The sequence below is a fragment of the Telmatherina bonti genome (assembly GCF_933228915.1).
Source record: "Telmatherina bonti genome assembly, chromosome: 11".
Taxonomy (NCBI): Eukaryota; Metazoa; Chordata; class Actinopteri; order Atheriniformes; family Telmatherinidae; genus Telmatherina; species Telmatherina bonti.
The window spans coordinates 24,764,607-24,904,272 of record NC_136629.1 but is presented as its reverse complement, the minus strand read 5'-3'; the positions used below and the strand labels follow the sequence as shown (position 1 = coordinate 24,904,272).

Below are 139,666 nucleotides of genomic sequence, written 5' to 3'. Positions count from 1 at the left end.
TGCAGATAAAAACTACTGATATAAGAGGATGAAACTTTGTGGCTGTGCCAGGGTAAAAAAAATTATCTAGCATATTCTAATCTGGAACAGAAAGTACTTTTACAGTATGTGGCTCATAGATATATCACCCGTGTGTGAGCTTATAAGGACTAAGTGTACAAGGCCAGAAAAGAATTTCTACACTCACTGAGTCTAATCTTTCAGATTAATTCTTTTTTATTCAGAATGGAATTATTATTCAGCACTATCCTTCAAAAGAAATAAGTGAATATAACATTTCTTATACTGAAGAGCACAATTCTTGCCTTAAACTTTATAGCTGTTTTTTTAAGACTTACCCATTAGCAACCATTCATTTTTTTAAAGAAAACTTTAAGAAATGTTTTTAAGAGATGTATTTCCCTTTTAAGCTGTCTACTGATGGTGTGAAGACATTAACCAATTGATGAGTTTAAATGGTCTATTTTAGGACAAAATTTCTCCTCCTTTAATGTTTTTTTTTCTTTTTTGCTTTTTGTTTCCCTCCCTAAATTTTCTGTTCCTATATCAGAGGTAAAGGTGACAGTCCAGAAGCTCGTGCACTGGCAAAGCAGATTGGGGCTGCACTGCTGACATTGCAGTCCAAAACCAACCGAGCTGTGGCTAACATGAGACCAGCCAAACCTGCTGTCACCTTGGAGGGAAAGATGGAGCAGGCCCTCCGCTGGGTGAACAACCCTGGAGTGGATGACAGAGGAGTAGGTAGGCAGAAAACAATGGCAACTCTAATAATCCATATTAGTATTCTCAGCTTTCTTCCCATTTGCAAACTTGTGTGGAAGACAGCTATTGTATACAAGGTGGTATTTTGTGGGGGGTTTTTTTCTTTTAATGTACTCAGCAGTTACTGGGTTGTGAAAGATGTGAAGTGTTTGTGGACCATTAGAGAAACTGGAAACTATCTCACTCAGGACGTTACTGTTTATATGTTGTACAGTAATATGTTATTTCCTCAAATGCTCACTGTGATGAATTTTCTACAGTTTACACATAAACCACTAATTGATTTACTTGACTACCTTTGAGTATTGCTTTCATGCTTGGTGTTGTTGTCTTCCTTTTCTGTCATTTGATTGTTTCTTCCCTTCTCTCACGCTTCTCTATGGGAGTAGAGTGTGAGAGGATACAGTGGAACACAGGTACATGCCTGTTACAAGCTGTGTTGTAAGATGATGCCAAACACTTATAGATGATAACAAAAATTACTTCCTGTAAACTTCAAGGTCAGCATATACCACAAAGACAGCATTTACTTTTAATTTAAAAGAAAAGTTTTCAACATTAAAACAATCCAATAATTAGCTGTAATTATTGTATCTGGATCATTTTTGAAAACCAAAATGACATTCAGTCTGTACATCTTGAATTAGACTTCTTTGTGTTGCACTACAGGTCAGGCAGCAATTAGAGGGATGGTTGGTGAAGGGAAGAGACTGGCAGGAGGCCTGTTGGGCCCGTATCGACAGGACATGATTGGGCGCTGTGACCGAACAGAAGCACTCATGACATCTTTGGTGGACATGGCTGGCAAGGGTGAGGCTGAGGCTCCTCATGCACGGGCCACAGCTGCACAACTACAGGACACCCTCAAGGTATCTAAACATGTGACAAATGCACATGAAATAAATTTATTTTTGTGCTGAACTTTACCAAATAGTTATATCAGTTTAGATCACAGTTCCAAATATATGAAACATGTCTGGCTAAAAACTGTTAATATAATGTATGTGGCAATTGCCGAAGAAATTTCCTACCCCAAAATGTTAAAAGCTTGAATAAAGACAGTGAAACCTGGGAATTTAGAGCGTCTATGAACCACAGGGTTCAATTCAGGTGAGCAGAGTTAAAGCCACACTGAAAACTATTTTTATAAAGTCCTTAAAATGTATCTTAAAATGTCCTTGAATAAGTCTTTTGCTGGTGGTCGTTGGTGGGTTCTTTAACCGGCACACTTCTTCTCTCCAACAGCCTGCAGAGATAAGCTCATAGATGATAAGATCATACCCGTTTCTAGTTGAGCTGATTTACTGAAGATCTCTTTTGGCCTCCTTAGGGTGTCCATAACAGAACATGACAGTCACAAAAAAAGGTTTCACATACAAAATAAAATTAAATGCATGTAAAATCCAAATAAATCATGCAATAAATAAATAAAATACACACATACTTTGACCCTGTCATATTTCCATAAGCTAAAGAAGTGCAGCCATAAAATTAAAAAAGGAAAAAAGTGTACAGGGTATGTTACCATGGAAAGCATTAGTAAAGGACTCCATCTAGTGGACAGTTGCCTCTCTCTGCTCTGACCAGGACTTGAGGCACCATATGCAGGAGGTGATGACCCAGGAGGTATCAGATGTTTTCAGTGACACCACCACCCCAATCAAGCTGCTGGCTGTGGCTGCAACTGCTCCACCTGATGCACCCAACAGAGAAGAGGTCAGTAATAAATAAAAATAAGCCCTCAGTAACTCATTCCCAAAAGCTGTTTAGCATAATTTTAACCGATACTACACCATATGTTTGATTTTATTATGCTTACTGTGTGTCTGTGTCAATAATAATTGTCTCTAAAAGGTTTTTGAAGAGCGTGCAGGGAACTTTGAAACCCATGCAGGTCGGCTGGGAGCAACTGCAGAGAAGGCTGCTGCTGTGGGAACAGCCAATAAAAGTACAGTAGAGGGCATACATGCTGCTGTGAAACATGCCAGGGAGCTCACACCACAGGTGCGCCTGTTTGCTTTGGTCTGCTTGATTTGCATGATGACATAAACTGGTGAAACATGTGACTGTCAAACCTTATCTAAGTGCAACATGTTAACATTACATACTGTTAATGTCCAGGTGACTTCCGCTGCTCGGATCTTGCTGAAGAATCCAGGTAACAAAGCAGCATATGAGCACTTTGACACAATGAAGAACCAGTGGATTGACAATGTTGAGAGACTCACTGGTGAGGAATTTAGCAGCTCAGTTAGTTTTACATGTTAAATATTACAGTAACAAATAATTTTCTAAATCAGATGCGGTGTCATCAAGAGCGTTAATGTCTATTTGTGTGTGTGTGTGTGTGTGTGTCCCTCAGGTCTAGTGGATGAAGCCATTGACACCAAGTCTCTGTTAGATGCGTCTGAGGAGGCCATAAAGAAAGATATAGACAAGTGCCGAGTTGCCATGGCAAATGTTCAGCCCCAAATGCTTGTTGCCGGGGCAACAAGCATAGCAAGACGGGCTAACCGAGTCTTGTTGGTGGCAAAGAGAGAAGTTGAGAACTCTGAAGATCCACGTTTCAGAGACACTGTTAAACATGCGTCTGACATCCTCTCACACACCATCTCACCCATGGTGATGGATGCCAAGGCGGTGGCTGGCAACATACAAGATAAAGGTTCTGAGCAAACTTGTGTTCATGATAATTGTATGACCAAACTTGGCATTTTTTACTTCTTGCTTTATCTGTCTTTATGCTTCACATGCTTCTTCACAGCTCTACAAAAAGCATATTTGGACTCATGTCTGAGGATCCTGGCTGCAGTGGGAAAGGTTAGAGAAGCTTTCCAGCCTCAAGAGCCAGACTTCCCTCCTCCACCTCCTGACTTGGACCAGCTGCATGTAAGCACATTTCAACACTAACTTAGCTTTTAACTAACATTAAATGGCCCCTTATTTTGCCATGATGATCCTAAATTCAGTGCTGTAAACTATACACCATTTGAACCATTGTATATAGTGATCAAACCCCTTTAATAGCTCTGAAAAGCTCGATCTATCTATCTATCTATCTATCTATCTATCTATCTATCTATCTATCTATCTATCTATCTATCTATCTATCTATCTATCTATCTATCTATCTATCTATCTATCTATCTATCTATCTATCTATCTATCTATCTATCTATCAGGTTAGTGATGATCAGGCTCCACCAAAGCCCCCATTGCCAGAGGGTGAGGTCCCTCCGCCTCGGCCCCCTCCTCCAGAGGAAAAGGATGAGGAGTTCCCGGAGCAGAAAGCTGGCGAGGTGCTCAGTGAGCCCATGATGGTTGCTGCCAGGCAGCTGCACGATGAGGCTCGCAAGTGGTCAAGCAAGGTCAGCTCACACAAACACACAGAGCTCTATAGCAGACATATTCAGCCAAATATCCGTGAAGATATTTTATTGTTGTTTAGTTATAATCACAAGACATAGTAGTTTCTCTCTGCTGGCTATGAGACACTTGCCAAATGACAAAATGCTTTTATGTATTCTGAGAAAATGGTAATGTCCTGGAACTGTGTTGATCCTGGAATGTGGAAATCAGTGCATCGATTCCAATTTCAGAAGAAAACTGGAAACTGTCATCTGTTTAAGCTGAAGGCATGTAAGGTTGTTTATGACTTAAACAAACACACTTACATGCACATATAGAAGAAAAAGGGTCCCCTGGGGAAAAAAAACCAAACCTTCTATCCATAATAGAGGGATAGAAGAGAAAACACTATTAGTGCAGCGCTATCTTTGTCTGGACTGATTCAAGAACAGTTCTTCTGAATACATAACCAACTGCTGTCTTTTATGAATTGCATAACTGTTTTCCGTTTGGTAGTGCTCCTAACACTTTTTCCACAGCTGTTTTATGATCTGTAAATTAAAGGCCTCTTTGGAAATGGGCACAAAGATATCTCTCTAACAATGGTGCTGTGTCAGGTTCAGTTTCCCAGCACTTTCTTACTCATAACTACACTAGAGCGATGCCAGCCTCTGGTCTTCGTTACAATTGGGTATTATTTGGTTGTCCTTCACAAAGTGTCAACGCAATCACCATCTCAGGCACATCACATGTCTGCTGCCTTCCCATACACACTCCTCTTTCCCATTTTTTTTCACTTCATTGAAGCTATTTTGCGTGCAGTTTCACCTTCCTGTCCATGCTCTTTCACCATGCTCCTCTTCCCTCCTGTAAATCTCCTGTCCACTGTTCTTCCATCTAGTACCTCTCATGCTATACTAAATGCCTCCTTTCCCCATGCTTCCTTCCTTCCTGCCACCCCTGGCTTTTTCCTTCCCCCTTTTTTCCTTTTTCCTTTTCCCCCCCTCTTCCTTCTCTTCCTCCTAACCCCGTTGCCCTTTTCTTTCCCCTCTGTCCCAATCAATCCTCCTCTTCCAACCACCAACAATCCCCACACACCTCCCTGTCTTACCCCTGCCTGGCCCAGCCTGAGGATGAGGAGGCAGTAGAGGAGAGGGAGGTAGATGATGAAGATGAGTTTACTGATGGTGAGGATGACTATGAGCCAGAACTACTGATGATGCCATCCAACCAGCCTGTCAATCAACCCATTCTGGCAGCTGCCCAGTCTCTCCACCAGGAAGCGCGCAAGTGGTCCAGCAAGGTCTGCGCACATACATGCACATGAGTGAATGCACACACAACCACACGTGGGTCAGACAGTATTTATAAAAGATTTCCAGTGTTTTGAAAATTTGGGAGCTTGATAAGTATTGCTTGACCCTCCTCGCACACACACATGCACGTACACCAAACCTACGCATGCAAACAGATAAATGCACCACATTAAGAAAGTCCTGCAGGACAAAAACAACTGTCTGGAGTTCTAGCTGACAGTGACTGCGGCTGTGCGAACAAAAAGCTCTGCATCCGCCACTACCATGGAAACCACCACCCAGGTGCGGCTGCTGTTTTACTGTTCTTACATTTTACTTAGTTGTGGCATACACTCGGTTATGCTCATGCCATGCTAAAGTTGCACGACAGGTCAAGGTCTGTGGGAATGGCAAGTGTGTTTCTTGCACCACAAACTGGTACTGGCTTCACAAGTCCTTCCCTTATGTTCATAATTAGGTAAACTGGTTCAAAGGAGGAGCCAGGCACTCTGTCATGCTGTTTCCTTTATTGTCAATCATTGGTTGTGCGGCTAACCTGTGAAGCCAAGGATGACAGTTTCCCAAAGACTTCTGGGTGATGTAGCTCTTACTTTAGACTGCTTGCTTACCCAGTAGGATCACTTGCTTCAGCTTCTTAATGTCACAGTGTGCACTAATCACCTCAACACTAAGCATCACATTGTGGGTACTAACCTCAGGTAGACTATGATATAAGGACCATAGGTAAACTAAATCTCATAGCTTCATCTGTGACCTTTGGAGAATATCTCATAACTTGCATTGACACGTGCATGAAGCGTGCTGCTAAACACTTATACGTAATGCCTGTTATGCTATTCAAATTCATTATTTCAAAGTACTAATATTAAATAAGCATTTGATGACATAATGTTCATTGTCCAATCCTGGAAAAATCTGCAGAAACATGGCTCATGCAGAAAATTTCCATTCTGACCTTTTATCCAAAGCAGCAATCTTCTGATCACATCTCTTACTGTTTCCCGCTCTGCCTTTTGGATACAGGGTAATGACATCATAGCAGCAGCCAAGCGAATGGCCCTGCTGATGGCAGAGATGTCTCGGCTGGTGCGTGGAGGAAGTGGGAACAAACGAGCGCTGATTCAGTGTGCCAAGGACATTGCCAAGGCTTCTGATGAGGTGACAAGACTGGCAAAGGAAGTGGCCAAGCAGTGCACTGATAGACGCATCAGAACTAATCTGTTACAGGTGAAAAGACACTGCACGGACATAAAAGTTTTCTTTCTTTCCATCTGATTATTTTCTCTCTGTATGCAACTTTTTAAAATTTCAGAAAGCATTTTTATTTTTGTCTTTTTTATGTAAGCTATTGATGTGACTTCATTGATAGAACATAAATGACTAAATTCTTATTCACTTGGACATAATGAATATTTATGATTTTAAGTATTTAAAACAAAGTGTAACTCAGATAGACAAGGAACAACCAATCAGCTACTTACCTAAACAACATGCTATGCCGCCAGCATGTGGTGCTGCTGTGAAAGACAATTCTTTAACAGACATTGAGGTTAATCACAGTCACACTCTCTGCTTTCCAAAGGTCTGTGAACGAATTCCTACCATCAGCACTCAGCTGAAGATCCTTTCTACTGTCAAAGCCACCATGCTGGGACGAACAAACATTAGTGAAGAGGAGTCAGAGCAGGTAAACACACAACACAACACTGTACTGATGCAAAATCACCTCTCTTCTATGGTAACGGGGGTTTTATTTGTTCTGTCCAGAGTGCAAATTTAAGGCCAAAGCTTATTTTTTCTTAAACTCAAGGCTTTAGTCCCACTTATGTAATCTTATTTAAATGCTGAATAAACTGCCTGATGTTATGTAAAGGACACAACAAATTAAACAGAAAGCTGTTTTTTCAATGTTTGATGGCCAAACATTTGTATAGAGAAAAGTAATAAAGCTACTGTTTCACTGACAGATAATCATTCTTCTACCCTGAGCTGTCGCTTGCCCAAATATTGGAAATTCATAAAACAAGGCCACCTTATAAAAAAAAATTAAAAAAAAAAAAAAAAAAAAAAAAAAATAATATATATATATATATATATATATATATATATATATATAATACATATTATACATATAATACAACATGATTATTAATTTTTATTTGCAGTTAAATTAGTTATAACACAAGCAGATCAGACATTTTTTTCTGTGATTCTAAGCTTCACTAACTCATCAAACAGTATCAAAATGAGTTAAAACTCCATATCCACAAGAGTTTACATTGAACTGCTATTAACATGTGATGTATAAGTAAAATATCATTTTAAAAAAACAAAACCTTTTTTTAATCCAAGTACTGGAAAATATATTGTTTTAAAACTTATAGATCTGTTCCAGTACATCCACAAAATATGCACTCTGTCAACAGGGTTTTTACTTTAACAGGAAATACTTCACTTCAATCTGTTTCATTTACCAGGCCACTGAGATGTTGGTCCATAACGCCCAGAATTTGATGCAGTCTGTGAAGGAGACTGTCAGAGAAGCAGAAGCTGCCTCCATCAAGATCCGCACTGATGCAGGGTTCACCCTCCGCTGGGTGCGGAAGACCCCCTGGTACCAATAAACATGCCTGGACAGTGACTCCAGTAACACCCTTAGCCTGGCATCAGTAGCACAAACCTCTATTAAAAGTAGCAACACATGCTCTCAGGATGAGAGCCCTACAAGAGGAAACTGCAGGATTTTGAGCCATTTTCCACTGTAGTCTGGGTATGAACACCAAGAAGCACTAAACTTGATACAATGCAGGTTTTATTTATTGGAGTGAATTCAGCTTTGCTCTCCTTTCTCAGCAACTGTGGAATCACGCAGGGTTATCTGAGAAAGTTTCTTAATATATATTTTTGGTATGTTGTGTTACAAGACTTTATCTAAATCCCAGGTATATATTTTTTGCATGAATTTTTTTCTATTTTCTGAAGACAAATTCTGACATTAAGATACTTAATTGTTAGACGTTTACTTTGCATTGCTTTTTTCAGTGAGACTTTCTTATTGTCGACTGTATATACAATTTGATTTCTTGATAATACTCCGCTTTGTACACTAAAGTGTGGAGTTACGTCCGAGCTGATGAGATGTCCTCTCTTCATGTTTACTTATAGTAATATCTAACTGAAAGTCTATTAATTCAAAGGTGATACATCATCATAGAAGTCATTTATGATGTTTATATCTGAAGAGTTTGGTTTTCTGAAAACACAGTGGTGAAGGTGAGAAAAATGAATGGTTGTCATTTACAAAGAGAGTGTAGTTGGAGGAAGAGAGTGGTAAAAATGTTTATATGAGTAATATTAGAGATAAGCAAATATGTTTATTATGAGTATTTTCATTGTATTGAACTGTAACAGTGAACGATGCCAAAGGATTTTTTTTTTTGCGTTACCGTAAGCTTAGGAAGTAACACTGAAAATCCAGGTTATTACAAACAGTGCAGACCACTTTCTTTAGACTCTGAAATAGTTTCTGAGGTCTGTTATTTTCTAGAAAAAAGATTTCTTAACCTTTCCTTTGCTTAGCATTTTTTAATCTTCTTGTAGTGCTCTGTGTCTGCACTTTGTTAACAGTTGAACTGTTTGGGATTTGATTTTTCAGAGACTTTTGACTGCCTTTCAACACCGTGTTTCCCAGTTTTTAGAGGTTTTTCCTTAGCAGCATCACTCTGAGCATTCTGATGCAACCTTTTTTTGTAAAAAAGAAAAAAACAAAAGATGACCCCGGTGGTTTGAAATGAACATTTCTATACAATATCAGGCATTTATGCCAGCCCAGTGACCTTTTCATTTGGGGGGAGGGTGTAGATTTAAACCAAACATTGAGTGTTAGTCTGAGATTTAAGAGATAAAAAAAAGAAAGTTGATGTCACAGATGTAAAACCAGATCAGTGAATGCATATTTTCATTCCTATTACCGTAATTTTTTAAAGCAATGGTTGAGTAAATTTAACTGTTGAATTGAGGCTCTCTAGGTGTGTGTGTGTAGTGTCTTCACTTAAACAGCATTAGTGAGCTGTCCCTGTGATGTTAGGGATGGAGCTCTGAATGGAGCACAGAATGCACCTGCATTTTTCAATTTTATTTGGGCCTGCTGAGCATGTAGCAGTCACTGGCCCTTCACAGAGAGCAACAGGGTGTAGAGCTGCGTGTACTTGATGTGTTCATTCACACCCTGAATGTATTCTGATAGCCTCTAGCCCCATAAACACATCTGCTGTGCCTTGGAAGAATAAATGACTATAACGAGACTAGAGTCGGCCTCTTTATGTTCTCATGCAAAAAGCACAATATGCCTCAAAGAAAGTGATTCTTTCCGCAAATGACGTCGCATTCTGGCAATTCTTGACATGGAGCACGTTTAACATCTTGTTTCAGCATTGGCATGGAAGCGCAAAATTCAAACTAAAAAGACAAGTGTTTGGGAAACCAAGATAATGTGATGCTTCTGGTACTTCATAAAAAAAAAAAAAAAAAAATCAATTTTATTACAGCTCATACCAAGAATGAGCCAAATAAATACACCAAATTTAGTTGTTATCCATAGTAAAGTAAAGGCATTTCATACTAATCCAAGACCTTTAGGTGGTGCCACAGCAAATATGAGGACAGTAACTAGTTCATGGGAAAAACTTAAAACTGCAGCCTATTTAAATTGATCTCAACCAAAGTAACGAAAGATCTTCAAAGCTAGAGCATATTTGCCAAAATACAAGAAAACACACAAATAATTTTAAGGCTTTTATAAGATATCTCATAAACTGGCATACTGATTCAACTTCATACAAGAGCATTAATTAATATTTTGTGTGAACAATTGATTGTGCAAATGCTGTGCTGAGAAAAGAACTTGCATTCAGAACAATGTGAGAACCCTAAAGACATCAGCATGCTCCCAATGGACCACCTGAATAATTAATTTTTAACACCATTCTTATCCCAACCTACACTTTTTGTACCTTAAATATGAGAAATATCGAAAATAAACTTCCCTCACTTCTCCTATACATGCAGATTCTGATGTAGTGTGTGCTATGCAGAGCACCTTAACACTATTCTTACAAGGCCACATTGAACAGTGAATATGTGCAAAACATGTCCACTAAAACTCCTCAAAGTACATAAGATTTTTCAAAAATAAACATTTATATGTATAAAATTGGCTTCCTTGTGTGACAGGTTTTCCAAAGGCATATGTGCTTATTCTGAAGCAATGTGGAGGCAATGTTGTTCAGGTGCAGGAGTAGTGAACAGCAAGGGGGGGGGGGGGGGGGTATCTTTTTAAAGTAAAAAAAAAAAAAAAATCCCCTAAGGCAACACAAAAGGTGTTAAAAAAAAAAAAAAAAAAAAAAAAAAAAAAAAAAAAAGCAAACAGCAGGAAATGATCCATATAATGCAGCACATTTAAAAAGAATACATTAATAGCACTTCAACTGGGTCACATTGATTATTAAGGCTTCCCTTTACAGCCCTCAAAAACCATCCAGTCCTTCATATGCAATGCCAAACAAATTATAAATAGCTGTTAGAATGCAGAAATCTTGATTATAGCAATGACCCAACAAATAAGTAAAACTTATTGGAGTGCTGACTTGGCAGTGTGATAACTTTGCCCCATATTTGGCATGCTGGATTGTTGATCTTTGACAATAACTCAGGTCCGCACTTGGAATTTTCCAGCTTTAGTCACATATTTGACCCCTTTGAATGGTTTGTACTTCTCCCCGTACATGTCAAGACGACTCACTTTAAGACCTGCACAGAGGTGAGGGGGGGGGGGAATGAGCATAAATCAACACTGCAGTGTGAAACTTAACATTGACACTACCAACCTAAACTTTAAAATATTTTACATTAAAAGGTGCAGAGAAATAACATGGGCGACTTGATCAACAAGGGAAATTTTTTAAGCTTAAAACTTTGCTGAGTTATCATTTTACTCCTCATCAGTTTTGCTTCACCAAAGCCCTAATGTAACCTCTACTCAAAAACATGACATATTTCAACCTATGTCTACCGAAGTGTTTCTAAAATAATTATTCCATAAAGACCTAAAGTGGCTTGCTGTGTAGTAACAATTCCGACAACAAACCTTTCCATAATAGCACTACTAAAGCATGTTAACAAGCATAAAAAAGTTTTTTGGTGGGGGAAGTCTTCAAAAGATAATGAAGCTAGGATTACCAGATATGGCCAGTTGTTGTATCTTCAGATCAATGTTGAGTGAGGGGTTCTCTTCGGGTTTTGGGGCTCCAGCTTGCATGCTCAGAGAGCCTCGCAAGTTAGGGAGCTTCTGGGTGTTAAGTTTCCCGATGTCCCAAATCAGCACCTAGTGTAACAGATGTGCTCAGAGAGGTGTGACAACAACCACTTCTTGTCAAATCAGCCTCCATTTATGCACTGAAGAGCCACTGTGTTCTTAAATAATTGGATTTAATGCTACATTGGCTAGTACTTATTTTACCACATAAGTGAAGCATTGAGAAGAAAAAAAAAACACAGACAGGACATATAAGGTAAAATTCTGATTCAACACAATCTATTACTGTATTAATGGCTGCTTACCTTGGTGGTGAGATCATAAGTGTAATTTCCCTGTGTGGCAGTGAGATTTACACTAAGTACAGCTTTAGGCATGTGGATTGTGACCATTAAGCCCTCCACTGTCTTGCCCATGGTCTGCTTTGGTCCAATGGTGATGTCCAGTCGACCACAAGACCCTGTCTCTAAGAAGCTGATGTTCTGCTTCACATACACTGGAATGGCTACAAGACTGAGGAAAGAAACAGAAGAAGAGATGGCCTCAATGGAAGCCAATAACAAGCATGATGGTGATGATTTATTTCTGAAATATGTTTGCAAACCTAGTCATCTGTTAAAATCAAAGAAAATAAGATGTAGATTACACATTTTAACATAAAACATATGACGAACACCTGATAATTTTTATTAATTAACTGATTTCATGCCATTAGCTCTTATTTGTGGCCAAAACTGAAGCCAATTATTGGCTCCAATCTAAATATTAATCCTATTCAATATGCAGTAGTGTGACAGTTGTGATTACTTTTGAGAGCTGACATGATACGACATGAGCGTAAAGTTTCCATCCGGAGGGATGAAGGACAAGACGCGCTCCGACTCCCACCGCTTAAACCGCACACATGGGTGGAAACTCACGTCGTCGAGGAGACGAGGATTCTGTGATGAAAAACAAGAGCAATTGTGATTGAGTTTTAAACTCAAACAAAACTGTAGCGCATATGCAGAACGGCAAAGAATTATGAGTAAACCACCTACCATGAAGGACAGAGTGAGATCAGGCATCCCAGAAAGCCTCACACAGGCTTCAACAACACCCTGGATCTCTGCAAATACTGTTGTGCCTGAAGAGGACATCCATATTATATCACATTACTAAAAAATAAAACTTCTAATAGCCATGAGTACGCTCTTCATTTATGGTGATTAAAATATTTTCTCTGTACCTGATTTGTCCAGAATGGCATCAATTTCCTCTATCACATCAAAATATGCTTCATTATTTGTATATTTCACACCAGCCCGCCTCCATGGAATATTTGATAATTGTCCTGTTGGCAACTTATCTCCAACATTGCTACCCCCTGGAATAACACAAAAATTCCAATGTGCTCATTATCACTGAAGTTTGGTCTACAAGTATGTAGTGAACTGCTCAGGCTGACTTCCATTTACCTGTGAGCGTATTGACAACCGACCGCAGGATGGTGGGAGGCCTTATCATCTCTTTAAGGACATTGGACTCTGTTGCCAGTGGAAACCCGTTGTCAAGCATCTCCTCCAACAGCTCGTAAACAATCACCACATTGTCCTTGATCACACTTTCGGAGCATTCTCCAAAGTAATCCTATTGGGAAAAATGCCTGTTAAACTTAAAGGCATCAAAAGATGTGGGGAAAAAAAAAGTAGAAAAGCTGCTGATTTGAATTCTAAAAGAGAAGGTTAAAAAATTATATTAGTTTTGCAATTTTAATTATGAACACTGTGAGCGACATAATAGTGTTCAAGTATCTTGCTTCTGGACAGATTGCATTAAAAATGCTTTTCTGTCCTGGTTAGGAAATTTGGCAATGTGTGCACCATCATATCAGTAAATTGTATCAAACTATTACTCTTTATTGGAATTGAGTGAAAACACTGTGGTTGAGTAGCCCCTCCACTGCCTTTATACACTGCACAATGCTCAAAAACAAGCACTTTAAAAAGAAAAAAAAAAGTTTCTAATGATCTATTTTGTCATTTAACCTGCACCAATCCACCACTAACTTTGAAATGACACTAAAAACACTACAAATCTTAACTCTTGTATTGCTTTTCTTGATGGGAAATATTAATTATTCTTTCCCAACAGATCTATCATAATGACAGACTTTGTTGGGGACAGTAGGCCACATTGGAACCAAAACCCCGTCTATCAGTTAAGGAACTGAAACTATCTCACTTGCAAAACTGTCAAAACAAACAAACTGTTTCAGTTTAATAAGAACATACATACTGCACCTCCTAAAGCCAAAAAGCAGTTTATGCACACAATATTTTTTCACTTATCCTTCAGTGTAACTGTTTGGGGTCACGACAAACAAACACATATATACACAAGCAATAAAAATATTTGATCAAAATCGGCTAATGGTACCAATGCTTCATCCCGAGGAAACATAATTTATAGAATTTTAACTTTTTTTTTTTTTAAACTATCTATTGTAAAAAAAAATTTAAGTGCATAAACAATGTTGTACCAGATGCAACAGTAAATGGGAACTATCTGATAGCAAGACGCTGAGCAACATTTGGGCAGTCCTCCTTGTCAGTGAGAGGTAAAGTATGAGATTTTTTAAACACAGTTGGTTTCAGTTTTAGGCATCTTACACTGTCAACGCTGATCTTAATATCATTCAGGAAGTCCAACCAGAGACAGGGGTTGTAAATTAGCCTTAGCTAAAAAAAAACCTGTATGCATGGTATTTCCATTAGATTATTTCATGATGCAAAGAGGTAAGCATTCGGCCTTGTTTATATAAACATGTAAATATAGAAATCAACTTAGAATGAGAAGTTAGTGATCTGAGAATAAGTTAGGATTAGATATGAACTGATACTGCCAAGTGTTAATGTTTGAATCATCATAAATGAATACTAAATCCAAATAAGGATAAATAGGCAAGTTTGAGTGCGCATGTTAATGTGCATGTGTTAAGATTAATATTAAATATGAATGGCTCGTGCTACTGCAGGGATGTAACACAAGGAAGGGGACATTTGTGATAAATTGTCCCTAAGATGTCTACAACTTGGTTTATTCTCAACTAGGACGCATGTATTATGTTATCTCAGATAAGAAAGAGAAGGAAAAAAAATCTGTGCAATGTAAACACCACAGATTGTTTTCATGCTGCCTCAGGCTTACAGGAAACCTCACCCAGATATGAGTAAACCTTACACTACACATTTGATTTCATTATAATGTCATCTTTTGTTAGTTCAACTGAAAAGAGCATGCTGAGTTTTAAAGGTACAAAATAATCACCTCATCTCTTCTGGTACAAGTGTCTACTTTTTTTTTTTTTTCCAAAACTACAATGTTACATAAAATCCAAAACTGAAATCTGATCACAACCCAGTAAAACAACACTTGCATAATCAAATATGTCTCCACCACAAATTCTTGCATCTATGTGAAAAAATCAACACCAAGCTTACATCCCACCTGAAATGTATCTGCAACTCTGTGCAGAAACTCAATGACGAAGAGTGGAGGCACTTCAGTCTGGATAACAGCGAGGAAGAAGAGCTTGCCCCTGTAAATAGTGATGATATAGTGGTGTGGGGTCTGCAGGACAGGGGGCACATTCTCTGGGTCGATAGCTTTCTCCTTCGCCTCAAAAAAGTAATCACACACACTCCGGCTGATGACACTCTTCCAATGTTTCTCCAGGAAGATGTCTCCCGATTGATTAATCAGGAACAGGCTGTGGATCATCTCAGCTGTAACAATAAGGTGGTTGTTGTTAGTGCTCTGTTTATTGAGTGGCAGAAAGACATTATATCAGCAGTTTTACAAGCAAAAGTCCCTACCATGTATCTGTTTGTGCCTTGAACAGAGGAATTTAACAAGCTATGTTCACATGAAAAAGTACCAGCTGTTAGTAACCTCCTGCCAATCTGCCAAACTAACTTTGATCTTAATAACTTTACAGGCTGATTAGCAATCTAACAGGAAACGACTCGACTTTTACATTAACCAAATGATTAAAATGAACTTCATGGACCGAAGTGCCACTGTGGCCCAAAAGTAACAAAAGTTTAACACGAACAAACTTTTGACAGGTCGTTTTAAGTTTTACCTGCTATCTCCAGTTGACTGTGCCAAAATATATTACTTGGTGCGGTGCCAGTACGGCAGAGGTGGCTGACTTGCGGAGGAGGCGCCTGCAGATCTTTGCACACGTAAACACAACGGAATAGCGAGTAAAATCTGAAAAAGCCTGTAAGCAGAACCCACACAGTATAATTGAGATGTTTGATTGTATTCGAGGTACTTAAAATATTTAAAAACCCAAACGAAACGTTTAACGCAAATCTTCTGTTTGTTTTTGTTCAGGCATCCTTTGCAGGCAGCTACACTTTACGAAGTGTTACTCAGGATTTCGTACCCTAAGTAAAGTCTTGCAGGTATTCGTGAGCTTCTTACTGTCTAAATTTCTGACCGATATGATATAAATCAGTTGTGGAACGTAAGTTAATATTCTTAGTCCTCTACTTAAGTATAATTTATGGTAAACTGAAGTATTTTTGCCCCTTGAGCCTCTGAAAACTTTCAATAAGGACAGAAATGTCTCAGAGATGTTCCCAACACCTTGTTGAATATATGAAACAAAGGGAATAAATACAATAGGTTACAGGCAATATATACCTAATATTGTGACAGAGGAGTGTATGTGATTTAGTTTCCATTATGACAGATAGGCAAGTCAAGTGCATTAATTCATCCAAATGCCATTTGCTTTTGCAAAAATTTTATTATTTGAACCTTATGCAATTTTCGGTTGAATATACCATGTAAATACATTTAAAATATATATATTTTTTTGTTTTGCTTTATGGCTTTCATTGTAATCTTATGCAGTATTAAAATGCTAATCTGTGCCGAAATCTTAATATGCGCGTCAGGATAGTTTAGCAAGCTGTTGTAAGGCAGGGGGGAGGTTCATCTCAGGATAAGGATTTTTTTACAGGGATCATCGATCCTGGTTATTGAGGGGTGTTGTGCAGGTTTTGCATGTCTCCCTGCTTCAACACACCTGACTCTTTCCCAAAGGTAATTGGCACTCCTGACTCGAATTTGGCCAATGCCTTACATAAAGCTCATATACACACACACATATATATATATAATATTTCATTATTATTCAAAAAGAATAAAATAAGATATAACTAATAAAAGCGAATAACAAAAATGAAATAGGTAAATAATAGTAAATATATCCAAAGAAATCAACAGAATAAAAAAAAAAGAAATGAAACCAAATAAGCTCGGAAGCGGTTTGTTGCACATTTAAAAAACTTTTAAAGCTTTCCAAAGCCATGGGTAAAGTTGGAATAAGTTATTGCCTGCAAGTCTATGCTCAGGGACGACATAAAAAAGATATTATATGCCCGCATTTTCGTAAGGTGATTGCAACGTGCTCAGTCTATACAACCATGGCTTCAGAGGAACCCAAAGCAAAGAAACTTAAACTTTCAGAGGAGGAGGACAAGACAGAGTCTCCCACTAAAAAGACTCCTGCCAAATTAAGGTGACTGAAAGTTGTAGAAATATTCATAAATGTGCCTTTTTGTGCAGCGAGGAGACATGACCCTCAGATCAGATGAGCGCTAATGCTGGCGCAGGTCAGAACTTGCGTGAATATGTAAGCTGTCTTTTCATGTATGGGTTAGCGAGGTTATGTCGGGGTTGTTTCAGTATGTTATTGTAGTTTTCAATCCACTTGGTCAATACAAGGTTTTGCGGTTCGTCTCGACCGGTACAAAGTCTACCTGCCTTTAGTTATCTTTCAACATGCAGAAACGCCGATGAATCGTTAACCTGCCAAGGCGTTTAAACAACACTGATGGCAGACCTGGTCCTCTAACTGCTGCACCTTGGGTTATTGTAGGTGTGCCAATATCAAATCTAAATTCAGCTTGACCACCACTTGCCTTACACGTTTAATAGCTGCAGAAGAAATGCTTGGAGTGGTCTGGATACTGTGTCCATTCACTGCCAGGCTCTGCTGCACGGCGCGCACCGCGCACACCACCGTGCACCAGCCTCCAAAACAATGAACAGCCGAACAGTCACATGACTCCCAATTATATTTTCATAATGCATCTTTGCGTCCTCCTATGCAGCTTTGTGGGAGCCGAATGCTTCTTTTGAATCTATTTCAGGGGTCCTCAATCATCAGCACGCTTCTCGCGGTGTAATTTAGGTACAAACGGGGGAAGAGAAGTGAGTCTGGAGTAGGTAAAACAAGCCAATCACCAGACAGAGGCAGACTGTTGTGGCCCTTCCTCCTTCAGATGCCTCCAATCAACTAGTCTAGAGTAGGAGGAGCTGCGTTTGCAGGAGAAAATCGATCAGCCAGCCCGCAGAGCTGAAATTGTTAAAATTTTTGGGTGCTTAGCCTTTTTTAAAGCTGGTTTCAGGTTGCTCAACAGGTCTGTCTGTGTCTAGCTGGTGTACACAGAGAGGAACATCATGTCTGCTGTAAGGTAAGCGCAAGCTGACATACAGCATGGAGAGATCTGATGGAAAGGCAGACATGGGTTCTGGGTTACTGTAATTGGCTGCACAGTCCCATTAATCATCTGACCGCATATTGGCAGTTGTATGTGCAATGAGAGATAATAGTAGGGGTGCGGCATCTGCTGAATAAGATGGGTTTTATTTATTTATTTATTTTCTTATTTCTTGTAGCTTAAGTCACTGTTCTATTCAATTTAAAACATTTGTCTTCCATGTTAATTCCTTAAGACTTGCTAGCAAGGAAAGCCTAACTAGATGTATATCAGCATGTGTTCATGCTGAGGCGGCATCTGTCAGAGGTTGTGTTCAAAGACTGGCTCCGTCTGGCCTTTTCCCAGAAATTCTGTCAAAATGGTCTTGAGACCAAGGACGCTGCATGTAGGATTGACAGTTACACCAAGGCACACATTTGAGGTTTTTACTGTCAACATTAGTCTTGCGGCTTTATGTGCATATTTAAGTGTTTATAGCATTTTACCAACTCATGTCCTTAAAAGAGCTGAAGTTGCAATCTGTCTGTGGTTATTTGTTACTGATGTAATTGACAGATTCCAGTGGGAATGTTAATTAATGACACAAAGTGCAGGCGTGACCTTTTTTATTTATTTATTTATTTTTTTTTGTCGTCTCATTTTATTCTATGTCTGTTCACGTCATTAGACTGATTTTTCCTAATTGTAACCAAGCCCTGCATTTAGTTTTGTGTTTTAAAGAAATGTCAGCCTGCTGAAATTCACACACTCTGTTAAATGCTGTACTTATTTAGTTACATGCCTGACTACCCAGATCCTCGCCACAAACCGCATTTTGTGTTCTTTTGTAACTTTTGTTGAGTCATCTATGTTTCTTCTCTGTAATCTTGCCTGCCTAATGTGTACTGTTTCTGCTTCTCTTTTTTGAGAGTACTGAATGTTTTAAGTAGTGTTATTGAAGTCACGTGGAAACAAAGCTGTAGGCTATACAAATGAATTCTTAATGCTGGAGTGTAAACACAGCATTCTTAGTCATTTTTAGACCTGTTGTAATGTTCACTTCTTCCCACACTTCTAAAATGAAAGCTGGCTTGAAGGGGGAGGCTTATTGTTGTCAGGCCGGTTATGTTCCTGGTAATATGCAAGGATAGCTTTATATGCTGACATGAAGAATGTTTCTTTTTCTGCTTCTGCTTTTAACATGAAGTCTTTATGTTGTAGCGCTAATTCACTCTTTGGGATGGGAAACCCCTTATTGGATATCTCTGCAGTTGTGGATAAAGACTTCTTGGACAAGTAAGTTAAATGATCCACATTATGGAACAAAGTAGTTATAAATGGGTTTAGTCTTCATGCTATGTAGTGATAAAACAATGTATGCTTGTAAACACACACCACTGCCTCCCAATATGCTTTGTGTGCTCAAAACATTCATACATTAACTGGCTGGCACTATTTATAAAAAAAAAAGAGAGAGACAGAGGGAGAGAGGGAGCCGAAACAAATTGTAAGGAGACCACAACCAGTAAAACCAGATCAAGTGATATCCACAGTGCAAGGATCAGCAAGATCACTCCAGCCTTAGGCTTTCTAAAACAGGAAGCTATTCATTGATGCTCAAGTGATCAATAAAAGACCATTCTGATGATAAAGAAAGCAAGACAGCCCGATAATCAGTGTTGGTAGAGCTGTACTATATGTCCAGCTGATGCACAGTCTGCGTGTCTCCTAAGATTAGATCGCTGTAATGTATTGTACATGAAATAAGCTATAGAAATAAACTTCCCTTGCCTTTTGTCCTTTTTTATATTTATCCTTTTTTTTTTTTTCATCATTTGTCATGAAGTTCACATTATCTCCAAACAGTTAAGAGTCAGTTTTGTATTTACCCACTGTAAATATTTATTATTTATTTGCTTAGTTTGAGCTAAAACAGTGGAAGCTGTGATCGTGCACCAATCTGTCCATATGTTATTATTCTAGAGTGGACCAGATTGAACAGGTTAAAGAGCCTCTTTGAGTTCCAGCTTGGTGTCCACTCCAATACCCCTTGCATAAACTCCTGGATTAGAGCTGAACTAGCCAATCACAGCTTTAATTCAGCTTTACTAAAGTAGGACTAAAACTGCCCTGTAATCCCCAGCCCACCTTTGTCTTTCTTTCAAGGAAATTGCATTATAATTAGCATTACTGAACAGAGTACTCATTTTAAGTAATATCAAAGTTTTTCATTCTTTTAGATTTGTTTGTCTGAATTTTTCATAAACATAATAACCACTGTGTTTATTGTAATTATTAATGTCTTTACAATTTAGACCTCTATTGCTTGTTTTTGTCACTTTATGGTGTTAACAGTATCTTAAAAATCTAATCCTCACTTTTTTCTCTCTTATAATAATTTGCAGGTACACCCTGAAGCCCAATGATCAGATTCTGGCTGAGGACAAGCACAAAGCACTGTTTGTATCTGCTACATTGCAACATTTGCTGTAGAGTAGAAGTTGTGGTAGAACCTGTCATAAGCTTACCTGATCCACAGACTGTTTGTGTCCTGCACAAGGAGAAAGTATGTCTAAATTCAAACAAAGTTTGTCTCTCTCTCCTCTGGAAAGCACTGGCCAAAACAGGCATATACAAGAAATTTCTACCTTTGACCTCTGGCTATGATCAGACGGTCAATAGCAGAGCAGCAGAGTCAGTTCAGCGAGACAGTCTTATCCAATAGTAAAGAGGGAAATTTCTCCTCCCCAGTGAGGCAAGAGCCAGAAGACAAACACTGAACAGCGGGAGAGAAAGTCATATATAACAGTGTGTGTGTATATTCTGTTGCAGTGTGGTTCTTCAGGTACATATTCCTAAAAGTACAAATCGTCTTTTTTGTAATATTGGCTTTAAATTGGTTAATAATGCTTGTTGAGATTAAAAAAAAAACAAAACAAGTTAAAACAGCCACGAAAGGCAGTTGACTCTCCTTTTATGATATTCTGAGGTTTGTAATAGTGATTATACCTCCACCCCCTCTAATTTATGTGCTTTACTGTCTTGTTACATTTGGCTTTGTTACAGTGTGCAGGTATATATTTAAACACTTCCCCCACCGCAAAAATAAACCACATAAATGCATATTGCTCAGGAGGTTGATGTTACAGCTATATTTAGATGGCGTAACATGGCATAGCACAGATGCTTTAACCTGAAGAGAGACATAAAAGCACGGCTTGATCGTGTTATATAACATGCAAAAGTGACTCGTATTGTATAATCAGTGTTCAGTGATGCATGTGTTGTATATTTTACCTGAGGCTGCTATCTACACACAGTATAGTCTAATACCAGAGATGGTTACCAGCCTTCAACCCAAATCTATCACCAACTACATCACAGCTGAAGTCGTAGTTCTTCTTTGCTACACACACACTATATTTGTGGATAAATACTACCTCTACCAAATTTTCACGTTTAGGTTGCTTTTCTGCATTTATTGATTTATAAATTCGCTCAAAACATAAGCTAGAAACACTTAAAGAGCACAGACGTTGCTTAAAGATACCACGAAGAAGCAAATGGCTATAAAAGATGGCAATCTGGGTTATCTGTTAGTGTATTTAACATCTACCATGATGTAATCTTGCTATTTTTTTATTTTTATATATTTTTTGGTCGGCAATTCTGCGTATTATCAGTTGAGTTAGAAGCTGTAATGGCAAAATCATTCTGATCTTCCAATAGTCAAGAATCAATTACCAATACCTGGTTCACCCCCAAATTGTAATCACTTCCTCCTTATTGCATTTATGATAATTCCTAAAAATGTTATCAAAATCCATCCATAACTATTTGGGTTATGTTGCAAACAAAGAGACAAGCCAATGCCAAAAGTATTTGTTTCAAGTCCCTAAAGTATGTTAAATATGAAGGTAAATAATTTTTAATTTGACGCTATTTGTCTGAATCATAACTGTATTATTTGATCATTTTCCTTTACAAGGCTTCAGCCCTAATGAAGTTAAAAAAAAAAAGAATAAATGACAGATTTAAGACAAGAACGACTGGGTTGATTATGAAAAAGGCTGCTCTTTAGGATGCATTAATGATTACATAATTGTCTCTGTGTAGATTTGATGAACTTGTGAAGAAGTTTAAAGTTGAATACCACGCTGGAGGAGCCACCCAGAACTCTATTAAAATTGCTCAGGTAAGTCACACTCGCACAGATTCCATAATTTTCCACAAAGTGTTTTCCACTGAGAGTAATAAGCAGATGTTAATCTGAGCTGTTGTGGCGGTCTCTAGTGGATGATCCAGGAACCCCATAATGTGGGCACGTTCTTCGGCTGCATTGGTAAAGACAAGTTTGGGGAAATCCTGAAGCAGAAGGCTGAGGAAGCCCACATCGATGCCCACTACTATGAGCAGGATGAAGAGCCCACAGGTTCATGTGCCGCTTGTATCACCGGAGATAACAGGCAAGGGATCATTATAAGAAACATACAGCATGTTGAGTCATTCTAATCCTTTCTGTCTGACTGTCTTGTTGATGTTTCCTCCTTGCAGGTCTCTAGTTGCTAACCTTGCTGCTGCCAACTGCTATAAGAAAGATAAGCATCTAGACCTGGAGGAACACTGGAAACTGGTGGAAAAAGCAAAAGTGTACTATATTGCTGTGAGTATTTATACGTCTGGTATATTGTGCCATTTCATGACTGAGCATTTATCAACAATTTTTATAATAATGAATAGAGCTACACAATTGTTAAAAAATCGCGATCTCAATTCATACTCATTTACAATCTCATTTTCAAATGACGACTATTTAAAAAAAAAAAAAAAAACACAAATGTACCGCATTTCAAACTGGGACATCACCTGCATAAAAACAAGCGCTCCCTCTTTCTCCCTTAACAAATGACAACGGCGGATCCTTATACCACGTGATGCAGATGCCGACTGGTAGGAAAAAGTAGTAGTAGTAGAAGTCACTTCATAACGTCATCGCCTAATTTGCATAATTGGCCATATGCATGTAATGTAATGGACGTTGTAGGAGAGAGGAATAATATTGTGGGAGAAACAAAAGGTGAGTTAAAACCACCCTAAATATGTTTAGTACTATGAATAAACTCTTTTCTGTTTTTTGTTTTTTTTTTTTGTTTTTTTTTTTGCCATTGAAATATAAAATCACTTTTAAAAAGTAGATTTTGAATATCTTTAGACCCACATTGCATAAATCACTTTTGTCTTCCATTGTTAAATGTCAGAATATCAAATTTAACCAAGGACTGTTGTGTGGAATTTCTAGCTCCTGTTGTTTATATTTTAAGAAACATGCCTACCTCTCATCACCTTATGCACAGAAAGAAATTTATATTGGGAAAAACATAGTGAGAGAATTGTGATCTCAATTCTAAGCAAAAAATAAAAATTGTGATTGTCTTTTTATCCAAAATCATGCAGCCCTAATATTGGATTAGACTTATGGTGCACAATTCAAGACACCAAAAGTGATTTATAGTGAATCCACTATTAATTCACTAATCATTCATACTTGATGATTGTAAACTACATGGTAAGCTACATAGCTGATTTGTACACGGCAGCCAAACATTCATTTACATTCATGCCCATTCATACACCAGTAATACCAACACTGGACACAAGGAGGATGGCATGACAGATTTGACTGGTGGAGCAGGAAATAAACTTTTGACATTAAACAACCTGATCTACCTCTTGAGCCACCTCTGCGCCATTAGCTGGCTTGAAGCTTTGTCCTTTTTAGTCTTCATGGGATGTCCTATTTTAAAAAAAACAAACCAAAAAAAAAAATAACCACTATTTTAAATGTTTTGGGTTTTTTTTCTTTTCAAAAAATAACCACCACTCCCCCCTTCTGCTTCTTTTTATTCCAAATCTAACCTGTTTTACCCTTTCTTATGTTTTGGGTTTTTTTTGTTTTTTTTTTTATCTGTTACCGGTATCTGATATAATACTTTAAAGCAGGGGTGCCCAAATCTGGTTCTCACATTCTACTGTCCTGCAACTCCAACACACCTGAATTAAACAAATGACTTGTGTCCAGGCCTCTGCAGAACTGAATGACATGTAGATGAGGGAATTAAGCCATTTGATTCAGGTGTGTTGGGTATGGGTTGCATCTAAAAGCTATAGGATGGTAGATATCGAGGACTGGAGGTGGGCACCCCTGCATTAAAGGATTTGGGTTTATCAGATGTAATAAAAGTCTTTGGAACACAACTGTTCATCCTAGATTCAACAACAATTAAGGACTGGAGAAAGGCTGCCATTACATATATATTAACTACCAGCATATAAAGTACTTATAATGATCTCATTTTATGCACTACCTTGGAGATTAAATTTGACATAAGTGAGACAAAATCTGAAATAATTTCTTGGAATAATGAGTGCCCCATGAGAAATGTTCGTATCTGCAAGTTTCAACAAGAAAATGCAGCACAATAAAAATAAAAAAACAATGCTACTTGGAAACCAGGACCATTTCTATAAATGTTTGCATTAAATTCCTTTTCTTTTTTTTTTTTTAATCTTGGTCCTAAATGCTGTTAGGAGCATCCCTGCTTCCAGTATGACTTGGACTACATTCTTTTTTTTTTTTTTTTTGTTTATTTGTATTGAATGGTTCCATTAGAGCTGAATTGATCTTTTCTTGATAGATGGAAAATATGAAGTTTTATAAGTTTTAATTACTGGAGTATAGGTTGTGCTCTTAGGCTGGAGCTTTCATGTATTTTGCTCAAGTCTGGAACATTTGCGGTTCATTAGTTACATCAGATATAAAAAGCAGAGTGGTCTTGACCCAGTGTCATTCCTTCCTTCCAGGGTTTCTTCCTGACCGTCTCTTTGGAGTCTATCCTGAAAGTGGCAAAACATGCTTCTGAAAATAACAAGTTATTTTGCCTGAATCTCTCTGCACCCTTCATCTGCCAGTTCTTCAAGGACAACCTCATGCAGGTTATGCCCTACGTCGATGTGCTGTTTGGCAATGAGACGGTAAGCTGCATTTTCTCCATAGACTTTGATAGTTTTTGTTGCAACAAAAATTCTGATGATTTGAATCATCTGTTTGCTCAGGAGGCTTCTGCTTTTGCCAAAGAGAATGACTTTGAGGTTAGTGGACTTTACCCATCAGCAGAGCTGCTTTTTAAATGCATTCTGTGCATCAGTAAATGTTTGTTCTTATTTATGTTTTGTCTGTAGACCAAGGATATTAAGGAGATTGCCAAGAAAACCCAGGCTCTACCCAAAGTCAATAAAAAGAGACAGAGGATTGTAGTGTTGACCCAGGGGAAGGATGAAACTGTCATGGCTCTAAGTAATGCTTAATTATTATGTTTAAAATGGTTCTGTCTGTCTTTGTTACTGATTAATCCCAGTCTTCTTACTTACTGTTGAATTTTGAAGAGTGTAATTTATCCTGTTGTACATGTTCAGGTGACAAGATTGAGACGTTCCCTGTCCTGAAGATTGATCCCAAGGACATTGTGGACACAAATGGTGCAGGTGATGCCTTTGTGGGAGGTAAGATTTTCCTCTTTTCACGTCACACGTCTTGTTTTTTTCTGTGGGTGTCTTTTCAAAGTTTACTTTGTGATGCAGGTTTCCTCTCTGGGCTTGTCCAGGAGAATTCTCTTGATCAGTGCATAAGGGCGGGACACTACTCTGCCAACGTCATCATCAAAAGAGCAGGCTGCACCTTCCCAGAAAAACCAGACTTCAAGTGAGGGAGGGGAGCCCAAGAACTTCTCATTCAGCCTAAAATCTCATCCTCACACTGCCTCTACAACGCTCTTTTAAATTTGTTGGCCATACCACTTTTCATTTTTAAATGCATCTACATGATTTTCTTATTAGGTTTCCCTGTCTTCGTTTTCCACAAAAGAGGTCAGGATCATGCAGCCAAAAGCCAGAAGTTTTGTGTTTATTAATTAGCCTTTAAGTCATCATAACATCAGGGAAAAGTCACATTTTTGCTTTCCACAAGGGATCTAAATGTACAATTATGTTTGTTTTTGTTTCTAATTATGTCTAAATGTGTTTGACTGTGAGACCTCCAGCATTTGGCTGCGCTGCCGTACATCAGATTCATCTGCAAGCACTGGTGTTAAAGTCTCATGAGTGGTGGTTTTTCTCTGTCAGAATTTAATCTCGGGAAGACTAAAGAACAAGACACAATCGTTGACGGAAGTTTTAGGTCGTAGCGCTGAGAGTGCTGCAGTGATTTGCTTTTAAAGGAGTTTAGTATTTTGATTAAATAGGCAAGTTTTGAAACCAAATACTGTTGTTGCTATTGCACCTTTTAAAGGTGTCAGAAGCATCTGCCCACTTATGTCCTGTTTAAACAGTTAAACCTTCATTCTGTCAGTGATAGTCCAGAGACACCTTGTTGAGTCCAGGCTGTTTGTAGGGAACTGTATCAAGTGCAGAGTGCCTTTTTCTTTTGACCACTAAAGGGGAAGAGGCTCGCAGGTAGTGAGTGTGCATTTGTCTACAGAGAAACCTGCAAGCAGGATCAGTTGTGATAAGTAGTGATGGATGATAGGGTTGTAAATGGACATGTCATCAAAGAGTAGCAGGTATTTTTGAAAGATATTTACAAATTGAAGTACTTTGCTAGTGGGCATTAAAATGGACATTGTTTTTGTTCAGTTTTCCTTGGATTAGTGGTGCGTGTCAGAAAATGTGTTTTTGCTTAATCGGGTTCTGACATTTTTGTTGGGGAATGGCATCTGCTGAAATGAAAGATGAATAGAGAACTGGAGGGAGGAAAAAAAAAAAGACTAGCCAACTCTAAATATGGGGCCAAACATTTCAAAGTATTTGTATTTTAATGAGTTTGTCATGTCATGATCTATGAAACTAAATACTTGAATATGACAACCTTGATTATATACATACTCAAGATTTTCAGAGAGGAAGTATGTGCAGTGTCTGAACATTGTAAAGTTGTGTTTTGAAAGTTGCTTGCTCATGCTGAAGTAATGTAATGTGTCTCTCTACTCCATAGGCTTTTTCTTTATAAGTTAAGATACACCAAAAAGCCTTATGTGACCTCTATTCCTGGTCTTAATGAGACAAAAATTGTTTATCAATGTGAGAGACTGTTATGCTTAAAACTGACAAATAAAACAGATTTTGACTCTTGACTTTTTGAGTGTAATTTCAGCCCTTTAACCTTCTGTTGTATTGTCTTAAAAAATTTCAAATTGCAATTTGAAGTGCTGACACTACAAAAGTGGCTCATTAAACACTTAAGGGTTTGTTTGTGTTTAGTCATCTTGTTGGAAAACAACGTTCCATCAATATGTATACACTGAAAAGTTTTACATGTGCATTTAAAGGTTTATAGAAAGTGAGATCAAGTTAACCTTTAAGGGTTTTAGTGTATTTTAGGTACATTGTTTCATCACAAAAAGTTGAATATCCCAAACATCGCCCATTGGAACAGTACTGCTTATGACTGAAGGGCCCTGCAGAGGGTGCTATTGGTCCAACACTCGCCACCCTCCAGGACATCTTCATGAGGACAACAGACAGCGTGAACAGGATTATGAGATACTGATCATCCCAGTGGGTTTGAGAGGCTGCGCTCTGGCCAGCGCCTAAGGCGAGCACAAAGAGCTGCTTGTCTGAGGCTGTCAGAACTAAATTCTGCCCTGTAGCAGCACTGGCACAGTGTCCTTTCTGCTGCAAAATGTTGTCATTTAATCATGTAAGTTTAACTTGCTAGAAGGTTTATGTATTGCGCACTGTGATAAGATAGGTAGACAAAGAGGCTGAGATCAAGGCAATATGGAGAGAAGTTAGCAGCAAAAGGGTTCAATGAAGAAAGACCTTCGTGCAAAATACAAAATGCTGATTTCTATTTTAGTCATCTTATTGCAATTTTAATGGTACAATTAACTGGAATGTACAATATAAAAAAAATACACAACAAACATTTATTAATCTGCTTATTGGACAGGTTCCACCTCACCAAGTTTTAATGTGATAAATCAATAAATTCAGCCTTCTGAAATTTAAACTGATACATTAATCCTTAAGCTATGATAAGTTTGCAATCGATGTCACTAAAACGTCTTGGCTGTTTTCCACATGTCCTTAGTGGGAACTTCAATGATCAACATATTTAGTAAGATTCTGAACCTCTTGTCTGAGCTTTTGTCTTCCTATACCTTACTTGTACGTCTTGGCTCTAATGTGTGTTGTAGCTGAAGTAGACTGTGTCACAGCTGTCTGGCTTTTGTTTATTTATTTATTTTTTAAATTTCACTTTCCAAATTTTCTTTTATAAACTTGTATTGTACAAGTTGGAAAATAACATTCTGTCACATCAAGCTACCGTAAGCAATCTTTGCAGTTGTAACTTTTGGTGTAGACCTAAACTAAGTATCTTACTGAAATCATATCACTATTTATAAAAACTATTATCTCAATCTACTGTTCAATCTACTTAAATGATAAAACATCAAAAGATTAATCAGGATGCTACTGACAAAAAAAGAAAAAAAAGTTGGCTATGTTTCTCTCTGCAAACCACAAAAGCCAGATAAATTACAAATAAATCCCTATAAGTATGTGTACATTTATAAGCTGTCATCAATAAATGCCCAACACATTATAAGGGCACATTTAAACCTGAAATAAATACGTAAATAGAAAAAGAGAGAAGTTTTTACTACAGTGTTTTGAGAGCTTTTAAAAAGTTGTTAAAAGCGACTTTGGTTAGATGCAGAACTCGATGCTATTATTTCTACCCTCCTTAAAAATTAGCCTTTTATTTTAATGGAAAATGAGAGTAAAAGTAGCAAACACTGAAGCTGTGGCATCAAGGTAACAATGTTTGATTGTATTAAAGAAACAGATATTCCTAATTTCCTGATTGTGGAACAGTCAACAACAAAATAAGTGAAGCAATAAGGAAACAGGACCCAAAAAGTGCTTTACAAATAAATTCTGATTTGATTTGACCAGTATTCTGCTGTTGTTTGTAGTACATGACTACTTTATTTTCAACAAATAATAAAGAAAACTATCATGTCAAAGTAAAGAAATAAATTTGGATGATGTTCAGGTCATAGTTAAATTAAATCTACAAAAAGCTATCAGATCACAACTAATCTTTTACGATTTTTGTCTTTTCTTGCTTTTAGGCAAACACAACAAACTTAACTTTAAGTTTCATTTCATTTAAAATGATTCAGCATAAACACAAGAACACTGAAAAAATAATTTGGGGTTAATATTATTTATAGCTTTGATGTCTTAAAGGCACAGAGTGGCTTGTGTTGCTCTGCCTCACATGCAGAATGCCAGCGTGTTGTATAACAGTCTGAAGTCATCATAGAAATAGACAAGCGAATGTGAAAGTTCACAGAAAGCTGTGCAGTTGGTCAGACTGAATCCTGAGGTATGTAGTTTAAATAAAATTATTTTGTTTTAGTGGGATAAACATACTGCAGATGTAGTCATAATGAGACATGTCCCTTGTGTGGGCATCGATGTCGGCAGATAATATAGAAGAAGAATTAACTCTGCCCAGAAGTTTGGTAAGCCTTGTCTGAGTTGTGGTATTAAGATTCTTGCACCGTGATCTTTCTGATTTCTGTCATCTCTTGTTTTACAGGGATAAGCGAACTGATTTGTTTTGTTGTGGCAAAGATTACTTGTAGTGGAATAAATTTATATTCTTAGGAGAAGCAGCAGTGTCTATTATTTCTTTTAATATTGTACTTTTACAATTCATGTTTGATACATGTGGTCCTCATTTCTGTGTTTGTACCAGAACAGTATGTCTCTCAGAGACCCTCCATATGAACCTCCCTCTGTCTCAGAGCTGCAGGAGTTGCTGCTGGCAGATAGAAAACCGACTGGACATGTCAATCAAGTCTGGCCTAATCTTTACATAGGAAATGAGTAGGTTCACACACTCACGACAAGCATAAACACGCGTCTACACAAAATACACTTGCCTTCTTCATGCAGACAGAAATGTGTGATCATGTTTCAGAGTGGCCGCACGTGACAAGAGCATTCTCTACAGTCTGGGAATTACTCACATCGTGAACGCTGCTCATGGACCCCCTCACGCTGGTCCCGGACCCTGTTTCTATGTTAAAACTGGCCCTCATTACTACAGAGACATGAAAGTGGATTATTATGGTGTGGAGGCAGATGATGCAATAGAGTTTATTCTCAGCCCTTTCTTCTATCCAACAGCAAAATACATTAGAGCTGCACTGGCCATGGGAGGCAAGTAGAAACATATGAAGTCAACTTTTGGTATGTTACTAAACTTATGCAAAGTACTCATATTATGAGGTACATTTGTGATTGTGAAGCTTTTATCAATGAGATCAGAATTCATTCTATTCATCAAAATATGTTAATGCTGCTGCTTCTTTGATTCTGAAATGAACAACATATGTCTCTGTTATAGGACGGGTGTTTGTACACTGTCTGATGGGGGTCAGCCGCTCTGCTACCTTGGTGCTTGCTTTCCTGATGATTGCTGAGGGCCTGAGGCTGCAGGAGGCGGTGGCTGTCGTCAGACCACACCGAGACATCTGTCCCAACCCAGGCTTCTTGCAGCAGCTTCGCAGCCTTGACATGGGTCTGGAAAGGGAGAGAAGGAGAAAAAAACAGGCTCAAACACTGTAAAGACACTCTCAGACACATACCAGTCCATTAGCATAAACATAGACACACATATGCACACAGACACGCACATCTTTATTACTGCAGAGGCTGCTTAGCTGAGGAAGGAGAGACACCATCTCTGACAGAGCTGAGGAAAATTCTCTGGACCAATAGAAAGCCAGTGGCACCTGTCAACCAAGTCTGGCCAAACCTTTACATTGGAGATGAGTGAGTAAAATAATCCCATTTATTATAAAGAAAATGGTGGAAAATATTGTTGTATGTTGTATGTTGTTATATATTGTATGTAATGTGTGCCTGCAGGTCTGTGGCTCGAGATAAATCCACAATATTGTCTCTGGGTGTCACTCACATATTGAATGCTGCAGCAGGTCAACACCAGATCAACACCGGTCAACAGTTCTACAGTGACATTGATGTAGAGTACCATGGTGTTGAAGCTGCAGACCATCCAGAGTTTAACCTCGAACCTTTCTTCACCTCTGCTGCACAGTTCATCGACAGTGCTTTAAAGAAAAATGGTTAGTGACATAAGAGCTGGCACATACATGCTTTAGAAAGACAAAATCTACACAAACAAATCTAATATGTTAAAGTAGAACTCCGTTCACAATAGACATAATATAGATAGATATTATCTAGGCTTGTTCAGGGAATATGAAGAAACTTTTACATGTCATTACCGTTCATATTTATTAGCATTAAAAGTTGTCAAATATTCATATTAATGCTGACAAAGAATTATCAACTATTTTGCATGATATAATTTAGTTGAATATGATGCATACACACATGAGACACTTCCTTAAAGCAACCACAGGGGAAGCAAGCAACATAACTTATCTTGTTTTGCTGGAAAAATCCCAGCAGCTCCATGGTATCAGTACTCCCCTACACGAGTAGCTTCCCTCATCAGATGAGTGGTCTGAATTTTTCACCTGGTTTACCAACTACACAGATACCAAACTGAGGAGATCTGCCGGTATCTGTGGAAAACAAATCTAGTCCACCAAGACCCCATCCACAAAGAACTGTACAGGTCATTCTACAGCAGTAGCCCTAAGAAATTAGTAATATCAAGTACACTAGTAATATCTATTGTGTACTGCAACAAAATAACTTCCCTTTAGGCATTTTCACAATTTAATTTAGTTTAGTTAATGATAACTCATGCAACTGAGTCTTACCCTGACCACCACAAATATTTCTTGTTACATGATAACTAATTTCATTGTCTTACAGGGAAGGTGTTTGTTCATTGTGCCATGGGTGTCAGTCGTTCTGGAGCGCTGGTTTTGGCTTATCTGATGATCTGTCACGGTCTGTCTTTGGTAGAGGCCATCATTTCTGTGCGTCTAAATCGAGACATTGGACCCAACTCTGGATTTCTGGAGCAACTCAGACAGTTGGAATTGAGCCTCCATTCACAGAGCAGACAGATCCCAGAGGAGGACATCATCAGCACACTGGGATAATTAAAAATCAACATGCTGACACTTGCTAGTCACCACTGGACTGGAATTTGCTGTCAACTGTCTCACAATAATTAGAACAGAGAAAATAGAAATCTCATCTGTTTATCTTGTGGATTATCGCTGCCTTAGCAACACTTTGCAAGATAAAACAATTGAATGTTTTGAGTGTTTTGCCTCCAGAAATACCTAAACTGACAAAAACTAATGGATTATCAAACAATTTCACAAACCAGAGATATTTTGGGATAATAATGATGCAACATACAGCTCACACTATATTCTCCTCCTTGGCAAACATCAGAAGTAATCCATGAAACATAAGTTGGTGGAAAAGTGAACTGGTCTATGAGTGGGCTCAGTCAACTGTTGCCATTAATAAGTCACTCGACCAGGTTGGTGCCATTAAATTGGCGCCGATATGAAAATTAATCCATTTGCAGAAGGCTGATTGTAACAAGTGAAACTTCTGTTAAACTGTTTGATGATGCTGAAACACAATAAAATGTGAATATATGTTCTTTTTTCATTGTGTATGATCAAACTAAGTGTTATAACTACATTTGGATCATAAATGTTAAAAGAAGTATAACTTATTAAATGACAGAACTCAGTCCCAGGTTAGAACTATGACTGGAAATACAATCAACTATAAAAACTGAGTTAAGTCAATGTTAAATTCACATGCATTAACTCTTGTGTAAGCATGACTTACTTTTTCACTCCTCTGTTTGGAATTCCTCCTGAAGATTCAGAATCAATAAAAGGGCAGAGAAGCTCTCTAAATGTATTCACTGTTTTTCCATCAAAATGAGAATCAAACATTGTGGAGGAAAGTGATGTGTTATTCTTAAGAAATGAAACTTAGTTCTGCTGGAAGTGCTGTTCCACAGTAGGAAATCCGACAGCATGACAGACAACTTCATCCTTCACCTGGGTTAAGAAATGTGCAAAAAGAATGACATGCTGAAGAAGGTTGAAATACTTGCATACTTTCTTTCAACTGATTGTTCCATTGTATTCTTAGACCAAATTCAATTGTTTGTGACTATTTCGGGCTGTAGACTGCTTTAAAATAATCAGGATATCCAGGGGAATTTAGTCCTACCTAGACAAAGTTTTAGTCATTCCTTAAGTTCTTCTATTTTTATAAAAATGCCAAGTTCTTTTAAAAATATTATTGTCATTTTAGGAGGATCGGATCAGGAGGATCAGAAGAGAGGGCTTGTGTGCTTGAGTATGTGTCACGTTTCCGGATAAGGTGCTGAAGCCCAGCTGCCTAAATATATCATTTTAAACACAGAGCCTGGGAGAGCAGTTACCATTCCTGATCTGTATTTTAGTCTCTGATCTTCCTGCATGGGAAGGTCTGTTGTTACAGACACAGTTATTACATGTCCACTGAAGAAATTGAATGTCTCCTTCTTGTTCAGTGACTCATTTTAAAAAAAGAGGTGAGTACTGGCATTTCACTAAAGTAAATCTAGTATTTATCTTGTAACAATCACTTATCTCAGTAAGTTAGATAAATAAAATTCATAAAATTGATTTAATCTAAAACTGTCAGGCAGATGCTTAAAAGGTTTGTTTAAAAAAATGTAAGAATTTTAGTAATAATGACATAGTTACATCGACATAAAGTCAAGATTTACTAAAATGAACTTGAAGATGTTGCTGCCATGGTGTGTTAGAAAGGTTTCCTCACTGTACTGAAAGTACATTTTTAAACTTCTACCTAAAAATCAATACTTCCTTTTGGCCTTTGGCCCAGTGTGAGATTTTATTTTATTTTATTTTTTCTTTTTAGATATACCATCTTGTTTTTAATATTTTAGTTTTGGTCTTATTCAACATTCTTTTAATGTCTTTTAAATGGTATTTGTATCCTACCATTCAGCACTTTTCAAGTACTACACCTGTAGTGCTTTATAAATAAAATTGTCCTGTACATTGTGGTGCTTTACAGGTATTTTGCTTTTTCGCATTCCTGTTCATGCATGAGTTCAGTTTTTTTTTCTTTTTTTTTCTTTTTTATGTAGTGCTTTATTTAGGTCCCTTTTCTTAATTTCATTACAGAAATTCCGGTGTTTTTTTGAATGGTTGAAGTGAAAAATGTCGTTTCGTGAGCTGAAGTCTGGAAGTAAGAATCCATATGTAGCCGTGCAGGTGGACCCAGACAGTGACTACATCACACCTGGAACATTAGACCTGGAGCAGCTGTTCTGGGGCGGTACAATGGCTCAATATTCACATGTCAATCAAGTCTGGCCTTGCGTCTACATTGGTGATGAGTGAGTAAGTCTGCATAATGCAGACATATTTATTTATTTATGTTAGTAAACAGTCCAAATCAGTCAGATGTGTTTGTGCTCACAATATTGAGTGTGTACTGCATGAAAACAGGAAGACAGCTTTGGAGCGGCCTGGCCTGATGGATCTGGGTATTACACATGTTCTGAATGCAGCAGAGGGAAAGTGGAATAATGTGCTCACTGGTGCTGACTACTACAGAGACATGGGCATCCAGTATTATGGCGTAGAAGCTGACGATAAACCCACCTTCAACATCTCCCAGTACTTCTGTCCTGCAGCAGAATTCATCCATGAAGCCCTTAGCCACCAACAAAGTACGACTAAGTAAAGACTTTTATTCACACCTATTTTTATTTTATCTTTTAGTTAAAGATGTTTTCTTTCATCTTTTGGTCTAATTTATTCCATATGTTTCTGATTTTTCCAGATAAGGTGCTTGTGCACTGTGTGATGGGTCGCAGCAGGTCAGCGACTTTGGTCTTGGCATATCTGATGATGAAACACAGTTTAACTGTTGTGGATGCTATTGAGCATGTGCGACAGCATCGCTGTATCCTACCTAATCATGGCTTCCTGAAACAACTCAGAGCACTGGACATTGCATTGCAAGAAGAGAAGCTGAGATCAAAAAGAAAAACACAAGAACAATAAGACACAACTACAAGACGATATGCTTCTGTACTTTCAATTTTGATTTAATTGGGTGGCAGATGCCAGATTAACTACTTTTATCACCTCTAGATATTATCATGTAACACATTGGCATTATGCAGCAATTTCAGGAATTAACACAATTAAGATCCAGCATTTGAGAAAGGAAAAAGTATGAGCTTTTATTTACATGCAGAGACGTTAGGATGCAGCTAATTTAAATTTCAGATGCTATTGTCTTTGTTTTAATGGTGGTTTAAAGAAGTTTTTCAAACAATTCATATAAGTTTGTACAAGTAAAGATGACTAAATGTGGGAATTAGTCTTGTCAATCACAATTATTTCGTTGATGGACAAAAAAAAAAACTACTATGCATCTACTTCATAGATGCATGATGTCTCAATGCATCATAGAATTGAAGTATCATATGAGGCGCTGACATGAAAACACATAGTGCTATACAGTGACTTAGCATTGCAAGATGTTCTGCTATCAAAACACTTGTAAAATACAGTCTATCTATTTTGAGCATTGCAGTTGTTATGGAGATTTGTTGATCAGCCCCCCCAGGTTACTTTAAGTCCAACACAATCACTAACTTGTCATCTCTTCCTTCAGTTACATGTAATCTTGGAGGAAATCCTCCGGCTCCAGTACTGGAAATTGTCTTTAATCAGTTTAAGCTTTTTATTATTCCTTCTGGCTCTCAATATTATTCAGGTATTCATCATTACATAAACTGATATGAATACATGTGTCTTATTATCTTATTCTACTTTGTCTGTCATTTGTAACAAAGGTTGCCTACTTGCCGCAAAAATATTTGCATGCTGTTAAGCAAAACTGCAGGTATTAGTTTATTGTTTGTTTGTTTGTTTGCTTTTTTGCTTGTTTGTTTTTATCTACAGATTTGTAATTTCTGTTTTTGGTCAAATATTCCATTATTTTACAAGTGCTTGCATCACAGTCATTGAGAACACAGGCACATATTTGTCCCAGCACCCTTTAAAAAGACAAACGCCTAAAAAAGAAAGAAAAAAATACACAATTGTTTTGTTTAGGTTTTTTTTTTTTAGAAATAGTGTGTGTGCACGAGCAATAGACTTGAAGATTTTATATCATTTTATTGCAAAATCATCCAGCATAAAAGTTGACGTTGCACGCAGCAGCAGATTGATTTCTTTCCTTATGTATACATGGTGATTTATATTGGGCAAATACATGAGTGATTTACCCATAGAGAGCTTGTTAGAGTTTAATCCAAATGGCTTAATGATAGTTTTTCTATGTCTGAGTCAGACAACTTCTCCCCCCCGACACCTGTCACTCCTGTTTTGCTTTGTTGATAAATTCCTCACTGACAACAAGTGTGTTACTTGATAGCAATGGAGATGTGGATCCAAATGCAGGCAGGAGGAGACAGGACAAATGCAAGATGCAGGTAAAGATGGTTACTGTACACAAGGCCAACAGGAACAAAAAGGCCCATAGGAATGACTGACTATACAAAAGACAACAATGAAGTGGCAAGGAAGAGCTGAAACCATGTGGTATATGTACAGGAGCACAACACACAGGTGGGTTGAAAGAGCCAATAAGAATTTTCCTATTTGAAGCTATTCTTTATCAGATTTGATGATCATACAGTTAAAGTTTTGGTCCAAGATGCTGCTCTGCAGAGTTGATCTTTCAAGTCAGTTGGACTGACTGGCCTAAGCTACAACATCACTATGTCTCACTATGTTTTTTCTAGGGAAGAATTTATGTGTCATCATGTTAAATCTTTTGAGTCACTAAAGCTAACATTTAATGAAGTTGTCATTTTAAAATATATTTTAAAAAAAATATGTTGGTGACAACCCAGTCACCTTATCTAGACCGATCATTTTTTAACTATTTGGGATATTACTGTTAGGGTATTTAATATGTGAACTAAAAAACAAAGAAATAAACACAGATATCACAAGGTGAAGCAACATAACATGAGAGCTGCTTATGTATTCAGATGATAAAATTGAAATGACTTTAAAATATGGAATTTAAAAGTTAGTTTATAGACTCACAACTCTAACTATAGCCTATTTTACACACTATAATAACAAAACACCGTAACTGTTGGTAGTTATTAGACTAAAGTGTGACAAAATGTTGAGTTTATGAGGTAAATAATTTCAAATAAAACAGCACCTGAGAGAAATTTATGTCAGAGAAGAGGACAGAACCTCCTTTTTAGTGTCAGCTGTTCATCCAACGTTAGGAGGAGGGACAGGAAGTTCCGGTTGGGGTAAATGGCTCGTTTTTGGACAACGTGCCTCAGAGCATCTCTCAGAGACAGATGCTGCTTCAACATGAGGTAGGCGAGAACCAAACTGGCTGATCGACTCATGCCCATGATGCAGTGCACCAGCACTTTTCCTGTGGAGAAGTATGAAAAACATGGAGGAATGTTTGAGTTTGCTGGGGAGAATCAATAAGTTGGTCTTGCAAAGGATGTCATTTTTACATTCACTTTACCATCTTTACTCTTGAGGCCTTTATGTATGAAGTCAGCTGCAGATTTGAAGTACTGACTGAGGTTAAACTGGTCTGAATCTTCTGCTGGGATGCCAAAGTAAACACATGTGTTCCCATAAAAACTCTGGTCTCCGATGCTGCCCTGCTTGGAGTGTGCTGCATTCAGGACATGAGTGATGCTGAGCTTATGTAATATCTTTCTATTTTGTGCAACACCCCTGGAGATCACACATAAAATAAATTCAGAATTTTTTTTTTTTTAAAAGAGAATGAATTATTGTACACAATGTTCAAAAACTATTGTCTGATCATTGATAACATAGCTATTACATCAATTTTACAAACACTATGAGTGTGTAGGTGTTCACAAATACATGTAACTTAGAAGTTATGGCTCCTAGACAAACAGAAGACTGAAAGTCTAATATAACCCAAACATTAAAATATCACTTTTTAAAGTTTAAAAATAAAAAAGGACACATTACAATTACAATGCAAATTATTATTGCAGACCTCTATTATGTTATTTCTTCCCATAAACACAAGGCACTCACACATTTCCAATGTATAAGTTTGGCCAGACTTCATCCACTGGTGTGAGCTCCAGCGAGCAGGAATCCAAGATGAGCTCCAGTTCTTTAATGACCACAAGGTCCTGTCGCTGGTTGCTCCCTGACATTCCGCTGGTACACAAAGTGCAATCTTCTAAGAGAAGCCCACACTGCTGCTGCTGCCTAAGCCCGTCGTCCTTTCAGTACCAGAGTCTAGAGCTCAGTGAGAAGCATGAGCAGGTGGCTGTTTGAGCGCTGGCCAGCTCCAAAATTAGCTCCCTGTGTTCAGTGTGTTCTCACTGACTGAATGTTGGGTTATTTAATGCTACTGTTGGATTGATTGGTGTATTTACTGATGCCAGACATCATGGGGGTGGGGGAGTGGTGAAAGGGGACTCACACTCTGTTAACACTGAGGTCACATCAGCACAATGCAAAGGATGGGAGTGGACAAAGCTGAAAACTACAGTCAATATGTTCAATGAATGATGCAAATGGAAACAGGCGCAACTAACTAAACCCATACTGGGGAAAAAGTTATGTATATGTATACTTAAATATATACATCCAGGATTGTTTGTTTCTTTGGGTCATTTAGGCTCATTTAGCCTTTCTTCCTGGAGAATTTGGTCCAGGCCTATGAGCTGTCGTAGGAATCCTCTGTTTGGGAAAATCCAGCGCTTCTGTTGAACCGAATGCACAGAAGACAGCAAACTGAGGCGATGGTGAATCATTAGATAAGCTAGGACCAGTGCAGCTGAGCGACTCAAACCCATGGCACAGTGCACAAAAATCTTCCCTGTGGTCACAAAAGACACAAAGATACAGAAAATACACATCACCCCACCATTGCCATCACTGTGTCATTTTCAAACTTTAAACCTTGTGCTCAGTACCTCCTGATGTCAAAGCCTGGTGAATGAACTCCGAAGCTGGGTAGAAATAAGCTGAAAGGTCAAATGTTGGGAGATCGTTGGCGGGAACTCCATAATATTTCACTGTTGTTCCGTAGAAATCATCACTGCCTTTACAGCAGAGTTTACCATGCGAGGCGTTCAGCACATGAGTGATGCCCAGCTGCCAGAGGCCAAACTTGTCATGGGACATAAACCTGGAACAAATAAATAATGAACGTATAAGAATGTAAACTCTTATGTGGGAAATTTAAGGCAATACAGAAAACTCACATGTCTCCCAGAAACAAGTTTGGCCACACTTCATCACCATGGTGACATGACCGTGGAGCTGAATGTAGAACATCTTCCAGCTCTTGAAGAGATGGAATCACACATGTATGATCTTCATCTTCTTCCTCTTTTGAGTCCTTTGCCGGTACTGAGTCGTGTGTTACACATTTAACCCCTATCACATCACCGGGAAGTGGATTTCTGTCTGTCATTACTGCTCCGTTCTTTTTCTACAGCAGAATAAAGCTGCTCTGATTGCCTTTGCACTTCTACTTCACCCAGTCGGTGACTGTCACGAACAGGTGGTGCTCTCTGGCTCAGGCTCACAAACGTGCCATCATGGAAATGTGTCTACAATTATATCCGTGACTTGAAAACCACTGCATGTGACAGAAGGGTAAACGATCAACTCAAATCTTTAAAACTGGCCTTTTGCAAATCCTGTAACCAGATTCTGTTTTTGCCTAAAATGGTCAGCAGATGTCAGTGTGCTGTAAGCAGCAGCTTTTCATGAGGCCACTGGCTTTTCTTTACTGGTTTTGTTTATCAGTGCTTCTTCCTGTTTTGTGATGCCTGCCTGGTTGTCAGAAGCATGTTGACCATGAAATACTCTTGGGAGAGGAGAAATAAGCAGATAGCTCATCTACACCCTCTGACAACTCTGTGACAGTGGATTCTCTGGTAAGGGGGGCAACATTGCTTAAATTTTTTTTTAAAGTAAAACAAGAAAATGTTTCTTCTGTGACTTGTTTGCTTTCACTTGAACATGTGCACACACCTATTTCTGATTAGATGGTTTAAAAAAAGATTTGAAGAAATGATTTATTCACAGTTAAACTCTTTGTGGCTAGATGGTGAGCAGACTATAAGCCCTTTGTCAAACTGTCTTTGTCTTACACACACTGAAGGGCTTTCTCTCACACAGCTGTGAGTCACTGCTCCCTGTCAGTCACTATAAGCCAGCCAAACAAGCTGACATGGCACTTATTTATCCCAAGTAAAGCCTCCGGCAGAGACGTTGCAGGATGTTGCCAGTAAAATCTAGAGGCTAGTTAAAAATAACTTATTTCTCTTGTGGGGAATAGAGCAGCAGCTGTACTGGTGAGTTACTGTGGCTTTACATGTGAAAATGTAATACCAGCAGGCCTTTTTTTTTTTTTTTTTTAAATCAAGTTTTGATTTTAGTTCTGAATAGGTGACATGATGAAGCCACTATCTGATATGCATAAGAGGAAATAATTATGAATAATAGTCATAAATCAATGTGAACTGATTTGGTTCCTTATTGGTTGGAAACATTATGATCTCTTTAAATAGTGACGCTGTTTTAGGTGTGGCTGTTAGTCAAAGGATGACACTCAGTGTGAGGAACAAAACAAACTGTAGTAATATGAGGATGACAAGATGCTTTTACAACTTTTGGGGGAAAAAAAATTATATTCAAAGTATCTGAAGGTGAAGTAGTTCCTTGTTCACTATTTTAAAGTAAATCTATCATGCTACCAGTGTTAAAGCAAGTATCAGAGCTGCATCTAACTACACACATATATATTATTATTATTTCGAGAGTTTACTGACTTTCCCCAAACCCCCAGTTTGGTTAAACATTGTTGGGAAAATAATCTGAAAAGTTGAGCAGTTTTATGCCAAATTATGTTTTTCTATTGTTGTTTCCAAAGGGTCTCAATATTCATTTGTCCAAAGTTTAAAAAGACACATTCATGAGAAAAAAAAAATGTTTATCAGCTACTTGTTTAATTACCTAATTTAATCAGTCTCTCCTTAGGAAATATTAACAGTTTCCCTTTGGTATTATTGTAAACTTTTTTTTTTCACTGTTGGATTAAAAAAAAAAAAAAAAAAAAAGATCTAATTTTAAAAATATCCTATCAGTTAGCGGGTTTGTCTTTCATAAATATAAAATTTAGTTTGTACCTCAGTATATTATAATGCAAGTATTTAAAAGCTTTAGGTGTCATAAGTATGTAAATGCTAGTGGTATTTCTTGCAATACTGATACCAAAAAGCTGCTTACTATTGTGATCTTAACTCTGGATAAAGTGTCCAGTCAGCATGCTGGCTATCACTCACGCTCAGAGGTCAACAGTTATCAGCAATCATGGTGGAGTGTTGCAGACCTTTGGAGCAAAAGCAGTTTAGGGTGAATATCACTCTAATGAGATTATCTCAAGGTAAAAGGTCAACAACAAACAAAAAAAAAAGTTAAACCTGAAGAGATAATATATAGTTACTCATCAGCACCAGGTCTGTGTGAAGGAGAGGACTTTAGAGACTGCTTGTTTTTTAATTTTTTTGACATCTTGGTGGTCAGTGACTAATTATTTGAACTGTTCTCTTCTAAATTGTGAAACATTCGTAGAAAAGAGAATGCATTTGTTTGTTTGATCCTAACTACATCACACGAAACAGTGTGCTGGTGGATGCCCATACTGTGAGCTGTGGCTCCACTGTCCTGTCGGCTGGTCTGAACACAGACAATAAAAACACACAAAGAGGTTTACGATGTGTCATACTGGCGCACCATTTAAAATTAATGATCACTTTCATTCACATTTACTTGATAAATGACTACAAACTCTGAAGTCTGTGCACCATGCTATGACAATAGATTTTTTTTTTAAAGTATGTATGGTTTAGTTTTAAAAGAATAACTGACCAGCAAGTTAGCAATTGTTGAGCCTTCATTAGAACAAATGATACTTTAGATCTTTTTAGTGATAATTTAGCTTAATCAACAAACCATCTTGAATATTTGTTAGTAATTGTAATGTATTTAATAGTACTTGAAAGTAAATTGTTAAGCTTTTGATTTATTTATGTATTGTATTATCTTGTACTGTTTTTTGTAAACAGAAAAATTGATAGAAAAATAAGCTTTAGATTTATCAACTGCCTCACAAGATCCTTCATCCAGTGGAGCAAGTGCTTGATCACTACCGTGCAAATTGTGAAAAATATGAATGTGCAAGAACTCTAACAGAGAAACTAATGAAGAGTGACCCAGTTATCAATCATTATGGGTTACTGTGCATGCTATTATCTGCATGATAACATTTCTGTCAGAGATTTCATGTCAAACCTAGAATGTGCTTCACCATCCACTTTTATCTGCCAAAGCCTGCTTGAATTAATTTTTTTTTTTATTTGTGTCAACAGCATCATGGCACTGTCAGAGGACCGTGTCATTGCCTGGAGCTGTAGTCAGGTGGCTCAGTGGCTGCATGTTGAGGGTTTCGGGCAGTATGTCGAGTTATTATGCAAACAGCACCGCCTTGATGGCCTCAGCCTGCTGGCTCTGACTGAGGCTGACCTGCGTGGTCCTCCGCTCTGCCTAACTATCCTAGGAGACATCAAAAGGCTGGCCATAGCCCTCCACCGGCTCCAAAGACGTAACCAGACGCAACTGGAGGAACTTGGTTTTCGGCCTTCAGACAGTGTCCCTGCTGGCCTCTCAATGAGCACTGTGGGGGTCGAGTGGAGCCGTGATGAAGATGATAGGAGGGGGTCCAGCGGAGGTGATCGCTTGTGTAATGGAACAGAACTGCGATTGAGGAACAGTGAACGATCTAGATATGAGTCTGGAGCAGTGTTGTGTCATACACACTCCAATGGAAGGTGTCAGCAGAGGCTGGCTGGCAGATTAGACCCAGAGGTGTGGAAGACAGTCATCAGTTCCATATATGTGTTTTTTGTATTTGGATTCACCTCTTTTGTTATGGTCATTGTACATGAGCGCGTGCCGGACACAAGGACATACCCACCACTTCCTGACATATTTCTGGACAGGTATAAACCAGCAGGTGTATCCTGAACATTTTTCACTAATTATTACTTGTAAATATGTATGTTAAGATTCTGTTGTTCTACGGAAATCAACAGTTTCGACATCTTATTTTAACTTTACCTTCTCTTGTTGTTGGGTCTTTCCTACATGCTGATACAGGTGTTTTGTGCTCTTTTAGTGTACCCAGAATCCCCTGGGCTTTTGCAATGGCTGAGGCTTGTGGCCTCATTCTGTGTTACATGTTTTTGTTGATCCTGCTTCTTCATAAACACAGGTAATCTCACTTCCATGAGGCTCCTTCACATTGTACTATAATCATTATTGATAAAAGTGATCCATTATATATGCTATGTGTTCATGTTTTGTCTTTATTTCAGGTCGATTCTTCTCAGACGGCTGTGTTCTTTGATGGGCACAGTATTTTTGCTTCGTTGCTGCACCATGTTTGTCACTTCGCTCTCCGTGCCTGGGCAGCACCTAAAATGTGCCAGCAAGGTGCGTAAAACACAAAACATTCTGTGAAGACGACTCGAGTCATTGGTCATTCTCATTGTTATTGGTAGTGTTACATTTTAGATCTTGTCTCTGTATCCTTGCTATTATAAACAATAAATAAACTATACCAATGAGATTCATAGACTAAACATTTACTTGTTTTTTGTTGGTTGTTTTTTTCTTCCCTCACAGACATATAGTGATACCTGGGGAAAGATACAGAGAGCATTGACTATCTGGACTGGCTTTGGGATGACTCTCACAGGAGTCCAAACCTGTGGAGATTACATGTTCAGTGGACACACTGTTGTTATTACAATGCTCAACTTTTTTGTGACTGAATGTGAGTATTATTTCTGTTATTTGCCTTCAGTGACACAATGTTTGACTTTAGTGTAAATGACCTTTGCAGAAGGATTAGATTAAATGCGTTGCTCAATATTTTTCTTTCCATCTCCTGTTTGACCAGTTTGTAAATACTGACATGTAGAACTGTGTACGTATTCATCGCTATAACTCCAACAAACGGGCTATACAGTTAAAACTTTGGGACATTTCATAGTACCACCACAATTATGACACTAAACACTGAGCTAGTTGTAGAATTGGACAATTGATAAAACAAACAAAATACATATATATATTTATTGTGAACTTTTCAATTCTGTGAAAAAAAAAATTTTTTTTAAATAACGTTTTAATAAGTAGAGGTTTTGTGTAGGAGCGACTGAAATTAGGTTAAGAGGCTATAATAATGTAAGAGTGTGTTCCCCAGTGTACCAAAACCACCACCAGACAAATCATTTAATGATTTCTTTTATTTGTAGACACACCACGAAACTGGAATCTGATTCACACCATCTCCTGGGTGTTGAACCTGTTTGGGATTTTCTTCATCCTAGCGGCTCACGAACACTACTCCATCGACGTGTTCATCGCCTTCTACATCACCACTCGTCTCTTCCTCTACTATCACACCTTAGCTAACACTCGTGCTTACCAGCACAGCCGCAGGGCACGCATCTGGTTCCCCATGTTTTCCTTCTTTGAGTGCAATGTGAACGGGCCTGTCCCCAACCAGTATCACTGGCCCTTCAACAAACCTGCCTTTATGAAAACTCTGATTGGATAAAGAGCTTCCAAAGATGGACTGTATTATTAGTGCCTCAAAAACAAACTTTTAACTTATTTTTTTAATTGAATGATTTATACTTTTTTGTCCTCAGGCTTAAAAGGAATGGTTTTAAAGTTGGCAAAACATTCCTTATAAAGAGACTAAAATGAAAAGATTTATACCACTCGTGTTTGTATACTGCATATGATGCTGGAATCTGTTTAGCTTAGTTGAGCACTGAAAAAGGAGACTGGAAAAAGCCTAGCTTTGATTTATCTGAAAGTAAAATCCATCTTCACTACTCTAAACATATTATTGATAAGCTCAGAAACAGAACAAGCGCTGTAGCAAAACCTGTTTCTTTACAAATTGTTTCTTACTGCACCTAGCATGGTATCAAGGTAAAAGCAACTGGCTCAATCTATTTCCCAACATGTTTACATTTTAAACCGCTGCTTACACTACAAAAATATTAGAAAGAGGTTGGGAGTTTTGGTTGCCTTCAAATAAATCATCTTTATCATGCTTCCACTATGGGGAGGTTTACACTTCACTGTGTTGTGTTGGACTTTTGGTCTAACTTCATGTTTTATGTTCACTTTTTTTCCTTTTTCACTTGAACTAAATTACATTTAAAACGGCTTTATATTTGATTGTGTCACTTTTCAGTAAAGTTTTGCACACACACTTAAACTCAACCAAATACACAAGCATTTTTTTTTTCAAATTTGCAATCTAGCTAGTTATGTAGATTAATTACTTTATTCTAATTAGTTTTTATAGTTTTCTACTTTTTAAAAAATATTTATGTAATAAATGTAAAAATACAGGCAATTTATTTTTTGTTGTTGCTCGGTAAAGCAATTAATGTTTATCAGAAGTGTATTGTTTACTATGGCATGGCTAATCATACATTGTCACACACATATACATACATATATATGTATATGTATATATATATATATATATATATATATATATATATATATATATATATATGTATATGTATATATATATATGTATATGTATATATATATATGTATATGTATATGTATATATATATATGTATATGCATATGTATATATATATATATATATATATATATATATATATATATATATATATATATATATATATATATATATATATATATATATATATATATATATATATATATATATATATATATATATATATATAAAATATACACACACACACACACACACACACAGACATACATTCATTTTATTATTATTATACCTTATTTGATCTCATCTCTGTCTTTTGGCTCAACAATGAATTGTGTCAGGAAAATGTTCTTTTTTAGGTTTAATTATCAAATTGGTTTTCCCTCTGTGCATAAGAATTATCAAGGAAAGTATGCTGCATTTATCAAAAGTGATCTTTTTAATTCAGGGAGGTGTGCCTTTTAATATGTAATTTCAATAATGCTGCTGTTCTCCACCTTAAAACAAATAACTGGGATACGGCTCTTTAAATATTGCCACTAAACATTCGCAAGACTGCACACCTTAGGCCACTGCATAGTCTCCTGTTGACTGGGTCACGTCTTATCTGAAGATGGTATGTACTTGATGCTTAACTTTTAACAAAGCTGTATTGTTAACATATTTTTTGGAATAAAGAAATTCTTCTGTTTTGGTAGACTCATATTTGAACTTTTGTAAACAAAAATTCTACATAAATATAAATTATTTTAAGTAGATTTTTGTTATAAGAGCATCTATATTTAATATCTATTGAATGATCACAGATTCAGTCTTATGCCACTGCTCCTCTGATGTGTATATCATAATATTTTAAAGTGTTTATTGGGTTGTCTGTGAATGTGTGAAAACCTTTGTCCAGGTTGTGGTCTCCAACATAGGTTGTATCAAGTCAGCTGGACTGGGTTTGCACTCTACATTGGGCAAACAAAACTACCACTCAAAAAGTGTATGGCTCAACACAGGAAAGCTTCTTGATAATAAAAGATACATTTTTGAGGACCTCAATAGTAAAGTGTCAGACAGAGAAGACATGATTTGAACAGGGAGGAAAAAAATGGCCATCTATTTCAAATTGGAGAGCAAAACGGAGACATCAGTTTTCCTTCTACAAAAATATCCTTTTGGATATTTCAAGGAGACTTACTAAACCCATCTGCTCTCAGGCTTGAAAGTGAAACTATGAACAAGGGTCACTCTAATGAGATCTCAGGTGAAACTCTTAATAACTGATGGAATCTAAAACAGCACTGGTTTCACATGCTAATTATATTAACTTCCCCTATTTCCATCAGATTAAAAAAGTTCTTCTGGAGGAGAGAAAAGCTTCCTCAAGAAACTAAACCTTGTCCAGTTGGCTTTGTCTACGTTGGGTATTAGAGCCGTTGTTAATGTTGGTGAGAGCCATTCTGTAGCAAAACATGAAGCCCTATAAAATAATGTTAGACAAAAGCTTAAACATGAAGATCAATAACACTAATACTGAAACAACATTGATGCTGTTAACTGACTTGATGTCAATTGCTAAATTCAGTATGGGTCTCCTTACAAGTTACAACTTGATTTAAAAAAGTATTTGTATTGCAGGCTAAAAGTGTGGTTTATTAATTTATATATGATTAAACACTGCAATTTGTGCAAATTGATGTTGTTTGCAAAACTATAATGGCACAAAAATTCCTTTTTTTATTATTAACGTTTTTGAGGTTTTAAGAGGTTGATTTGGACTCAATTAATTCAGGAGACATCCATTCAATGACCCACAAAGAATGACATGCTAAAGTCACAGAGGCATAGTGTTTTTCTTTTCATATGACTTTTTTTTCAGACTTCTCTTCAAGTTCTTGTTTGTCTGCTGGGTCTATTTGTCCTGTGTCACTGTGACTGCTTCTTCCAGGAGTTAATGGCCAAAGATCTGAAAAACCCTCCAAAAGGTGAGTTATAGCAGCCTACTTCCACTTACAGAAACTACAGTGAGGTAGATTTTATTTTCTTTGTTCAGTAAATGTTAATCCCAGTTGTGTAAAGCTAAAAATAACATTGTTGGAGTTTTTTCCCTCTTGTCAATGACAAAAAACCCCAAAACATTCAGTTCCCTGAGAACACAGAGGGCTACCATAGCTTTTACATAGACATTTAATGGATGTTGAACAGATTGAAGTTATATCTTTTTCTCTAATCTTATAAACCACACCTCAATAATCACTCAACACAGAATTAGTCGTTGACATGAAGTCACATCTCAGCCTTTTTTCTGAACTGAGGTGTGGTTTCTTTACAAACAGGGTGTGTGGATGAAGATGGAAAGCTACATGTTTTTGACTCTGAATGGGTGAGAGACTGCATGGACTGTTCTTGCACAAATGAGGGGTTGAGCTGCTGCAGCAAGTAAGATTTCAATGTTTTATTGATTTATTTCTGATCAAGTTTCCATATTTCTCATCACATCTTTTAGCATTTGGACCAAGCAGTTAAGAGGATGGATGGATGGATGGATGAATGAATGAATGAATGAATGAATGAATGAATGAATGATGGGTAGGTTTCACAAAAGATGCCTTGAGGTCCATGTTGATTATTAAAATTCAATGACTATTAAAAATACAATTTCTCAGTTCAATATTAATTTGCATGCTCTTATGATATCTTATTCACTTATACACTATCTGTGTATGCTTTGCCTTGTAAAATGTACCCTAGCATTTAAATAGGCTCTCAGTGTTTTTAATACACCTTAAAAAAGAACTTTATAAAAACAAATCTGTGCTACTATAATGTGAAAATCCCTTCTGACGAATAGTCTTATGTAAAATATAGTCTCTGCTTAAACACAAAATTATCCTTTTTTAATTACAATGATGTGTCTTTTATTTAATCTCCATCAAAGCTTAACATATATTCAAGTTCTTATTTTCTCAAAATCATTTGAACAGTTGTGTTTGCTTTTTCTTGCCCATGTCTCTTCCAGGATCCCTGATCCAGACACTGTAAGCCTCCCTGAAGAGTGTGAGCTGGTTGTTGATAATGTGGCTTGTTCTGCAAAAATGGTGATGAAGTCAGACAAAACAAAAGAGTGTAACCCTCTCTGAACCCATAAAGTAAACTCAACACACAGAAGACATATAGAATTCTATCACGACATATGTCAATTTTATGTTTCACATTTTCTCAACTTGATTAAGATGTGCTCATGCATTACCTATTAACTAATGAAACACTTCATCTGTCATACTATCAGCTAAATGGCAATAAAGTTTAAAACTATTCTAGCTGCTCTCTGTCCGTGTCTCCTCAATACTTTTTCAACAGTACTTGCGGCAGGTGTCATTTCAGGCTGTAATAGAATAGTTCCACCACTATGTGACAGCAGAGCTCGGCTCTCGGAGGAACTCAGGCACCCAAAGGGCTCAAACAGCCCAATTATAGCTGCGCTCCCCTCATTGCTGTGTCTGACAGAATCACGCTGGTTATTACGATATTCAGCTCCTTTTCCAGCTCTCATCTATGTGGATTCATGCCTATTCAAAGAACTGGCTCCTATCATCTTGGTATCAAAGAAACTCATTCACCCAGCCTCCCACGTGAGTATTTATTTTATTTTTTATACACAATAATGATCTATTCAATAAGGTAAGGGACCATTTGAAGTGAATGTCAACCAATTATTTAATCAGTTATTACCATAATGTTTCTCTGTCATCTTGTATCTTATGAAGTACAGCTGCACTGTATGTCTCATCATTTTAAAATGTTCTTGAATCAAGCAAACAATGACACCTGGCAGAGATATTTCTTATGTGTGTCAAATTTTGGCAGGAAACTGAATTAAAAAAGCAAACTGGGGGGAAATATTTGCATGATTGTTTCATACGCTGTGGAAACGTAAAGATAAATCTCATGATAGTATTCCTGGTGGTAGTATTTTGAGGGAGTTCACCTACAATTGCTGGCACCCAGAGCTGAGAACAATGAGGCTTGGGTCATTATTTCAGGTTGAGCACGTAGAACAATGTCAGCTGCTGTTATACTGATCCTCACAGGCAGGAGGAAAAGGAGAAAAATAATTTCTGACTGCAATATGGATGAATAGTTTGGTCTTTTTCTTTTATTAATTTGCTTTTGACTATGGTGAAATCTGACAAGTATTAATATGGGTGTCAGGCTGTGATAGAAATGTAACAGAAAAAAAGGTAAAAGGCAGCACACATTGGTTAGAGCTTTTTTTTTTTTTTATTATTATTGCTGTTTCTTTCTCACGACAAATTGTTTAGCGCTTTCATTTCCTGTGATTTTAATTTGTTTCCTGAATCATCCCAGAAAACTTGTGTACACTTGTGCACCCATTCAAGGTCGTGTTTATCTGTAGGCACCTTAATTCTATTAAAATGGGAACGTTTTGGCACATGGATTTTTAGTAGAGTACAATTAAGAACAATTAAAGTGCATGGCAAGATGTTCCTGGAGGCATCTTTGACTGATGAGTAAGTTAAATTCATCTGGACAATGTTTTATAAGAAACTAATAGCATGATGTAGGGTAGACCAAAATGCAACTCCTGTTCACACCATATGAGAGAAAACTGGACTGTAGTCCAAGGAAAATTACATGCAGCAATTGATTCATGATTGTAACAGCTTTTTTTTTTTCCAGGTATGGAGCACATTTAGTTGTGGGAAAAAGGAAGAATGCGACGGAAGAAATAGAGTCAGGTCACAGTGTTCCTTACCCAGCAGAGATTTAGTCCAAGAGTGTGCCATCACAAAGACACAACTACCTGTTGGATGTGCATCCTAAAGTGTCACATCAGTGTAATATGACAGGCTCAAATGTGAGCATGTTAATAGACTTTTTTTTTTTTTTCCCTTTTCTCCTGCCGGTGTTTCAGATTGAGCTGGCTTTAACATTAAGTTTGGATGGCATTACATTTGCCTTTCTTCCTCTGAGTAAAGGTGATCAATGCTGTGCCACCCTGCCTGCAGCTCACTCAACACACTGACAGAATATGTTAGTAATGATGCAGTGTGAAGTGACTGATAGCAAAGTGTGTGTGCTGTTAATGGAAAGTGACAGTCTCATTTTGTTTACGATTCTGGCCTTCATGGCACAGGGCAGAGGTTTCAGGGGAGACAGCCACAATCCATTTTTAGGATTCCGACAATGTCATGCCCTTTCACTTTGATGTACAATGCAATTTTTGTTCACAAGAAAAATTGAAGCTTCTGCTCCAGTGTATGCATCGTAATTTTATTGTCACCAAGCAATTATCTTCATCTTGAAGGATGCAAGCAGGGTTTGTGGGTAAGGAACTGACAAGTCTCTCATCTCAAGATGGGCGGGGTGACATTTGTTCCAGCAGGCTCATAGAGCCACAAAAAATAATTAATCACCCTTAATATCTCTTGGATTTAATTGGCTCTGGTTTAAAATGTGAATGTCTCATCTTTCCTTTAATTGTATGTAATTCTAGTGACAGTATCTTCAAAGAGAGAGTTATATTCAGAGTTATTATGATAATGGGCTTTTTAAACTGTCACTAATGTCATTTTAAAGTATCTGTTCACACTGTTTACTGATTGAATAAGCTATTTACTGATGTATACAAGTGTTGGAAGATGTATTCACATAGATTTAAAGTAATACAAAAATATGCCATGACAAGGCAAAAGACGGCAGCAAAAACCCAAGTACACATATTACAAATTAACCCTCTGATGCATGAATTATTTAAAAAAAAGCAATGCCACATTTTTTCTCATATAGTATTTTACTTCTACAGACATGTACAGGGACACTTTTATTTTTTATATCATTCGACTTTTTAATTAGTTTATTTATTTGATTTATTCTATAAAAATATTTATAAAATATTGTATTGTCATATGTTTAGAATATAAATATTCTTTAAAAATGGACCAGTATCATTTTCTATGTCATTACTGAGGTAAAGTTGGTAATTACATGTGGAATTTTATACTATATTTGTTCATTCTTCAGTCAGTGGTAGTGTATTGGGAGACTTTCTTAATGTCCACTGAAGTGGCAAAATTGCAAATATACCATCCTCACTTGTGAATATATTGGAAAATGGCCTTTAAATAGGTGTCCATGATAGTGTACATGATGCAGCAAAGGGTTGACACTAAACTGTTGGTTCTGAATTGCACCAAAACCTTGTGACTCATTGTTAAAAATGTATGTAAAAAGCATATCTATACTTCCTTATTTAGAATAACCCAGTTACACTGCATTTTTATCCATTTACAATTTTACATGAATATTTTTTCCTATTATAGTCTCTAAGTACTTGCAAAATATAGTTAAAATGTAGCTGCTGTGCTGAATTTCTGCTACATATTCTGTAGATTTTGGGTGAACATGGATGTCTTGACCACCAGATGAACATCTGATTGTTATGTTTCTCTAAAAAAAAAACAAAAAAAACCACAGATGTCAATTCAACCTTCTAATGGTACTATGAAAGTAATAATAATCTTATAAATGTAGCCTTTAGAGACAATGAATTTTACATTAATAACTTGAGAGGTGCTTTGATGGGTCTGCTTCATGCACCTGATCTCATAGGAACTTTTTCCAAGCCTTTTTTTTGTCAGCTTTTGGGATTTCCTCCACTCATTGCTTCTCTCACAAGAGTATCACTTCTACATGAACAGATCCATTGACCTATGAGCACCATTGCTCTTGGTAAAGAAAGGTTTTTTATGTTTCTCTGTGCTCTTTCTTTCTTTGATTCAGATGCAGATTTTCAGAGGACTGCGATGGATGGTTAAATCAAGGGAATTTCTAAGACTAGGTTCTCGGTGAGATGTCCTTGAGCAGCAACGTAACTCGGGCTTCTTCATCATCTCTGCTTTTCAACAGCTCTGCCCCTTTATATTCACTGCCATGGGAGAAGGAAAGTTCCAGTTATGAGTCTGTGCGGGATTGGCCAGAAAACACAACCCAGCTCATCTCAGATCTTTCTGTTCTTGGACATGATGAGCAGTGCCATATGTCTCCCATCCTCACGGCATGTCTAGTAGTGTGGTACAGCCTCACAATGGTGTTGGGACTAGTGGGGAACATTGGACTGATTTGCATCATCACCCATCGCAGAGAGAAAGTTAATGTCACTAGCATTTTCATTTGCAACCTGTCATTTTCTGACATCCTGGTGTGTGTGTTCTGCCTCCCATTCACAGTCATATACACGCTTATGGACCATTGGGTGTTTGGGTCACTGTTATGCCGATTGGTGCCATTTATTCAATGCATGTCTGTGACTGTGTCAGTGCTGTCTTTAGTGTTTATTGCCCTCGAAAGACATCAGCTCATAATTAACCCCTCTGGATGGAAACCAAGCATTCCTCAGGCTTACACTGCAGTTATTCTTATTTGGATCCTGGCCAGCTTCACATCCACACCTTTCTTAGCTTTTCAGCTGCTGACAAATGAACCCTATACCAATGTCGTCCTGCCATTTGATCACCAATTCTCTCCTCATGCCTATGACAATGCATCTCTGCCTCAACCTGTTTCATATATTTACAGAAACTCATCTGTGCCCCTAAACTTATACCGCTCCCTGTTTTCCTACATCCCCACATCTCCGCACATGGAAGCCTGTGTGGAGCACTGGCCATCCCAGGAACACAGGGTTGCTTACACCACATGGCTCCTGCTGTTCCAGTACTGTGGCCCTCTTCTGTTGGTCCTTCTATGTTATGTTAGAGTATTTGTGCGCCTTCGTCACCGGAAAGAGATGCTGGACCGTGCCAGGATCCCAGAGAACCAGCGGATGACCCATAGTCGCCGAATCAATATCATGCTGGTTGCTCTCATAACGGCCTTTGCTCTTTGCTGGCTTCCACTTACCATCTTTAACGTGGTGAGTGACTGGAACCAGGAGGCTCTGCCTGTTTGCCATCACAACCTTCTGTTCTCCCTCTGCCATCTGCTGGCCATGTCCTCCACCTGCATCAATCCCATCATCTATGGCTTCCTCAACTCTAACTTTAGGCAAGAGGTGCGAGAAGTGCTCCTGCACTGCCGCTGTTTCCCATTAGAAGAGGAGTGTGAGCATTTTCCCATGTCCACAGTGCACATAGAAGTGTCTCGCACCTCTGCGCCTCTACACTGCAGGAGCAACTCTGTCTGACTTTGAAGTTGCAATTTGTAGTATACCTCTACATAGGATGTATAGTCACATGAACTGTACAGTTGCTGGATTTTGGTTGTTTGAGCTAATGACAGTACAACAGTTTAGTCAGTGGTTTACAGTGAAGTCTGCATTAAGGTGTTGGTTTGTCTTATTTTGCAGTACAGACCTAAATGAGCATGTTTAAATGGATCTGTTACTTGATGTAAATTTAATATTTAATGACTTAACAATTCAAGGTTTGTATCTTTTTTTCATCATGGAACAAGTGTGCCAATATGCTGGCATAACACTTTTTAAAAAAAAAATAAATAAATAAATAAACTACTGCTGTAAAATGACTATATTCCATTATTTTTGTTTCTATGACAACAGTGTTGGCTAAAGTCTAGGTAATAATGTTTGCAGTGGAAAAAATGCAATTCTGTTTTGTGATTAATGTAACTAATGAAGATAAATAGAAATGGTTTACAGCTTTGTTGAATTTGCTTGAATGACTTCAGTTATTTATAAAGTGTGTTGAGACATGGTTATAAAAACACATCAAAATGTGTATGGCATTTTTTGTGGATTAATTGAGAGTAATGGAGATGCACCAATCTGTCATGTATTTTTTGCATGATAGTATGTAAATTTGTACATATGTAAACAGTGCATTCACGAAATCCAGATGCTTGCCTTTGATTATGTGGCATTGTGTAATGATAGGTGTAATGATAGAAGGGGTGATTTAACTGCAGGTTGTCCATTTTACTAGTAAACCTCTACTACCTCACTGTTTTGCCCCATTCACTTATATTTCTTTATGTGCTTTACAATAGCTATACCAGACACTAAATGTATACTTTATAATTTTGTTTTATGGTAAAACTATAGAAACAACATGTAAAATCCCCTTTAAGTCTTCATAACTAAAAGTTACACACATATTTCTGCTGTGTTTTACATGAAATACATATCTTTTTCATTTGAATATCAAAACATCTTTATTATCATGCAATGTATTGCATGTGGCAACACATTTACTAGAAAGAAAGAAAAAAGAAAAAGAAAGAGGGGAAAGCCTGTTCACACTTTAATAGTTATCAGAGATCATAAATATGTCAATACAAAAGCCATGTTAATGTATGTCAGCAGATTTGAAGCAGATATACATCTTATCCCGTAAATGTCAGATACATACATATCATAAAACTCTGACTAGTGACGTAGTTATCAATGGACCAATACTTGCCCGCTTTCCCAGAATACATTGCAACACAAACTGAACGCGCCAACTGTTTACAGGCAAGTAGTTAGCCTATTTGTACCTCCGCCCTTCAAACCCATTGCTGCAAAAAGTAAGTATATGACAATTAAAAAAACGTACTGGTAAATACTTGTTATTGTGTTTCTGTCCTTCTAACGAAAAGAAAAGTGAAAGTACATATTTCGGTATGTACGTGATGCTCATGTAATCTCCAAGCTATTAGCTGGATAAATTATCAGCAATACATCGGTAATTTTGCGAAACGGTCACGTAATGTTAAAATAAGCGTGCTTAACTTCAAATTTACGCGTTATTATAGGATGTTGGTTAATATCTGTTTCGTCCGACAGGAGAAATAATGTGGCGTGTGTTACTTTACGTGGTAACTAAGTCAATAGCTAAGCAGTCTTGAAAGTTGTTTTTTAATCTGCTTTCACATTTTGCTTAAGTAGAAGAAATGAGAATAAAAACAACTTGGGGAAAAATAAAGATTGCAGTGATTTGCTGGTAATCGATATCGTATTCAAATCTAAGCTGAAAGTATTAGCATATAGTGACCACAGATCAGATGCTGATGTTAATAAACTGTTATATCATCACTCTGTAAGAACTAGAGATCTGCTGATGAACCTTTTTATTTGTATAAGTTTTTTTAGAAGCAGTAGTCGTCTTCAGTTTTAACACTTTATATGTTATTAATATTTCAAATACATTTATATACACAGTCTAACAAATAAAAAAAAAGATTAGTAATGTTGGCGAGGTGATGTGTCATAAAGTCTTGAAGTCTTCTTGCCATTTGGTTCGCAGAAGCTTTTCGTAGCCATTTTAACTGTATATAATACTCTTAAAGCTCTCTTGCCATAGTTTGTGCACGGGTGTATTGACATATAGTCTATACATATAGGAACAACATATAAACAAATTTTATACAACTATGCATTTATTTCTTTTGAAAAAAAAACAAAAAAACTCTTGTGACTTTTTTTCCCCCCTAAATAACAATCTCATTTGTACATTTTTGGCTCAGGTGTTCTAATTGATATTCCATAGTAGTAGTACAAAATGCACCAATATTTAAGTTAAAGTCATAAGATTAATAAGGAGTAGTTTTTATATCAAAGAGGAAGAACAAAATGCATGGGCTTCTAAATAGAAGGGGCTTGTGCAACTGATATAGGTAGGTACTATATTATTTTAATTAAAAACTGTATATTTAGAACTTTAAATATACTTCAGCAATAGTGAAACCATTTTTATTTTTCTGTAAATTCTGCACTTAACCCGACTCAAATTGCTTATTCTAAATTATTTAAAAATACATTTACTATAATGGATGTACTTTATTTTTCAAAATTAGAATGTGATTATGATGATATAAAGGTGAGGTATAACAAAATCAAAAGTCATTAATCCAATCTTTACAAAAATATTACATATAAGAAAAGACATTAACATTATAAAATAATTCATGCAAACATTTTCGAGCTGTTTACTCACCGTAGTGTAAACAATGCCAATCTATAGGATCTTAACCCAGTAGTTAGTGTACTTATTAAGTGTCCTTTTCTCCATAATACTCTAGAAAAGTTCAGGAAAACAGAATTGAACAATTAAACTAGTTAAGATTATTTAGATCGTATTAAAACGGTATTTTGAATGAACATTTTAAGTTTTTGCGAGTGTGGTGATTTGGTGCTGTTTTTTTATTGTAGCTGGCAGAATGGGTTGTTTTTGTACTTATTTTAGGTCTGACTGCTGGTCCCCCTATCACAGTCTCAGTTTGGGACAACAAAAGACACATCATGATTGTCAATTAAAAACTGTCACAAAGTTGTGTAAGCCTGCCAGCATGGTTGTCACTTTAACTACTTTAACTTGTGATTGATGTAGATGACATGCCAGACAAAGATGTGCTCCCCATCTCATAAAATTACTTTTTTTTCTAGTACATTTATCTTGGACCTAAAGAAGCCAATGATGGCCACAAACAACACCTCTTCAATTCTTAAAGGTATATTAATTTCCCTAATTGTTTCATTGCTGTAAATCCAAGATTAATTTTGCAACTTGTGGTTCAATGCCATGACTTTTTTCCCAATGTGAATCACAGATGTCATTGCCTATGTTGATGTGTGGTCATCGGATAAAAGGGCAAACTATTCGCAAACTTTCATTCAGCAGCTGCATGAAATGGGTGCTAAGGTCTGACAAAAGTATTTAAAAAAAAAAAAAAAGTTCTTGTGTTTTCAGACTGTAGATGTGTTAACTCTATAAAACTCTTAACGTTTCTTTTAAAGGTATCAAAAAGGTTTAATAAACAAGTTACACATGTAGTGTTCAGCAATGGCCATCCAACTACATGGAGGAAAGCAAAGAAAAGTGATGTACGACTTGTCTCTGTTTTGTGGATAAAAAGGTAAGAACGACTTTTTCTTTTTAATCAGTTTTGTTTTTTTGCATAGCCATGAAGGTTTATAAGCTCTTGTTGTCATTCAGGTGTTATGATGACGGCGTGCGTGTGGATGAAGAATTATTTCCAGCCTTAAATGATGAAAGCAATCCTGTCATGAAGAACAGGAAAGTGAGTAGAAACAAATTCTCACACATTGTTTGTACATGATCAAAATTATTTGACTGTGGTGTGATAACATATCGCTATAGCGACAGAACCTTTTATAAGAAACACTGAAGTGAGCTTGTTTTCAGACAAAAGCTGATTATGCCTTATTTTTAATGGATTGTATATTATCTACTTTTGATTTTTTTTTTTTTTTTTTTTTTTTTTTTTTTTTTTTTTAGGGGCACCGTATTAATGTTATATCTAATGTCTACTTATAGACATCTTCATTTTCTCCTGCTGTTTCATTCTTATGACTGCAAAAATTCTGGCTTTCGAAAAGTTTTTATTCAGAAGCACCATGTTTCTTCTAGTGAACAACACAGTGGATAGATTTTTAAATCTCTCAACCTCAAGAAGTGACGGCAAGTCGCTCACAGAAGAGGCAAAATATCAACTGTTGGAAAAATCCAGTGACGGGACAGTGAAAGTCAGATTTCAGCAGCTTAATCCTGATAGCTTTTGGCTCTCCTCCTCTCACATGTGTCCTAAACTCACTGCAAAATACCATGCAAATATTGCTGTATTTTGCAGTTTAAATTTTTTTTTTTTTTTTTTTTAATTTATTTATTTATTTATTTATTTTTTCCCCCTTCATTTTGACCTGGGCTCTAGCTCAGGAGGAAGAGCAGTTGTCTTGTAACTGGAAAGTTGGGACTTCAATTCCAGGCTTCCCCTGACTATGTGCTGAAGTGTCCTTGGGCAAAACACTGAACTCTAAGTTGTCCCCGATGTGTGCCTATTGGGCTATGAGTGTGTATGTAGGTTAGGTTGCTTTGGATAAAAGCGTCTGCTAAATTACTGTAGAATAGAATAGAATTTGTCAGCTCTGCTAATGTTAAATTTCTTGAAACTCTTGAAAGTTTTTATCTTTCACATCAGGGATGCCTAGCTCTGGTCCTTGAGGGTCACAATCCTGCAGGTTTTCCATGTATCCCTGTTCCAACACACCTGACTCAAACTAATCACTCATTGTGTAGATCTTTATTGGCTGTTTGATGCATTTAATGGGATACATGGAAAACCTGCAGGACAGTGGCCCTCGAGGACAACTGACTTAGGATACCCCTGTTCACATGAAAACGAGAGCTGCGTAAAGGTCAAATTTTAATTTAGATTAAAAACATTTACATACTCCATTTGCAAATTGTATATGATCATTTTAAATTGTACTTAAGTTATATATAGTTAAAATTTTTAAAATCTAATTGTTGCTGTTAACTCACAGTTTAAATGGCAGTAAAATGTTTTGAAAAAGTTTTCAGCTATTGTCTGACTCTAGCTGCAGGCTTACTGAGGTGAGTTAGTTTAGACTAGTTTGAACTGTTTTCATGCTCACATTGTCCAGACACATGGCACTTGCAGGGATCGGCCGAGATCGGTGTGGGCAGAGAACTAGAGTAGAGGAGGCTCCGGTCTACCTTCACTTCTTAATTCAGAGCTACACTCCCTCTTGACAGTTACGCTCTACCAGTAAAAGGCGCCTATTGCTCCCACCACAACGTGGTGTAAAAACGTGGTGTAGCTTGACTCTTTTTTTCTGTCATTCCCTGTTGAGCAATTTCCTGATCTCTATCTGATCCACAGAGTTCTTATCTACTTTTAAGTGCAAGCAAAAGACTCAGCTTTGAATTTATTTCTCACTGATGGTTATGAAGAAATTCCACAACAAGCAGCTTCATCTCTTTACTTTATGTACTGATGCTGAGTTGCATAGACTTAAGTGATTTGTACACTGTTCAGCTTTTCCTTAGCTTATTGAGAACTTACCTGCATGTATCCTGTACCTGACATCCTTTTGTATTCGATCTACTTAGCATCGTTGTATGTTGCCTAAGGATTCTCCTGAGAAGAAAAGTAAAAATGACTGGCGTATTAAGAAAAAAATGGAGAGGATGATGAAAGACTTTGCTCCAAAAGAGCCTCTAGGTAAGATGTTTAAAAGTATTGCATTGCTCCCTTTAAAAATATTACTGTCATTATGCATTTAATGTAAACTCTTATTTCCAGTTGCAAATGTGTCGCCCATTGTAATTGATGAGGAGAATGGAATAATCTATAGCCCTGGTTTGAAAAGGTCTGAATACATGGCACAGCGTTTGAAAGACATGAAAGACAAACGAGAAAACCTTTCACCGACAGGTATGAGCAGCTGCAACTCGACAGTATATGTTGTTGAATTGACAAAGATTTGAAGCATTTCTGGACTTTTGGAATGGCAGCAGATTAATCCAAATGTGACTGCCTTTCAGCTTCACAGATGGCTGAATCCTGCTCACCAACTGAGCTGAGGCCTTCTCTCGGGAGCACACCAACTGTCTTCAAATTTACGTGTAAGAAAACTAGGTGTTATCTTATATGTATAGATCATAGAAAAACTGTAGCTCACTTTGTCATTCCTGAATCACATGAGTGTTTTCATGTCTATGTGGTCTGTAAGTCAGTACAAACTATTTGTTTTTGAGTATTTTTTTTGTCTTATTAAGTTTGTAGGACAGTTTGCTTTTCATCCAATTTTTGTGAAATTTATAAAGCTGCTCTGATTTGGTCAATTAAATTTATTTTCATGGAGAGGAATGGGAACATCTGTGGTGCACGTTGTTCTGCATGAACCTTTTATGAAATTTAGAAAGACTTGGAAATTACATAGTGGTCTGCAGGGCATAAAAATGTAATCGGGAAATGCAAAATAAGCTAAATGGTAAACAAAATAAGATCATCAGCTTGGATGTAAATGGGCATTACAGTGCTGACTTGAAAAATGGATATTACAACTAATTTTCCATTGCAGAGGCACCGATGTCTATTATTTTGTTTTAGCATCGACTCTATTAGAGTAATAAGCAAAGATCAACATTAAAGCTCATAGGAAACCGCTTTCTTTTTTAGGATTTTTTTAAATTAAGAAATGGATTGATTAGTGATGACTTAATTTATTGTACTACTAGATTGTATCTTTCTTTTCTTATTATAGCATAAAAAAGATGTGATTTTAACTATAGCGTGATGTATAAAACTGTTCACAGACATCTTGTTTGTTTCACATCTCTACATTCTCAGTGGGTGTTTAGTGTGCAATCTAGATGTGTGAGCTTGTGAACAGAAAGATGTTATATTTGGTTTTATCATCGGGGTGTCATTGAGTGCTAATTCCTAACTGAACCCACTGTGAAATGACACAATAAACGGACAATGGCTGACAGATGTTTCTCTGGTTTGAAGATGTTGCTGAATTTTAATGTTTGGATTCTGATTTTTTTTTTTTTTTTTTAATTTTTAACTCTATTAACAGCAATAGATGACGAGTCAGATGATGATCCCAGTGCTGATGTTGCAGAACTTGGCTGCTCACCTGATAAAGAAGATGTGAGATCACACCTTGATTTTGGAGAATCTGGTCATTCTAAACAAGACTCTGTGAAGCCCTGGCTGTCACCCTGCCACGATGTGCCAAAACAGATTTCAACTGTTCCTGAGTGTTTGGACTTTAAGGCCAAAGAGGGTGAAGAAAGGAATAAACAAGCAAAGTTAAAATCAACTTCGGTCAGAAGAAAGAAACCCAAATCTAGAGACTGTCTGCAGAGTCCTGTCCAGCAGAGGTGTGATAAAAACAAGAATTTTCATCAAGAGGAAAGGCCCTCACAAACAAAATCATCTGGACCTGATAAATCTGAAAAGGCAAAACAAACGGTTAAAGCTGCTAAAGCCATCTCTGACACCAAAAGCTGCACTAATGCTGGGATTTCTTTAGGTTGCTTGTCATCACTAGCTATGTCAGCTGATGCTGCTACTGAAATGTCAAAAGAAACTTCTGTGTCAAAGAACATTGAACAGAAAACGCCTAAAATGGCCAGAAAATCACTTCGTGCCTTGGCACAGTCTTTTACCGGTACTATCTCCAGTGGATCTAAAACTGTTGCCTCCAATTCCACTGATGGCGCCAGTGATGCATTTGAGGATTATTTCACGCCAGCCAACCACAGAAGGTCTTTTTTGCCTAATCTGTCCTCAAATAGCAACATTCATATACCTTTTGAGTTGGATTCTACCCCAAAGAAGAGAAAGCAAAGACAAAGTGACGTCTTTGGGACTGAGGCTAATGGGAAAAAGAAGCAGAAACTGGAGAAAAGTCACTGTGCCAGCAATGTCCATCAGCAATCTCATGAGAGCAGTGAAACTCTGAGTTTTCAACAGCAACATGTTAAAACATTTCTCACTGCTTTGGATATTCCCATAAACAATGCAACCCCAGTAAATGAAAAGCAAAGACAAAGCACGTTGGGACTCACAAGTACCAGCAAAACCACAGGTGGCACAGGGAAACGAAAACCAGTGGCTGCATCAGGCCAACCACCATTGGGAACAGAGGATATCTCATCACTCGAGCGGCAGAAAAAATGTGATTTCACTGTCCTTTCTCATACTTTCCAAAGTGAGTAATGAGGCTGCTATTAGAAATAACAATGAACACACCACTGTTGATTCCTGTCATTGTCACCATTTAGAATTGAAAATATTTGAGTCATAACAATGGTGCAAAGTTGTAATATGGATAAAAAAAATGCTCAAAATGTTGAACAAATTCAGAAAATATTCAAATCTGTGATTAGTAAGAATCACTGAGGATATTGTTATTGCTTTAAACAAAACAGACAGCTTGAAGCATACGTTATTTTATTTGGTGTTACATGGAAAAATAATAAAGGAGTTCCACAAATAAATTAGATCTTTTTTTAATTATGCGCCTCATACATTTTAGAGACATATACACATTTCTATTTGTAGTTGAAGAATGAAAAAAGTACCTTGGCACTTTGTTCCAGGACATCTATAGTATATCTCTGTGTTTTTCTGGAAAAGATGGAGCAGAATTCATTCAGACATATTTCTGTAGTTTATACTTTGTGTATAACATTACATAGAGCTGTCTTACATCATTTATGGAAGTGATCAGTCAGAACAGCTCTCTGATTGGTTGTCCCTCCTTAGAAAACAAATTATCCCAAACCATACAAATAAACACCTCAACAGAACCACAAATAAATCAAGACAAGCACTCAGGATCTCCCCATGTCTGAAATTTCTGGTACCCACATGGGTCAGATTTTAGCTGAGGCCCTTCCGAGATGTTTGCATGTTCATCCTATTGCTGTAGTTTCCTTCTACATTCAAAAGATGGATGGAGAAAGATCAAGATGATCAGGAAGATAAAAAATTTGTAGTTTTAAGAATCTTTTAAGTATTTGAAAAGTCAACATTAAGTAGCCTGTGTACCAATCAAGGGAATAAAATACTATTTTTTTGCAGTGGTTTTTAAACAACTGATTTCAGCTAAATTTTATCTGAAGGGTTGTAAATGAATTAATGTGAAACCTTAAAATATTTGTTAATGTATACTTTTTTTTTCTTCTAAATTTTTTATGAATAGTGTGTTACTGATCTATTTATAGAGGGATGTACGTGATGAAAGCTGTTGCAGTTCACTCTAGAGTTTCAGTGTACTGCTAGGTCTAAGTAGAACGAAGCAGAAAAGCGCATACACACCATACATCACCAGCTGTATCAAGTGTAAGGCTCCCCCTATGCCTCTTAAGCAATATTTCATATTGCTTGTCTTGTTTTGAAATGTAGGTGGAGGAAATGAATGCACAGGTGCAGCTGGTATCACAGAGATCCCCTCTGAAACTGAAGAAATCGACAATAAGAAAGGCAGCTCGAGTCTTCAGACGATGGTTAACAAAACAAAGGTAAGAAGACTTTTTTTTTTTTTCTTTTAACAGTAAGTGACGATATTGTAATATATGTTAAAAAAAAATGAAAAGGGACTGTAAGAGCAGGACGTGCAAAGCCATCAGTGTGAGTTGTACTAATTCAACTATTAATCGATGAGAAATTTCTGTAATGTTCACATGTGAGAGATGGAACCACTGAACCTCTGACTGGCCGGTGACTGCTCCACATCCAGAGCCAAAGCTGTTCCAGGTTGAGCTTCTAGTGGGACATTGTTTTTCTTCTCTTCAGATACATACATGAAGGGGAATGTGGTGTAAAGAAAATGTGCTTTTCTGTGATTATAGGAAGTTTAGGAAGTAAACCAAGCATCAGCTGTGTTTGTGTAAATTCTATTCAGGTATTTCCTTCTTAAAGGTCACATGTTTCCATGGCCGTAGCTGTTTGATGCATTTATATAGGAGTTTTTGTCTGGTCCTGAGGGTTTCCTGTGTTTTGGCTGTGGTGGTAACGTAACTTCCTTGCTTGGGAAATGCACCTGCAGCTCTGTTTTCGTTATGCTGGTAACCTCAACAAGCTGTAGCTGGAAAAAAAAAACATGATGTCATGTCACTCATAGTAGCCTGATCAGAGATGTAGTTGGTTGTTTGGGTCTATAAAATTATGATTGTGCCTGTGTATTGTAGGTAATTCAAACAGTTTTGGCAAAAACAGCCATCTTTTGAGAGGGAAACCGAAAAAAATAAGCCATCAGATTAGAGTCCCTTCTTTACAAAACAAACATGAATTTGACATAATGACTTATTCATGGAGTACAAAAAAACAAACAAAACCAGCATAAAAGTCTGTTCCAGGTATTTCATTATTTCACTTTTTCTGTCATGCTTTCTTTCCTGCCGGGTATCATGTAATGATGGAGGTCTTTAAATAAGAATAAGCAGCCTGTGATCTTGTAGTTAAAGCATCAAATCAACCTGAAACTTGTGAAAGTAAAGTGGTCTCTGTTGTTGTAGTAGTATATTGGAACGTCTTTATTCGCATATCTGCTATTTGTAATTGTGTCTCATGGTTGACTTAGTCCTCAAGCTTTGAAAAAGCACTGAGACCTTAGTTTCTCTTCGATTGTCTAAATCATCTGAGTTTCTGTGTGTAGCCATCAAGGCAACTCAGTAATACAGTGAAGAATTTCCTTCATTTGTGCTCGGAGTGTTTGTGCTTGTAGGTCGTGCTGCAGTTCACACCAGCTCCTTGTCAGAAGCTTATTATACACGTCCCGTTCTCCTGTGCCAGATTTTTGTGCAGCTACTAGAACAATTCCTCTCCTTAAGTAAAGCCTGAATCTGTTTCAATGCAACTTCACAGCAGCTTCCTGTATTTTAAGTTTCTTTTTTTGTTTGTTCATTTAATTTCAAAGACCTCACAATGAGCATATTATCTTCTCATTCATTTTTAACGATATAGTTGCACTAGTAGATAATATTTTTGTGACTAATTATGAATTCAAAACCTATTTATTAGTATGAATACCCTGTTTAAACAATCAAAGTGAAGCAGTAATGCAGCAGTGACAGTATCAGCTGAGGGACTTCTCAACTTTCAGGGGTAATGTAATATTTGACAAGTGTGGGTGCGGCTTGTGAACTGTTTTGGCACCTCTGTGCTCAGCAGGCCTTGACCTCTGACTTCCAGCTGTGAGACCAGATATCAGAGTGTGGCAGGAAAAGGGCTTGGTGATCCTGTTTGTAACTGTCACTGAGGTGTTTGTGTTGATGATAGGTTTAAGTTTGTGGGCCAAAGTATGCGGCTGGATGAGCTCAGTCATCAGGGTACAAACAGATACTTAAGGTTCAGTGCTTCCAGATGTCTCTTTTTTTTTTCCCCTTCTCGACATTGATTTGAAACTTGATTTTTTTTGTCTCTTTTTAACTGTTTATCCAGCAGGACGATTAAAAGTGCATGACCTCTAGTTGTGTGTTATCCATTTCTGTGTAATCCAGAACTACACACCATTATGAAGGGTAGTGGGGAAGGGTTTTTAGTAGATACTGTTTTTTATTTTACTCCAATTTTGGCAACATTACAAGTTTGCAATGTTTTGTAGTCCTATAAAACACAAGCTAAAAACAACTGATTATTAATGTTTTTTTAAATCAACATTATCGGATTGTTCTATTAATATTTTTCAAGTACGTGAAGGATGGGTTGTTTTTTTTTTCCCCCACAACAGGTAAGGAACAAATTTGAACTGGAAGAAAATACTCCAAACACAAATTCAAACATGTTGGAATTCTTTGTGATCACCTGCATGAACTACATATTTGTTTCTAAAGGTATTTTTATCCCTAAATTTGAGTGTTTTTATGTCTTCCAGACTATGAGAACATTAGTAATGACAAGTATGCCCACAGAGTAAGTTCTTTTTTTTTAACTGTATGTATCTTTAAATAAAGGTGATCAGTTTTTTGTCAATGTGTCGTTGGTGAATAAATTGGCAAAAACAAAAAGAGATGGCCTCTGATTCTTCATGTTGGATGTCTGCGTCTTTTAGGAAGCAGAACACTGTTGTTCAGGTGGTGAAAGCGCTGGGTGGTTTTTCAATTGTTGACCAAGTTTGTGAGAACACGACTCATGTGGTGTCTGGGGGACACAGGAGGACTCTCAACATCCTTCTGGGCATAGCACGTGGTTGCTGGATTCTCTCTTTTGAATGGGTATGGACACTGTAAATGTTTAGAAACTGTTACACAGTATGATAGAAAACTAAACATATTACAATGCCATTTTAATGTTTCCATTAAATAGATTCTCTGGTGTTTGGAGCAAAGGCAGTGGATTCCAGAGGAACCATATGAACTTTCAGACCAATTTCCCGCAGCACAGGTAAGTACCAACCATCAGCAAGTGGTGATTAGGTAGAGATAGCAAGTGTCCAAAACTGATACCCTGCATGAACTTTGGTGGAACATTGTGTTTGACTTTAAACCTTATTTTGTTTTGAATAGTTCAGATGTTCAACTGATCGACTCCAAAGCATAAAGTTTTTATTCCTGCCATGGCCCGTGCATTAAAATGGAGTACAGAATTTTTGCAAAGCCTCAGTGATGCGCCCCTTATAAAAAGCAAATTCAGCATCCATTTTGCATCCTACCAGTACTGTAAGATATCTCTGGCGAGTATAAGACAATTTTATTTTGACTAATCTCACCTCTTGTTCTGTCTTTCCCTGTCTTCTTCCAACAATGTCTTCTTGCGTTCTGAATTAGCGATGCTGCGTGTTCAAAACTTTTAGTGTTATTTAGTATTATTATTAACTTTAAATATACAAAAATGGTTGTTAAGAGTATTTTATGCATACCTCTAGAGTATCTTGTGACATTAAATTTCCTGTTGAAGTGATGAATTGGTGTTTGCTTGTATGCTATGCAAGGCCAATATTTGAACAAGTATTCTATCCTAACTTCAACTTGATTAATTGAAAATATGAAGCTTTCACCACCTCAGCTTGTGGACTGTTTAAATAATCAAAGGCGCTGCGAATCAAAGGCATTCTAACCTTAAAAGTCAGTTCGACACTGCTTCTGATCATTAAATTACATTTGAGTTTTTCTTGACTACTACACTGTTGATCTGCTGCAGATGTTAAAATATGTTGGGTTTTTAAAACAAAAGCTCTTTGAGAAGATGAGCATTTCTTGAAACATCTTTGCTTTTTGTATTACTATGATTTTAGCTAATGGGACTATTGTTCAGGACATATCTGACCACATGCTCACAGAACCACTGTTCCACAAAGTTTTAAGTTACATAAGTGCTTTTGACCTAACCAGTTCTAGGGACTGAGTGAATTTTTTGGAAATCTTTAGAGCTTAGTCACTGCTTGCATTTTCACATTATTATATACACTGAAAGAAAGCAGCTGCCAACAGGTGACTGGTACATGGGTTAAAATCGCTTTTTAATTTTAGGAGGCCCACTCATGTGTTTGACAAATCACCATACAATGCAGCTCAAAAGCACCTGATAACTTAGAAAACCCTCCACAAATTAGGGCATTGTGTGTCGTCTGCAAAACGACTGATCCACACAAAAATGAATGCTCACAGCACGTGATCACTTATTTTGTCTCCATGCTAGGCTTTGAACTCTGAACCAAAAACCAAACTTTAAATTTATAAATACTTTTATTCACATATTTAAACTATAGTGTTGCCTCAAAATGTACAAATAATTATTTCATCCATATAAAGTTTCTCAAGTGATTTACTCCAAAAATGTGTTTGTCTGGGAAGGTAAAACAAAATATATTACAAATATTCTTTTCTTGTGTGCACAAGTTACCAAGTGGCTCAGACCCTCATTCAGTATCTGTAACAGTTTTTCTTCAAATATAATAAAGTTAAATATATACCTTAAAGACATAAATTAAACAAATAAAATGTACATACATTCTATGAAGCAAAACAGTATATCACAGGAGAAACGGTTCTTGTGGCACTTTCAATTTAAAGATTTGATTATAAAAAAATTCCCAACACATTACAATCCTTTTTGAGCCAGTTTTTTATAATCTGCATGTTGTACCATAGTCTGTTTCATAACATAGCATCAAGTGTTTTTCAAATCATACTCAAATGGTTTCTTAAAGTGTGTAGAAATTGTTTAAAATATTAGTTTTAGACAGTGTTACATTATGATCTGGCTTTTCCTATGTGGCTAGTAAGCCTATCTAACGGAATTAAATCACCTAAAAAAAAAAAAAGTCTATGTTTTAAACTGCATTCACAGCTGTCTGCCCCAACCTTTTAATTCAAACAATTAAACATAAATAATGGCAATGTATATAAAAATATATTCATGAAGTGCTTTCATTCCCTCAATCAGTTCTTTTTTGTTTTCTTTTGGTCGTTGTTTTTGGGCAGAATTTCCTGTTCGCTTTGTTGAATGCGTTCAGCGTGGACCAGAAAAGTCAGCTGGTCTGATCATCATTGTAGTTGACTTCAGTGAATAGCCTGAGCCTTTCCAGTAGTACCATTTGATCCCATTGAAGCGATTGGAGTTTTGCCCTTGTTGATAATATATCCCATTCAAATTAGATGGACCGCAGGCATCAAACCACCATCCTGAAAAAGAAAACCATCCATTTTAATTTATTGTCAGGCAAAAAATGAAAAGAGCTGTGTGTAAAACAGTAGCTGTCTTTTATGTATTGTAGCTTTATTAAACTATTGTCTTTTTCTCTTACCATTTGAGAAAACCTTTGCTTTATCAGAAGGCAAAGCAATATATTAAACTCATATGCAGGTAAATTCAAAGACCCCTTCTAATAATATTGAAGAGTTACAGTCTATTTATGTACATTACAAACACCTTGATTCAGCTTTCAAAAGCTGTAAAAAAAAAAAAAGTTGGTAAAACTTTGTGACAATTCAGGAAAATTGAATGATTTCCTCATAGTGAAAATATTTTTACTTCTTTCCAAATTGTATCAGAAATGAAGGATTTCATACAATTTAATTTGATTTGATTGATTTATACAATTATTTAAATTATTTATTGCACTTGTCATAAAATGAATGAACTTGGTTTAAATAAAGGATCAGAACTTATTCAGCAGAGACAGAATGTATAAATCTTTCATGTCATGTATTTTTCATTCTTGCACAAACCCAAAATGCAACTTTGCCTGCACTCTGTGCTGTCTGAAATTTCATCTGTAGAAGGGGTTTACCGGTCTTCCCAGGCCTATGTCAACATTAACTCATAGCTTTGTGCAGTTCTTCTGAATTATCCACCTGCACTCCCAAACACCTGTTGTAGTTAGTAGTCTTGATGTTTTAGAGGGTTTATTGAGAGTTCCTTCTTGAGCACATTCATATACGGATTCATTATCCTGCTACAATTTTGTCTTTATTCAAAATGTTCTGCTACTTACACGTAATGACAGAACCTGTTTTATTTATTTTTTAATGGCCAATGCCACTCAGTCACATTTGTGTCTAATGTGCCCATGGAGTCCCCTGTGAGAGTCCTCTCATGGGAAAAAGGGACGAGGTTACAGTTTTTATCCTTTCAAGCTCACTTGGCAGACCCCAGCATAGAGAGACTAACGTCTGGCAAGAGAGTCACTTTAAAGGGAATGGCGGAGGACTTTTAAGCTACAAGAGGAGAGAGGGAAAAGCTCTGTTCCCAGGCTATTAATGTCAGCTATTGTTGGTGCTGAATTCCCCAATGAGTTGATCAGTGATTAAGTCTGCTAATTGTGCTCTTTGACACGGTCAAAAAAGTACAGCAGCCCTTAAAATGCCCTTGAAGATTTTTTTGGGTGAGAGCCAAGGTTTGTGTTAGTGGGAATTTGCTCCATGATAAATGCTTTCCAATAATCAAAAAAGTTTTTTCTTGATAAGCAAAATGATTTAAATGTACAAGTTATTAAGAAAAATGGATGTCTTACCTCCTGTTGTCAGTTGTGAACATTTGCAAACACATTTGTCATTGTCTGCATCCTTTGTACTGAAATCACTTCCTGGCTGCCCAATGCTGCTTATTTTGCCTGCGGTTCCACTGTAGCCTTTAAGGTGTATCCTGTAGAATGGAAAAGGAAAAATGAAGGAAAAGGAGGAGGAAGTCTGTAATTGCTGTTCCTCAAAAGGCACCTTAAAGACTCTATAATACCCTTCAGTGGTCTTCACCAGCCAATATAAAATGGATTTAGTCATAACTATATAAATATGCCACAGTTCTCTTTAAAACATCACTTTATTGTAGTTCATTTTGGATGATTTTAGTCATTTTAACATACTTTGCTAAAATATTTTATTCTGCTGGTTTTATTTATTTCTTTGTATAATACAGTATGTAGTTTGTTGAAATTTCATTTTAACCAAACAACTGGCACCCTTAAGACCAAGCCATTTGTATTAAAGTAATATGTTTTTGTTGAATTGGGCACTTTGTGGATTTTGACAGATTTAACACTTTTGTTTGGACATGAATGTTATATTGTTGCCAAGAATCTCAGGCTGAAAGTCAGAAAAACCAAGATGTTATCTCTTTCCTATTTTTCAAATACCAACAGGTTTTATTATATTTTGTTTGGGCTGAAGCCAAAACATCAGTGTCAGCATCTGTATTGTCTCATGTCAAGATCCATTATCGAGGGGGATTTGAATAGCATGTTCTTTTGCTTTTGGATAGTGTCAGGATTTATAATCATGAGCGGATTAGGTTTTTTAGTTTAGTAAACTTTTACTTTGCTAACCCTTTTATATCTGTTGAACAATTGTTTTATATGAAAGAGATTGCCACAAAAGTTAAACGTAGGTTTGCAAAGCCAGTTTTTAGTGTAAAGGTAGGTATTTCCTTCACAATAACTGTCATTTGTTGAGCTTTTAGGCTGGCCTCGGATGATATTGCAAGGCTAAAAATTGTCAGCAGTTTTTGAAAGGTATTCAGGTCCCAGTAACTTACTTGTAATTTAGTGCTTCATTATCCAGAGAAAACAGGTCATATTCTGAAAATGCAGAGTTTCCTTCCCAGTCGCTCAGCTGGATCCTTAGCTTGTAGTTTTGCTGACTTGTTAGCATGGACACAAATTCATTACCCAACCAGAATTCACCTGAAGGTTCTCCAAACCCCTGGAAAGAAATAAAAGAAATGTAATTAAGCCTTGAAGAATGACCAGAAGGACCACAGCAGTTTTTCCCCTTTTGCAAAAGCTTTGACCAGCAAAGGAGCACCGTATCGTTACTAGGGCTGCGATGATATGCTTTTGTCCCGATTCCGATTTTTTTTAGGTGCAGATTTGATTTAAATTGCTATTCTCACGATTCTTCGACATTGCTGATTTCTGTAGAATAAAAACCAAAAAAAATGTACAAAACATTTTTTGCTAGTCATTTTTCTCAATTTCAATTAAAAAAAACAACAACACAGTAGCCAGACCATCATTCTACTGCTATAATGCCCAAGAAACCAAAGAAAAAAAACAATTTTAAAATTGTTAAGCAAAAAATCCTGATATACAATTTTTTTTCAATTAAATTTCCCACCCCTCATCATTACCACGAGAAGAAACATTATTTGCACAGTGTTACTCAAAAATATACCATGCTTTGTTTATGCAACACTAGTTACTATTTCCAGGCAAACATTTATATTTTTAAATGATTATTTTATCATTAGTGATGTTCAGACCTGCATAAGAATATACTACTTAAATTAAGGCAAATAGTTGAAATTGTTGTGTTTTTAAAATGCATGCATTGATACTGAAACACTATTTCATAAGAGTGATGTCCTTCCCACTGCACAAGGAGGAGGCAAAAAGAACAAAAGAAATCTGACCACTGTTCTGTGTGTTTGGAATGAAAACTGTAGCCTGGGTAATATTTTCTAAGGGAGGAATTTCTTCTTGATTGACTATACCTTTTTGTACTCTTGCCACGTACGGTGAAAGTCAACATGGCCGTCAATACGTTTTTGTAGTACTGTCCAACCTCCTCCTTCTGTTTCCATGTCACAGAAAGCCTTCAATTACATGTAAGAGGAAATCACTGTAAATAACCACTTAAAAAAATTTTTTTTTAAAAACACGGTACAAAGTTTATTTATAATTTGACATTGCAGTCTTTTATGTGTTTAATCTGAACGTGATATGTTTCTGCAAAGTGATTCAGAAATTATGTCCAAGCTTCTGAGCAGTTTCTAAGGAGATCACATTTTATACTCAAGCATGCACATCATTACAGCAAGTGTGAGAACATTTTAATTAAACTCCCTTACCCTCAAATACTTCTTTTTACTAAACCACTTATCCAGTAGCTTGCAGTGCTGTTATCTCAAAGTGAGTGTAGGCCAGTGCATGTCTATGCACATCATTATTACCTCTGCCAAGGTGGTTATGTTTTTGCCTGTGTTCATCTGTCTGTCTGGTTGTTGGCAATTTTACTGAAAAACTACTGGGAAATATATATTTTTTTTGTTTTTTTCTGAGAATGGATGTTAGTGTAACTTAAATTTCATACAATTTTGGGGGTGAGCTGGAAGGAATTGTGGACACAATCATTTATACACGGATTCTTAAACACTGCAAGATAGAGATTTTGGGTGACGATATTTTTACGCAACACTATCAATATGCAATGTCATTATACTCACGTATCCAAATGTTATGGAAAATATACGAGAAGTTGGTTATACCTCTTGTATACAATATAATAATGTTATGGTAAATCCAGTTTTATGTCAGGTAACAGAAAGAAAAAACAAAGTCTTATATTTTTAGTGTGCATCAAACATGGGGGAATTGAGCTGCTGGATATTTTTACATTTTAATAAAAAGATAAAAGACAGAACAGCCAGTTGGTAAGATAAAAAACAAAAAAAAAATGTAACTCAATAAATGTTATTGTGCACATGCTGAAAGAACAGCTAAGCGTAGCATTTCCATTCTTTATCAAGAGTCCACATACATAACACTGGTTTTCAAATATATTGATGTTAAAGGAAAATGTGGCAATAAAAAAGGAAAAGAACTTGCTATTGCTATGTTTAATATGTAGTTGACTATTAATAATATTGTTTTTTTAAATGTTAATGGTATTTTTTTAATCACCAATTAATCTAATCATGTATACAATAAATGTAGGACTGGAACATGGGGTTGAAATGACAATATGGGTGGAAATGAGCTGCTTGGCAGAGGTCTTTGCTCTCCTCGGGTTTTTCTAGTTTAGGTCTGCACTCAAGCACTTCATTTGCAATCCCAGTGTCATGATACTGGGAGGCCATTGCTTTATTGCTCAGTTACTAGACTCTCACTACCTCTCCCATAAAATCTGAGACAATTAAACAGGTTTACCTTAACTTCCATTGTAGTGTTGGGTATTATCAGAGTGTAGATGCCACTGTGGGTGTTTCCTGACTTGTATACTGCTGCACAGTCCATGTATGTAGAAGGAGTGTCCTGCATCATGACTGTTTTGGGCTCTGCAGTTGAAGTAAGTATTGTTACTTAAACAGCACAAAATTGGCTTTCGTTAAAATACTTTTATATCTTATGATCTGGTAACATGAAAGGATCAGTAATTTATTCAATGTTAATATGCACAATAATCTTGTGCAGTGTGGTGTAATTACATTGTTATTCAAGTACACCAACACCACCTTACTAATATTTCAGAAACCTAAGATGTTTTGGCCAAATTTTATTTAATAAAATCAATAAAGTACTTAGATTTACATTTTTTTGAATTACCTTTTATTATTTGCATTATGTGTTTTTTATTTAGATTTCTAGTCCTGTGCAAGAGGCCTTCAGTTCTTAACAAGGTCATATATGAAGTGGCATTAATATCTAGAATTGACATAATAGGTATGTCTGTTAATTGATTTAAAAAAAAAATATTAGCAAATGTAAGATTACGGACATCTGGTAGTCTCGGTTTACTTTAAGTATGGGAAATAATGCCTACTCCTACAGCAACTACCCCCACAGTACCAGGTGGTGGAAAAAAGTAAAGTTCATGCTTTCTAGTTTATAAAATATACAAGACTTGATAGCACAGTCAGATTTGAAAGTGATATTGGTCTTCCTATTCAGCTTTTGGTCCAACAGTGAATTAACCTTGTTGGTAAAAATGCTGAACTGTTCGATTATATTGCATCCATCCCAGATAATATCTGATTATCACAACTTTTATCACTCTATCAATCAGGATTGTATTTATACAGAGTTATCAGTGAATATGTGTTGTGCTTAAATGGGAAATTTGAAATATCCACACTTTGTCTTTTGTTTTTTGTTTACTGATAAAGATGTAATGATAACTTAAGGTGGTGACTCACCTTGAGCAGAGCCAGCAGACAGGGTGTGTATGAGGTTGTTCACTGTGTCCAGTAGCTCCTGCTGCTGCTGATGTAGGACAGAATTGTTGGAAGAGACTTTAAGCAGCTGCTCTTCCAGCTTACCAATGATGGCTGTTTGCCTGAGTATTAGAGTCTGAAGGTTCTCCTTTTCCTCTCTGAGTGTCTTCAGCTCCACCTCCCTCTGCTCCTCCATCTCTTGCACTTTCTTTTCCAGAAGACTGAGGAAATAGGCAAGTTCAGCACAGAGTTTAGTCTTTATTACATAGTCATAATTTCAGTCATTAAAAAAAATTATGTCTTCACCTGTTTTTGTCATTTAGTTTGTTGATTTCATTGGTTTGGACGATGAGTTCTTTTTCCAACTTGTTGGTTGACAATGAATTCTCAAGAAGCTGACGTTCAAGTCGAGTTGCGTGATGAATCACCTAGAACAAAAATAAAATAATCAAGCAACTGACTTTGATGTTTCAACTATATTTTTTGATGCTTCATCATAAATTAGGAGAAAGAAATCCGGCACATGAACACAAAACATATGAAAATTATATGTCATTAATATATTTTGGGTCAAACGGCGTTGAGCTCTGTATTCTATTAAGTGATGAAGCTCAGCCCAAGTTTATGTATTCAACAAACAGCCATTTTTAAAGTGGAAAAAAGACAACACAAGAAAATGCGGCCATGTTCTCATACAGCAGACACACCTGAGCAAGGGGAAGCTTCTGAAACCCACATATTTTCACAGATTTACGTATTGAACTAAACTCTGGGGTTGAGGATCTTGCCACTAATTTCCCAGTTTGGAGGAACTGAACTCAGCAAAAACCAGGTTGTTTACATGGATCCTAAGCTGTGTGTCTCCAATGGAGCTGTTGATGTCTTTGAACAGACGGATGTGTGATTGTGACAAACTGATAGACCCTTTCTCTGGGAATACGAGTGTGCTAATAACAGGAAATGCTGTACAGTTGGCTCACATAAGGTCATTGACGTGTAGCCACAATAATAAACTGACGCCACCATGCCTGTTTTTCCCCACTGCTCAATTTTTAACACTCTGAAGCTACACTATCACTGTGAACCGCAGAGCACACTTGAACCTTTGCATGCACAGAAGAAGGAGGTTGAACAACCATGTGCCGTACTTTAAGCATGTGTTATGGGAAAAACATTACTATGCAGCCTCACCTGAGCCTCCACATTGGTGAGTTTCCTTGTTTGCTCAGCAGTTTGACTCAGCAGGTTTGCTCCAATTTCAATCATTGTAGCTGTGTGGTTGTGTACAGCAGACTGTTGAAATTGGACGAAATCCTGTTTCATGCTGTCTTGTATGTAATTCTCTAACTGCAACACATAAAAAAAGATAGACAGTTGACTTGAAACTGTTTTAAAATGTTTTGATAGCCATTATTAGCCAGCAGGTTTGTCTCTGTTCACTGGATTATTTTTTCCTGTAATATGGATACAGATATTTATGTAAATATTGTAGAGGAGTCACTTCACTATAGAAATTCTTTTTTTTAATTTTTTATTCTGTTTTGCTGTGTGAGTTTGCAGCAGTTAATCACCATTTTCTTGTGTCTGAATCCACACTATTACCCTAGGTATGCACAGGACAACTTGCAAAATCCTTGCAGTCATCATGTTTCTAGATTTAAAATGTATTTAGTAACCATTTTTCTTTTTAACATTTATACACTGATTACAGAATCAGTAATATTTAGGAAACACCCTAAGGAGAGAAGTGATTTGACCCATGACAGTTTTGTCAGTCCATATTTATAAGCCTGTGTGAACTTTTTTTTTTGTGTGTATATCTCCATGATATGCTTTTTTTCCTGCCTCTGTAATGACAGATTAATAAGCTATATGAAGGAAATTTAAAGTATTTTGGAGTTATGATGTAACAATGCCCATCTCAAAACCTTTTTGTTCTTATCTACCTTACTGAATGTCCAGATTTAGACCCAGACTAATCATTAAGTTATTTCCTGCATGGTGTTCCTGAGTGGCAATCAGGTCACACGACTCGTAAACAGGATGGAAGTGTTGAGTGAGGAGTTACATCCTTCATGACAGTCTCACTTGTATGCATCTGGAAACCAACGTCAGTGGAATGCCGTCAACATACACACGAAGTTTGCGGAATCATTTGTCAGTAAAATGACTTCAAACATTACTGTTGTTACTGTTTTGTTTTTTTTTACAAATGTAAACAAGAGATGAGGTGGTGTTTTTTTGTTTTTTATTTGTTTGTCTTTGTTTCTTGTGTCTAGTTTATGTTTTTGGATACACGCAGATGTGTGGAACATTGTGAACTGAGTTGTCGGCCGGATCTCGCACTGACAGTTACTGATCTAATCAGATGTTTACTCTGCGTGCCTCAAAAGCGTCAGTGAAGAATTACGGAGTTCCTCATTTATATGAAAATGTGACTTTTTTTAAAATTCCACTATAAATAGACATGTTATACATAGAATTGCTGTGCAGGGATGATTTTATATCAGAAAAAAGACACATGAAGCACAGGAAAAAGTTTTTGTTAATGATTTGCAAACAGTGTGAACTTATTTGCACTTCTTTAATCTATCCACATCTGTTCCATTCAAACATGAGCTCCCTGCTGCATAAACTGCAACGTCAGTGCGACACTTAATTAAATAAGTTTGATCTATTATCTGTTCATACATCAGTGAGTGCTCTTTACCTGCTTTTTGCACCCACAGATATCGCATAGGCAAGACACTTGACCGTGTGAAGTGGTTGTGTTTTATCCAATGCACTAGTTCATCAAATGTAAAAATAGAACTTAAATATTCCCATTTAGTGTTTAAAGTCATGCCCTGCTGGGAACTTATCAGCTGTGTAAGAAGTGTGGCTTGGAATACCAAACTTCTGTCCTACACTTAAAACAGCTTGCCACATTAAATGATAAGATAATCTGGTCCCATAGCTTTTGCTGCACAAATATATTTGTTGTCTAATAGAGACTAATGACTTTCATATATTAATATTGTGTTGAAATAAGGTTACATGTTCTGAAAATTGGCTGGTATAAGTCACTGAGTGACTTGTGATAAAGTATTAAATTAATTTTGTTGGAAAACATAACTCTTACTGTCACTGCAAGACAGAAATATAACAAACAGCTATATATAGCGCATGGGAGTATTTAACATATGCCTGAAGAACAAAAAAATGCTAAATCTGACACTGTTTGGCAAGCAGTTTTTTTTTGTTTTTTTTTTTTCCCATAGACCGCCTGTACAGCTTTTTGCATGTGCATAGTTTTTTTTTTCAGACTTCACACCTCAGTTGTGCTTTTGCATTCCCATATTTTCTAATGTAGAGAGGTGGTGCAACAAAGGAATGCACCCAGTATCTTTCAGTTAGGTGAAAACTTTAAGTGTAACAAAAGATGTAACGTTGACATTTTGGTGGCCAACATTAGCCTTCTTTTGTATGTAAGAAATGTGTAACCTGTCAATGCTTTAGATGTACTGCTGTGCTGGACTTTGTTCAGCGATCAGGTTTTGATGTGAGCCAGCACCTGAGATCGTGTCCTTCTAAAGGTTGTGTTGTCTAATGTCTCCTGTGGAATGGGTCAGAGCTTGTTCAGTTCTTGATCCAACTGTGAAAGGTTTGACTTATCAGGTTCATCTGTACTTCTGATCATTAATCACACTGAAAATGTTGAAAAGAAGAGGTGGAAAAAAAGGAAGAAAGAATCTGTTCTGTGGTTTAAGAATATATCACTCGTGCGGACACCTGTGTTCAGTTTCTGTCTGTCATCAAGTCCATGATGCATTGCCTAAAAGTCTTGCAAAGACTCTCAGCACATTTTTTGTTTATTTCAACTCTTTATAAATTAATTCAGACTCTGATGGGTTTTGTTAGTTTTTTAGAAAACAAATTGAAGCGGTGATGTGGTACTTGTTTTTTTATTTGTCACACCTCTGCTCTAACTTCAGGTTCAGAAAAATTGTACCTTTTGTCATTTAATCTGATTCTGAGCTTTTTGTTTGGCAGAACAGATTTATTACGGTTTTGCAGTCTGGGTCAAGCCTTTCTCATGTCCGCATGTTAAGTCGTCAGTGGTTGGACTTCAGCCCAAGTTTTCCAATGCATGAAATTGCCTCATTTCACACAGTGACTGGCTGCTTTACTGGCAGAAATATATATCAGACTTTTTTTAAGTTTAGTTTACAGATGTTTAAAATTCAGTCTTGTTATATGTTGTATGTGTGTGTAGGATTTGTTTTAACATTTCCTGCCGTCATGAACTAGAAATTACAAGCTTTTTTCTAACACTTTTGCGGAGGTTCCTTCTTTTCAGCACGCTTTCACTTTGACACACTTTCTCCTACACAAATAGTTACTTTTTCTTTTTTTTTACTCCTAAATCTCTGTGATTAAAAGTATTGAATGTATTTTTTTTTTTTTAAATGAGATGTGTCACTTTACCTTAAGCAGCCACTGTGTGTTGTTCTCCAAGTTGATCTCCAGTTGTTCCAGCCTCTGTGTTGACTCGTTGTCAGTGGGTCCATCCTTTTGAATGGGATAATTGTAGTTGTTCTGGTTTTGGCAGTTTTCCTGCTCAGGCAGTAGAAAGGTGTAGCTGCATGGGCCGTTTTGGATCTGATATTGTCTCTTACCAGCAGCAGTGTATCCTGCTCCCAGACCAAGGCAGAAGCTTAAAACTAGCAAGTCCACATTCAGCATCTTCATTCAAGAGTTTTTCTTTTCCCTGAAGGTTACCAGGGATTCTCTAATCTTCTCTAAATTGTTGGATGTCTTTCCCTAACAGCATCCAAGTGTAAACAGCCCTCCTGAGGTTGTGCAGACTCCTTTTATTACCACTCAGTGGTAGGAGGAGAGAAAGCCATCAGGAATTTGAAATGGTGTGTCGTTAGGTTACTGGTGCCAGACTGCATGTGCTTGCTTTTCAACAAGCCCCCAGCCGCTTGCTAAAGTGGTTTCAACTCACAAACTGTGAGTTGAAACCACTCCCCTTTTCACTTTGGCCAGTCACTGTGAAGATCAGTGAAGTGGAGATTCCTTTCAGTACACACTAAACAACACACAGGAGCAAATGCACAAACTACACATCCTCCACTACATCCTCTACTACACCCACACGTTGTTTTGGGCTCCAAATGAACAGCTACTCAGGATGCTGTTGTCCACGTTCAGCACTCTTTGATTGTGACGGTGTCCATCCCGTTCATTGAAAAATGTTTCCCAGCCGACAACACACACACACACACACACACAGGAGCCTTGAATGGGAGATTCGAAGGAAAAAAGACTGATTTCCTCATATGTCATGCGTTGTTCTTATAAGAAGGTACATCTACAATAGTATGAAAATATAGTAATTGTCCCTTTTATCAGACTTATTTTTTTATATTGTTTCCATTTTCTTTCCCCATGAATTTATTTTATATTCTAAGTATAAAACAATTAAATGTCCTTATAACTTCCTGTGAGTCTTAAAATCCCTGATGTCTATTATCTGCTTCTGGTACAAACTGAAGTGCCCACCTGGGCCCTGTAAAATAATAATAGACTTCTTATTTTTGTTTATTGAGGTTAGAGGTCTGCCATTTCAAATAAAATTTAATTTCCCTCAGCAGCAACATTGTTTACTGTGAACTCATTGCTACCCTGTTGGGTTGCTCAGATTTTTTAATGTTTGCAGGTTGTGGGTGTTTCCTGTATCCTGACCCATTCAAACTTACACTGACCTAGAATAGCATGACAAATAATGATCCCACACAGATGCACTGTGTCACATACTAATTTTAAGTATGATTTAAGGCAAAAACAACTAACTTTTATATAGATAAATATTTTCATAAATGCTTATACAGCTTATTTCAGGCAGTGTGGTCATTTTCAGGCATGCTCTGCTGATGTTAAAAAAAAGTAGAACGTTTATAGACACCAGATCTGAATAATATGACTGAAATAGTCACGTTGGTAAATTCTTTTACTGTACTTAAAAGAAATGGTTTTTGGTAAAATAGCATATTAAAAGGTGTTATGCTGGTATGATGCAGCTTTATGCATATGCCATCTGGTATAACACATGAAGAGTGTTGTGGGGAAGTTGCAGAGTTATTGTTATTTAAAAATGTCAGGACTTTGTGTCATCAAACAACCAGTTGCTGTGTACATTCTACAAAACTTTGGTCTAAAGTTGTATTAAGCTCATTGAAACACTTTCCTGAATCATTCATTGATAGGAAAACCTCTGATTGCTTTTCTAGAGAATCGTAGGAAGCAGGCTGATGTAATACAGTCTGTATTAAGGAAATGCAGCATATTTAAGGCGCATTACCAAAGAGGAAGAACTTGTCGTCATTTCGAAAACATGAACATTTTTCAGGTGTTCAGGCTGACTCATACTGTGGATTCACCTGCACCCATTTTTTTCAGTTTGTTTTATGGGTATCAAAAACACAGTGGAGACAAGGAGCAGGAGTAGTGATTCATTCAGACAGATATCTCCTCCAGGGGCCATTCACTCATTTAATTTATCACTGAGCCACATCCTATGCATACCGCACAACAGACAGTTTTCTCATGCTGTGAGCATGTCTAACATCTGCTGAGATGTCAAGCGCATGCAGCATTTCACTATAAGAAGATGTCAATTTTCATTTATTCTTGGTTACAAGGCTGCAGAAGCTGCCTGCCTGTTGACTCGCTGTGCATGACAAGAATAATGTAACTGCATTGTATGTCAGCGGAAGTATGGATTTTTCTATCACAGTAAAGATATGTGGTTTTTCGTATGAAAACTAAATCAGTTCATGCTTTTACAAAATATGTAACTCATCAGACTAAATTTTGTAAGTGTACAAGACAAGTTTCTTTTTTTTTTTTTTTTTTTTTTATAAAACCACTGTCCTTTCCATGTGAGCCATTCTGTGGAGATTTGAAAAACATCTGCTGCTTGTTTGGGTGACAGTCAGTCTTCAGCTTTCAGCTACTTCACAAAGTATTTCAAACCAAACATCATAATGTTAAAATCCCTCAAACTAATATTTTTCTGTGAAAATGTAGCAAATTATGTGTAGATGGAGGTAAAAGAGATGCCTGCAAGTTGTGATTACTGTAATCTACAGTGTTTCTCAACCTTACAAAGTTTAGCTTAGTTTTTAGTTTCAGTACTGTAAATGCTCACTGCCATTATAAAGCTATTTCTGTCTGCAACCAGTAGCTATTTTCAGAAAAGACAGGCTCTTAAGACCCACTGTAGACTGTCCACGCAGGAGACAGAGTTAAAGAAGAGTGAATATAATTATATTTTCATTTATAGATAGAACATGTCACAGAAATAACAATGTTACATAATAAATGAGCATCTACATGGGCAACTGTTTGCTAACATAGCTGCTTTACTAAGGTCTCAGGCAAAGATATATGTTTTTAGTTCACAGTGTGTATTGGCAGCATGCAAGTAGTGAGAAGAAGGAAAAATGTATTTAATGGAACCTTAAACGGTTTGAAAAATTAAGTTATATTGAAAAGCAGAACAGTATAATCCTGCCTCTTATATATGTAATCAAGTACACCTACCTGTGCAACATACAAAGTCATATCAGTCATCTAACTTACTGCTTCTCTTGCAATAAAATACATTTAGCTAAACTAAGAACGTTTGGATCAGGGATGGGGTCTCCATGGAATTTTTTTCTTTTTGGTGCATTTCACAATAAATCAGTCTGACTGGGACTCAAGGAATCTTCTTGATGAAAACCTTCCACTCTTGATTGTCTTTCTTTCATCGCAATGAGCAGATCTGTGGTGTGACGGGGTGCTTTGTCCTTCTGGGGGAGATCGCCTTTGTTAGGAAGTGCAGTTGCCATGGGGGGGTAGATGCTGCAGGCCAAAGTAACATCCACATGAATGACAGGGGCAACGATTTCTAAGTGAGATGTTGCATTGTAACATGATCAGTGCCGTTTACTTTGTGTGACACTGGTTTCATATCGTAGCAATTATTTTTCATGCATTTATTTGTCTATTGTTGGCAAGTGCTTAAACATAAGACAAGTTTATAGTTATCTGGAGATGTGAATAAAGATAAGAGTTACGGTATCTGTGTCTTAAAAGCACCAAGAAGACTGGTATGACATAACATTAATGCTAATCTTTACTACTGAATGTGGTGCAACATGTAAATGTCACTGCATTTCCACTGTGAAAGTGTTTTTAATTAAAGTTAATGGAGGACCCGCTCCCATGACTGCACGGTCATTTACACAAAGATAGATCTATCATTTTTAAAAGGTTAAGTAACTTATGTTATGCATTTTACTGGCAGCATGGTGAAAATTTCCTCCACCTTTTATGTGTGTGAGATTGTTTTTATTCAATAATAGACATTAAATATGGTCTTTTATTCTTCCCATTAAATAATATTCATTTTAACTTTACATAAATTTTTAGGAACAACTATTTTCATATGAATTTCTTTTCTTCTTTTTGATGTCCATCAGTTGCAACATTTCTTGAAGTCCCTACTGCAAAAATGCAAATTATCTTTTGGATTGATAAAATGTTACATTCATTTGAAATTTCTGACCATTCTGATTTATTAATGTGAGACAATAATAAGACTGAATTTGTTTAAAGCTTTTTTCTAGGTATTTGACTGAGAACAGACAAAACTGCACCCTTAAGTTTACTAACTGACCCTTGCTGAATACAAAGCAGGCCTGTTGTGAGAACTTGAAGGATCATTCACCAAACCCAAAAAGAAACAGAGCTTTAAAAAAAAAAAAAAAAAAAAAAAAAACCTCTTTTATAGTCAGTGATTTCTGTGACTTTTTTTTTTTTTTTTTTTTTGTCTGCAAAGGTCTCAAAGCCATTTTGTTATGCTACTGCTGGAGCTACAGCAGCCACCTTCAGGCTTGTTGCAGTACTTCAGTGCTGAAACAGACTTAAAGGTGTCAAATGTTTGGCTGTTTTGACTTATAAAATAGGGATGTTAGCGGTTAAAGTGAGTACTTGATTTGTTGAAATTGTCCCACAGTAGATGGATAAAGTTCTTTGAACTGAACTGATAAAGTCGACATTAACAACAAAATTGAATCAATATAATTGTCATCTATCCAGTGTAAATGAGGCATGACTGTTTTTAGTGTTTCTTGAGTCGATGATATTGATCTTTATCGTGGTTTATTGTGCTTATCAGAGAAAAGTCTATCTTAAATCTGGACTTGGTACAGCGAGAGAGGGAGATATTTTCACTTGACACACTTTGTACATTACAGATGTGAATTAAAAGCGGTTACATGAATATTGTCTGTATACTCTAATAAGTGTTTTCCCATACTTTCCATTTTGATGCACGTAGTACGTAATATGACAGGTTACAGTGGTAAATTGATTTGTCTGGTTCTCTGGTCGCTGTCATGATGTATTTATTAACACCTGTTGTCAAAATTCAAATTGTTTTAACTCAGTTAAACTTCATTCCAATTAAAGCATTAAACAATTATTCTTTTTTCTTTTTTAATTTTTTTTTTCCTCTGGCCTGTCATTATGAATATGTCTATTAAAGTCAGCTGTTAGCTGGAAACAAGCAATGTAACTATTAGTTGTTTAAAATTTTGGGAAAGGCCTTTTAAAATGATTTTGTCTCAGTCATGACAAAGTGTTGATAAGTATTGCCTCTTTCATGTCAGTGTAACTTCTTTGAGTCTTCTCTGGTGGTCGAGCAAAAAAATAACCTGCCATGAAATTCCTTGTGAAATGGAACTTTATTTATTTATGTTTTTTTTTTTTTTTTGGTTTTTTTTTCCTCATGCACATGTAACTACTTGGTAAATGAATAAACTCCAGGTTTGCTTGAATGTAGGAAAGAACTGCATTGCCTTGTTTCCATCTCTATGCTAGTTTGAATTAGCTTACTACTACTAATAGCTTCATTTCTTTATAATCTGAGTAACGCTTGGATAATACAAACCTTGGAGAGGAAAAAAAAAAATTTTTATGACTGTTTTGTCAAATCTTGTTTGTCTTAGTTTTGTCTGTGCCTTAGTGAAACAGTGCATGAGTGTATGACAATGTTTAATTCTCCTCCAGATCTGTCGTCTCCAGAGGCACCTATCTGCTGGGGAGCACCAGCAGGATCTGTTCCAAAACCAGCCAGTTGTGTTTGTTTCACAGCACTCCCAACCACCCACACAGAGTCTGGTGGAGCTGATTGAACTGTGTGGAGGAACAGTCTGCAAGACAGTGCGGCAAGCAGGTATCTGCATTGGAAAGTATAACGGCAGGAGACCAGAGGGAAGCAGGATCCTGTCTGAACAGTGGATTCTGGGTAAGATCTTAATCTATGTAATAAAAGCTAAACTTTCAACCTTATTTACCATATCAGTAATTACTTTTATCTTCTTGTGTGGTTTTATTTCAGATAGCATCTCTAATCTGAAGATATTGTCATATGATAACTATGACTTGGAGTAACGGCTGGGGATTGTTTTTGTTCTGTTTTTTTTTACTGTGAAGTTAGCTTTATGATGCTTTCAATGCAATGATTTCCATCACTTTTCACATACATTGCCTTTTCTTGCTGGTATATCATTTGGCTTTGTAAATGTGCTCAGAGGCTTTAGTGAAATAAACTATATAATATGTTGTGTTTAAAGACTTAAGATTTAAAGTTATTGTGATACAAGTCAAAATGTGATTTAGAAGTAGTCTATAGAACTGTGAAACATGTCAGACTGCTTTTCCATTTTTTTAATGTTGGTTTTATGGTATTAACATAACTACATAATGTAGTGACCACTACTGCAACGTCTTTAGACCTCTAACAGTGTGAATTTGGAAATAATTGCTGGGCCAGTTCGACACTTTAATGGTCAGTGTGTTCTATCCTGATGAAAATGTTATGTCATTTTAATAAATTTTTTAAAACACAAGTTTTAGAACTTTTTTCTGATCAACAATGGCTTAAAATACAAAATAATCAGCAAACACTACTTCAGAAGGCCACAGTACTCATAGTGGGATTTTTTTAACTCTATTTTTCTGTACAGTCATGATATAGTGAAATGAATGGCTTTTTAAAAGTAGCAGCTTGATTTTGATCAAAATGTCGTGGCTAGATGAATGTGGATTATTTACTGTGGTTTGATGCCTAGAAAGTTGAGAAGAGCCAAAGTTTAGAAATATAACTTAAGTGCTTGATCAAAGATCATTAAGGATGCCTGCAATCCATTAGCACAGTGCACCTGTCAGACTGCAGTTCTCCCTCAGTTTAAGATGCATTTAATGCATAGGCAAATCATTAACATGTATTGATTTTGAACATCTCCGTCAAGGTAACCTACAGAACGGCTGTTTAAAACTACATGCGAGTTGTGATAAAAGATAAAACTATCAAATGTGATCAGTCTACACAGCAGGATGATAGAAAACAAGCTGCAAAGAATGTGAAATGAAATATATAGGTTTTATATGTACCTTTAAGGGCAAACACATCTCAAATATTTAGCTGTGTAAAACTTAATTCCATCAGGGAACCAGAGTATCACATTTATAAAGACTATAATAAATGGCTTAGAATAATGTTTATTACACATTTGCTGTATTTTAAAAGAGGAAATATAATGCTATCAATGATAATAGGGAAAAATTGTTAGTGGGAAGATTAAGATGAAGGTTTCAGGGAAAAAAAGACTGTATGGTCCTTTAATATTACACCATATGGAGAGCTTATTGCGTGCTGTCGACTATTGGCTAGCCTCCATTGCGTCACTCGACCAATCAGATTGACCGATGTTTCAGCGTCTTACGTAGGAAGGCGTGTGTGACATTTGCTGCTAGAAGCTAGCAGCCGGATAAAAGATGAATTGAGGAAGGAAACGGATGTATATTTTTCTTGTAGTGAGCAAGGTAACTTTTAGGTTAGACTTAAATGCCGTTTTCACATTAGGAAGGAAGTTTATGGCATTTGTAGAGTTAAATGAAACTTCTAGTACTGCCCAACACGTTTTATTGTTGGCTAAGGTTTTTTTTCTTTTTTTTTTTTCTTTCTTAACTTGTACAGTAAATGTACGGAGTTCGGGTTGAGGTCGTCCTTCTTAAATGTATTTCTGACATATTGAGACTTGAAAGATAACTTGATCTACTTTCGTTTTTATGCATTGCAGCATGGCTCTACGTTAGCGCGTAAGCTGACTTTGCAAACTGCATTTTGCACACAAGGTTAAATTTAGCTTTAGCTAACTAGCTTCTCACTCCTTTTTGCTGCAGCTTTTTTCACTTTCTTATGCTGAACTCTGGAGGCAGGTGGGCTGAAAGTAGGCCAGGTGTGCTGTGGGATAGATAGGGTGCACTGTAACTTAATCACGGTGTGGTATACCAGGTCCAGGAGTTGACTTCAGGTATTCGTAAGAGGACCTAGTGGTGGAAACATGCTGCTCTCTTTGGTAGTGCACACATACTCGTTGCGGTACTGGTTTCCAGCTACAATCATGCTGGGAACAGCCCCAGCTTATTGGCTGTCATGGGTCGTTTGGCGCTTACTTTCAACCGTCTTACCGGCAAGTTTGTATCACAAGGTGGACGACCGACTGTACTGCATCTACCAGAGTATGGTTCTGTTCTTCTTTGAAAACTACACCGGCGTTGAGGTGAGCAGTTATCTTGACACTTTTTTCCTCGTACACGACCTAGTCTAAACTAAATCATGTGCAATCATCATGTCCATAGACTTAAACTGGCTTACAGTGACCCAGGCTTCATCAAAAGTAACCTCCATATGCCTGTAAATACAATTAGTGTTGCATGCAAAGCTGTTAAACAAGCTCTGGATAAACCAGCTAAATAGCAAGAAGGCCTGCATTCCTTTGGCATTGTGTCGTATTATGCACATTTTGTTTGCTTGGGTGTACCTAAAAAGTAGGGATTTGTGGGACTTGCATCACATTTGTTTAAAAAAAAAAAAAAAGTTATATCTAAACAAGTGAGTAATATCCCACGAGCTGAAATATATATTTACTTGTTAAAATGGTAATGCAAACTCATGATTGTTAAAAAAGTCTTTGTAGCTTCTTTTATTTTCTTTCTTTCATTGCAGATTGTTATAAATGGGGATATACCAAAGAAAAAAGAGAACGTAATCTACCTGTCAAACCACCAGTGTACAGGTTGTAAAATTTAAGTTGCACCTTTTGAAAAAATCATGGCCAGCGTGAAACCCAATTAAATGGTTGTATTTTCTTTGCAGTTGACTGGATCATCGCTGACATGCTTGCAATCAGGCAGAGCGCCCTTGGCCATGTCAGATATGTACTGAAAGATGGACTGAAATGGCTCCCACTTTACGGATGGTATTTTTCTCAGGTAATGCGGCTGTGTGAGAATTGCATAAATGATGTAAAAGTAACTTGAATTCACTAAGGGATCTCATCAAGTGATCGTTTGTCTTCTTTTAGCATGGGGGTATCTATGTGAAACGAAGTGCAAAGTTTAATGAAAAAGCCATGAGAAAGAAGCTTGTCAGTCAAACTATATGTGGAACACCGGTAAGTATATTTAATGTTTAGACTAAATTAGACTATTAAGCTTCAGGTGTGTAATGTGACATGAATCCTGCAAAATCTAGGGATATGACAGTATATTTATCTATAAAAATGATCATTTTTGCAGCATCATGTTCGGTTAGCATTTTTTTTCTGTTTCATTATCTGTAGTTTATAAATCTTTCTTTTTAATCCACATATAATTAGGAATAGTGTTCCAAATAGTTTGTGTAACCAGAACACGAGAGAATGTCAGTGGTTATTGACTTGAAGGGCTTGTTTTTAATCGCTTTTTGGATCTGACTGTAGGGGATTATTGTGTGTGTATGTTTGTGTGTGAGATTGTGTGGTCTAGGTTTTACTGATTCTGTGAGGACCTTTTTTTTCACACAGTTGCAACATAGGTTTATCATTTATCATATCACACATTTTAAAATTAATATATGCTTGTAAGTTGGGGTTTTGCAAGTAGTAGTTATGGTTAAAGTTGAGTAACTATCTAAACTGAATGCAAATCAGATTAATGTCCTCTCAAGTAATAAAGACATGGCTGGCAGTGTTTGTGTGTTTCTGACAGATGTGATTCTGGTGACCTGAAAGCAGAAATGAAAGCCATGATGCAACGTTCACAGTTACAATTTCAGTTTAACCTGTAAACTTTTGTTGGTAACCAAATTATAGCTCATAAGAGCAAGGTCTTGGAGTTGCACTTGTTTAAGTATCAGATTCTAGTTGTTTCTGTCTGTGTTTGGTTCTTTTAAGAGTCCCACCAGACGGTTGACACCACTGATTCCAAAAATAATATTCATGTGATTTATTACTGTTTAAAAAAACAGAAGTTATTCTGTTTTTTTGCCATTTGTGCATATTGTTATTTTATAGCAGATTAGGCTAAGTAATTGTCAAAATAAAACAATTAGAAAAGCAAATCATTTCAAGACCATATGAGTCCATTTTGTCTACATCACTGAATACAAATGTTTAATCTGAATTGCAATCCACATTGAAGTGGTACTAAGAAATTATGTTTTTCTGTTACCCTTTTTAATTTCATTATAGTCACTTCTAGCAAAGAAATTCTTTAAACATTTTGTAAGTTGCTCTTTGGCCATTTCAGTGAAATCCACACTAAAGTGATGGATAATTTCAATCTGGAAAATCTTGAATGTGATGAATGCTGTTGCACCGATAAGAAAAAAGAGCAACTTAAGCAAGCAGAAGACACTATGGCAAAATACCAATATGGTTGTAAACCTAAAAAAAGAACGCAGAAAAGTAGAATGTAAGTGAAGGAAGACAAAACTTCAGATTATGAGTTGTACAAACAAAGCCTCCAAGATTATAACAATGACCTGTGGAAGGCCAGAGAGTGGTATCTATCTCATTTGATTAACGAAGAATGTCAACAATTCCCACTCTTTTTTTTTTTTCTTTTTTTTTTTTTCTGTAATAGGAGAAAAAAAAAAAAACAAAACTTGCAAATCCTCCTAAAAAGTTTAGCCCAGACCTCCTCTCCACTGAGAAATTCAATGAATTTGCTGACTTTTTTTTAGTGGAAAAATTGAAACAATTTGACAAAATATTGTCAGACTATATGTTTATTGACATTGTCAGTTTATTTGTGTCAGTGTTTTGAACAAATAACCTGAATGATAGAGAATTTTCTTCAATTAAATGAAGAAAAAACTTAAGTTATTCTGTTTGGTGGCAAAGAGAAGAGGGTCATTGTTGGTAAGCACCTGGAGACTCAAGCTCTTAAAGCTACCAATCAAGTCTGTAACCGTGGTGTGTTGATAGACTCACATCTGACTTTCAGCCGCCACATAAAAGCTGTCACAAAGACAGCTTTTTACCAACTCAGAAACATCAACAGGATTAAAAGTTTAGTCTCACAGAAAGACCAGGAGAAACTCATCCATGCATTCATCTCCAGCAGACTGAATTACTGCAACAGTCTTTTAACAGGACTTCCTAAAAAGAGCATTGAACATCTGCAACTCATCCAAAATGCTGCTGCTAGAGCTTAAACTAGAACTATGAGGTCTGAACACATCACACCAGTTTTAAAATCTTTACACTGGCTTTCAGTCAGTCACAGGATAGATTTTTCCTGTTGATGGTTCACAAATCCCAGAATGGTTCAGGACTAGAATACATCTGTTATATGTTCAGGGAATAAAAACAGCAGAGCTCTTCAATCCAAGGACTCAGGTCAACTAGTCCAGACTAGAATCCAGACTAAACATGGAGAAGCAGCATTTAGCTGTTATGCTGCAAACATATAGAACAAACTCCAAGAGGAGATTAAACTCACCGAGTGAGAGCTTTTAAATCCAAGTCAAAAACATTTTTCTCATGCATCCATGCGTGACATCTGCACAGTAACTTATAATTAATTCTGCTTTTAATTATTTTAATATTAATTATTAATTTAATGTGATTTTTGCTATTTGTGTTATGTTTTTTTTTTCCTCTTGTAATGCTTTTAATGTTTCATGTAAAGCACTTTGAATTGTCTTGTACACAAAAGGTGCTATACAGATAAACTTGCCTTGCCTTAAAGTCATGTGTTTCCTTCTCCCGACAGATGTACCTTGTCATCTTCCCTGAAGGAACTCGGTATAATCCGGAGCTCAAGAACATTATTGCTGACAGTCAGGCTTTTGCTTCAAAAGAAGGTAGAAACAGGATAGCTGCCACTGACTGCTGTACTGCTGAATACTAATTCAATACATCCCACTCAAGTCTATAAAACAGCTGACTGAGTTTTGTTGTTCAGCTTGGTTCCACTGTAGAGGCTTATGCTCTCCCGAGGATCATCACTGTGCATGCAAAGATATTAGTAGAATATGAAGTTTAAGTTGTCTTTTAAGTACAAAACTGGAAAACTTTAATTCAGTCAAAGACAGAATATAGTGGTTAAAAAAAAATTAAAAAAATCATTCAAATGCTTTTGACTGAATTTTTTTTCTTCCAATGCTCTGTATAAATCAAGATGGATTAAAATTATGAATGATAGCTTTATTATCATTTTTCCTCAAATGTTCAAAAAAATATTTAAGCTTTTGCGGAATCATTAAGAATACATGGGAAATGTTGAGTATACTGCTAACATATCTAACTTAAAAACTCTATAAAAATGGATTTCTTTGTTCATTTCTTTTACACAAGGAAGGGAAACAAATTGAATTACATGGTGCCTGTATTTGTGGTATTAGGATTTTAGGGCTAAATACTTTTGTTTAAAAGTGCACAATGATTATGATGCACTTGTACAATCTGCTGATAATGTTCGGCAATTCTGCAGAGATTATGCCTATCTCCGGGCCACAGCTCTGAATATCACCTTCCTCTTTAATCCAAATAAATCACTTGAGAGACATGACATGTGCTCATGACATTATCTGCTATTAGTGAGGTATTAGTGAGGATGGTGCCACGTTAACCAGTGACGAACAGACTGTGCAATGACAGATGCTAACTTAAGCATGTACATTTATTTTTATAAGCGCAGTTTTGGGGATTTAAGGCCATATCTTTATACTTGAGTGTTGCTATGACAGGAAATGAGGGTAGATGCCACGTAACAGCTGTATCAACATGTTGTTGTATTACAAGTTAAAACACTGGCTTAGAAAACTGTTATTGTTAAAGCTGAGAAGGAAAGCTGCTGAATTTATTTTAAGCTGTTGTAATTTTTTATTTATTTATTTTTTTTGCAGGACTGGCTGTTCTGAAACAAACGCTTACACCCAGGATGAGGGCATCTCATATAGCTATAGAAAGCATGAGGGGCCACCTGGATGCTGTGTATGACATCACAGTGGCCTATGAGGGAACGCTGGATAGCTCCGGTCAGAGGAGAACTGCACCATCGATGCCAGGTAAGAAAGAAAATGCTTAATTCATGTTGGTTGTAGAAATTGGTTGCATCTGGAAATAATAAGGGGAGAAAATGATTTTTTTTAGAAATTTGTGAAATGTAGAAGGGAAGGGAGATTATGGTATTGTGCATTTTAGTCCATTTAGTCCGTAATGTTAAGATGTATGATTCCTGCAGATTGCTCTGTTCTCATTCAATAATGTGTGTATAGAGTCCCTTCTTAATATGTAGGCATGGATTCATCAGCTAGCCTTTTAAGTCCATGGTGACAATGTGTTCAAAAGAGCATCGTCCCATTTAAACTCAATAATTAGTTCAGAAGATGTAAATACCATTTTTCCATCATAATGATTCAAATGACATTTTAACACCAGATAAAAACAGTTTACAGACTCGGCGAGCAGCAGCTCCAGTCTGCCTGTTTATTGTTCTCCAGTGTAATACACACGCTGTTATCAAACCTGCCACATTGTGGTGAACCTTCCCGGTAATTAAATCACATAGCAAACATCACCTATTAACAAATGTGCCTTCCTGTAAACAGCGTGACTCTGTGTTTTGGAATCTTTGATTATTGTGTGTTCCCACTTGTTTACGAGCAGTGTTTTGAATTTATTTTATTTTTTTCAAAAAAGAGGGGAGACAACAACAAAAAAAACATCCCGTTTTTAGTCAGGAATAAACATGGATGTTTCTCGCAAACAAGGCAGAGAATAGAAAAGCATTCCTCTCATCACGCACTTCCTGGCTTCATGCGGTGAAGGTGACTGTAGTGACTTCGCAGGAAGGTGGAAGTGAAACACGGCTGCATCGTGCAATATGCCAAACTGGAGAATATTTTTCACCAGCCTTAATTATTTGCACTTACTATGATGGTTTTAGTTGTTAATATGATTTTTAAACCCCAGAATTAATCTCATGTGGTTGAAGTTAAAATAGCCGTCCATATCTGTAAGATGTTTGAAACCGTTAAACCCTTGGCTGTAACTTTTCTCAGAATTGAATTTCAGCCCAGTTTCTTTACTGGATTAACTGGACCCGTTACCAGTCAATAGTCAAGCATTCAGTGGGGAAAAAGACACAATGTGAAGTGCAGTTTTACAATAGTTCTGTGAGCCTTAAGAGCTGCAATGTCTAATAATTTTCCCTCTGGATTATTTTGCTTCTTTGGAGCAAAATTATTTCAAATTATTGACTGAAACAAATTGTGCTGCACATCTCTAAACACCAATCAAAAGTACTGTTGACAGTCCTGCTGCCATCAGCTGATAAATTTTGACATCCTGCCATGTTGGCCTTTTGTTTGTATGAATTTTTACATGATAATGTTATTTAGCTTCATGCAAGGTGTTATGGAAATTTAATTTTTCCAGCTTTGGGTGTTAATTTATTTCATAATACTTAGCATATATTCATTTCTGATTATTGCTTTGTAGGCTTTCTGAAAAGGTTATAATGAACTTAAGAACGTAAGCTTAGTTACACAGTATCAGCTTATTTACCCTTAACAGACATACATAATGCGTAGAGGCCTTGAGATGTCTGTATTCAGACATCTGGGATATGATCAACCAGAACACTGCCTTCCTTTGAAGAGTTGTACAGCTAGGGAGTCTGATACCATGGTGCCATCAGGGAGATTATAACTTAGTGGTCAGTTTGACCTAACCTTGAGAATAACAACAGACTACTCTTTGTTTAGAATAGCATAGATTTCTGACATGTAATTGACGTCCTCTAGACGAGGGCTTAAAAGGGAGTTTTATCTCGGACTCTTTAGAGCATTTTTAGATTTCTGATCCGTCGGGTCTCTGAACTATCTCTCTGCAAGTTGCAATTTGTGATACTCTGTTCTTTCTTATTTTCTTTTCAATAAATTTTAGTAATCTTTTTCACTTCAGAATCAGACTCCTCATCATTGACAGACTTTTTCCTAAACACAAGGCAATAATAATCTATATATTTCCCCAGATTATGATCATTTACAGCGACGCAACTAGTTTTCCTGTTATTGAGCTCCAACTTGTACTTGTGCTGGTCAGTGTTTTTGTGATTGTGAACTCCAAACTGGTTTTACATTTTTGTTTGAACATCCATATTCAAACCAGAGTAGCTTGTTTTCGGTGTTACAGGAGGCGCTTACTGTTTGTCTGTTGGTTGTAAGGATAGAAATCTTGCATCATCCCCCAATAATCAGTGATACTCAGTTTTATTAGTTTAATAGTTCCCATTAGGAAAAGTAAACTGACAATGACACTCATCTTTATGTAACCTGTTAGAAGAAAGCAATCCTGATTTTTTTTTTTTTTTGTAGATTCTTCATATATATATAAAAATAAAAAGCTAAATGGTATGTGGAAGGAGTTAAAGGCCATAATTATTTTGTATATTATTGATACAGCAACAGTTCTTTTATTATTGATGAATATTTCTATAGATAATTATTATTTGTAGCAGTCTGTTTGACTGTAATTGTTAATTTTGTTTTTTATTGACATTAAAGACCACAAAGTGTTGTCTGGTACTCCAGAGCAGAGTGGATTTCCTTGTCCTGTGAAGGTGGTTGTTTTTAAAGTATGCTTTGGAACATTGTTCTGCTCAAACCAACATGACCTCAGTTGGAAACTTGGCTTTCTTTTAAAAGTTCAGCATTGTTTTATTCAATTCTTTTAAGAGTCTTATACCGACTTAATGCCAAACAGTTGTGTGGATTCTCCAAAGCCCAAGCATGAGGAAAGAGATGCACTAACACGGCATTACAGCTGAAGTTAGGCTTTGGTTTTTTTCAGGTGTGTTCTTGTTAAAATAAAATGTTTGTGTGCAAGTGTCCCTGAGCTTCTGTGTCAGTTAGAGTTCATTAAACAGGCACATGGTCAATTTAGAAGCTAATGGAAAGGCTTTCTCCAGCAGCCGAGCAATCTTTCACTTTTGTCTTCGATCAAGTTTCTTCTTTTGGCTGCAGTACGACATTTCCTGGTAATATTGCATGTTGTGGAAACAGGAACTTGAGGGTCTCTGGGGGTACACATGTAGCCTCGAGCCTTCACACTTGGCTTCATTTTTATGTCTGACCTTCCCAACCACTTAGGCTTTGCTTCTTCAGTGATTGCTCTGACAGCTTAATTATGGCTGAAGAATTGTCACAGAAATATGGAAATATTCAAAGTTCTTTACTGGTAAATAATAATTAAAAACAAAACAAACAAAAAAAAACACATGTTAAAGGTGAAAGTTGTACATGTTTTAATCTCTACCTGTCCTTAGTGATGTAACCTACTTCTGCCTTTTCTGTTTTTGTGCGCTAAAGGTTATTTCAGCACGGAATCTTAGCAGCACCACTCCATCACTGTCACCTCGTGTTGGTTTGAAGTGCTTACTGTACGTGCCGATTTGCTGAAAGGCTTTTCCTGTTTTTGTTTAGTCTCTTTATTTTTTCTTTTTTATGTTTTACAGAATTCCTCTGTAAAGAATGTCCTCGTGTACACATACACTTTGACCGCGTGGATGTTAAGGAAATCCCTTCAGACCCAATCTTTTTCCGCAGGTGGCTGCATGATCGGTTCAAAATCAAGGACCGGTGAGTGTGTAGAACAATTAATCGTATTGAAATTGCATGCTGTCCATATTAGTGTTTTTCTACAATGTACCACCAGTTTTGAACACTTCCTCTCACTTACAACCAATGACAGTTTTCAAAGGTACTGAAGTACATTCCTGCTGCTTGTAGGCATTGTAACCCAAATCTAAAAATAAGTTAAAACACGTTATGTAAAAAACACCCTACCCTATGGTTTTTTTTTTTTCCTTAAAGCACTCGTAAAATAAAAGTTAAGTTTATTTTCTGGCATATGTCTGGTTCTGTAAAGAACAGAGTTTGGCCCAACAAGAAGTTTGCTTTCCTCATAGCTGAAATATGCATTTTTGAAAAAGTCATGTCTTAAAATGGATTGTACTCGAATCGCACTTTTTTTAGTCACACATAGACAATTCAAAACCCTTTTACACTACATGTAACATTCACACGCAATCATACAAACTTGAACTGATGCTAATATTTTCTGGTTGGCAGATGACTCCTCATGCATCCCCCCTCAAAGATTTAAGTAATATTCAAGACAATAAAAACAACTTGATAATAACTGATAATGAATTCTTAGGCCTCCGGAGCTGACTAGTCAGTTCACTGCACTTTGCGGGAGTGTTAACGCGACTCCAACATCAGGTTTATTTTATGTAGGGAACATTAAATATAGTGATCCACATGGCATTTTGCAACCTTTTTCATGGAATTTTAACACACTGAAGAAAATCTATGTTTTGTTGCATTATGGAAACATTTTGGAACTGAATCACACCCCAGTAATCATGGCAGCTGTGGATCAAAGACAGGCGCATGTCAAGATAGTATCCCATGCACAGCCACTGTTTGCACTGTTTGGATTTGCTTGTTAACATGGTAATAGACATGCCTCTCCATGTTAATTCAGACTCAACATTGTCAATTCATGGTAAACGCATTCATTGATTTTACACTTTATTTTTAATATATATAAGTAGTTTTATAATGTTAATCACTTTGTTACTTTATGCATTTTAAAAAAAGTGCTTTAAACGCAAGATTTGATTTATAAAGTAACTGGAATGATGCAAGCTATTTAAATATATCTATTTAAACTAAGGGAAACTTAATATTACTGTTATCCAATTATTTGGTTGAGAAATAACCCACAGATTGTTGGATATAACTAGATTAAAGGTCCAGAGGCACTTTCATTCTGTGAAAAGTGTTGGCTGTTATTGAGTCCAAAGTTCAGTATCCAAAGTGGTAATCTATTGAATTAATTGCTCACCAAGCTACAAAAGCCCTGATGCCATACGAGTTTAGGGTTTGTGCTGAAAGTGCTTTTAAAAATCCTGATGCTACTGATTTTGTTTCCCTTTGCAGTTTATTTTTCAGTGTTGTGCATTTCTCTCAGCTTTGATTCTTAATAGACTTGTCTGTCTTTTTCAAAAGACTGCTGACAGATTTCTACGAGTCGCAGGATTCAGACAAATTGTGCACGTTCCCTGGGGAGGGAAAACCCTCTCCACTGAACCTCTCCAAGACCCTCCCTTCTGTGATGATCCTCGGGGGACTGACACTGCCATTACTGCTGACGGAGAACGGCAGGAAACTGTATGTGAGAACCTGGGTGTGCGGGACGCTGCTGGGCTGGCTGTGGGTGAACTTTTTCCCTTAACAAACAGCACCGTGGCAGCCACGACCAGATGCACAGAACACTCTGAGAAATGTGCCGTTTTCCTGTATCGCAGCGACATAAGGTGTGTTTCAGATGAAAAGCAGAATCAGTTTGACCGGAGATGCTGAAAATGTCTATTTTCCCCTCATGTGGTGTGGAATCATAAGAAAACATGAGTGGGTTTGTTACACTGCTAAAATTTTCAAAAATACTTATCAATTGTGGAATAAAGATAATATATATCTCTTCAAATAAATCCCCCCCCCCCATTAAATTTAGCCTAGTTAGTTTTCTTGCATGCAGTTTTCCCATCGGTCATTGGCCAGTTTAAAAAAAGTTGGGTTTTTTTTTAAACCAAGTGGGCTGAGTACTCGGAAATCTGCATTAAATGGTCATGTTGACCATTGATTAAGTGCACTGACTAATTTATATGGGTTGTAATGTTTGTATGCCAAGTCCCATATCAGAAAGATAATGCACTTTTCTCAATTACGGTGATGTTTTTACACTGGTAGAACAAAACGAGTAGCACGCAATCCTCTTAGAGCTCATGAACGTAACACCAGCCATCATTGTTTACCATAACTATTCATGCAGACATTTTTTTGTTGTATGATATTGAATGTAGCTGTAAAACATGCTAGTGAGAAAGAGAGAAAAAAAAAAAGCAAACTTGTGCATTTTTATTTTTTCTTTTTAAAACGTTTGCTCACATTGAGGAGTGAGTGTTAAAAATGCAAATGTTCTACCAATGTAAGATATTACTTGAACCTTAAAGTGTCAGTCATTGCCAAAACCAGGTATGTTTGCCACGATGTTCTGAAAGTATCCCTGTGTGTTAAATGGTAAGCAATACTTGTTTTATTTCTTTCCCTGATACACAAGAAAGAAACTTGATGTCTGTTTTGTTTCTCTGGATTCAAAATACTTTTTTTCCTCCTCTTTTTAATAGTGTTTTAATGTGTTTCATAACTTTGATACATGCATTTGTTTAATAAATTACATAGTCCTCATGAAAATATCTACCTAGCAAAAAGCTGAAAAGCCATGTTATAACAGTATATCGCAGGTTCTTGTACACTCAAAGCCATTGGTATTATAACATCACTGTATTGTAAAATGCACTGTATGTCCATTGTTGTTTTATTATAACAGACCATTGCATTTTCCACTTGTCACTTTATGTAATAGTCATCTTGTCCTGCTCTACAGTTAGTCTTTTCCTCATGTCAAGGAAACAGTAATCTTGTGGGTTTTACATGTCACTCCAATACCTCACTTGAATAATCCTTCCTTGTTCTTAAATGACCCTTGTCAGCCATTTTATAGTCATTTTTATCTTGACAAGACGGGACTGTAACTCATCAGGAAACTCTGTAGACAGTGTTAAAATGCCAACTGTTTTCGGAAACGTGTGCCTTCTCTTTGGGGGGCCACAGTGGCTCTTTTCCATCAGGTGACTGCATGGAAGCGCTCTGCTGGAGCTGCTACTAACTGCAGCATGTAGTCACATTGTCTACAGCTCATAGTGGCTTATTTTGCTCTAAGAATGCATTGATTTACACTTTTTGAGAACTATTCTTAAACAATGAAACCTTTAACATGTTTGAGGTATGGAAAGGGGGTTTAAAGTAAAATAAAGCGACTTTGGTTTGGGGAGTGGAGTTTTTTCTTTTGTACTTGGAATTACAGACATTTTAAGTTCACAAGTGTGGACAAATGCTGTTGATATGCTGATAAAATTTGACATACCGATTGTAAGAGAGCCTATCAGTGTTGACTTAGTTTCATATGCAAGCTAAATTTATTTTAACGCAAGTTTCTTCGGTTAAAAAATAAATGTGTTTTGCGACTATGCATGACCTTTTTCTTTAGTTATAGTTAATATTCAGGAAACCGCTGTGCAGGCATCTGAAAGTGTTGGGTCAATAGATGGACATGTAATTTGGCCTGTTTTGTGTGAGATCAAATAATGTTTACTTTAGGACAGTCATATTTTTCATAACTATATTGAAAATAAAGAATTTGCATTAATTTCTGCTCCACTATACATACATTACTACCTTGGTCTGATCTTGCCCTCTTGAACTAAGTACTTAGCTATGGAAATTTCAGACACTGTTCAATAGCAGCCAAAGGGAGTGAAGCTGCATATACTGTAGAATTTTATTTTAGGTTTGTGTTTAAAAAGAAAAATTAAAAGATTAAAATTACATACAAAATATGGGGGTTACTGTTACTGGAGAGCTGTTTTAATGGCTGAAAGACAGATTTCCACCTATATTTTTGATAAATTGATCGGTTTATAAGATGATGCGGTGCTATATTTCTGGTTTTGAGACGCCTTATATTATTATAAACAGGGGGAAAAAAACTCAATAGAAAATGATACATGTAACAAATAACTATATAATTTATGTTAATTGTCAAATTCCCAGGTAGGATTGAACTGATTTTTCATGCCCCACCTCTTTTTACTTTTAACGTTGCACTTCAGTTGTGATTTTAGGAGTTAGTTTTGTTTATACCAATAATTAAATTTCAAACTTGGAGTTAAGATAAAGGTTTGTCTTAACATCAAGTTCTCGCCATATGATTGTATTGTTTGCTCAAGAGAACGTAATTTGTGATTTTTGAAAAATACATTCTAACACTATCAAAATCTTAAACCGAAATTATCTTGTAAAAACTACATCAATTCTGTTTATGTAAGAAATCGCTTTCTTATAGTTGGTTTTTCCTACCTTGTCGCAAGTCCCCGAACTCCACGGGAACTGAATTGCGCATGTGCAACGCCAGGGTTCGGCAGAGACAAGGAAGTAGATTGTAACAGTTTAAAAGCTGGTGCCGTGATTCTCGTTTGGACTTTCTTTTTGTAAGTTGTTTATTACATTAATTAACCAGCACTGTGATGGACTTAAGATAAGAATACGAAGTACATATACCTTCATGTTTTAGATTGGATATGTGCATAAAAGCGTCTTTCTGTAGACAATTTCTGCCGTGTAGTGTTTTATCAAATAAAGGTAAACAGCGACATCCAGAGGATTTTCAGGTTAATTGTCAGAATTTAAATGCTGGAGAATTTGCTCGAAGTTATATAAGCAGCAATTGTTGGTGTAAAAGTCTAATTAATTCATAACCTAAGTTATCGATTAATTAGTTATTACAACATTAATGTGTTTTTGTTGTTTATAGCTTCGTAATGGCGATAGATTGGTTTGGATTCGGCTATGCTGCAGTCATCGTTTGTGGAGGATTTATGGGATACAAGAGAAAAGGTTGAAAAGCTTCTTTGATTACCATTTTAATTTCAATAGAATTGTCAGCAAGATTCATGAAATATTTGATTGTTTTTGCATTTCTCTTTTTGGTTTTAGCCAGTGTAATGTCCCTGATGGCTGGGTTAGTTTTCGGTGGATTATCTGCTTATGGTGCTTTTAAAATCTCTAACAATCCAAAGGATATCCAGGTGTCATTGCGTAAGTATGGCCAGCCTCAGTTTGATCATATTTATTGATTAGCAGATCTTTTGTGTAGATATGCAACAATGGTACCATCTAGTCTTTGTTTCAGTTGCTTCAGGACTCCTTTCAGTCATTATGGGAATGAGATACAAGAAATCTGGAAAGTTAATGCCTGCCGGCATTATGTCAGGGCTAAGGTCAGCTTTGAGCTTGGTCAACATGGGAATAGTTTAAATGAATGTTGCACCACACTTGATGAGTCTTTGATTTTTATGTTTGTTTTACCTTTCTTTCAGTTTGCTGATGGTATTTCGCCTGTTGTACCTGACCATGATTTGACTCAAACACCAGGACGGACCAGAATAAGCTCAAAGAAAAAAACTTCATTCCCAATTCTTCATATTTTGTGGATTTTTTTTTTTTTTTTAATTGATGCTTCTGTCTACAGTATGTAAACCTTTTTATGATTATACTTCTGATGTGAGCAATTGCCATGATTTCGTTACAGTAATAACTGCACTGCAGATGTACATCAACAAAATTCTTGTTTGATGCCGGGTTTCCTGTAATAACACTTAGTAAGCTGAGAAGAGAACAAAATGTCACTTGTCATGCACCTCATACGAATGAATGATCAATGTTGGAATTTTTGTAATGAAAACAAACTAAATAAACTAAAATTCATGTCTCTTTGTCTAAAGTGGTGTGATTAAAGGTCAATGACACAACAAGCATGCTGCAGATTCTCGTATTCTCAAGCGAAAAAGTCTTGGCTTCAAATTTATTTTTTTTATCAAAAAATGTTTACAATTCTAAAAGATTACAGAAATTAGTATCAAGCTGTAGTTGTATATTTCTATTTAGTGCAATATTAATGTCAACATAATCAATGCCACTTGTTGCTCATATTACATTTGCATAGTTATTGGCAATGAAGCTTATACAAGATGAATTTTAACAGAGGCTGTAATGAATTCAAGGTAGTTTGGTCATATTGAACACTTCCATGACTGTCTTCACATAGTTTTCATCTGGCTGTGGCCTCCTCTTGCTGCCTGGGAGCAGAAATCTTTTGATGGCATCCTTTTGCATCATTCTACCCTGGAACGACTGAAACAGAGTTTTTCTTAAATGGAGCACAACATCAGATATTGACCAACATCATAAGATTTCACTGAGATAAGACTAGACTGTCACATTTACCTTGACACTGGGAAAGTCTTTAAGAATGCCTGTGAATTTCTCCTCCAGCATCAGAGTGCATTCGAGCAGGAGTACGTCTGCGTAGGTTAGTTTACCCCCCACCAGGTAAATGGGTCCAGTCAGAGCCTGAAATGTATCGATTCTGATTTAATTTTCTTTCACAATCCATAAAAATTTTACAATGTTAATCTAGGTTTATGAGCCAGTTTACCATACCTTTTCAAACACAGGTAAGTAGCGTTCTTTTGCTTTAATTTGAATATTATCTAACTTTGGTTTTGGATCTGGCAAGAAAGGCAGCATCATTATCATTTCCATTAGATCCATGACTCCCTCTGCATACATGTTGACCCTAACAGGAAGCAAGAAATTTGATTTAAATGCAAATTTGTTGTAGGGACTGCCATTATTACACTATTGCAAAATTTGACCATACTTGACACGGTCCTTGATATCTTGGCCATGGAGATTGTACTTTTCTGCAATGTAAGTCAGGATGGCCTTGGTCTGAACAAGTTTCATGCCATCCATTTCCACCAAAGGAACTTGCTGAAACATGAGTGATCCATCTAACAGAAGAGGCAGTAGTAAATCATGCAGAATGCCACACCCAAAAGGAAAACAATAAAATCAGCTTGTATATTATGACAGTGTCAACAGGTCACAAAAGGCAAGTCCTTGATATCTATGAAAACTGCCAACTCATTCTGAATTGCAAGCTTAGCAGGTGAAAGTTCACAGAAAAGAGAGTGCTTAGAAAAAAAATAAAAAATGCACCCACATACGAGATTACAAGATTAAAGATTGGATTAGTTTCAACTTGCCATTCAGGAGTTTCACGTAGGCTTCTCTGGTTGTCAGATACATCTCATCGAACTATAAAAAGCAAATTTCAGAAGTCACTTAGTAAACATGACATTACTAAAGAACTGCAAAGTTTAATGTTTCATATTGTTTTCTTTTACCTCCACGCCTGCAACTGTCAGGAGCCAGCGAATTGACTCCATTTTACCTCTCCCATTGAAATAGTGCAGAATCGGTCTTTCAGACATGGTTGGTTGGGTGCAGAAAATCTGGAAATGTTAAAGTTTAGTTTTTATTTTATACAATCTGAATAAAAAGTGAATTAATATGAATTCATGCATATGAAGCTCATACCTGCGCGCACAGCTGCTTCTTGCGGAAAAAGTTGACGTGATGTGAGCAAAACTAAAGCCGAGTTATTTGCACAATATCTTTATGTGTAAAGGAGGGACTTTAAAGGCGGAGACAATTTCCAAAGTCAGCGATTGGTACTTTCTAGCCAATGGAAACGCAGCTTATTTACACATTACCGCTTAGCATGATGGGTAAAGGAGAAATTGGCTTGTTTTAATGCTCTTTATTGAGTAATTTGATATAAGTTGTCATACAGAAAATACTCTTTGAATATTGCAATATCAGTTTATTCGATATATTCTATTTTTACTGATACGACACCATGATAGAAGTAGCTTGTCCCAGAGCCTCGTATAAAATCAGACATGGCCTCTCTTGCTAGTCGGATGTGAGGGCGATCTGGCTGCGACATCTGTCACCCCATTGATCGCTAGGGTTGATTCGGCTGATCTGGCTGGCTAGGCGGGTGTCCCCTTCCTCCCTCACCGGTCCATGAGTGTCCCTCCCGAAGCTCTGCGCTCGGTGGCAGCGGACGATGTCCCCCCGCGGCGGACGACCATTCATCGGTATACCAGTAGCTGCGCTCCCCTGCTAGAACCTCCAAACAAGCTCAAGGCCAATAGGAGAAACGTAGGGAAGTCAAGCTCCAAGCTTCAGACACATCCAAATGCGGCGCTGCACGTGGCAGTCTGCCTTCCTTTTTGAAAATCAGAAACCATGTAATTGCAAGCTTAGCAGGTGAAAGTTCACAGAAAAGAGAAACGATAAGTGCTTAGAAAAAAATTGAAAAAAATGCACCCAAATACGAGATTACAAGATTAAATTGCCATTCAGGAATTTCTCGTAGTTTTCTCTGGTTGTCAGATACATCTCATCGAACTATAAAAAGCAAATTTCAGAAGAAAACATGACATTACTAAAGAACTGCAAAGTTTAATGTTTCATATTGTTTTCTTTTACCTCCACGCCTGCAACTGTCAGGAACCAGCGAATTTTTCAACAAAGTTGTTTTACGGCACTCAATGAGTATCTATGTTCTCCTTGACTTAATTTTTTTGCACAGATTTTCTCCAAATTGCACACACGAAAATGGAAGAATCAATCATTTAAAACTTCTGATCAATATATCATTTATACTTTTTCAAGCCTCACTTCACCCATTTTCCTTTAGGTGGTGCTAATGATTAAGCAGCAAGTTAATTTACAATGGCTCTTAGACAAATATAAAATTTCCTTATAATATGACCAGTTATACCATACATCCTGTGAGCATATTTTCATTACTTGACTTTATTCTTGTTTCCCTATATGGCCACAAAGAGGATCACTTCTCTTTCTGTTTCCCATTTCCACATAAACAGCTGCAGCAGCTATGTGACTAGGAGCACATAAATTACATAGACCAGTGTAAAAGCCAAGCCTATTGGTTACAATACAAAAATATTCTCCTTTTAATCCATTGATGGACTAAATAAAGCCAAATGTAGGACAATTTAATTATCTCACATCAGATCAAGATACAGTGTATGGCATTACACTGCATTGGTGCACATCTGGTGCAAATGCACCTGGCCATTCATTCATCTTCTTTTAACTGTTACAGGGCAAATAGGGCATGGGTGAGGGTGGTTGTGGGTGGGTGAAAGGGGATGTGTATGTGTGTTAGTGTTTTATCTATTTTGATGTAAATTGTTTTATAATGTAAAGCACTTTGTATTGTTTTTAAGCACGAAAAGTGCTATACAAATAAAGTTTGATTTGATTTGATTTGATTATCTTTTTACTGACCTGGATTAATTTCTCACAACTGTTTAATCCAATGACCCTGCTGTGCTCATCCTGCTGCAGATGCTGGCCCCACACACACACACACACACACACACATATACACACCGACTGACAACATTTAACACTTTAAAACTTGAATTACTATGAAAATTCAGACATTTTTAATTCAGCTGTGCCCTGTTAAATGTTTAACTAAACTGGTTTACTTTTCATTTTGGGGCTTACGCTGTTCTCCTAGTGTTGATTGAATTGGTTTATTTTTTACTGAAACTAAAACTTAAAAAGTATCTACAGTCCAGCAACCAACCGCATTACGTCCTTACCAAAATCATAGCATTGCTTTAATCTGACTGAGAAAGTACAAACACATAATATTTCATTGGCACAGAAGCTGTCATAAAACAAAAATGGGAGAATGATAGTCAAAAAATAATTCACAGGGAAGGTTTCATAATATTGTAATATGCATATTGTGTTGGTGAACAACACTCAATAATACAAAATTGAGGATATAACCTCTCCACAACATCAGATATATTACAGAAAGATACAGTCAAGCAGGAAAAAATTGTGTCTGGCTGCATTTACCCATACATTTAAATACACAACTCAAAACATTCATAGCAGACATAATGAAATAAAATTTATTGCTGTGTAAGTTTTATTTACAGATTTAGATTATAAAACAACTACTGTAAGCCTACTCTTTGGAAGAAAAAGAGTTCTTAGGCAACAAAACAGAGCTCCAGTGAAGTCCCTAACGGTGTCCGTATTTGGCAGACCAGTCTGTTCGCCCGTGAATGCTCTGTAGTGGAGGGCGGGGCAGCAGACCAGGAGTGCTCTTGTTGGATACCGGGATGCTTGCAGAGGTGTTCATCTGACTCCGACCAGACCGCCATGTTGCATAATCTGAAAAAGAAGTAAATATGAAGTAAATTTACTTGGATTTTTCTAAGGCATCATGTGAAAACTTGCATCAAATACAGCAGAGCAGATATTAAAGTTCTGCATCGGTGCTCACTTGATGCCGTCATTTCTACTGCAACACTCTGACGTCCTCTGTAACCAGCAGAGCCATTGTCTTTCTTGTAAAATGATGGCATGTATCCACCTGGGATTGTATTTGTACCTGATGATTACAGCAAACATAGATCTATTAGTTTATATCTAGTTAACAGCAACAGCGTGAGCAGCAAAGATCATAGTCATGTTACCGTGAGCGCCTCTGCTTGGTAGAGTCCCTCCATATGGAATACCGCTGTTTCCCCAAAGATGGCTTGCAGTAAAGTCTTTAGTGGCATTCATGGCAACATTCTTCTTCGTACTAATGCCTGGTTACAACAAAAAGGAAATTATTACATACTGTACATGCTCCACTAAACATTACAAAAACTAAAAAAACTGAAAAAAGGATACATTTATGTAAGAACAGCCTTCAGTAGTAACGGTATATAAATAAATCTTATACTACCAGGCAAATATCTCGACTGCCTCAGGTAATGTTGCTTGGCAGAGGCGGTTCGTGATGGCTCTTGATAGGCTGCAGTCTTGTTTAGGTTTAAAGGCGCATCTTCTTTTCCGTTGGGTCGACTGAAATCCAGAACATTTCCATACCTACAAGACAGAAGAGAAAGGCTGAGTGAATAATCTGTTATTAATCATAGAGTTCTGGGGTGTCAGTAAATATATAACAGACAGATCACAGCTTCACCTGCTCAGTGTGTCCTCCCCCTGCCTTGATTTTTCGGTGGAGTAGTTACTTTTTCCAAGAATGCGTAAAGACGACAGATCAGTTTCTTCTTCGTCCCAGTCTTCACCTTTGATGTGTCCTGTTCCGTGGCCCCAACGCCGCCGCCCTCCTCCTTTCGGTTTCAACTGATAACTTAGGAGATTTGCATTTTCTGACTCTGGCTGTGTTTGCTACAAAAACAAAGTAAACCACATCTGAAGCGTATTTCCTCTGATAATAACCTTCTATTCAGAGGAATCCTTTTTTCAGGATTTGTATTACATTAGATGAAGATGGAACATTTCTTATGTCAAGGTAACATACAAGACGACTAGATGTCTTGTCAGCTTATACCATAATGCTTCTGCATCATGTGGGGGCTCACCTTGCTCTGTATACTCTTGTCAATAATGTAAGGCAGGTGGTTCTGCGGCGTTCCCTCTGTCTGTTCCTGCTTCAAGATGTGTTTCGGCTGCTGCTCCCTCACCAGCTCTGAATGCCGTTGGTAAACTGCAGCCTGGACAGCTGCTGGGGAGGGCTGGATCTGCTGGAGTGGTCTGGAAGGGGGGCAGTGTTGGTTGGGAGGGGGTGGCTGGGAGGGGGGCACAGGCTTCAACAGCAGAGGTTGCTGCTGCAGGGCCTGTTGTGACTGTAAAGGCCCCTGTAGTTGTACAAGGCCCGGCTGAGGTCTGCCCTGCTCCAGGATCTGCTGAGGAGTGCCTAAAGCCTGACCCACGTGGAAGTAGGAGTACCTCAGAGCCTAAAAAAATTAAATTAAATTTAAAAATTGAACAAATGTAGCTTTGCACAGCATCTTCTATACTGTTTATTGATCTGGAACAAAACAGCAGAAGCTCAGAAAAGATGCTACCTGGGCAGAAGCTGGTCTTTTCTTGGGATCCCACTGAAGCAGGTCTGTCATCAAATGGATGGCTTCAGGACTGGCATTTGGGATCAGTGTCATCAGATTACTGGGAACACACTGAGGCCAACGGAAATTCATGGCACTCGCCAACTGGTAACCCTCAGGCCAGTCAGTCTAGAGGGAGAAGACACAATTCCCTCATTTTCTGAACAACAAACTATTTATTTATACATCTATCTGAATCATTGTACAGTCACATGAAGACAGTTGTGAAATCAGCCTATGACAAATTAAAGAACACATCAGAGATTAAAGGACTGATATCTCAGCAGGTCTCAGACTATGTCCTGACAGGTGTCCACAAAAGTCCATTACACAACTGCAGTTAGTCCAGAACACTGCAGCTTGAGTCCTCACTAAGACCAAGAAGTGGATCCGCAAACTCCAGTCCTCAGAATTTTACACTGGATTCCTGTTTGTCAAAGAATTTTCTTCAAAATCAAAATATATATAAATCAAAAATATACCTTCTTTGGTGTACCCAAAACTTGGCAGATCTTGAATATGGTGTCTATTTCACTGGAGCCTGGGAAAAGAGGCCTGAGGGTATAAAGTTCAGCCATGATGCAGCCGACTGCCCACTGGTCTATAGGTGAACTGTAAGATGTAGATCTGAGGAGCACCTCTGGAGCTCTGTACCTGGTCAAAAAAAACAAACGGTAGCAGAACTTCAATACAGATTTCTTTTAATCAAACCAAGTGTGTCATTATCATGTTAAGTCTAAAAGAAACTCACCATCTAGTCGAGACGTAATCTGTATATGGTGGTCGAGATCTAATCTCCCGGGCGAGCCCAAAGTCGGCTATTTTTACCAGCTCCGGACCCATGCACAGAAGATTCTCTGGCTTCATGTCTCTATGAAAAAACCCTGAAAGACATAGAGTAAGATTATCTGGACTCAGTGGGAACATAATACCAGTTTTTTCCATACTGGCTTTGGCCATACCCAGACATACCATGCTTATGAATGAAAGCAAGTCCCTGCAGTATCTGAAACATGATATTTCTAACAGCAGACTCAGGAAACAAACGGGTCCTGTAACCAGATGACAAATGAAAAGGTTTATAAAAATTTAACAAACTTTGAGCTTTTATCAAATGTGGAGGTAATGCAGCAAAGCAACAACTATACGCACCTGTCTTTCATCAGCTGATACAAATTTTCCTTCATGTACTCAAATATGAAGTACAAGTGATCATTTTCCCGAATGACCTCCTTAAGTTTGATAACATTTGCATGGTTGAGTTTCTTCAGGGACTGGAAGAATAAAAAGGTTTCGTAAGATATCGGACACAAAACAGAGCTAGAAATAAATGATAAATCTAACCATGCTAGTAAAAAAAACAAAAAAAACACGCACAGGTCACTGCAGCACATTCAGAAGCACGCCCTACAACTATTAAAAAAGAAGCTCTTGTTCTTAAAATACGGGCAGAGAAGGAACACAAGATAAGTTCGGGGGTAAAGTGCTGCAAAGGGGGGGGTTTATGCTTTAAATCTTAAAAAGAAAAACGAAATGTAGAATAACTTGAAAGCAGGATGGAGAGAATATAAACTATTCCCATGCACTGGGATGATACAGGTTTAACCATGCTACATTTTAGTAGGGGGAAGAAGCCATAATGGGACTTTGAGATTTAAAGGTAGCATGCTGTATCTGTGATCTATTCAGCAGGGCTCTGAAGACCAGCACTTTCTACACATGGTTTGCTGCCATAAAGTTAAGCTTAAGAAAAGGGGGTATTTTGTAGGCCAGGAACTCAAAACCAACATCACACAAAAATCACCTTCTGCTCTTAGACTTGGTGTGAGGAAATTTAGACAGTAACATACTGAACTGGTGTAAAAAGAAACAACAGAAAGTTTTAGATTACTTGACAGTTGGACTACAAAGTACATTATCATTGTATTAAAAAAAATCAAACTTATTGTCAAGAACTTCCCCGGCAAAAATGATCGACCCAAACTGAAGTGGAGTTTCACAAGGAGCTACCAAAACATGATGAGAGCACGTCTATTATTAAATATTACATGCAATAACTAATGCTTACTTTTCTATTTAATGTTTACCAAACCATAAGTTTGTAACCCCTGTTTGTGCTGCAAAAGTGACTTCATTGTGGCGTCTTGATATGACGTCACAATGACGTTCATGTCAAGCAAATGTCATCTCTACAAAATAAAGACATTTTAACTGCTAATAAAAGTGGATCTTGCTAAGAACCGAAGAACACTAAGTCCACCCACACAGTGGCAACTTGTCACCTTACATGACCTTGTTATGCTTTTTAACTTATCTGAAACCAAAATGTGTCACACTTACCTTGACTTCTCGAAGATTCATGCATTCTTCCCAAGAGTAGAATTTACGTTTCATTCTAAAAAAAATATAATTTCTGATTAATAATTTCCAACATGCATCCTAGTCTTTGTTTGTAACCAATATTTGTTCTTAATTATTTTAACATTACAAACATTTTTGAAGAAAAATCAATACTATAATCCTAAAGCTGAGCAGAAGACGCAGATTTAAAAGGCATAATCTCTTGACACTCACTTTTTTATGGCAACTAGCTCTCCTGACTCCAGACTGCGGCCGAGGATAACTGAGCCATAGGTGCCATCCCCGAGCTGTCTGATGGTGGTGTATCTATTCATTATGCTTGCATATCTTTCTCCATAGGCAGATAATAATTAGGTGGAACAAAAGTGTTCATCCTCTGCTGCTGAATGCAACCAGATTTTCCTGTGACAGCAGCAGCAGACTGTGGGAAAGGCTGAAGGACTCATCATGCCATGGACTTGCCTCCTGTAAAATGAGCAGCTGAAGGATGCACTGATGTTAATAATACAGATTTATGAGGTACAACATACATGTTCAATAACTACTAAACACACACTAAGTACTGAGTGGTTATTTAAGATTGAGAATTTTTTTATACTAAGCACATGATGGAGACACTATTGAGTAGTTATCCTTAACAAAAGCAGTTCTACCTGCACAGCATCTTTACAGCTTGAATTAGTCTCAACATATGCAGATACTGATATACTGGTACTAAGCTGATAATATCCATTACTGCAAAATTAAAGAACTATGTTGAAAAAGCAATAAAATAATGACTTCACTCACTTCATGTTATGGTATAAATATCAAATTAAATTTGACAACAGAATAATTCGCAAATCTCATACACTTGTCCCTTGTCTCCATACTGGATTTTTTTTTTCAACATTATAAATCGTAGAAGTGGAGTATACAGATATTTTACGATTTCACCATGAAGAATTTATCTAGTTTGATCATTTTTTAAAGGAACACTTATTTTTCCTTTTTTGTGTCGACTGAACAAAATCCCAAACTTTATATGGAGGAGCATTTTTACTTAACCACTTTGAAATCTTGAGCATGCAAGACCCTGCGTAGGTGTCCAGCAATTTGCCAGCAAATCGTTCAATATGTGCACATGCACAGATGGACTCATTAATTCTGCTCTTTTCAATAAAGTGGGAAGTAGTATGTGTATCTTTGAGTTATCTTTTTTAAAGCTGTATTCACAGGTTATTACATAAAGATGCTATTCAAGATAAATAAATCTGAAATAGCTTAAACTGACTTAAAATACTCTATATACCACAGGTAGCTTATTCAAAAATGAAAATTGCCACAGACGCCCTTACAAAAAACTGTATTGGGTTAAATGTATTTTTCTTGTGTTTTGATTTATTGTTTTAATCTCATGGCATTTGCTAGCCAACAAGCTAGTAATTACTTGGTAGATAACGCTAGGGGAGAAATTTTTTCATGTTTATTTTTCACCCTTTTGTTCAGCTTTATAAAATCAAAACAAACTGTTGTTGTTGTTTGTTTGTTTGTTATTTACCATGCATCAAGTGTTAATGGCCGAAGCTAATTTTTAAGATTAAAACACACCACTTATTCGGACGTTAACATCAACCTAATTGAGATTCATGTTTAATCAAGTCCGCACAGGGTCAGGTATTACATCTGCCCCGTGTGTTTCATGTTAAATCTTAACGAGTCGTTTGGCTGCTAATGATGACAAATGTGGTAGAAATACCACTTGTTCATCTTTTGTGCTGGTAGTGGCCCAGTTCTTGACAAAACATTACAGCGCTGCAGAGACAACAGTGGGCTGGTGGGACTAAAGGGTCTCCTAACTGACTTCAAATAAAACAATAGCGGAAAATACTTACCCTCTCCACATCAAACCGATAACAGCACATGTCCGAGCATTGGTAATCGACTGTGAAGGACCAAATTTATAGCAAATATCACCCTGATATAGCGATTAACAAATAGACTACAACAGCCAGAGACTCCACACCACACAACGTAAATACATTTTCAGCTAGGCCCAATTAGTCAGAGAGCTTATTGAAATCTCGCGATGTTACAGAAAAGGCTTGCGGTCTTCTCACAACAAATCACAGCTCTCTCTCTCACTCTCTCTCTCTCTCTCTCTCTCCATTGCTGTGTACCAAAAACCGAAACGTGGCCAGATGTATATATTGTGAAGATTAACTCTGTCACAAATAGAAGACTATAAACTGACAGTCGTAAATATTGATGAAGCCCACATATTGTGCAAAAATAATTTCCAGCAACTTCTTGACACTATGACAAAAACCAGAAAAAAACAGATTCTCTGTTGTTTGACGAAGGCGGAAGTTATGCACATATAATTCTCTAACATCGGTTTTCTTCTTTGATTAAATGTGCGATCATAGACGCTTAATCACATTCAAAGGGATACGATAAATAAACACAATTATTATTATTATTATTATTTTATTTTATTTTATTTTTTTTCAGTAAAGAATTATTTTTCAGGATTGATCAGCAAAAACCTCGTTTGTGGTGTGAAACAAACCAAGCAGCCTTTTCTGGAAATGTAGATCTTATAGCAAATGTACATAAATACACACTGGGTTGCAGATGTTTTAATAGATTTTGCATTTACAAATTTATATTGACAACATTTGCTGAACTAATTGATATTCATATTTAGTTCTTTGCCTACAGGCAGGGCCGGATTAAAATTCCACAGGCCCCTGGGCCCAGAGTGTTCCAGGCGGCCCCTTCCCCACGGCAACGTTGTGAAAATTGTGAATGATACACTGTGAAATGACATTTCTAACATCTCTCAGCCAATGGTACCAATCGCAACACACTATTGGTAGTGGTGTAACTATCTGGTTTTTCTGTACATTTTGTTTCATGTCCAAACTTATGGTGTTAGCCCTACGTAGGCCCCACATGAGCCCCAGGTGGGCCTGGGCCTGTGCCCAATATTCCCACTGGATAATCCGGCCTTGCCTACAAGCCAGTGTGCAGTTCGGCCATTGCACCTTCTCATTTGTTTAAAGGGGTTCTATTATGGTATTTTGAGTTTTCTGAGCTTTCTACAGTGTTACAGTATTGAATCCTCATCAGACATGTGAACAGCCCTGTTTTTTATCACCTAAACGCATGTTTGAGTTTGAGTTCCAGCACGCTCTCCATTCGATTTCCATGGCGACGAAAAACGCGTAGTTTTAGAGTTTTTTTCTATTTCAAAATCCTTGTGACGTCCCCGGGTATAAGGTTCGGTGATTGGTTACCTTCTACTGGTTAACAAGGGCATGTACAAATACATCAGGCGGGTGGAAAACGTCGGATAAAGTTATTTCCAACGATGGCTAGTGAGTTTACCAAAGAGAGACATCCTGCTGCATTCGTTGCTGTGGGTTGCTGTTTTCCACTTCATTTTCAGGGTCTGATTCAGATTCCAACATGTAGGGTTGTATAATATGTGCTGACATTTTTTTTTTTTTTTAATTGAGTTAATATTAGCCTAATCCTTCTGTTTATGAGATGTTACAGTGATGGCGAAAGCAGCTGCGGTGCGCGCTCCCGATGTAATGCAGTGGCGGGGGGCGGGGCTTAATGCGGAAGAGTCTCAATCCACTCGTTTTGTCCACAGGCTGATCTGACAGCCTACGGAGAGGGTCGGTCTGAAGTAAATAAAGCGATTTGTGTCAATAACTCGATCAATCCCAACCCTTCTGGGCTCAGAAATAAAAAATAAGTTAGCTTGAAATGCACATAATAGTTCCACTTTAAATCAACGAGAGAATTTAACGCATTTGCATGGTTGAGACCCAGAGTAAATTAAGTAAGACATAGATTACTCATATTTAAATCAATGAATAAATAGATGAATAACTAAAAATAAAGAAACCGCATCCACTTAAAGGCATCACTGTTTGATTCTTCAATTAAATAACAATAAATCTTGAATGCAACATAAATAGCAAGTGTTTCGCTGACTTTGGTAACCAATCCAACTCTGACTCAGTGATTGGAAATAATAAATAGTATGCCATAAAATGTAATTATATCAATTTAATTAGACCAATGTTTGTAATGCTAACTTTGTGTTTTTCTAGAACTAGATAGCTGATTAAATCATATAAAACTGCAACTATCACAGGACAGGGGGCGTTATAAAATCCCTTTTTTGACCCACTAGTTAACCTAGTAATTAATAACCATCTATTGATGTTGTTTTGTTTGTTCTTATCCAAAAATAATGCATTATTCAATATTGTTGCTTTATTTAACATTTAAGAATTGATAATATTCCTGTCGTCTGTTTATGGAAATTATACTTTCCTCTCCTCTTTATATCCACGTGGGAGCATTTAAAGTCACTGAAGGTGAAAGACTCCGGAGCGGAGCAGGGCGCCTGTCTGAGCTCTTCTCTCTCTGACTTCACCACTCGGTCCGACTTCCTGTGTCACCACCGGGGCTCCGGGCTGCTCAGCGAAATGGCTGCGTTCCTGCGAGCTCGTAAATATGTCCGTTGCGTTGTCCGTTTCTCCGACCGTGAACTGTAAACGGTTCTGTTGAGCGCTTGTGAAGACAACAAGGAGACCTCTGGTCAAGGTGTCATGGTAAGAAACCGTGTACTTTATCCTGAGTGAAACACGTTAGCCAGCTTACTAGCTAAGCTAGCTAATTACCTGTTACCTGTAGTTTACCAGTCCGTTCGCGGGTCAGGTAGTTAACATAGTTGTAACACAGACTTACATGTTGCATGTTAATCGTAGCTAAGCAATAAACTAGTCCTCTAATGGCATGCATTTCAAACATGGAGAGTGTCCACTGTCAACAGACGGCGCAATAGATAACGATAAGGCAAATGTGTTACACAGCTTAACTATTACTAACAAGATGCACCATGTTGCTACAAAACGTGTTGTTGACCAGCCGGGAACACGTAAGGCAGGGTTTATAAATGGGTGATCTAGGTTTAGTGAACTTTATCCCACTGCAGACAACGATTTCATGCGAACTAATCCCAGCTCGTGAGTTTACATTAGAAGTTTTTTTGTCTCTTTTTCTTTTTTAATTTTACTTTCAAGTCATAACCAGCTCGTTACATTTACATAAGCCACACTATTGGGGGGGGGGGGGGGGGGGGGGGTTATTGTACAATGATCATAAGATGACACGAATACACGTCCTCCCATATGACTGTTTATGTGCAAAGTGAAGGTGAAGCTGTACCAAAAGATCCAAAACAAAATCTTTATATATGTGTATATGGGCAGACTGTCTGCTTGTCTATCTTCAATACCATGGAGTTAATATTACTTTAATGCTTTCTTGTCCAGGCTGAAGAAAATGCAAATATTGGAGGTACATTAGAGGATGAAGATGAGAGTACAGATGACCCAAACCTTCAGGTGACAAAACTTTTGAGTCTTTTGAACATGATCACTTTCTTCGTAATGAAGTAAAATATTGTTTTTAATGTACTAAATGCAAGGATGACATTTCCTTACCTTGTTAACCAAAATAGCTAATGGAGCACTACTCCCTGTTTAAATAAATAAAGGTTAAGTAAACATTATGCATTTGAGGATTCTGTTAATGGCTAACGTTGAAGTGAATCCATTTCGACTTCTGTAGTCTCCACATCAGGAGAGTTTGAGCAGAAAAGCTGATACAGCTCTGCTGAGCTATATTTAAAGCCGTATACAGTTCGGCTCAAATGTGGAAACTCTTTGAGTGTCGCCCAGTTATGTAATCTAAATGGTGGCTCTGGGGTACCAAATGTAAAAACCATTTATCTCTATTTACTCCGTTATAACAGAAAACTCAGTTAATTTATCAGATGATGGTGGTTTATATTTTTTTGACTAACCAGTATTTTTTTTTCTGATATGATGAACACTGTCAGATAAAGTAACAAAATCCTGTCATAAATAGAGGTTTGTCACTGACCAGTCAGCTTGCTGGCGTCTTTAGAACAAACAATATTAATTTAAAATAAAATTTTAACATGTCAGTATCCGTCTCAACAGCCTACACCTTTCTTGTCGGGTTACATATAAAAGTTTGGAGCCTACTAAAGTGCCATGTGTCATTAAATTGCAAATATGTATAAATAAATGCAAAACTGCTTATTTTCAAACCCTGTATCTGGACTTTCACTTACAGGGTCTCCAAATGTCAGATTTTTGTAGGTTCTAATTGGCACATTTATGGAAAAACGTCATTTGCGTTTTAAAAAAAAAATTCTATATAGTAAACTTATGATAATTAGGCTGCCACATAAATGTTTGATTATCGGCTATAATGGTTATAAATCTTGCTATATTGATATTTTAATCCATTTATTTGCATTTACCATAGTGATGCTGTAATTTAATTGCAGTTGGAGCTCAATGCATTCAGAGCTCAGTGGATGTCTGAGCTCAAACCAAGCTCTGGAGCAATTCTGAGGGCCAAAGGTCTGAAGAAGACTCAAGAAATTGCACGGGAGGAAAAAGTCAGTTTGTCAATAATTCTTCAATCTTTGAATAGATGGTAAGCTGTTGAATGACTGATGTGAGTTGTCTGCTTACAGGCCACAGAGCTCTTCTTGAGAGCTGTTCAGGAGGAGCAGAATGGAGCTGTCTATGAGGGTATGCATGCCGCATGTTTGGTGATCAAACACGACGAGAGAAGGGATGACTTGATAAATAACAAAAATCAAGTTCTTAAGATACCACCAGAAAAACATGGTTAATTCAGAGGGTATTGATATAGTAATAAGAATTGTTTTCATTCATGAAGTTATTTTATAATTATCATCTTACATGAAAGATGTAAATGAGTTTGTTTAATTGCTAAACATGCAGTTCTGTCATGTCTATATGCAAATCTAAACAGGATTCATCAAGAAATTTAGTTTTTTTTCCTTCGTGTAATGTTTTTCTTACAGCTATAAAGTTTTATCGCTTGGCTATGCAGCTTGTGCCTGACATTGAGTTTAAAATCAACTACAGCCGTCCTCCTGATGCAGACAGAGTTGGAGGAAACTAGTAAGTTTTTTAGATTGCCTTCTATTAAAAGCTAAAATAAAATCTATTATTATGTATTTGTCAGTAATAAACAGCAATAAACATCTGTTTGCATGTAAAAGAAATGCTGTCTGAACTAATTACTTTACATTATGAGAGCCATGGTGTCATCAGTCTTTGCACATTTTTCATAATGAAAAAATCTCACTGTCACTGTTTGGTGTGTTTGTTTGCTGCACAAGGTCTGCAGTTTTGAATCATGTCTTAAAATACAAGTGTGCCAAGTCTAAAAAAGTCACTGTGTTGTTCCATCCTCTCAATAGTGTCCGCTCATTCTCTGAATGCAGCAACATGCTGAACTTGATCATCTCACATCTTAAACTGAACATGGTGCCTTTTCTTTTTTTTTTTTTAGCATTGAGGATAATAATGGTGATGGTGAGATTGAGGATCTACTTGCCTACTTTGAGCAGCAGCTCACTCTGGAGAGCTCCTTTCCAAAGATCTGCACTCCTGAACTTGAAATGACACAGATGCACATTTCAGGTAAAAAAAAAAAAAAAAACAAAAAAAACAAAACATTACACACCAATGATCAGGTTTGTAAACTCACCTGAAGTCCCCATCGGTGTATATGCCTTGTGATTAATTGGTTTTATGTAATATGTCTGCAGCGTTGCCTCGGGAAATCCTGATGTACATTTTTCGCTGGGTTGTGTCAAGTGATCTGGACATGCGAGCCCTGGAGCAGCTCTCTTTGGTGTGCCGAGGGTTTTACATTTGTGCAAGGTCTGCCCTGCTGCCTTGAGAGTTTCAGGTTTAGGGTCTGGGAATTTAAGTTGCCTCTGCATAATGAACTTAAAAATGAATATCGGGATCTGTCTACTTGATTTACATTAACTTTTCTGTTTGTGCTTTCCTTTCATTTCTGTCAGAGACCCTGAGATTTGGCGTTCAGCTTGTTTAAGGGTGTGGGGACGGAACTGCACCAAGCTTGTACCCTTCAAATCATGGAGGGAGATGTTTCTGCAGAGGCCGCGTGTCCGTTTTGATGGTAATTGTACATTTACTGTAATCTTTGTGGCCAGTTCTAACATTTTCTATTTGATCATCAGATCATAAAAACATCATATCATATTTAGCTTATGCCCAAAAACATTTGAACATATAGTAACATTGCTGCTATATATTCTGTCCTATTACACATTTCCACTGATATGATTGGCTCTGCAGTGTCATGTCTTGCTAACATGATTTGTTTATCCTTGCTGTCCCTCACTACTGAAAGAGCTTGAGCTTCAGGCTAGTGCTTGCTGGTGAAAGATACCAGCGCTTACACTGGTTTTGTCTTCAGTCTGAACTTTAGCAACTAAGGAAAGAAAGTTGACATCAAAAGCTATTTTAGAGTGAGTTCTCATGAATTTGAAGTTACAAATAAATTATTTTCATAACATCTATGGAGTCATTGATATTTACTGATGTTCGTAACGTAAGCGAAAAGCTCGTTGCCTCAGCATGAATCAGTGTGTGTGACAGAATCATGGCAGCAAGGTAGTTTAGAGAGAGGAGGAGATGGTTCGGTCCTCACAATTAATTTAAATTTGTGGTCATAATACAGCAAACTGAAGTGTTTTCCAGATTTTTCTAATGATATTATAGACTTAAAAATACATATTCGCCTGGTACAACTAACCCTGCCAAAAAAAAGGGGGGGGGGGGGGGGGGGCATGTAATAACTTGAACTTTTTTTTATTAAAATTACAATGAAAAAGATGAACAGTCCTTCTAATATCACATATTCTGTGCAAATGCAGTGAGTCAAACTTATCTTTTTTCCTTCAAAATTAATATAACTATAAAAATGATGAAACTGCATAACAATCATTTCTGATTGATATATATTATTGGACATGTACTACTTCAAAGTCTCATTAAGTTGAGGAATTTAAGTTGTGGATTTCTTGTACTTTGTTGGTCACTTCTATGACAAAATCCAACCTGTCTTTGATTTTAAGAACATTTAAGAACAATAACTCATTCTCTACAAAGAACGACTGAACAATAAGCCTACCGTTCAAAATAAAGACAAAAACTATTTCTACAACCTGTCATGGCTTCACACATGATTATCTCAACCTGTTTTAGTGGTAAAGGTTTCCTCTTTCCATATTTCAGCAAAAAAGTTCAGTGACAAAAAACTGTTAAGTAAATTTTAATAAATAAGCATTCATAATAATTAATCATTTTTAAAAAGCATTAAGCTACTAGTGCACAGAATCCTTGTGCTAGATGATGGTTTATTTGTATTATATTTTATTTTATTTATTTTATTTTATTTGATAGGGACAAGTATGCTCCATGAATGATGGCACATACTGCAGCATTTTAGCCAAGGCAAACTTTCAATGCCCGTCCCTAGTTGGGTTTTTACACAATAATAAAGTATACACAGTTTACATTGCATTGCGAAATTACATTTTTGCATCATTTTTATATTCTGGTATTTGTCCAGATGAAGGCAACATGATTATGCACTGCAAGGTTTTGGATGTTTGGTTTGACTAGATTGTTGTTCGATTGCAACATAAGAGCCCTCAACGTGCAGTACATGTAAATGCATTAAATAACAAATTTCAGCCAGCTACTGCAAAATCTAAAGATTTCAGCTTGAGCTTTTTTATTCTTCTTCTTCTTATTATTATTGGACAGCTGGTGAATAAAATTGAATTCCCTTAATATTATCTCTCCTCAGGTGTTTATATCAGCAAGACATCATACATCCGTCAAGGAGAGGAGTCACTGGATGGATTCTACAGGGCTTGGCATCATGTTGAGTACTACAGGTAAAGGTCATTACAGCCCACATGAAATGGATCACAGTGTTCTTTACCTGTGCTTATTTACAGATTTCCTGTAAACACAGAAGCTAGATAGGCTTCCTTCTTCCACCAACAGCCACTCTGGGATCAGACACCTCCCGTCATTCACCATGACCCATGCTAAACTTTTTAAGTCCAAAATAACAGATTTCACTGCAGGCACAACTAAAACACACTGAAGGCAGCTCAAGGCGGGAACATGTGGAAACTTACTTTTTTGTCATTGTTAAACCAGTTAATGGTGTGCAGGTTATATAAAGAACAAATGGGGTCATCACATAATTTTTCATTATGAGCTGCACGGACACATATTCTAAGTGTTGTAGTTATTTCAGGTACCTCCGGTTTTTTCCTGATGGCCACGTCCTCATGCTTACCACCCCTGAGGACCCTTTGTCTGTTATTCCCCGCTTGCGCACTAGAAACACCAGGTACGTTCATGTTTTCCACAAACTCACATGGAGTACATGATGCGTGGTTGACAGCATCAAATGTGCCAGTAATTCATGTCATATCTTGTTTCACAGAATGGAGTCTGCTCTACTTGGTCATTTTCGTCTGTCACACGAGACAGACAATCAAACCAAAGTTTTTGCTGTTGTCTGCAAGAAAAAGGAGGACGTGAGAAAGTTTTTCATGTTTTTGAACTGAACTTTTGTCTAATATACAGTATTCTCATGCACCTGCACAATAGATGAGCTAAAATGCACACACACACACACACACACACAAACATATATACTGTAAAACACAAAATTGTTTCAGTTAATGTCAGATTGGGGCATTAATTGCTCAGTTTTGAACTGAAATCTTTTTATGTTGCACATTACTGAGGAATTGGACTTTTCCTTCATTGTGAACTCTTCCACAGTCCCATTAAAAATGACCAATCAGGTTCTGAGTCAGCTTGGATTGCTTCTTTGTTTCTTGACAGAAAGCAACCGAGTTTCAAAGGAATCGGTTCTGCAGGCGGAACCCAGCTTCGGAGGCTGAACATAGCTTCCACGTTGGACTGCATCTGTCCTCCAGGGGGCGTCAGAGTTTCAGTAAGCTCGTGTGGATCCACCACTCCTGCCACATCACTTACAAGTAAGACCGTGAAGTGCCAGTTGTCATGGAAAAGGGGAAGGGTGGGGTATGTGTGTTTGTTCTAAACTCGATATTAATTGTGTTCATAGGCTGACTGGGGAAACAGTCATCACAACATTCGACTTGGACAAGATGTATTCACCTTTCTTCTTTGCACGTGTGAAGAGTTACACTGCTTTCTCTGAGCAGCCTCTGTAAGCATCAGAGAGACCTCATAGGATCCCATGCAGATCACAGAAGAGGCTTATTCATCATGTCAATAAATGCATACCCCCTCAGCTTGTTCAGTTTGTGCTGCAGCAGGATTATAGTGTGGCTCTTTAAACCCTCATGTTTCCTACACACGAGCATGTTATGTTTCAAGTTTGTCTAATAGAATACTACTTATTTTCTGATAATCAGAAATTACAGTTAATTGCTGAGAGCTAAACTAATTAGCAACGTTTCCCACCTGTTCCAAGGAATGAAGGTTCATGTTGCACTTCCTCAAATAAACAGTGAACAAAACATCAGGTTTGCTGTAGTGATTTGTGAGAAGCTCATATTTTCTTGAGTATATTTGTTGTTTCATTGGAAGTATTGACTCATGGTAGAACTATGAAACTATGCTAAAACTATGAAGATCCTATTGCATAACCTCAGTGAAAAGCCATTGCAGATGCGATTCCTGACTTGGACAGTATTTTTTCTCACTGTGGACACATGGGTATAATCCATGCATTACATTTTCTGGGAACCAAGCGCAGACAGCCAACAGGATTTGTAGAAAAAAATGTGATGTTGAATTGGATTAGACTAAAATAATTTGTTGCTTTTTGACCTCAGTTTAGCTGAGTCTATTAAAATGTCCTGCAGTTGGCTGTGGTGAAGGAAACTTAAGGTTTTTTTTTCCTAAAGAAAATCTCATCTTCACTAAATTTGTAAGCAAATTGATTCAAACAGAAGTGGATACATTAGGAGACAAACTGATCAGTAAAACATACAAACAGGATTATAAATGCAAGCACAGGTAAATTATCATTTTCCTCCACATGATCTGGTTCTAAAACTTCAGCATCTGCTTTCTTTGCCCTTTTGTTTTCTCCTAAAATTAAAGGAGATTCAACACATTGCTCAAGTAAACTAACTCATAACCACTGGGTGGAAAAATGATAGGTGATCTTTTCAAAATCTCCTAAAAATGAAAGTAGCTTTTGTTAGAGACACATACAGTCCAAACTGTTCATCTTTAATTGATGAAATTTAATATTTTGGAAATATTCCTGCTGGGAGGATTAACAGTAATACAGCTTTTACATCTGTCTGTACAACCATCCATCTTGGCAAATCGACTGTAGGAAGAACAGCTACATGATGTCGCCCCTTATATACGTGAATCACCCACATTAAATTGTTATTTTTGTTTGTTTAATTTGTTTACAGCAAACCAAACTAGTTTTTTATGCCTTTTTTATTCCAAAATAAACAAGATGAACTTTGATGGCTTTGCCATGACAATGGACTGCACAATCAACTGAGGCCATGGCATCAAAAGATCAATCAGAAAGGGCATCATTTGACAGTGACTGGCCAGCAGGCATGCCACTAACTTGCACTGTGTTTTAAACTGTTTTTGCAGGGCAATCTTTCAATGCATCCATCCAGTCTGCACTCAGAGTTCTTAAAGAGGAGGTCAGAGCTGTACCTCTTCAACACGAAGAGCTTAGAGCTATGAAAGTGGGTGGTGTCTCAACACAAATCACTGGCTTGATGTTTGCATTTGAGTAAAATTTAACTCTCAAGCAAGGGAGAGCAGGAAGATATTTCTGTGAAAATATGTTTAGGAAGATGTATCCCCTCCAGCTCTTTCATGACCTGTGTTTCTATCGTGACAAAATATGTAGTCAATTCACGTTGACTCTACATAACAATCCACATTGTTAATCAAATAAATGAAAAAAAAGGCCACATTTAAGACCAAGAATGCCAAAAATGTGTGAGGCCTTGGCCAAATCCCAAATATTAGTGCTAGTTTTATCCACAATCACAGAGGGAAGGCAAGACGTTAATTATCAGGTCTTTTCTCTAAAACAAACATGACAGCAAAGTTGGTTTGCAAAGCAGAACAATAACAAACTATAGGACTTCTAAAAAAGAATGTTCCTGTAACAGACAAGACCAAAGCTGTTTTGCCATAACACACAGAATGCCACCTGGTGAAGACTTAAACACAATGAGCACCATAAATAAAAAGTTAACTGAATCTTTCTTTTTTGGTTGGAACCACATGATTGTTTGACACGACAAGGTCCACTTGGTATTCTTTAAGAAAAAGGACTATTTGAAGACTTTTCCTCACTAACCAGTGAAGACAATTCAATTCAAATGACAGGAAGGGTTACAATCAATTTGTTTTTATTTTTAATTTGTTACAGTGAATAAAGCACAATGTATAACATATTTTTAACCCAGTTATATACACACACACAGACACACACACATATATATATATATATATATATATATATATATATATATATATATATATATATATATATATATATATATATATATATATATATATATATATATATATATGTATGCAGCAGTAGATCTGAGGCAATCCACCTACAAAGTCTACAATTATCTGTCAAATGATGCTGAATTAAATTTCATGTAAACTGATACGCAGAAATGACGAATGGTTGAAGGAAATATTAAGTTACATAAATAGAGCTTCTTTATACACCTTTTGACATGCCACGGCAAGAAATTCACTGAGCTCTTCGTGATGGCTGAATTCCACAAAGGGGAAGGTCCTGCTGTTGTACGTAGTGTTCCAGTTCATTGTTAAAGTAACTGGAAACTTAGTCATCATTGATGCCATTAAACAAACTTGTGTTTTTCCTGCCATGGCATGCCAAAATGTTGGCTCTTATAAAGGTCTATTGAAGCATTAGAGCTTTACACCAGATAGGCTGACTTTTTGTACTTATTCCATTCAGAGATATAATATTTAATCTCCATCTATTAAAATTTCTGTCATAATTTTTATTTTAATTCTTTTTGGGGTCTTTTGACTTCTAGGTGAAGATATAAAATGTGTAGATTATATGTATAAGCAGTTTCACTAAGTCCTAATGTGCATCACCTTATTCAGTTTAATATATTTAAGGTGTTAACTCTTGCAGATACTACACAGCATGAAACAGGAAACATATTTTTGTAATACTGGCATTAAATAGAACTGGTAATTTATTGTGTTCATAAAAATCACAATTGCGTTCTCCTCACCCAGTAACTTGCTTATTCTGTAAACCCTCACACATGCATATACGGTGTACACTTTTGTTTTCCTTACATTTCAAACTGGAGATCCTGCTCTACTAATGCTATTTTTTGTTGTTTTCCTTTGTCTGCAGAAATTAGTGACTAAATTTGGGATTATGCAACCACACAGGCAAGAAAGCCATGTTTACCATAGTTACACCAGAACCCCTACTGCCATAGCTAAAGTAAACATTGGGTGTTTTTAAATTGTCCAGTAACTTGGAGCCATGATGTGCAATAAAACCTTTATCTGGCAACGCTTTTGATTGTTCATCTTTGGACCTTTGGTGTATAAAGCATTACTGAATTAGTCTAAGTGTGTTTGTTTGCTAGTACCTAGTCTAAGTGTGTTTGTTTGCTAGTACCAAGAGATTTTTGTTCTGAAATGGAAAAAAACTAAATGGGGAAGGCAAATAATGTAGCATCAACAATACTAGGCTACTCTTCTCAAATATTTAAATTTATTTATTAGTGTAAGTAGTAATGTGTGCAAAAAAAATGAATATACTATATGTGGCTATGGCTTATTTTATCTGAAGTGAATGCTAGATTATTCTACATAAAAAGATATAGAAGCATATACCTCCAAGCAGCATTTGCTAACACACTACAGTGAAAACATAGTGATACTTTCTCAAATGTTAATCCACCCTCAGCTTCTTGGGGGAAGTGTGATCCATCGATGGTGTTCCATTAGCATGACCGTTTGATGATGAAGAAGCGCCATTTTGAATCTCCTTTCTTCGAGAACCAATGTGTTTCTTATAAGTCTTGAAAAAGATAAAGAGAGGCAGAGGGAATGTAATGTTAATGCAAACTGAATAGGTTTGAATGTTAAATAATATCTATCAAATTTTGGTTTCTTATGTTTCTGCATACTTTATGTAATTTAGCCACCAGAGTGCACTCAAGTTTATAATCCCCTTTAGAAAAGTTAAAAACACTGCTTAACTGGGTTACAGTGTCTTAAAAACACTTTATTTATTTCTTTATTTCCAGTCTATTTCCATAACACACATTTGTAAAGACATTGAAGTTGAAGGTTTTACTGTTGAAATAAAAAAGAAAAAGAACTGTAACAAGACGGTTATGTTTTTAACAAATAGTTGGCTATTAATATTATAATTTTTTATAAAAACTAAAGTTATGTTTTAATCTAATAATGTACAGAAAATGAATGTAGGATCATAACATAGGGTGGAAATCCCAATATGGGTGGAAATGAGCTGCTTGGCAGAGGTCTGTGCTCTCATAGTGCTTTTTCAGTTTCTAATGACGTGTCAGTCAAACGCCTCCAACACTGGCGATACATTAAAGTGACTATTAAGAATATCTCTGGACAAACTGAACTTATAGGAGAGAACAACCAACATCACAGAGACATCACTGCAGCTCAACAGAAATCTGTCTGGATCTGCTACAGGGGGTAAAAGTTTTATTGAACTGGATTATAAACGGAAAACAGGCTTGTTGTGTTCTCAACAGCAATAGTCTGTTTTCATTGACAAACGTCTCGATCAGGCTTCATACCAAGATGTTTTACACCTAGGTGAGTTGCCTGTGTATCTATTGGTGTTTGTTGTACCGACTGCAGTCACCAAATCCTAAAATGATTTGTATCAATCAAACACAGAGGAACTTATTTTTTTTCAGCAGGATGTGGCATAATAGAATACCGTATATATTATACTTGTGTGCATAACTATGCTGTATAGAAAACAGCTGACAACCTGCAACGACAGGTTGTTGGGATTTCAGCAGTTAAATAACTAAACATGTTTTAGAGGTGTGTGATGAGCAATAATTCCTTTATTCCATGCTCTTCCATCACATCTGTCACACAAAAGGAGCCTAATGAAATTCCTGCAAATGAGCTAAGATTTAACCACATGAAGCAAGCCAGGCCAGGTTAGGATGGTTTGAAAACCCACCTACTGATAAATTATGAGCTCGAAAGGGATTGGAAAAACAAACAATGTGTCATGCTTGCTACATGGATCAGTTCACAGTTGGATTGTCATGACTCATAAGCTGAAGGTTTAAACAAGTATTTCACAATACCGGTCCTCAGGCCCCCCTGTCCTGCCTGTTTTAGTCATGATCCTTCTCCAAAGCACCTGAGTCAGATTACAGAACTTCCTCATCAAGTTCTTTGCAGCGTTTCAATGAAGACTTTATTTTATGCAAGTGTGTTAAAGTAGGGTTGCCTATAAAACATGCAGGGCAAGGGCGGGGGGGGGGGGGGGGGGCTGAGGACCAGAATTGAGAAAAACTGCTTTAAACTGTAAAAATAACTCACCTGGATGTAGAAGTTAGAGAAAAGTATGATGAACGTGAACATATAGCTGATTTGGAAGCACAGCCATCCTATGGGGAAGCCACACGGCCATATGACGGCGCACGCTGTCTGGCATATTGTTAAAAAGAACTGGACCTGTGGAAGAAACAAAACCCACACAGTCACTCTGACACAAGAGACCAGCTGAGTTTCAGAAAAAAATGTCCATTTATTCTGTTGTCTTCATTTACATGTGGAAAATCTGGTAAAGTTTAGGTCATTTCCTTCAGAAGTATTAAACATAAATGTTCACAAATAGTAAAACAGCTCCATACTTGCTTCATGTTTTTTTACACTCCAGTGCTGCTGTTTCTGGACGGAATGGGAACTTTAAAGATGTACACCTACCAGTTGTAACTGTGTGATGTACTTTTTCCACCAGAGGTACGGCCGGATGGCAGGAATAGCTGAGAGGCCATAATAAGAGTACATCACAACGTGTACAAAGCTGTTTAGGGAGGCACCAAAGTATGCTGAGGACAAACAAAAAAGAGAAGAGACACACAAGTTATGCATCTACAGCACAAACAACTGCAAATCTGCAGTGCAACGATAACAGAGGGAGCAAGAAAGACAACAATGATTTCAAGTAGTCTTTCAGTATGATAAGCCAACACTTTGGGGTTTCATGACAATGTATCCTGGCAAAGCACAAAAATGTTCTTACACATTGCAGCACGGTTCAGGTCACTGTGTGTCACTTTGTTTCCTTTGATGTTTTTGCAAAAAAAACAAGCTGTTTTTAAGGTTAATGGCTTTTACATGGGAGCACCTAAATTATTCATCTCACTGTGATGCTAAAAAGTAAAAATGGTTACAGGAAGGATTTGACGTGCTGGGAGGTAAAGTTGAATAAAAAAAAAAAATAGACACTCACAATGGCCACATGGTATCCAGTTCATCACAAACCACCAGATATTGAACATGCTAACATGGTGGTAGATGTGAAGAAACGTAATCTGGTGACTATTTTTCCGTAGTATGAAGAAAAAAGTGTCCATGAACTCAAGCAACTTGGAGAAATAGTACCACCAAAGGACATTTATAACCTGAAAGGAGACAAAGCAAAACCCAGTGGTCAAATATGTGTCTCATATAAAAAAGGAAGAGAATATTTCCGGCAGATTTAATCCTGCAAAGAATAATACTGAATTTATGGACTCCAGAAAGCAAAGATACACACACAGCACAATATTAATCAATCACGCATTAACCAGCCCTTGAATGTTCAGAAGGAGTTAAACTATCTGTAACATTGCAACACCGATAAAGCTTTTTATTTAATCACTGCAGAATTGCAAAGTCATGCACATCTCACTGTGAGCCTAGTTTTCACCTCCACTGCAGAGATCAGTAAGGACACTAAACAGAGTCACTATGACAGATTAAACTAGCTCCCTGTCTCTGTGGCTTATCTGCTGGGATTTACAGGTTCTCGTGATATAAATTACAAGGTAAAAAAAATCCTGAATATTTTTTATTAACATTTCTTTTGCCTTAGTGAAGTAGGTATTTGCAGAGAAACAAGATATAAACTTGTGTATTTCTTTCCAGTTAAACTGCATCAAAAACACAAAGAAGAGAAAGAAAGCCATGCAATGAACAAAAAGGATTATGCCAGACTGTTTGACCTTATTATCCACTTCTTGCGCACTACGGGTGTCCTGGCAATAGAAGTTGTAGCCACCATGCCATGCAGTTACAACAAGCTGCAGACAAAAACATTAAGAGAAATGATAAATGAGTGTTATAGAAAATCTCTGAACACAAAGGCCACTTAGGCAGACACTGCAATGCTAAAAAACAATATACAAGTGAAACTCAAGGAATTAATGACTGTTACATGGGACTCTTTTTCTTACTGATAAAGAACCACACACAAACACATCTATATTTACACATAGGATCCTATATTGGCTGCATCACGTTGCCATGACTTTTTTTTTTGCAACTGATGAGAAAATAAAAGTAATCTTTTTTTTAAATAAATGTTTAAACTATGCATCACCTATACAACTGAAACAAGTTTTTCTGGATTTTTTTTTTGTTTTTCTGTCAAACAATATTCAACTGAGCTTAGGAATCTGTAGGTGAATGAAGATTGTGTCACATTTTCAACATTATGTAGTTATTTGTACACAGACATGATCTCTGTAACTTCATTCGTCTCAGCGTACTTAACATATTCTCCATTTTATTAAACAAATGAATGACTGCATGATTATCCCCCGTGCACTGGCGAGTTGACAGAGAGCAGAGAACAGCGCTGTACCTGCTTTGTACTTTGATTCACGTCAGGTAACAGTGCTTTTGCACTGTCAAAAGTTCCCGTCTTGGCAGGGGCATTGTCAGAGTGCAGCGTTTAATGAATCAAACAGGGCACAGTTCACTTGGACCTTACGCAATGCAGATGAAAGGACAAGAAGCTTCTGCCAGCTGGAAGTGCAAACACTTCAGACTTTGACATCCACAGACACTTGGTTGTGTGTCACAAGGTTTTGACATCCTTGTGGTCAAATCATACAAATCAACACTCACTTTTTCTGAGTTTGGTCACATTGCTATTCCTTATACAGCTCTTTTTGACTCAAACTCTGCAACCTTGCCTTGGAATTCTGTTTGTTTACATCACTGTACATCATTTTCATGTACTTAGTCAGCTGCTTAGAAAAAAGCAGTTTTCATGGGAACAATAGTTGGCTGTGCTGATGTCTGTGAGAGCACATGAGGGATTTAATGACTAAAACAATGAACCCGAGAGTGTCCAGCTGTGCCCTTCTCACTCCTTGATAACATTATTATCACATTCAACTTTCTGTAAGACATCAGCAGGGGCTGTCCTGTATCCAGTCAAAATCAATGCTGAAGACATATTCTAGTTAAATAAGGGAAATAATGATATCTATGAAATTAGTAATTTAGATGCAAAGATTAATAACGCTGTCAGTTGTCACATGTTAGCTTAGGTTAAAGATTAAAAAACAAAGAAACTATTAGGACAAGATTGTGCTTTTTACATGTTTTATAATAAAAAAAAATATATATAAATATATAAAAAATATAAATAATGTTAGCTGGCAATGGCTGAACAATGTTTCTTTCGCACTGTTTCCACTCCTATATGCTGGGCTAAGATAATAGTGTCCTAGCTTTAACAACATATTTAAAGCAGCATTCAGATGTTTGGGGAAATGCTCTTTATTTCAGTTAGGAGTACTTTGCAACTGACCAATCTGTAATGTTAACAACCATGATGTGATGGGAATGAACATTGCTGCAGTGTCATATTCTGTAAAGCACATAAACAGCTGGTCATTCAGATTATTACCTCCACCTAAAACAGGTCTGTAACTTGCACTGGCCATTTTTGAAATACAGCATGTTTTGGGTTCTCCAAAGGTCTTTCTCTTTGACTCTTGGACCTGTTGCTTTCATTTGACCTCATTATTTAACATTTTAACTCCAGTGTTTTCCTCATGAAGACACTTCAACACAAGTTTGATGATGTTCTAAAAGTAAAAATGTCCTTGAGCAACTATTTGTTTAAAAAGAGCAACTTTGTCAAATACAGTGTTTTTGTTTATCGTTACTTGGCTGCCTGTAACCATTATTTCTTTCTTCCTTTTTGTTACTTAAATTATTTGAGCAATTACATCTTGTACTTTTCAATCGCCTGTTGACAATCTTCAACAGGAGAAGGGGAAAGTGTGTGTGTGTGTGTGTGTGTGTGTGTGGGGGGGGGGGGGGGGGTAGATGAACAAAACAGAGAATTTATCATGGTAAGCTATAAATATTGCCAAGACAGTAATAAATACAATAAAATGAATTGATGCTGATCAATTAGCAATCAAACTTTGAAATAACAGGAAGCAAAACTAACTCAATGTAAGCGTCTATAATTTTACAAATTTATTTAAACAAAAGTATAGTTTAAAAACACACTGCAAAGTTGTAGCATATGTAAATCTATCAGTTTTTCCTGTTTTCTTGTAATGTTTCTGCAAATATGGCTCCACATTGTGACTTTGTACTGATTATTTTGGCTCATTTCCGCATGTCTCTCAGTGGTGAGCAGTCTGCTTACCTCATAGAACATGTAGAAGGACAAGAGCGTGATGCCCAGATTGTAGAGCACCATGAGGCCTCTGCAGGAATATGGCTGCCTGTCTTTCATGTACTTGGGTCCCATCCACACAATGAGGAGGTACATGACTGACAGAGCAAAGGTAGGCGGGTAGTTATCGAGCAGCAGCATTTCCTTCACCCGCCCATCTGAAACATGGACATGAAGAAATGAAGAGGATGGCCAGGATAAGAAATTTGAGAAAAGAGAACATTGCAGGTGAAAACAGAAAAATGAATAATATCATCTCACCTCTGGGACCGATCCATGACTCAAAGTAAGTGGTCAGTTTATGGTTGAAGCTCTCCATTTCTCACCTACAACAGAATGAAGAAGGAATAAACCCTCTATAATACATTCCCTGAATTATATTCAGAAAAACATGAAAAAACGAGCTTACAAAGCGGCACACCATACACATATACACACCTAAAGTTAATATTATAACTTTTATTAGATATTCAGATGCTATAATATTGATTGGAAATCATGTTTCTGGTGCTGTGATGGACTGGCAACCTGTCAAGGATGTACCTTGCCTCTGGCCCAGTGATTGCTGCGATAGATTCCAGTTTCCTGCAATGCTTAATAGGACTAAGGAGTTATGAAAATGAATGAATGAATGAATGAATGAATGAATGAATGAATGAATGAATGTTTCTGTTGACTTAATGACTGCCAGTCCTGCGCTCTCTTTGTAGCTCTGTTTTGGTCTCTTTTATTAACTCCCAACCTAGCTCCACAGCTTTTCCAACTTTGTCTGCATGTCATTTGTGTCATGGTCTAAAGTTTACAGAGTACAACAACATAGAAAAAAAAAAAGGTGCTGAAAAGACTCTCAGCCAAACAACAGGCCACTGCCAAAACCTCTGCTGAGATGAGGAGACCTGGGGAGTGTTTGCTCTCTAAGCCACAATTACAGCAAATGTAGCCACAACAAAAACAAATCTGACATCATTTCAGGGTAGTTTGTCAAAAATGCTAAACTGCAAATTATGTGCAGTCTTTGCAAACTTACTGTGCCATTTTAATGGTTGAGATGGTCAGACAGGGGGGAAACTTGCAGTTTAATTACCTAAATTACCTAAATGCATTCAACGTCTGGCTTCAAATCTCCATCAGTGATGATGTATGATGTGGCTGATTGTCAGAAAGGAGGACAAATGAAAAAGTCAGCAAACAGATGTGTGCAGAGATCAACCACAAATCTGTTAATACTGGTGCGCACTGTCTCTGCCTCGCAAACTGGAGTTGATAACACAGTCGCAATGTGCAGATTTATCAGCACTAATTTGCTACAGGAATAATTATGCGTGTTGGTAAAGTCGTCATACTGTGATAGCCATGCATTTGTTTATCACTCAGTCCTTAGCAACTGTTTAAAATATATCTTTGACTGATTGGGTATGTTATTAAGTTATTCCTCTGTAATAAATGCCATGTATTTTTTTTTTCACAAACATATTTAATCTACAATCTAATACTGTATTCTTGAGACCATCAGATGAGAGTGGTGATATAAAGCAGAAGTCAGTTTACACAACACTATCTTAATGTTTATGTCTGTTTATGTCCGGCTTGAATGAAAGATGTTAATATCAGCAAGTTCTGTTCTCAAACCTGTATCTCTAATCCCTACCAAGCATTCTTTAATCTCGATGAAAAAAGAATGTGATCTGCTTCTGTAATAATAATAATAATAATAATAATCATAATAATAATAATAATAATAATAATAATAATAATAATAATAATAATAATAATAATAATAATAATAAAGTGATAGTAAATGCTTCATGCTGTTCAGGAATAACAAAAGTTAAATTTTATGCATACTTTCAAATAAGGTGGTGATAAGATTATTCACACCTACACTCCTACAAAAGCCCACACTAATTCCAGCATTCATTTTCTTATGGTAAACCTAAAAAACCCTGAAGAACATATTGGATTATTGCCCAAGAGTACAACCATATTCCTGCATGCCTTTGTTTTTACCTTTCAATAGAAAAAGCTATTCAGGCTTTGCTAAAAATGAGACCTTGTAGTTACAGAAAATGCAATGGGTCTGCATTCTTTATTTCCACTTGTTTATTTCTCAGTCATATGTTAAAAGCAGTGTAATTACATCACAGGCCACAACACCACTCATTGCCGCTACACCTGTGTCTCCAGCTGGGAACATATCAGCAGACATGTCCTTTGTGAATTCCTCTGAATTCTAAGACTGTGAGATATTGTAGATCCTCTGAATTCTAAGACTGTGAGATATTGTAGATCCTCCAAATCCAAATGAAGGTGCAAACCTCAGCACGCTACTGAAAAAATATTATTTTCATGTGTGTGTATACATACACACACACACACACATATATATATATATATATATATATATATATATATATATATATATATATATATATATATATATATATATATATATATATATATATATATATATGTATATATATATATATATATATATATATATATATATATATGTATATATGTATATATTTATATATGTATATATAAATATATATATATATATAAAAAAAAAAATATATATATATATATATATATATACATATATATATATACATATATATATATGAATGAATAAATAAAATTAATAATGTATAATATATACTTTAACACTAGTATGTGAGTTGAAAGATGACAAACTCTTAGAATAAGAATTAGATTAATATTAAAATTTCAAATTTGAATTAGAATTTCTAAGTTTGTACTTTGAGAGAAAATGGTGGTAAGAATGTAGATGATTTGTCCTGCATTGACAGGTGTCACTGATTTAGCCTCCAATAAAATACAGTCTTGAATCAATTTCTGGACAGCTGATATGGAATGATGGGCGGTGCCTCCTCAGGCCAGTGGAGTTGTCCAATCAGAGCACAGTGGTCTCCTCAGGAGGCAGAAACTTCTGCAGCTTCTGCTTGGAGCACCAACCACACAAACTCATAGACGCAAACAACATCCAAAGTCATTTGTGGGACCTTAAAAGATTTTGATCTGTCTCCATTCAGCTTTTCCATCACTACTGCAACATAGCTAAGAAAACGAAGGGGGCACAGTGGTGATTTCATCTACACAAACTGATAAAAATCTTTTAAAATAAAATAGAAAAGCAAAATTTCACATTTAAATGCTGCTTCGGCACCATACAGCGCATTGTTGTCAGCTTCATCCATCCACCCTGAACATGGCTTATTTGGATCAACCACAGTTCAGTAATATCCTTGGTCTGATTATTAGAAATGCATTAGGCTGCACCAGAACATGATAATCTGCAAGACCTTAATCAGGACACGATGACCCACAACAGGAGAGCATGTTGTAGTCAGTTAGTCTTTCCTGGCTTTACCTACCCCAGCCATGAAAAAGCGCTTTCTTCTATATGGTAACATTAGAGTGTTTTTTCAAACAGTCAAATTAATTGCAAAAGTCTGGTTGGGCATACATTGCAATTTACTGGGAAAGATTTTGCAATAGATTTGACACTGCTGTGTATGGCCTGAAAGCATGTTGTCAGGTCATTGCAGGCAATGTTTCTATGACTTTTGCTTCGATTAAATCGTTTACCTGTGTTTGCAGGTATATTAATTTGCTGTATTTGCACCACCCCCCCCCCCCCCCCCCCCCCACCCAAAAAAAAAAAAAAAAATTACAGTTCACATATTTTCCATAAACTTCACAAAAGTACTTTGATAGAGGAAAGTGGAATTCATTGTCAAATGCTGATATTTAAAAATTCACCGCAAATAAAAACTAAAAACACACTTTAATGGCATATTCAGTATTAAAATTAGGTAAAAAATCATACTTTATATTGGTTAATTTCATTGCTGGAACTCCATGTATGAACATTAATGTAACTTTATGAGTCTATGCATACATGACACAGATTTAAAAAGATAAAGTTTGGAAGGATAAAGGATGTAATGCCATTTGTAGTTGATAGATTATCCTATTAATAGCTCCCTGGACCCTTCCTACACTCTCTAATAGAATTTGTGAATATCATAAGCCCACAGTAACAACACATCAAGGTGATTCCTCAATAAGTTTGCTTCAATATTGGCAACTAAGCATAAACCTGTAAATTAAAATATTCCAGCTCTTGTCTGGCTACTTCAGTTTCCACGCCGTATCGCGAACATATGACATGTTAAAGGGAAAAGTGTGCACGATCTGGGTCCTGCCACCGCTTTGCATCAACAGTATTGTATAACAGTGATTTCTCACCAGGGTCACACGTGTAACCTAAACTGCACTTTACGAACTGAACTGGAGCCCGAGTCTGCTGGAAGACAGTCATTACATCACGATTTGTTTTACTTCCACGCAGGAATAAATGAACATAAGACCAAGCAGAAAACTTCTGTCGCCAGCAGGGCTACAGGAACAGTGGAGGTCATAGCTCCAGCATCATTCAAACTCATGCATAGTGACTCCGTGCGCGCTGCAACATGGCAAATACCAGTAGGAAAGTCTTACCATTAAAAAGGCAGCCAGAAGTCCTGTGGCGTTGTTGTTCAGATGCAGAGCGAAATGTTGCGCGTGGATGAGGAGATACAGCTGTGGGCTGCGGACTGACTACCTTCTGAAGTGGGGTGAGAGAGCGACTGTGTAACCTTGGCTCACTCCCGGTCTGAGTACAACGTGCTGCCTTGTCGCTTTATTGGGGGAAAAAAAGTGGGAGGAACACACAAACACACACACATACGCACACACAGTCTGGCCCGTTGCCCTGCAGTAGGGTTACAGCCAGGAGGTGACCCCGTGTGTTGCAACCACAATCACCGTCAAAAGGATGACATCAGGACTTTCAGTCTCTCTGTAATTGCAGGCAAGCTCCTGCACATGCATGTCAAGGCTGTGGAACTAGAGGGAGCATAGTACAGTGTATGGACTTTTATCTCTTGCATGATTCTTTTTTTTTTTTTTTTTTTTTTTTTTTTTTTTTTACAGTTCGTGTAAAAACTTTATCTCTTGCATGAGTGTTTTTTTTCATGTAAAAACTTTACATCTTTCATAAAGTTAGTTTGTAGCAGAAATTAAAACCATACAGTAATTCATTTGATAGAAGGACACAAATATAGGGGAATAAATGACAAAGTAAATTAAAAAAAAAAAAAAAAGACACTTTTATTTTGAAAAATGAATTTTTTTTTTTAACTCGATGGCTCTTTTAACTTGTGTGTTTTATTCTGTTAGTCACTTCCTTGAGCCATTTAAATGTTAGTTAGAGGTGAGATTTTAAAATGAGGAATGGCAACAGAGGTCACGATAGTGTGTAAGACTTTGTAATAAGGCTTTTAGAAATATAACCCATTTCTAGTGGACTTAACAACAGGGGCTGCAGGAAATTTGTTGTTCATCTGTTTATTAATATTTTCAACTGAAGACCTGTGGAGGTAAAATCATTTATATACAGCAAATGTGTTTATATATATATATATATATATATATATATATATATATATATATATATATATATATATATATATATATATATATATATGTATAAAATGAAAACTATCATTATTATATATCCATGAATGAAATGGCTTGTTAATTATTATTTGGCTGCTTTTTTTATCATTGACAACATTTTCTTTAAGCCTCATCATTTCTGAGCGTGGAAACTAAAGTTTGGATCTGAAATTATGTGGTTCTTCTTCATTAAAGGGCTCTACTGTGCTTTTGTTGGATTTAACATCTCTTTTTGTTCAGTCAAACAAAAAGTGTAACGCATTTACAAAAAGAGAGGTGTACTTTGAGTCACCACAGCAGATGTGCAACTCATCTCAGATGGGATTCGCAGCTCATGATGCCTGGTGAGTCATTTAAAAAGTTTACGTAAAAAAGTTCACCTCTCTAACACTCCCTCCGCTCTGAGCAGGTCAGCTCCAGGAATGTGATCGGCACTACTCACCACTGCATGAATTCAAAATTTAAGTATGGGCAACGTTATTGTATACCTCTGACTTTAGGATTACACACTAACATTTCTTGATAGTTTTCCAGGAAATGACTAAGTCATAATAACTATAAAAATGTCTATAAAGCTGCTTTTTCTATTATTGTGCAAGACATGGTGCATAATGACATATTAAGACAGATCATTTAGTAGAAAAGTTTGTATTTTTTAGTTGAATTTGGAGTTACAAGCAGTTGACTTCATTTTTATTTTACAGTATATATTAATGGCCGCCATGTGTAGGACACAAGCGTCATTGTTTCCAGAAATTTCTGGTTCCAGATATTATTTCTTGCTAAGCTCTTCATGTCCTTTGTCTTAATCTAAAGACCTAAAATGAGCTTTGGGCATTTTTATTTCTTTTCTTTTTTCTTTTTTTTTTTTAAGATTAGTCATATTTGACAAAGTCAGGATACCTCTTTTTCTGTGTTTCAAGCTTTTCTGCTAAACTAACCTTACTGTTTGTTGGTTGAGACATCATGGATGTAAACATTGACCTGATCATCATATTTTATCAGAAATCAAAGGAGTATAAAAATCTGTTACAGTATTCCAAATATAGATTTATGTATGATCAATGACACTGCTGTGTTTTAGTATTTAGCAATTTGTTGGAAATAATTCTTAAGAATATTTCATGAGTCTAATTAAATGAATATAAATTCAAGGAATCTAACATATATTAGTGTGACAACATTAAACAATGAATTATCTGGTCTAGTATCTGGTATCACAAATCATCCCCACACGGATGCTGAATGACCACATCAGAGCTCAGTTGACCACTTTGTATAAAAAATTTTAAAAAATGATAGCAATTGTCAAACAAGCATCTCTCAGTGGAGCAACACACATAATTAAACAGCCATCAGCACATCCACTGATGTGTCATAGTTGCACATCTCTATTTTCAGTATTTTATATCATTATTCAGGTCTGCCTGAATCACATTTATTACGGAATTATTTAAAACCTCTTTAATCATCTTGGTTTTAATACAAACTGTATTTAAATCTCTAAAGAGAAAGATTTTAATGAGACAGAAAAGTTTGTCTCCACAATCAATGTAAAAAATCAAGGGGTTTCTTGAATGTGAATTCCTCCTCTGCTTCCTGGGGGAGTGTGTTTGCCATTTGAAGCAGAAGAACCATGGTGCTCTTTTCTTTGAGAACCGTCATGCCCTTAAAAGTCTTGTATAACACAGAAGGGAGGCAGAGGGAACATAATCTTATTACTGAAAACTGATTAAGGTTAACTGATTATGTCATTATATAATAATTATCAAATTCCTTTTTATAGTGCAGCACAGATGCAGTACCTCAGTCAGACAGTTTGTCCAACAGACAGACGGCACCTGACCTTACCCCCCTCCGCCAAAAAAAAAGCTCTGATCAAAATGTAACTGGGTTACACTTCCTTAAAAAATGAAATATATTTCTGAAGCAGCTTAAAAATGTGATGATGGTGTGTGTTTATGGAAGAAAAATACTGCTGATGCTGTTACAAAATATGTTTAGACATCAGCATAAGTGCTGGCATCAGATCTCATGGACAATCATGAAAAATTTTTTGAGTGGGACTGAAATCTGGGGGCTCTGATTATTATCCTTGAACTATGATAGGCTATTCCAGGTAATGGAATAAATCTAAAAGATGCAAATGTAATTATTAGATGTTAAACAGGCAAAATCAAACACCCAATCTAATATATAATCTCCTTCAGTCTGGGTCTCACTTACTGGTTGGATAAGTGATAGACTTTCACACGTCCCTGCTCAGGGGTCTGTTGTTTCATAATCCATCAATTGATAAAAAGAACAATTTGGCAGCACATCCCAGATTCTTATCATTAATTATGTTTCTGCAATGCAATAATTTTGAGCTAGTTGAGTGCTTGAGTGAGTGTTGAAAGTTGTAGTATATGTACCTGAGAGGTGCATTGGTCAGTTAAAGTTGGCTTTGCTGAACTCCCCTGACTTGTTAAATAATTAAAAAATAAAAACAATTCCTCTAAATGTAGAACTGATCTTTTCCTTCAGTGAACATATAACTTACTTGGAGGTGCAGCCATTCCAGCTACACGGCCAGATGAAGGTATGCATTGTCTAGTACATTACAAGTAACTTGATCAGTGGAGGAAACATTACACACACGCAGATGCTGACTACAGTGACAATCGGACACCCAATGAATGCTTATAGAAAATAGGACTAAATCATAGATGAGTTTGCAATATGTTTATGAGAAAGAAAATCATCTGCCACTTATTAGGCTAAAGAAGCTCAGACAGAAACTGGTGATGTATATTATTATTGTCTAATATTGGAGCCGCATCTGTATATAACTTTACTATGATATTATATCATCACATGTAAACCACAGGAAAAGTACTCTAAATAAATTTAATTTCAGATGTAATTCCCATTTCTGAGTATTGAAAAGTGAAACACGGAAGATATATATACTTTAAGAGACATTCCGATAGCGTTAAAAGTGTAGTGTGTGTTCTGCCAATTCTGTAGGATTCTAGGTCATTGTGGTCAATGTTTTCATGATTTTTACTCCCAGGAGATAATCTTCCTCTTTTTTTCTGGTGATTTAATTCCCTGGCAGTAGGAAAAGTGGGCAGTTCCCAGCTACAGTGATACCAAATGAAATTCTAAAGCAAATTTTAAAATGCTGTTGCCATGCAATAATTATTTAGTTCAATTCAGAATTATTTGTATAGCAGCCATTCATAAGTCTAAACAGTCATTTCAACAGTCTAGTTGAGATGTTAAAAGCATGTCTTGACCTTTTAAAGCCAAAGTTCAAATAAGTTATAAACTCTTCCACATCCAAATATGATTACTTCAATCTTTTACTTGTTAAACTTTAGAAAATCCAAAGCCATCCAAGCTTTCTTTTCTGTTAGA

General features: G+C 36.9%; 18 protein-coding genes across 24 annotated transcripts in view; 11 read left to right on the top strand and 7 right to left on the bottom strand.

The window, feature by feature from the left end:
• LOC306762431 (vinculin-like) overlaps positions 1-9,724 on the top strand; it is a 24,889-nt gene extending 15,165 nt beyond the window's left edge. The window contains exons 11-22 of the mRNA XM_079248885.1: positions 551-741; positions 1,432-1,631; positions 2,350-2,478; positions 2,617-2,766; positions 2,884-2,992; positions 3,125-3,427; positions 3,527-3,651; positions 3,945-4,130; positions 5,237-5,413; positions 6,450-6,653; positions 7,009-7,113; positions 7,904-9,724. Coding sequence (XP_079105011.1) covers positions 551-741; positions 1,432-1,631; positions 2,350-2,478; positions 2,617-2,766; positions 2,884-2,992; positions 3,125-3,427; positions 3,527-3,651; positions 3,945-4,130; positions 5,237-5,413; positions 6,450-6,653; positions 7,009-7,113; positions 7,904-8,050 — 2,026 coding nt within the window. The 3' untranslated portion in view covers positions 8,051-9,724. The remainder of the gene's footprint in view (positions 1-550; positions 742-1,431; positions 1,632-2,349; positions 2,479-2,616; positions 2,767-2,883; positions 2,993-3,124; positions 3,428-3,526; positions 3,652-3,944; positions 4,131-5,236; positions 5,414-6,449; positions 6,654-7,008; positions 7,114-7,903) is intronic.
• Positions 9,725-10,207: 483 nt separating this feature from the next.
• ap3m1 (adaptor related protein complex 3 subunit mu 1) lies at positions 10,208-15,935 on the bottom strand. Its single transcript, XM_079249202.1, has 9 exons — positions 15,866-15,935; positions 15,229-15,506; positions 13,197-13,368; positions 12,968-13,105; positions 12,780-12,865; positions 12,547-12,680; positions 12,045-12,252; positions 11,664-11,808; positions 10,208-11,234 (listed from the first exon to the last, which is right to left on the bottom strand). Exons 2-9 carry the CDS (start codon positions 15,499-15,501, stop codon positions 11,134-11,136), a joined length of 1,257 nt encoding a protein of 418 aa, XP_079105328.1. The 5' UTR covers positions 15,502-15,506; positions 15,866-15,935; the 3' UTR covers positions 10,208-11,133.
• Positions 15,936-17,188: 1,253 nt separating this feature from the next.
• adka (adenosine kinase a) lies at positions 17,189-27,466 on the top strand. The gene is made up of 11 exons (XM_079248483.1): positions 17,189-17,317; positions 19,503-19,577; positions 20,687-20,740; positions 22,398-22,476; positions 22,575-22,747; positions 22,836-22,944; positions 25,143-25,313; positions 25,395-25,430; positions 25,521-25,635; positions 25,755-25,841; positions 25,920-27,466. The coding sequence occupies exons 1-11, from the start codon at positions 17,223-17,225 to the stop codon at positions 26,042-26,044; spliced, it is 1,119 nt and encodes a 372-aa protein (XP_079104609.1). The 5' UTR covers positions 17,189-17,222; the 3' UTR covers positions 26,045-27,466.
• Positions 27,467-29,637: 2,171 nt separating this feature from the next.
• LOC306762723 (uncharacterized protein) lies at positions 29,638-33,201 on the top strand. Of its 5 annotated transcripts, none has more exons than XM_079249319.1 (7): positions 29,638-29,730; positions 30,106-30,236; positions 30,331-30,572; positions 30,760-30,976; positions 31,065-31,187; positions 31,284-31,501; positions 32,223-33,201. In XM_079249319.1, the coding sequence occupies exons 2-7, from the start codon at positions 30,112-30,114 to the stop codon at positions 32,453-32,455; spliced, it is 1,158 nt and encodes a 385-aa protein (XP_079105445.1). In that variant the 5' UTR covers positions 29,638-29,730; positions 30,106-30,111; the 3' UTR covers positions 32,456-33,201. The 5 variants fall into 5 exon arrangements, with proteins under 5 accessions (XP_079105445.1, XP_079105447.1, XP_079105446.1 ...); XM_079249321.1 differs by having other exon boundaries at positions 29,658-29,730; positions 30,111-30,236; XM_079249320.1 differs by having other exon boundaries at positions 29,671-29,869; positions 30,111-30,236.
• A 185-nt stretch (positions 33,202-33,386) lies between these two features.
• LOC306762416 (dual specificity phosphatase 29-like) lies at positions 33,387-35,445 on the top strand. The gene is made up of 4 exons (XM_079248859.1): positions 33,387-33,906; positions 34,529-34,743; positions 34,856-35,079; positions 35,193-35,445. The coding sequence occupies exons 2-4, from the start codon at positions 34,565-34,567 to the stop codon at positions 35,414-35,416; spliced, it is 627 nt and encodes a 208-aa protein (XP_079104985.1). The 5' UTR covers positions 33,387-33,906; positions 34,529-34,564; the 3' UTR covers positions 35,417-35,445.
• Positions 35,446-37,597: 2,152 nt separating this feature from the next.
• On the bottom strand, positions 37,598-38,763 carry LOC306762417 (dual specificity protein phosphatase 13A). Its single transcript, XM_079248860.1, has 3 exons — positions 38,486-38,763; positions 37,932-38,149; positions 37,598-37,832 (listed from the first exon to the last, which is right to left on the bottom strand). The coding sequence occupies exons 1-3, from the start codon at positions 38,608-38,610 to the stop codon at positions 37,621-37,623; spliced, it is 555 nt and encodes a 184-aa protein (XP_079104986.1). The 5' UTR covers positions 38,611-38,763; the 3' UTR covers positions 37,598-37,620.
• Positions 38,764-38,938: 175 nt separating this feature from the next.
• On the bottom strand, positions 38,939-39,884 carry LOC306762415 (dual specificity protein phosphatase 13A-like). The gene is made up of 3 exons (XM_079248858.1): positions 39,670-39,884; positions 39,379-39,593; positions 38,939-39,281 (listed from the first exon to the last, which is right to left on the bottom strand). Exons 1-3 carry the CDS (start codon positions 39,879-39,881, stop codon positions 39,073-39,075), a joined length of 636 nt encoding a protein of 211 aa, XP_079104984.1. The 5' UTR covers positions 39,882-39,884; the 3' UTR covers positions 38,939-39,072.
• Positions 39,885-42,850: 2,966 nt separating this feature from the next.
• Positions 42,851-45,101, top strand: LOC306762235 (sphingomyelin synthase-related protein 1-like; the record flags this gene model as incomplete). Its single annotated transcript, XM_079248666.1, has 5 exons — positions 42,851-43,476; positions 43,653-43,748; positions 43,852-43,969; positions 44,162-44,312; positions 44,797-45,101. The coding sequence occupies 5 exons, from the start codon at positions 42,851-42,853 to the stop codon at positions 45,099-45,101; spliced, it is 1,296 nt and encodes a 431-aa protein (XP_079104792.1).
• Positions 45,102-45,473: 372 nt separating this feature from the next.
• LOC306762333 (beta-microseminoprotein-like) lies at positions 45,474-49,179 on the top strand (the record flags this gene model as incomplete). The annotated part of the gene is made up of 5 exons (XM_079248776.1): positions 45,474-45,484; positions 47,386-47,443; positions 47,919-48,024; positions 48,376-48,478; positions 49,059-49,179. 5 exons carry the CDS (start codon positions 45,474-45,476, stop codon positions 49,177-49,179), a joined length of 399 nt encoding a protein of 132 aa, XP_079104902.1.
• Positions 49,180-52,913: 3,734 nt separating this feature from the next.
• On the top strand, positions 52,914-54,245 carry LOC306762151 (neuropeptide Y receptor type 4-2-like; the record flags this gene model as incomplete). Its single annotated transcript, XM_079248561.1, has 1 exon — positions 52,914-54,245. The coding sequence occupies one exon, from the start codon at positions 52,914-52,916 to the stop codon at positions 54,243-54,245; it is 1,332 nt and encodes a 443-aa protein (XP_079104687.1).
• A 3,229-nt stretch (positions 54,246-57,474) lies between these two features.
• mcph1 (microcephalin 1) lies at positions 57,475-85,195 on the top strand (the record flags this gene model as incomplete). The annotated part of the gene is made up of 14 exons (XM_079248775.1): positions 57,475-57,508; positions 57,608-57,699; positions 57,795-57,913; positions 57,994-58,078; positions 59,932-60,043; positions 60,125-60,256; positions 60,367-60,447; positions 61,413-62,546; positions 63,746-63,861; positions 66,216-66,253; positions 66,393-66,555; positions 66,647-66,724; positions 84,812-85,049; positions 85,143-85,195. The coding sequence occupies 14 exons, from the start codon at positions 57,475-57,477 to the stop codon at positions 85,193-85,195; spliced, it is 2,475 nt and encodes an 824-aa protein (XP_079104901.1).
• Positions 68,792-79,438, bottom strand: angpt2a (angiopoietin 2a; the record flags this gene model as incomplete). The annotated part of the gene is made up of 9 exons (XM_079249348.1): positions 68,792-68,964; positions 70,296-70,426; positions 71,312-71,478; positions 72,269-72,370; positions 73,704-73,831; positions 74,690-74,928; positions 75,014-75,135; positions 75,899-76,054; positions 79,175-79,438. The coding sequence occupies 9 exons, from the start codon at positions 79,436-79,438 to the stop codon at positions 68,792-68,794; spliced, it is 1,482 nt and encodes a 493-aa protein (XP_079105474.1).
• A 1,354-nt stretch (positions 85,196-86,549) lies between the features above and the next one.
• agpat5 (1-acylglycerol-3-phosphate O-acyltransferase 5 (lysophosphatidic acid acyltransferase, epsilon)) lies at positions 86,550-99,065 on the top strand. Its single transcript, XM_079249090.1, has 8 exons — positions 86,550-87,369; positions 87,816-87,885; positions 87,966-88,081; positions 88,174-88,263; positions 90,848-90,938; positions 91,983-92,144; positions 95,597-95,720; positions 97,158-99,065. Exons 1-8 carry the CDS (start codon positions 87,151-87,153, stop codon positions 97,381-97,383), a joined length of 1,098 nt encoding a protein of 365 aa, XP_079105216.1. The 5' UTR covers positions 86,550-87,150; the 3' UTR covers positions 97,384-99,065.
• A 1,141-nt stretch (positions 99,066-100,206) lies between these two features.
• Positions 100,207-101,538, top strand: tmem14a (transmembrane protein 14A). Its single transcript, XM_079249092.1, has 5 exons — positions 100,207-100,258; positions 100,582-100,664; positions 100,764-100,865; positions 100,960-101,047; positions 101,147-101,538. The coding sequence occupies exons 2-5, from the start codon at positions 100,589-100,591 to the stop codon at positions 101,187-101,189; spliced, it is 309 nt and encodes a 102-aa protein (XP_079105218.1). The 5' UTR covers positions 100,207-100,258; positions 100,582-100,588; the 3' UTR covers positions 101,190-101,538.
• Positions 101,539-101,624: 86 nt separating this feature from the next.
• Positions 101,625-103,821, bottom strand: LOC306762645 (glutathione S-transferase A4-like). Of its 2 annotated transcripts, none has more exons than XM_079249210.1 (7): positions 103,212-103,821; positions 103,019-103,126; positions 102,878-102,929; positions 102,490-102,622; positions 102,270-102,405; positions 102,054-102,179; positions 101,625-101,960 (listed from the first exon to the last, which is right to left on the bottom strand). In XM_079249210.1, the coding sequence occupies exons 2-7, from the start codon at positions 103,103-103,105 to the stop codon at positions 101,826-101,828; spliced, it is 669 nt and encodes a 222-aa protein (XP_079105336.1). In that variant the 5' UTR covers positions 103,106-103,126; positions 103,212-103,821; the 3' UTR covers positions 101,625-101,825. The 2 variants fall into 2 exon arrangements, with proteins under 2 accessions (XP_079105336.1, XP_079105335.1); XM_079249209.1 differs by having other exon boundaries at positions 103,698-103,786.
• Positions 103,822-105,440: 1,619 nt separating this feature from the next.
• LOC306762679 (serine/threonine-protein kinase ICK-like) lies at positions 105,441-112,007 on the bottom strand. Of its 2 annotated transcripts, XM_079249249.1 has the most exons (14): positions 111,874-112,007; positions 110,213-110,479; positions 109,979-110,033; positions 108,791-108,912; positions 108,611-108,690; positions 108,390-108,522; positions 108,121-108,292; positions 107,600-107,767; positions 107,114-107,488; positions 106,711-106,919; positions 106,471-106,613; positions 106,214-106,330; positions 106,021-106,128; positions 105,441-105,908 (listed from the first exon to the last, which is right to left on the bottom strand). In XM_079249249.1, the coding sequence occupies exons 2-14, from the start codon at positions 110,311-110,313 to the stop codon at positions 105,757-105,759; spliced, it is 1,935 nt and encodes a 644-aa protein (XP_079105375.1). In that variant the 5' UTR covers positions 110,314-110,479; positions 111,874-112,007; the 3' UTR covers positions 105,441-105,756. The 2 variants fall into 2 exon arrangements, with proteins under 2 accessions (XP_079105375.1, XP_079105376.1); XM_079249250.1 differs by lacking the exons at positions 109,979-110,033; positions 110,213-110,479; positions 111,874-112,007 and adding an exon at positions 109,443-109,485.
• A 2,468-nt stretch (positions 112,008-114,475) lies between these two features.
• Positions 114,476-121,474, top strand: fbxo9 (F-box protein 9). Its single transcript, XM_079249347.1, has 13 exons — positions 114,476-114,615; positions 115,339-115,410; positions 116,385-116,498; positions 116,577-116,634; positions 116,934-117,033; positions 117,428-117,558; positions 117,687-117,801; positions 117,948-118,066; positions 119,765-119,855; positions 120,227-120,322; positions 120,419-120,512; positions 120,826-120,980; positions 121,070-121,474. Exons 1-13 carry the CDS (start codon positions 114,613-114,615, stop codon positions 121,176-121,178), a joined length of 1,257 nt encoding a protein of 418 aa, XP_079105473.1. The 5' UTR covers positions 114,476-114,612; the 3' UTR covers positions 121,179-121,474.
• A 2,150-nt stretch (positions 121,475-123,624) lies between these two features.
• Positions 123,625-135,396, bottom strand: elovl5 (ELOVL fatty acid elongase 5). The gene is made up of 7 exons (XM_079248334.1): positions 135,266-135,396; positions 131,003-131,067; positions 130,712-130,899; positions 127,505-127,676; positions 126,976-127,100; positions 126,589-126,723; positions 123,625-125,059 (listed from the first exon to the last, which is right to left on the bottom strand). Exons 2-7 carry the CDS (start codon positions 131,058-131,060, stop codon positions 124,931-124,933), a joined length of 807 nt encoding a protein of 268 aa, XP_079104460.1. The 5' UTR covers positions 131,061-131,067; positions 135,266-135,396; the 3' UTR covers positions 123,625-124,930.
• Between the last annotated feature and the right edge of the window lie 4,270 nt (positions 135,397-139,666).

Excerpts from the sequence above, each read along its gene's own strand:
- LOC306762417 (XM_079248860.1), bottom strand. The coding sequence starts at position 38,610 with ATGTCAGGGAGCAACCAGCGACAGGACCTTGTGGTCATTAAAGAACTG. Across the intron at positions 38,150-38,485 it reads AACTTATACATTGGAAATGT|GGGTGTTGCACAAAATAGAA; the intron begins GTGAGTGCCTTG and ends TGTGATCTCCAG. Across the intron at positions 37,833-37,931 it reads AGGCCTCAAGAGTAAAGATG|GAAAAGTGCTGGTGCACTGC; the intron begins GTAAAGTGAATG and ends ACTTCTCCACAG.
- LOC306762645 (XM_079249209.1), bottom strand. The coding sequence starts at position 103,775 with ATGAATGGTCGTCCGCCGCGGGGGGACATCGTCCGCTGCCACCGAGCG. Across the intron at positions 102,406-102,489 it reads GATATCAAGGACCGTGTCAA|GGTCAACATGTATGCAGAGG; the intron begins GTATGGTCAAAT and ends GCTTCCTGTTAG. Across the intron at positions 102,180-102,269 it reads ACTTACCTGTGTTTGAAAAG|GCTCTGACTGGACCCATTTA; the intron begins GTATGGTAAACT and ends GATACATTTCAG.
- LOC306762415 (XM_079248858.1), bottom strand. The coding sequence starts at position 39,881 with ATGACAGACAGAAATCCACTTCCCGGTGATGTGATAGGGGTTAAATGT. Across the intron at positions 39,594-39,669 it reads AACTTGTTTCTGGGAGACAT|GTTTATGTCCCATGACAAGT; the intron begins GTGAGTTTTCTG and ends TATTTGTTCCAG. Across the intron at positions 39,282-39,378 it reads CCAGGCTTTGACATCAGGAG|GGAAGATTTTTGTGCACTGT; the intron begins GTACTGAGCACA and ends TTGTGACCACAG.
- ap3m1 (XM_079249202.1), bottom strand. The coding sequence starts at position 15,501 with ATGATCCACAGCCTGTTCCTGATTAATCAATCGGGAGACATCTTCCTG. Across the intron at positions 13,106-13,196 it reads GGTTGTCAATACGCTCACAG|GGGGTAGCAATGTTGGAGAT; the intron begins GTAAATGGAAGT and ends GTGTTATTCCAG. Across the intron at positions 11,235-11,663 it reads ACAACAACTGGCCATATCTG|GTCTTAAAGTGAGTCGTCTT; the intron begins GTAATCCTAGCT and ends ACCTCTGTGCAG.
- elovl5 (XM_079248334.1), bottom strand. The coding sequence starts at position 131,060 with ATGGAGAGCTTCAACCATAAACTGACCACTTACTTTGAGTCATGGATC. Across the intron at positions 130,900-131,002 it reads GTCATGGATCGGTCCCAGAG|ATGGGCGGGTGAAGGAAATG; the intron begins GTGAGATGATAT and ends TCCATGTTTCAG. Across the intron at positions 127,101-127,504 it reads CTGGATACCATGTGGCCATT|CATACTTTGGTGCCTCCCTA; the intron begins GTGAGTGTCTAT and ends GTTTGTCCTCAG.
- agpat5 (XM_079249090.1), top strand. The coding sequence starts at position 87,151 with ATGCTGCTCTCTTTGGTAGTGCACACATACTCGTTGCGGTACTGGTTT. Across the intron at positions 87,370-87,815 it reads AAAACTACACCGGCGTTGAG|ATTGTTATAAATGGGGATAT; the intron begins GTGAGCAGTTAT and ends CTTTCATTGCAG. Across the intron at positions 90,939-91,982 it reads GGCTTTTGCTTCAAAAGAAG|GACTGGCTGTTCTGAAACAA; the intron begins GTAGAAACAGGA and ends TTTTTTTTGCAG.
- adka (XM_079248483.1), top strand. The coding sequence starts at position 17,223 with ATGGCTTCAGAGGAACCCAAAGCAAAGAAACTTAAACTTTCAGAGGAG. Across the intron at positions 22,748-22,835 it reads TGTATCACCGGAGATAACAG|GTCTCTAGTTGCTAACCTTG; the intron begins GCAAGGGATCAT and ends TCCTCCTTGCAG. Across the intron at positions 22,945-25,142 it reads CAAAAGTGTACTATATTGCT|GGTTTCTTCCTGACCGTCTC; the intron begins GTGAGTATTTAT and ends CCTTCCTTCCAG.
- LOC306762723 (XM_079249318.1), top strand. The coding sequence starts at position 29,801 with ATGTCCCTTGTGTGGGCATCGATGTCGGCAGATAATATAGAAGAAGAA. Across the intron at positions 30,977-31,064 it reads AAAAAACAGGCTCAAACACT|AGGCTGCTTAGCTGAGGAAG; the intron begins GTAAAGACACTC and ends TTATTACTGCAG. Across the intron at positions 31,188-31,283 it reads AACCTTTACATTGGAGATGA|GTCTGTGGCTCGAGATAAAT; the intron begins GTGAGTAAAATA and ends GTGTGCCTGCAG.
- tmem14a (XM_079249092.1), top strand. The coding sequence starts at position 100,589 with ATGGCGATAGATTGGTTTGGATTCGGCTATGCTGCAGTCATCGTTTGT. Across the intron at positions 100,866-100,959 it reads GGATATCCAGGTGTCATTGC|TTGCTTCAGGACTCCTTTCA; the intron begins GTAAGTATGGCC and ends TCTTTGTTTCAG. Across the intron at positions 101,048-101,146 it reads GGCATTATGTCAGGGCTAAG|TTTGCTGATGGTATTTCGCC; the intron begins GTCAGCTTTGAG and ends CCTTTCTTTCAG.
- LOC306762679 (XM_079249249.1), bottom strand. The coding sequence starts at position 110,313 with ATGAATAGATACACCACCATCAGACAGCTCGGGGATGGCACCTATGGC. Across the intron at positions 107,768-108,120 it reads TTTTGGGTACACCAAAGAAG|ACTGACTGGCCTGAGGGTTA; the intron begins GTATATTTTTGA and ends TTCTCCCTCTAG. Across the intron at positions 107,489-107,599 it reads AAAGACCAGCTTCTGCCCAG|GCTCTGAGGTACTCCTACTT; the intron begins GTAGCATCTTTT and ends TAATTTTTTTAG.
- LOC306762416 (XM_079248859.1), top strand. The coding sequence starts at position 34,565 with ATGTCGTTTCGTGAGCTGAAGTCTGGAAGTAAGAATCCATATGTAGCC. Across the intron at positions 34,744-34,855 it reads TGCGTCTACATTGGTGATGA|GAAGACAGCTTTGGAGCGGC; the intron begins GTGAGTAAGTCT and ends GCATGAAAACAG. Across the intron at positions 35,080-35,192 it reads AGCCCTTAGCCACCAACAAA|ATAAGGTGCTTGTGCACTGT; the intron begins GTACGACTAAGT and ends TGATTTTTCCAG.
- fbxo9 (XM_079249347.1), top strand. Across the intron at positions 118,067-119,764 it reads GCCGCGTGTCCGTTTTGATG|GTGTTTATATCAGCAAGACA; the intron begins GTAATTGTACAT and ends ATCTCTCCTCAG. Across the intron at positions 120,513-120,825 it reads TCTGCAAGAAAAAGGAGGAC|AAAGCAACCGAGTTTCAAAG; the intron begins GTGAGAAAGTTT and ends GTTTCTTGACAG.